The sequence below is a fragment of the Antechinus flavipes genome, chromosome 5 (genome assembly GCF_016432865.1).
Source record: "Antechinus flavipes isolate AdamAnt ecotype Samford, QLD, Australia chromosome 5, AdamAnt_v2, whole genome shotgun sequence".
In the NCBI taxonomy this organism is placed as follows: Eukaryota; Metazoa; Chordata; class Mammalia; order Dasyuromorphia; family Dasyuridae; genus Antechinus; species Antechinus flavipes.
The window spans coordinates 262,275,123-262,417,073 of NC_067402.1; the positions used below are offsets into that span (position 1 = coordinate 262,275,123).

Sequence of the window (141,951 nt, forward strand, 5' to 3'; positions counted from 1 at the left end):
GCTGTGCAAGAAAAATCATATTAAAAGGGGGAAAAACACGAGAAGGAAAAAAAAAGCAAATGGGCAATAACAACAAAAATTGTTTTGATCCACATTCCACATTCAATTGATCCACATTCAGTCTCCACAATTCTCTCTCTGGATGTGGATGGCACTTTCCATCACAAGTCTATTGGAATTATCTTGAATCATCTCATTGTTGGAGCCAAGTCCATCACAGTTGATCATCCAAAAATTTTATTTTTAATTTATGGAATAAGACAAACATTTCCATAATATAGTACAATAAAAAGGACGATTACATATGAAACTGCAAACTTACTAGGCACAACTTGCTATTCCTTTCAAATATATAACAATATTATCATGTAAATTTCTTTTTTTCTTTCCTCCTTTATCTCCTGTCCTAGAGATGGCTACCATGGGACATATATATTATATGTATAACATATCATTATTCTATACATATTTCTGTGTATCAGTTTTTTCTCTTGATACAGATAGCATCCTTCTTCATGTGTTCTTTATAGATGATTTGGGTATTTATAATATTCAAAAAAACTAATTCACTCAAAGTTGTTCTTAAAACAATATTGCTATTACTGTATATGATGTTCTCTTGGTTCTGCTCATTTTGCTCTTCATTATTTCATGCAAGTCTTTTAAAAATATACCAACATTTATTACCTCTCTTTTCCATTGTCTCTCACCCATCAGACCAGTAAGAAAGAAAAAGAAATATACATAATCCAAAAAATCAAATTACCATTATGGCCATGTCCAAATATACACATCTCTCTTTGCATCACCGTGGCAGGAAGTGGGTAGCAAGTTTCCTCTTTAGTCCTCTGGACTCATAATTTATCATTGCATCGATCAGTGTTCTAAAGTCTTTCAAAGTTGTTTTTCTTTATAATGTTGTTCTATAAATTGTTCTAATTCTGCTCATTTCCTCTGATAAGTTGATAAAGGTCTTCCTAATTTCCTCTGAAATAGTCCATTTCATCATTTCTTGTGGTACAATAACATTCCATGATATTCATATGCTATAATTTGTTTAGTTATTCCTCAAGGAGAGAAAAGTCTTTTAGTTTACAGTTTGGGAGCTACTATGAAAAGTTATTATAAACATTTTTGTACATTTGAGTCCTTTGCCTCTTTGATCTCTTCAAGGTAGAGATCTGTCAGTCATAGCAATGAAATTGCATATCTGATTCTCCTCTCTCCTCTCTTCCGAAAAGTATAGGAAAGCAGAATGAAAATGAGTTTAGGTTCTAATTTTTATTTCACAAAAAAGTACTATGTCAATGTCAATTGAAAAATCAAAAAATAAACATGCCTTTTCTATCATTGAATTGAGATAAAACTACTTTTGAATAAAATCTGGTCCTACAAATCACTGCATCAATTAATTATTGACATTCAAAAGGAGGCAGAAACTTAATTTTTTTCTTTTTCTTTAATTTTTTATTAAAGCTTTTTATTTTCAAAACATATACTTAGTATATTTCTACCACGTTTAACATATATTGGACTATTTGCCATCTAGGGGAGGAGATAAGAGAAGGAGGGGAAAACTGGAACACAAGGTTTTGCAAGGGTTAATGTCAAAGAATTATCCATGCATATGTTTTGAAAACTAAAAAAAAAACTTTAATTAAAAAAATCAAAAGAAAAACATATGCATAGATGATTTTCAGCATTCACCCTTGCAAAACCTTGTGATCCAAACTGTTTTCCCTCCCTTCTCCCATCCTCTCCCCAGACGGCAAGCAATCCAATATATGTTAAACATGTGCAGTTCTTCTATACACACTTCCACAATTATGCTACATGAGAAAAATCTGCCCCAAAAGAGAAAAAAGTGAGAGAGAAAACAAAATGCAAATAAACAACAACAAAAAGAGTGAAAATTCTATGTTGTGATCCACATTTAGTTCCCAGTCCTCTCTCTCTGGGTGTAGATGGCTCTCTCCATCACAAATCTATTGGAACTGACCTGAATCATCTCATTGTTGAAGAGAGCCACGTCCATCAGAATCGATCACTGTATAATCTTGTTGCAGTGTACAATCCTAATACTACCCCTACCCCAATATGTACATGCTATCTTCCCAGATGTGCCCAGGTGAGTCCATCAAATGGTCCTAATTTCCAAATACTTCCGTTCAGCTTTTATACAATCGTTCAATACCGCGTTATTTCTCAATTGAAGACAAGTTTTCTGTTCATCCTTTTCTCCCTCCCCAACTGGATTATAAGGTTCTCTAGGGGATGCATTTTTTATCTTTTGTATTCTCCTAATAACAATCACCACTAATATTTTACAAAGTTTATTATTGTAGCCAGTTAGCATAAACACCATTCTCACAGTCCCAATACTCCAGTGGATCTTAGAACCATAGTTCTGGAGCCAGAAGAGACCTTGAAGGTCATCCCCCTAATGCAACCTTCTTCCTTATTCAAGGTCACACAGCTGGTAAGTGTCAGAAGCAGAATTCCTCCCCATACCTCCTGACTCCTGAGGCAATACTGAACAGGAAGGACTGTTGGATTTGGAATCAGGAAACCATGGATGTTTACTAGCTGTGTGACTGGGCAAATCACTGAATTTCTCTGAGGGTCAGTTTTCTTGCCTGTAAAATAAGGAAACGTGCCTCAGAGGATTGTTGTGGGAATCGAATGTGTACCCTCCCATCTATAATTTATACCTCCAAATCACTTTGCATACCTTGAAGAGTTTTCAATTTTTATTATTTCATTAATATATAATTATAATTATTATTACTATATGAAGGGATTAAGCATTGATCAAGAACCTGCTGTGCGGCTGGCATTTTACAAATAGTTGATCCTTAAAACAACCCTGGGAGGCAGACACTATTTTATCTATCTCCATTTTACAGATGAGGAGACTTGTCTGAAGCCAGATTTGATCTCAGTTCCAAATTCAGCACTATCCATTGAGCCGCTAATTCTGTCATTAATATAGGTTCCCCTTCAATGAAAGGGGAAATATTTATTTAGTGCCTATCAGTGTGTGAGGGCAGCTACATGATTTTATAGTGCAGGGTGCTGGCTTGGAGTCAGGAAAATTCATCTTCTTGAGTTCAAATCAGGCTTTGGACTAGCGGGCAAGCCATTTAATCCTGTTTGCCTCAGTTTCCTCATCTGTAAAATGAGCTGGAGAAGGAAATGGCAGACCACTGCAGTATCTCTATCAAGAAAACCCTAAATGGAGTCACAAAGAGGCAAACAAGACTAAAAAGGACTGAATAATAGGAATAAAAATAATAAAAAATTAAAGAAACTGTACTAAACAAAAAGCCATAAATAGAAAATTGGGATAGTCTCTGTTTTTAAGAAATTTGCAATCATGTTACCCAATCCGGGTGACTCTTTCTATGGTTCCACGATCAACTGTAGTCTGCCTTTATCTTGCTACATAGAAATGTATTGGTGCTCTCTCTTACTTATTGCCCTCCTCCCCATCTTCAATCTTCCATTTCTTTTTTACCAACCCTTTCCAAAATTCTTCATTTATAATTGTTGTAGTTCATTCAAGCTCACCATGATCATGTCTGGTAGATACAATAAATTGTCTGACCTGCCATACTGGTTACTATGCCCAGTGTTTAATTACCAACATGACCTTCAGTAAGTCACTCAATTCATGCCAGCCCATTTATCCTGTAAAATAGGGTAGCCGAAATTGGCAGCAGATTTCTGCTAGCTATAAGTCAACTACACTTTATTCAGGAATTTCAAAAGGTCCAATTCAAAAATAGACCAAATCTTGTCTGACTACTTTATAAAATGTAAAATGGAAAGGGTTGGACTCTAAAGTCATCTAATCCTTTAATCTATTCTGAGATTTGTGATTTAAAAGTGAAATTTTAAAATTTGAATTTTATATTTAAGATCATTATCAATTTCTTGAAAGTCTAAGTCACACTTAGACTCTTAGAAAATCTGGATTCAAATCTTGCCTCAGACACTTAATAGCTACGTCACTTTAGGAGTCAACTTTTCTGAGTTTCAGTTTCTTCATTGTTAAAATGTGGAGGATGATCTAGATGACCTCTAAGTTCCCTTCTGACTTCAAATTTATGAACCTGTGAAGTTCCATGAGCCCATCTTATTTTCTCCCTTTTATATGTGAGTTTATTAAGAAGCTGAGGCAACATTTGAATATGTCTCATTTGGACCTTACAACAACCCAAAGAGGAAGGTAATTTTATTCACCATGTTACAGATGAAAACATAGCACGACTACTAGAATTTCCTTTGGGTAATTCTACGATATAATTAAAGTGAGTCATAAATATTTATTATTAATAATAATCATCTCTAACATATATATATGTTCTAGGAACTGTGCTTACAATCATCTCATCTAATCTTCATAATAGTCCTATCATGAATAATAACATTATTCATGTTTTATGGATAGAGCGAGGGAGAGAGTGGTTAAATACAAAAATTCTGAGAGCTAGATGCTATTATTCTTATTATTTTTCCCATTTTACATATGGAGAAACTGAGGCAGAGAGAGGTTAAATGACTTGTGCAAGGAGCATAGGTAGGAAGTATTTGAAGTTAGATTTGAACTCAGCTCTTCCTGACTCCAGGCCCAGTGCTCCATCCATTGCATCACCTAGCTATCCCTTTCAAATAAGATTTTTTAAAAGTCTCCTGGTTACTTATCTAGGAAGCACACTAAACTTAGAGACAGAAGGCCTAACTTTGAATTTTAGTTCTGCCACTAATTTCATGAGTTACCTTCTTGTAAAACATCTTGGGGGATGCTCCTTTGCCCCCGAGAGTCTCGGCATCCTCATCTGTTTTTTAAAATCTTATTTTTGTTTTGAATTTAACAAATACCGATTACAATGGGCATTTCCAGCCATATAGAACAGGAGGCAGAGACTTGTTACCGGAAGCTGCAGGTCTCTAATATATATATATATAGCTTGTTTTTCTTTTTCAATATATAATACATTCAACTTAGAGCTTTCAAAACTATCCTGGTTGGCAAATTCTGGAAAAAATCTGGAAAGATTTATATGAATTGGTGCAAAGTGAAGTGAGCAGAACCAGGAGAATGTACACAAGTAACAACAAGACTGTACTGTGAAAAACTGCAAACAACTTAGCTATCCATAACAATATAGTGGTTCAAGACAATTCCAAAGGACTCATGATGAAAAATGCTACCCATCTTCAGGGAAAAAATCGATATAACAGATGAAATCTTTTTTTTTTTTACTTTCTGTATTTGTGAGTGTTTTTCCCATTTGGATCTGTATTTATTTTTTCATAATATAACCAATAAGGTAATAGATTTTATTATGGTTGAACATGTGTTTTGCTTGTCAACACATCTTTTTGACTTTCCGTCCATTCCCCATCTGAAAAAGGGACCTCCATAAATTCTCTCTTTTTTTATGTTTACATAACTAGTAAATTTTTTTTGAGTTTGTATTTTTTTTTTATTATTGACAGAAATTCTCTTTCTTTATTGGGCCCTCATCCATTAAATGGAAATCATAAGATGTACATTTCCTATCCTATGAGGTTATAAGGAGGAAAGTACTACGTGAATTTGGGAGCAGGGACTGGAACTTGTGATTTTATTGATACAAGGTTCACCCATAAGGGGGTCCCCTCCATCAATAGGTTGACACCTTTGACTCAGTCTTAATTACCTACACCACCAAGATTTCATGCTTGCTTAGAGAGTATCAGAGGCAGTATTTGAATCCAGAGCTGATCTTAGTTTTCTATAAATTTGAATTATTTGACTTTGCACTTGACAAATATTAAGTAATTAGTTGTATCACCATGTCTGTGTCTGATTTGATTTTGGCATCAGTGGAATTTGGTGGTAGATCTGAGATGGGATTTTTATAAATCTGAACTATTTGGCCTTGTATGTGACAAATATTGAGTAATTAGTTGCATTACTGTGACTGTGTCTGATTTAATTTTGGAGGCAGTGGAATTCGGTGGCAGATTCTGAAGAACCTGTTGACAAGACTTCTCTGCCAGCGGGTCCGACAGGGGCCCCCACCTCCCCACAAGTTGAAGGTTAGATGACTCAGATTAGATAGAGACATTTGTATTGTTTCTGTCTAAGCATTTGGTCCTTGGATAAACAGTCCTCCCCACTACAAGGCTGTTTCACTGCTGGCTAAGTTCCTGTGGCTGTGATGAGGCAAAGAGCAATCAGGGGGCCAACAACCAAAAAATGTCATCCAAATAATGAAAGGCAAACCCAATCAGTTTGGCTGGGCCCTGTTGGAGCAAACCTATTTTTTCAACATTATGTTTGCTTCCCCCCCCCCCCCCCGCTAAATTAAAGCTTTTTATTTTTAATAGATATACATGGATAATTTTCAACATTCACCCTTACTTTTTTTTTTTTTTTTTTTTTTTGGTGACTGCTTACATTTGTTTCCAGGATTTTAAATTGGGGAGGTGGGAAGGAAGAGGAAATAAAATTCTTACTAGTTAAAAATGAAAAAAAGTAATCAAAATGATATATGATGTATTCCTTGAATCCAAGTCTTTTTTCACAATGAAGAGCAAATTTCTACCTTTTCTTGGAATGAGAAATCAGTCAGTCAGTAAAAATTTATCAAGCACCTACTATGTACTGGGAGAAGGGAAAATTGGGACTTTGGATCTTTGACCTGGACCTTTGAGAGATGCCAAAAAATACAAGGCATCTTTTGTTGGCAGCAGTCCAGTTACATACCAGCAACAAATTTAAATGGGAAAATATAAATGATTACACAATTGTGAGCGGAAATGACCTAAAAAAAAAAAAACACTAATCTTGGCCAGCCTGGATAAAATTCAGATCACTTGGATAGTGAATGGAAGGCTGGGGCTCAAACTTAAGTTCTGTGACTCAGTTTTATTTTTCCCAAGGCACCACCCTGTTTTGTGCAAAGCAAAATTTGTAAATAGAATTATTTTGAATACTTCCAGGAGGAGCATATGGAGAGGGAGAAGAAGAGAGAAAGGGATTCTTTTGTAAAAACAAATTGGGAGGAATGATAGGCCCAGAGTTTTCAATGAAGTCAGAAACTTTTGAATTAGAAATTCCATCTTTTGCTAGACTATCTATAGCCATATTCAATTCAATTCACCTGAAAGTCAAGATGTCACCCCTGATGTCAGTGGTCCTCTTCAAAAAATGAAGGACTAATAACTAAATGAATTGATAGAATCAGGAAAACCTGATTTCAAAACCCACCTGTGACAATAGCTGAGGTTATCAGAGTTTAATCATTCAATTTTGTGCATCAGGAAAATCTTTAAAATCTATTTACTAAAGAAGAGGGGATTGAGATCTGCATTAGGGGAGAGGTGTTCTTGTATTAGAAGTTTTTCCTGAGGAAGAAGTCATAGGGCTTTGGACCTAGAGATGGAAGCGATCTTATAGATAATGTAGCCCAATTACTTTACAGATGAGGAAAATGAAGCTAAATGCTGTAGATTATGCAGATTTGAATGAAGAACCACTTTTTCTAAATACAGAACTCTTTGCAGTGGCTTTCTCTATCCCAAGTCCTACTACTCCAGCACTTTCTTGATTGACTTTCTATAATACTTGCTCAGAGGCAGCTATAGTAGTCAGTCTTCAGTCAGCAAGACCCGAATTCAGACTTGGTCTCATAATCGTGCTGTATGGGCAAGTCACTTAACCATTTACATCCTCAAGTTGCCTGATCTGTTTAATGGGAATAATGATATCTTCTACATCCCAGGGTTGTTGTAAGGATCAAATGAGATCATAGAAGTACTTTTCATTTTTAAATTTAAATAATTAATTCATTTATAAATGTGCATTTTTTTTAACATTATTTCCTAATGAATCATGTTGGAAGAGAAAAGTCAGAACAGAAGGGAAAAAACGTGAGAGGAAAAAAAAAGAAAAAAATGGACATAATATGTATTGATTTACATTCCTTCTCCATAGTTCTCCCTCTGAATTTGGATGGCATTTTCCATCCAAAGTTTTATGGGATTGCCTTGGATCACTGAGTCACTGGGAAGAACCACGTCTATCATAGTTGATCATCACACAATCTTGCTGTTACTAAGTATTTCTGTACTTTGTTGTACAATATATTTCTGGTTCTGCTTGTTTCACTGAGCATCCAGTTCATGTGAATCTTTTCAGACTTTTCTAGTATCATCTTATTTATCATTTCTTATTGAACAATAATATTCCATTAGTAAAGTACTTTTAAAATCTTATAAATGCCACCTGCTATTATTTTTTGACCTAATTTAAAGACAACCTGTGCTTCTGGAAAATTGTGACTTTTTTGAATGACCTGAAGGGAATTTTAGCGATCCAGGGGTTCTTAACCTGGGGTCTCTGAACTTTTTTATTTTCAGATTTTTTTTGATAGCTATTTCAATATAATTGTTACCTTTGTCATCTCTGCATTTTATTTTTTATATTCAAAAATGTGATTTTGGGATGGGATCCATGGGCTTCATCAGACTTCCAAGAAGTCCTTGACAAACAGAAAGTTTAGGAACCCTTCATTTTTAGTCCATTCATTCAAGGAAAGGGGATTAACAGAGGTGAAGCTGTTTGCCTAAAGTCAAATGGGTAGTAAACAGGAAAGCTAGGACTTAACTCAGATATGCTGGCTCTTCTTTCTTCCCATCCTCCTCCTTCCCCACCTCCTCCCTTTCTCCACCTCCTCCTCTCCCTTTCCCCTCTCTTTCCCCCTCCTTCCTTACTGCATCTCTCATGAGCCAACCAAGCCCCTGAAAGATGATTTGGTCAGGAAAACCTTAATAATTTACCTTTTACAGGAAGCCTTTCTCAATCCCTCTTAATTCTGGTGCCTTCCCTCTGTTGATTATCTCCAATTTTTCCTGTTTAGATCTTGTTTGTATGCACTTGTTTGCAATCCCCCTTAATTCTGGTGCCTTCCCTCTGTTGATTATCTCCAATTTTTGTTTGCATGTAGTCTCCTGCATGAGTTTCCTGGAGTGGGCTGTCTTTTGTCTTTCCTTGTGTCCCCAAGGCTTAGCACATAGTAGGCTTAATAAAAGCTTTGGGGGACTGAACGATTAAGTAGCCAGGATGAGATTTCAGGTCTCTGGACTTCCAGTCAGGCTTTCTTCTATCCCAAGAAGCCTCAACATATTTTCCAACAAATGTATTTAGAACAGAATTAAAATGCCTCAGATGCAAATATCTTCAGCCTCACATACACAAAGTGCTTTCTTTTTGTGTTGAGTTGAATGAATAGGTAACAGCAAGCAAAAATTTCCCAGTTTATGATATTAAGGCTCAGAAAGTATGCTAGTCCATACCATATGCTGGTTTCTCCTCCTAATGCGTTCAGAATTACATTTTCACTTGGTTGCTTTTCTCCCAAGATCCATTTTACACATCAGGGAGCAAATGGATTTGATTGGGATTTGTTGTTCACTGAACCAAATTCCTAGCATCCAGTTTTCTTTCCACCTGATAAAGGCATTCCAAATTGATGTCAACTAAACTGACTGTGTCCCAGCAAGAAAGAGACTCTGCTTCTCTGAGTCACATGCAATTGAGAGAGACAGAGCTAAAGAGAGAGACATAGAAAGACACAGACACAGAGAAAGAGATAGACAGATACCTGTAAGAAAGTCTCTAAAATCAGATTAAATAAAAATTCATTTTAACGTCTAAGATGTTTTTATATTTTTTCTTTCTAATATTCATTACAGAAATTTTATTTAATAGAATGTAAGCTTTTTGAGGACAGGGAGCATTTTGTATATTTTCTTTGTATTCCTAGTCTTTGCACATAGTAGATGCTTTATGAAGCATTTGTTAAGTTGAATATATTGGATTCAACCAGAATGACTCTATCTAGTTCAATTTAGCTCTTTTGTATATCCATGGCCCAGTAACCCCTTTAATTGTAATAGGCTTGTTTTTAGACTCTATAAGGATATCCTAATCAGAAATCTCTGTAATGAAGAGGTATTTTTAGCATCCTTGAAGCCTTGATGTCACTGAGGTTTGGGGGTGAGAGTTGGAAGGTGGCGAGGTGTGAAATATTCGTCAGAGAGAGGGTACTCACTTCCCAAATTGGTCATATTTGCCAATCTCTCCTATTCTTAGACATTCACTCATTCACCTAGTCAATTGACATTTTTTAAGGTAGCTATTATGTGAAACAGTCCCCTAATATCTCATGCAGGTATGGAGGCAACTCTAGGTGCTCAAGACTTATGCCAGTGAAAGAGTCACTCATCAAACCCTATCAAACTGGAAATTCTTTGAGAATAATCCCATGCATGATCTGAATTTATTATTGACAATCTAGAGATTTGCAGGAAACTTGGAGGTAGGAGAGGCAATCATGCTCTCCTGAACGTTTTACTCACCATTTAACAGTAAATGTTCTCTAGATAGGCAAATTTGTGGTAAGCCATCTGCCACATTCTGAAGAAATGGAAAACAACACACTCTAGCAAAATTTATTGAAGATTTTCCCCCCCAGCAAGCCAAGACTTTTGCAGTGTCTGGCACATAGTAGGTGTTTAGTAAATATTATTGGATTGAATCTTCAAAGGTAAGGAGAAAAGAGTCAAGATTGGATTCTTATTAAAGGAAGAGAAGAATCAAGAATCCAATCTTAATTCTTCTTTCCTACCTTTCATAATCAGTTGTCAAATTTCATAGATTCTATCTCAACTGCATCTTTTGTATCTATCCCCTTCTTGTCACACACAAAGCTACCTCACTAGTCCAAATTTTTATCATTTCTCCCCTGGACTATTATAATAATCTCTCAACTGGTTTTCTTGAATGAATGGAGATAAAAATCAATTATTAAGGGATTATTATATGGCAGTCATTGCTTAAGTATTGGGATTTAGATATTTTAAAAAGCAACTTAGTACTTTCCCTGCCCTTTAGGAGCTTATATTCTACTAGATAAATAACACACAAAAGAGTGATATTCAAGGAAGGGCAGTATGGTCTGCAAAGTTTTCCAGGTCAGTGAATCTTTAGGGGAGATATATTGACATAAATCATCTAAGAATAATGAAGGTGGGATGGGGAAGGGGAAGTCAGAGAGAAGCCTGCTGTTGAGATTCTGTTTGTAGTCTCTTTTTTTTTTCAAATCTGTTCTTCATTAGGTACCAAAATAATCTTTCTAAGAAATAAGAACAATCATGATGGAAATTTAAGAATTTAAGAACATGTTGAAGGACCAAACAAATATTCATATCGGTTGACTTGTTTTGCCCTTCCAGTGTTAGAAATTCAGGGTTTTCTTCTCCTATTTTAACTCTAGTATAAAATACCAACTCTTCAGTTCAGCGTTTAAAGACCTTCCATGTTCTGGTTCTAGTCTACCTTTCAGCTCTTATTTTATATAATCCTCACCTTGAACTCTATTCTCTGGCCAAATTGGACTAGTCATTTCTAGATTTTAAGGGTTATCTATCCCTCTGTGCTCATTATGTATTCCTTCCTCATTTTACAATACCCTTCAGAACCCTTATTTTTTTTTCAAAACTTATCTCAGGTACCACTTCTCTGACTAGCCTTCTCTTTTGGTAGCCTCCCATTTGAATATTCTTTATCTGGCACAGTTCAATTCCCAGAAAAATATTGCCACCATCACTTTGCTGTGTTTCTCAGTTTTTTTTTTTCCCTTGACCTCTTCACTCAAGGTAATCTGCCTTCTGACCTCATCTATCAACCTAACTTGCTTTCTCCCATCTGGGAGATCTCTAAACGACCAAATCTGGAAGTTTCTTCTCATTCCTCTTCTCTAATCTTTCCCTGGATTTTTGTGTCACTTCTCTTCAGATTTTCCATCTACCAGTCTGACTGACTTCCTTTTCCTTTGCTGGCTCTCTTCTTGTGTCATAGTATACTCCAGGGCTCTATCCCTTGAATCTTTTCTCTCTATACTCACAGTGATCTTGTCAGCTTCCATGAGTTCTGTGTCATCTCTGTGAAGGTGACTTCTAGTTCTATATATCTAGCCTTATCTGAGCTCCTGTCCCTCATCATCAAGAGCCTACTGGACATTTCCAACTCAATATATACATGACAGAACTCATTATCTTTCCAGCCCTTTTCCTAACTTCTCATCCTTTCAAGGAACAGTACAAATTACTTGCTTTTGCAAACTCTCTAGTCCAGCCAATCTGCTTTCCACACACAAGTATCTATCGCCTGTCTCTGGCCATTTGTACTAGCTGTTCCCCATGCTTGGAAAGCCCCTTTTCTTATCTCTACCTCTTAGAATTTCAATTTTCCTTTAAAGTTCCGCTTAAGGAAACTTTCCTTCTACATGAACATAGCTTTCTTGATCTCCTTAAATGCTAATGCTTTCCTTTCAAAATTATCTTGTGTGTGTGTGTGTATATAAATATATATATGTATGTATGTATATGTATATATATATATATATATATAATATGTGTGTGTATTTATATACACACGTATATATATGCTTTCTTTTAAAAATTTATATTATTTATATTTATATACATTCCATTCAAAATTATCTTATATTTATATACTTATGTATGTTGTCTCCCCTTATTAAATAGTAAGCCCAAGGACGATATTGTTTAATTTTTGTTTTTTTATTCCTAGAACTTAGTCCAGTGCCTGAGGGCATAAATACTATTTCAGACCCTCGGGGTTTTGTTATTGGTTCTTCTACCTGTGTGACCTTTACCTCTCTAAGGTTGAGTGGATCAGAGCAATGAGCTGTAGAATCTCTTTAGTTCTTAACACACAGTTATGATAATTAATGCCAGGTGGATGGGGAAGATCATTTTAAGCAGGGTATAGAAAGGTCTTCCAGGAATGCTTGAAGTGACATCTTATGGGCAATCACTTTCTGTTACCTGGTACCCAAACCACCTGCCTGGGGGTCAGCTCGAGGGAACCATTGATAGGAAAAAAAATAGAGGTTTATGGGCTATATTTCTTATTTTAAATAGAATCTGTCAGAGTTGTTTAGAAAACTTGTTGAGGTAATTCTCTCCCTACAACATGATGGCTTTTAGAGCTGGCCTGATTTCTTTCAACCCAGGCTGTGTTGTTTACTTGTAAAATATGGCCCCTTTGTTAAAATGTGTATTGAGCACATCTTTCTTGCTGATTTTTCCATTCACCAGGGGAAAATTCCAAAGGTTATTTTCCTGAAATCTTAATCTCACCACTTGCCCTATAATTTTGAGCTAAAATCCTTCTTTAGACTGATTCACCGCAAAGCCCTAAGGACTGAACAAGGCGCCATTATTATGTATGTAGCTATTTCCAAATAGCTGGCATTGGCTAATTCGACTATTTATAAGTAACTTTGCAAATGTGACTGACCTTCTGATGTGGGAGTTACTGATTATGGGGCTTTAACTGATAAAAAAAAATTTTCATTAGATCAGGTTAACCCTAAAGTTTCAGTTTGCTTTAATAGTGAAGAGAAATGAAGAATTGTTCTTCTTTTATTGTGAAATTGCTAACAAAACTAAAAGACTAGAAATATATTTCAATTCGAGAATTTTTTAAAAATAGAATACTTAAGATGTATGGTTTCATCGGTTGTGATTGGCTCAATTAGCCGTTCCACAAAGATGACTCCCAAATCTATATATCTTAGAATTTAATCTTGCTCCTGAACTCTAATCTTACTGCCTGGATGTTCAGTAGGAACCTTAAAATTAACTTGTTAAAAGCAAAAGTCATTTTTCTCCTATATCTTAACTTTCCACATCTCTACACTTCCCTGTTACTGTGGAGGACATAATTGTTATTCCAGTCACTCAGGTTCATAACCTTGGAGTCATCCTGGATCCTTCCTTTTCTCACCCTCCATTTTCCAATGAGTTTCCAATATTTGTCAATTTTCCCTTTACAAATCTGTTATGTCTGTTTCCTCTTCATTTTCATGATCACCACCTTACTTCAGGTTTTTAACTTCTCTTGCTTGGATTAGTTCAGTAGCCTCCTAATTGTCTCTTTGTTGATAGTTTTCCCCCTCTCAATCCATCTTTCATGTTTTCCAAAATTAATTTCCTAAAGCAAAGGTCTGATCTTGCTAATTCTCCTACACAAAAGTCTTTGATGGTTTTCTAATGTTTCTAGAATAAAACATGGTTTCTTCAGTCAGCTTGATCTTCAAAGTCTTTGACAATCTGGCTCTAGACTAATTCATACACATCATCTCATTTGTGACTCAGAAGAGCTTCATAGATGAATCTGTAGATGAGGAAATGGCTACTCAGAAGTGGTTTGCCCACAGTCACGTAGCTATTAAGTGTCAGGAATAGGATTCAACAAACCCAAGTGTCCTCTCATTCCAGATCAAGTGTTTTTTTGTTTTTTGTTTTTTTGACTACTTATCATATCTGTAGCTTGCTTTGTATATCTATATTTCTTGAGGGCTTTTTGCCTTCTTTTTGTATTTCCAGCACTTAGCATAGGGTCTGGCACACACTACATATGTAATAAATATTTGTTGTTTATCAATTGATGTATTGATAAGGGACATTCACCACAGGGTGTTTCCTATACCAGGGATATCACAGTTCTAGCCTACCTCCCACATTTCCCTCAAAATCAAAAACTAAAGAAATGCTATGAAATAGTCAACAGAATGTGAGACCTGAAAAGTCAGGGAAGTTCTGGGTTCAAAACCCACCACTGACTTTTACTAGCTAAATGACTATGAGAAAGTTATAATTTCACAAGTTTATTTGAAAATTCAAATGTATGATCATGTATGTGAAGCACTTTGTAAACTTCAATAGGCAATGTGATAACAGATTAGAATTAGTGAATGAGACTGGGTTCTCTTCTCTACTATCTTCATTATACTTCCTTCCTTCCTTCCTTCCTTCCTTCCTTCCTTCCTTCCTTCCTTCCTTCCTTCCTTCCTTCCTTCCTTCCTTCCTTCCTTCCTTCCTTCCTTCCTCCCTCCCTCCCTCCCTCCCTTCCTTCCTTCCTCCCTTCCTTCCTCTCTTCCTTCCTTCCTTCCTTCCTTCCTTCTTTTCTTCCTTCCTTCCTTCCTTTTCTTGATCAGTGAGGGTCACACACATTTAATAAGCATCTGAATTAAATTTAAATTCAGGTCTTCTTGTCTTCATGGACCGTGCACTGCCCAACTGCTCCAATCAACATAATATTTTCTATGATATATGAGTATATCAGATCTGGGAAGTATTTAAAGGATCATGTTCTCAAAGAAACTGAGGCCCATTTATCATATAGCTCACACAAAATGATATAGAGATAAAAAATTTTTTCTTCTCCTATGTGATAGACTTACAGATCAAATCTTACCAATAGGAAATAATCCTCCAGAAAGGCTGTGGAAAAAAAAGAGGAAAGGCAACATCCAGGGTGTTTTGGTTCTAAGGCTCAGATTGTGCCAGAATATAATGGCACAAAATGCTTCAGTTACTTGTGAATAAACAGTTATAGGATTTTATCATCTCCAGTTGTGTACATTTACTGGTTTTAATTACTTCCCATTGCAGATTCCAAAATGCCTTTAGGAATAAACAGAGCAATTTCCTTGAATAAACACACTTTATATTGCAAACAACAAAATCAGATACCGCCACCCCAAGTCACCCCCCAGGTCTTTCCCTTCTTTTATAGGTATATTTATTTTTATCACCTGACATCTGCTTTTAAATTACACCCTGGGCCTTTTGTCCCCAAGCACTTAGTTTATGGTGACAAAAGAAATGCAGCTTGAATGAATGAAACTGTAAATGATTGCAGGGTTGGAAACAGATATACTCTCTCACAAGGAGGGATTTCTATCTCAAGCATTTTATCCTTTTCCCACCTGAGGATTAGATCTTTAATGTTTCCTATTCAGAAATCTGTGTGCTTGAGAACAGAGAGAGACAGTAGGAGGGGAGGAAGGAAAAGAAGAAAAGGAAAGGGAGAGAGAGGGAAGGGGGAACAAAAGGGAAAGAGGAAGGGAGAGGAGGTGACAGGGGGGAGGGAGCAAGGAGAGAGAGAGAGAGAGAGAGAGAGAGAGAGAGAGAGAGAGAGAGAGAGAGAGAGAGAGAGAAAGAGAGAGAGAAGAGAGAGAGAGAGAGAGAGAGAGAGAGAGAGAGAGAGAGAGAGAGAGAGAGATGGACAGAGGAAGGGAGGGGAAAGGAGGGAGGGAGAGAAGAAAGAGGGGGGAAGGAAGGAGAGAGGTAAAAAGGGAGGAAAGGAGAGAGAGGGATGGAAGAAGGGAGAGAAGGAGGGAGGGGAGGAGGGAAGGAGGGAGAAGATATATATATATATATATATATGTTAGGAAAAGAGAAGGAAGGATAAAAAAAATTGGAGAGAGGGGAACCTAGAATGAAAGAGAGAAAGAGAGAGAGAGAGAGAGAGAGAGAGAGAGAGAGAGAGAGAGAGAGAGAGAGAGAGAGAGAGAGAGAGAGAGAGAGAAGGAGAGAGAGAGAGAGAGAGAGAGAGAGAGAGAGAGAGAGAGAGAGAGAGAGAGAGAGAGAGAGAGAGAGAGAGAGAGAGAGAGAGAGAGAGAGAGAGAGAGAGAGAGAGAGAGAGAATGAGAATAGAAAGGGAGCAAAAGAAGAATAGGCTTGTGTGTGTTACAAGTAACAGGAGGCAGTGGGTGGGTAGGGGCTGGGGGTGGGGGCATTCTTCCACTTAAATGATTCTACTTCTTACCTGCCTGAGCTGGAGCAAACAGAGGTTTTAACAGGTCTGAACTTTCACATCATTTTCTCTCCGACCCAATTGCAGTCAGAACGCTAATAAACAATAGCCCCCCTGCTAGAACAGACAGCTTCTAAATCATTAATCTTCTCGCAGACCTTGATATTCAATACAGGTGTAGGAATAAACACTCTAAGCCCTTGGGTTCCATCATCAGGGCTTGGAAAAGCTTCAGTGAAATTCTATAGCGTAGGGCCCCAGCAGTTCCTGCTACTTTCTCTTTGTTCTGACTTTTTTTTTTTTTATCTCTCTGAAAAGCGGAGGGATTTCCTCCGGGGATTAAGGGAAGGAAACAACCTGAGGTGGAGGTAGAATTTCATTAGAATTGAGAAACACAAAAGGACCCCAAAACTGCCTGAGTAGCCTGAAGCCCTTCCCACCCACCCCCCACCTGCCTTGCTAGTAGGGTCACTTCATTGGGCCACCTCAGATCACAAATCCCTGTAGTCTCTAGCCTAACCAATTTGGTCTTTCCCCCGCCCCCCCCCCCCCCCCCCCGATTTATCTAGGCCATGTTGGGAAAAAATGGAGATCTATAAAGTTCACTGATAGAGAGTTGAAGGTCGTCCAGCTGTAGAAGTCATCCATCACCATCAGTTTCCATTTTACAATGTTGGAAAACTGAGACTCAAGCAGATTGCACAGGTATCTGGGGTGGGACTCCCTAGCGAGAATCCTTTCCAAGTACTTCGAAGGGCAGGAGAAGAAAAGGAGACTTGACTTTGTTTAAGGAAAAAGAATTAAATACCTGTCTCACTTCTCATCTATTTTGTTAGCTCCTTATAATAGCTTAGCCCATTGACATATAGTAAGAACTTAATAAATGCTGGTTGATTGCTGATTATTAAGTTTAACAAGTGCAGCAGAATCTAACTTGGGGTCTCTTGAACTTGGACAGGAAAAAAATACATCCTTGTTTTCACTATCTCTAACTGAAATTTAGCATTTTATAAATAAAGGTACAAACATTACTACTATTACTACTAGTACTACTACTACTTCTACTACTAGTACTACTACTACTTCTATTACTATTACTACTACTTCTACTACTACTTCTATTACTACTACTACTATTTCTATTACTAATACTACTACTACTTCTATTACTATTACTACTACTTCTATTACTACTATTACTTCTACTACTAGTACTACTACTACTATTACTTCTACTACTAGTACTACTACTACTTCTATTACTATTACTACTACTTCTATTACTACTACTTCTACTACTACTACTGCTACTTCTATTACTACTACTACTATTTCTATTACTAATACTACTACTACTTCTATTACTATTACTACTACTACTTCTATTACTATTACTACTACTTCTATTACTACTATTACTTCTACTACTAGTACTACTATTACTTCTATTACTATTACTACTACTTCTACTACTACTTGTATTACTAATACTACTACTACTTCTATTACTACTATTACTTCTACTACTAGTACTACTACTACTATTACTATTACTACTACTACTACTTCCATTACTATTACTACTACTACGACTATTACTTCTACTACTATTTCTATTACTAATACTACTACTACTTCTATTACTATTACTACTACTACTTCTATTACTACTACTACTTCTACTACTAGTACTACTACTACTATTACTATTACTACTACTACTACTTCCATTACTATTACTACTACTACGACTATTACTTCTATTACTGCTACTACTACTACTACTTCTACTACTACTACTACTACTACTTCTATTACTATCACTACTACGATGACTATTACTTCTATTACTACTACTACTTCTACTACTACTATTTGGGGAGGCTATTGAGATTAGGTGACTTGTCCAGAGTCACATAGCTAGTATTAAGTGCCTTAGGTCCCATTTGAATTCAAGATCTTCTGACTCCAGAGCTCTATCTTTTGCTCTGATTATGAGGAGGGGTCCATAATGCTTCACCAGGCAGTCAATAGTGTCTATGACACACATGAAAAGTTAAGAATCCCAGGTGTAAAGAATAAATAGAAAAGGGAGAATTTTTTGATCACAAAATAGTTTTTGATTTTGCAAGGTGTCCAAGATGCTACTGTGTAAATTTCCATCGGCAGGACTTCATCTCCTCCCATATGGAAAGCTGCTGTAAGGATTAAGGCTGTGATGATAAATTGAAAGGATGTGTCAAACTAATTGCAATAATGTCTACCTGCCATATCTACTAGCAACACATGGTTAGATTAAAAAGGTTTATATTGAAGAGAAAGTAAAAACACATCATTTAACACATCTAGCCTGGCTTTCACTTTTTTTCAAACTCTCACAAAAATGGGCTGGTCATAGTAAATTTCGATTTAATTTGGAGATTTTTACTTCCTGGCTGGTGTCTGAGAAGTCCCTAGTGATCCAGTTGGTCAGATTCTAACCAGATCCTGTTCTACCTTCTCCTGAAATAAATAGACTCCATTTTCTTTTTCTTTTTTTTTGAGACCGGATTCACAGAAATTGAGGTAGTTGGCAATTTGGTGATGCTGAAGAATGAGAAACACTTTGGATTTTTTTTCTCCTCCAATTAACCTCTGCCTCTTGGAAAGTCATAAAAAAGTAATTTTATTTTTTTCTGTTTGCAAAATCATACTACCCAGTTTAGGCACATACAGCTTTCAGAAGATAATTTAACAACTATACCATGTTCTTAAGCCAATGTCCATTCTAAAATTCTCTAGTGCATGAAATTGAGAACCTTTTGATTTGCTGAAAACAAGGGGACACAGATCATCCAGAGAAAATTTGATGCAGAGAATATATTGGTTGATTTGGGATAGCTCTACGTTTGAATGCATCCATAGACCTTCTTGCTTATTAAATCTGTTCATGAGTTACTTGTAATTACATGACAGTAACCTCTACTTGGGAAAGGTTGATCAATATCTGGGAAGCCTTAGGGTTTTACCCAATGATGGATGACTAATCCTCAGAAGTAACCATTGATCTTCCCTGATGTTACAACTCCTTTTTTGAGGTGCACACTTAAGAGAATTGGGAAATTAAATTTTATACTATACTGCAAAAAGGAAACGTTAAGTTTCCTTGTGATGAATCAAGATTACCTTAGATTTCAGAGACACTAACAATCACCATCACCACCAAAACACGCACTGCCTGCTTTCTAAAATGGCCCATAATCAAGGAGAATTTGGGTTCTAGGCCAATAGGATAAGGGATTGGATGAGATGATTTCTTTTTTCTTTTCTCTTTCTTTTTCCTTCATTCCTTCCTTTCTCTCTTTTTTCTTTTCTTCCTTTCTTTTCATTCTTTTTCTTTCTATTTCTTTCTTTCTTTCTGGCCACATCTGAACTCAATTCCTTCTAATTCCAGGGCTGATGTTCTATCCACTGTGCCATCTTTACCCAGGGATGAGATGATTTCTAAGGTCTTTTCTAGATCTAAGTAGTAATAATGATGATGATGTAGTGATAACAATAACAACAATTAGCATTTATATAGCTCTTTAAGATTTGCAAAGCACTTTACAAACATTATCTCATTTGACCACAACAGTCTTAGGAGGTAAGTGCTATTATAACCCCCATTTTACAGATAAGGAAACTGAGACTTTAATTAAATGACTTGTCCAGAGTTACAAAACTGTCAAGTGTCTGAGGCTGCATTTGAAGTCAGATCTTCCTGACTGGAGTGGAGTTCCAGGATTCTGTGCTTTGAACCACCTTGTTGAATCCTTTCAGTCGTGTCCTGCCTTTTCTTTCTTATCCTTGCCTTTTCCAGTTATTTTACAAATGAAGAACTGAGGCAAACAGTTTAAGTGATTTGTCCAGGGTCACACAGTTTAGTAAGTGTCTGAGGGCAGATGTGACTCCTGACTCTAAGGCCAGTGCTCTATTCATTGTATCACTTGGCTTCTGTGTCTCCCTCCCTCCCTCTCTCTCTCTCTCTCTCCTTCTCCTCTTTCTTCTTCTCCTTCTCCTTCTCCTTCTCTTCCTTCTCCTCCTCCTCCTTTTTCTTCTCCTTTACTCTCTCCCTCTTCCTCTCTTTCCCCATCCTCCTGCCTTCCTTCTCTCTCCCCACCTCTAATCTCTATCTCTTTCTCTCTGACTTTCAATTCCTCTCTCTTTTTGTCTGTCTTTGTCTCTCTGACTCTTTCTGTCTCTATCTCTCTCTTTCCCTCTGTTTCTCTGTCTGTTTCTGTCTCTGCCTCCCTCTCTTTCTGTCTCCTTCTCTCTCTCCCCCTCACTTTCTTCCTCTGTTTCTTTATCCTCTCTGTATCTTTGTCTGTCTGCATCTCTCTTTGAGTTCTCTATGAGAACACAAGAACAGAGTCTTGAAATGCTTGATCTGAGGTCACACAGTTTATAAGTATCAGAACTGAAATTTGAACCCAGCTTGGGTCCTGAGCCAATGGTTACTTTCTTGGACTAGATTCACCAAGAGAATCTCAGAGGGATATCAGAAAAGCAGAAAATGGTAGGATCTTCAGCTATTATCTAATCCATTGATTCTTAACCTGGGGCCCTGTAAACATTTTTAAAAATAAATTTCAATTAATGTCTTTTGTTTTCTTACACCATCATAACTTCCCCTAGTATCCCTGCTCTTCCTCCCTCCCTGAGAGCTGTAACATATAACAAATAATATTTTTTAAAAGGCAAAATAAGAAAAAGAAGAGGAAATATAAGCATAAATAATCAATACCCTGAAAAAATCTAAAAATGTGTGTATTTTATCATGCTTATGGATCTCTCACTTCCTGCAAAGGGGCAGGGAAGAAGTGTCTCAATATATTTATTTAGAGCTGTACTTGTCCTTCATTATTTTGCAATATTAATTTTTGACTTTTTTCTGTTATAGTCATTGTATAGTTTATTTTCTTGGCTCTACTTACTGACCTCTCTGCATCAGTTAATGTACATCTTTCTATGCTTCTTTGCATTCCTCACATCTCGATATTTCATATAGAATGGTAAATATTTCAATACTTTCATGTATTACCAGTTGGATATCTGAGGCCAGATTTGAACTCAGGAAGATGAGTCTTTTTGATTCCTAGCTCAGTGCTCTATCCACTGTGCCATCTAGCTGCCCAAAGGGCTCCATGAGGTCTGAGAGGAAAGAAAGATCTTTATTGATGAAGAGGCTAGGGAAAACTTCATGGAGGAAGTGGTATCTGAGTGAGGTTTGAAGAGATGGGCAGGTTCTCTAGGGGTAATGAGGCAAAGGAGGATGGATAGTCTATGATACAAAGGGCAGACAGTACTACAAAGGCATATACATGGGCAAATGCCACGTGTATTTAAAAATCCAAAAATAATTAATGCAGACTGACTAAAGTATAGGAGTATATAGATGAGAGTAATACATCCAAGTATTTATTGGCTTAGTTTGAAGGACTGTGTCAAGCTTTATATATTTCTTTACCTTCTCCAATAGATCTTACTGCAAAAACTTCCATGATCTTCATGGTCATTTATTCATTCAGAAAAAAAAAATGACTTCTACATACTGTCTTCAATGTGCAGGTTAAAATGGTTAAATCTGGTGAAAAACGTTGGCAAAAATCTCTGAGGATTAAAGAACTAAAAAGGTCAAAACAATACAGTGATCTCATACCTATAAATCATGAATACGTTCTTTGATAGAGAGAAAAGTTGGATAGAGCTAGAAAAAAAATTCATCTGGAAGAACAAAAAGGTCAAGAGTATAGAGGGAATTAATAAAGCAAAAATACAAAGGAAGGTACCACATCTGAAACTGTATTACAAAGCAATAACCATCAAAACTATCTGGTACTGGTTAAGAAACGGAGAGGTACATCAGTGGAATAGATTATATACACAAGACACAGTAGTCAATGACCTAGTGTTTGATAAACCCAAAGATTCCAGTTTTTCAGACAAGAGCTCATTATTTGACAAAAACTCTTGGGAAAACTGGAAAACAATAGGACAAAATAAATAATTTTAATTATATTAAAAACTTTTGTACAAACAAAACCAATGCAACTAAAAGGAAAGCACAAAGCTGATAAACAATCTACAAATGTGATCCCGAACAAGTTATTTAACTTCTGTTTGCCTCTATTTCTTTATCTGTAAAAGAAGGGATAATAACATTACCTATTCCCCATTGTTGTTGTGAAAATCAAATAAAATAATATTTGAATAATGCTCATCACAATGCTTAATATATATTTATTTATTTCTTATTTTTCCTGGAAATTATTCACAAATTAGATGATCAACTTGGTAGAGAAAAGATCAAAATATAAAGCTAGAAGAAAGCACAAAAATGAAGAAAAAGTGGTCTGTAATTTAAAAAAATAATTATTAAATAATACCGAAAATGGGAAATGTTTGGAGAAAAGGTCATTAATGCCAATTATAATAACTTCATATAGAAATTTAATTGGTGCAGATCACTTGCCAAAACAAGAGCCTAAAAATAGTCTATCATCAGCAAGTCCTTGATTTATTTGTCAAGCAGAAAGATGTTACAGAAAAGGGCAAAAACTAGTTTACTCAAGTCAGTGTCACTTGCCAAGAGGGACTATAAAGTTCCTTAAGACATTCAGCAAGAAGGAAGGAAGGATCAATCAGTTTAAAAAAATAAATAAAAGTTTGGTGAGAGACTCAACTAGGCAAAATCATTCTTAAGATCCTAAGAATGAAACTGGAAAGAGTAAAAGGAGATGGAAGATGCCAAATTTTTACCTTCCAGGGCAATAGAGCCACCATGTTCGGATTTTATTACATCACAGTTGCAGGTGTGCCTCTTGAGAGGAAGAGGAGAAGAAAGTGGAAGAAGAAAATAATAAACAAAGATAAAGCTGGGTCAGGGCAGAGGTAAACATAGAGGAGATCTAGGTTGGAGGTATCACAATATTGAGGTTGCTCAGGGATTGATTCTCAAAGTGTCTGAAGGAGGGCAAGATAACAAAGAAATGGAGAAAAAAACCTTAGTCCTTATTATTTTATTTTTTGAAAGTGTTTCCTTTTTTATCTTTCTTTTTTTATTGTTCTTTTTTATTTTGTATTTAATTCAGTTAAAATTTTAAAAAGTGATTAGAGAATATTAATGAATCCAAATGCTTAATTTTCCTGTATATGTGTGTGTGCGTGTGTGTGTATGTATAAAATATTGGAGTGCTTTGTTATTTCTTTCTTCAGTTCATTTTACAGATGAGGAAACTGAGGCACTGTTAAATGACTTGCCCAAAATTACATAGCTAGGGAATATCTGAGGTTGGATTTGAACTCGTCTTCCTAACTCCACACCTAGCAGTCTATCCACTGTGCTAATTTGCTGTGCACGCACACACACACACACACAAATTTTTATGTGTACAATCTATATACACATTGTCAATATTTTTCATAAAGTGACATTTCATAATAGCTATGCAATTTCTTATGATATTCCACAGTAAGCTAAGGCAAAACATTACTAACACAATTGACCAAAAGATGGACAATGCAATATCCTGCAATGGGTATCATTTATTGCTATTAAAAAAACAACATTTGATTGGGTAGAGCAAAATGTTACCCTGAAGGCTGTCCTTATATTGGTCTTTTCTAAATATATAATAATAGAGAATAGCCTTGTTTGTTGATACTGTGATTATTGAAAATAGGCAAGGCATAAAATAGGGAGTCCCAGCATAGTTTAAGTCAAAGAAGTTTCTGTATAGAGGGTGAGATCTTCTAGATATTGTGTTTAATGATCATATTACACAGGTTGCATCAACATTCTGGAACATTGCAGATCTTCTTAAATTAAAACTATGATCAATCAAAAGAGTCTGGCTTAACTACATACACAGGAAAAGCCGTAAGCAAAAGAAGAAAGTGTTGTTCATATTATGATATATAGTTGAATGTGTAACCCATAGTTTGTCCATCAATATTTATGTATATACATGTATTCTATTTATCATCTATCTACTCATCCATCTCTTTTTCTATCATCTCTATTCTTCCATCTTTTTCTTAATCACTCATCTATGTATCTATCTGTCTGTCTATGTCTGTCTTTAGCCATCTTTTTCTTAAAAATCTGTCTATGACTGTCTTTTTCTCACTCATGTATCTATCTATTTGTCTGTCTCTCCTGTCTTTGGAAATTACTGCAATGGGCTGAGCCCACAGTAGAGCAGGAGAAAGAAAACAAGTTAAATTGCTTTCAGGAAATTGTGGGCTTTAATTTTTTTTTTTTTTTTTGCTGATTCTAAGTTTCTCTCTAAAACGAAGACCCATATTTTTATTACCAGTAATCTATAGTTGAGACTAGAAACAAAACAATTTCCAAAAAACTGAACATGAGACTCACCCAAAGGGCAAAGTTTTGTTTGAGCAACACATTATAAACAGGTAAATATAGTCAATAAGCACTTATTAAACACCTACAATATTCTAGGCCTAAACAGGTAAATATAGTCAATAAGCACTTATTAAACACTTACAATGTTCTAGGCATCATGCTAAATGCTGTCCATATGAAAAAAAAAAAAGTGAAAAACATGACACAAAACAATGAAGAAAAAAGGAAGATGGGATCATTTTGTGGGAAGAATAAGGCTTAACTGAAAGATAGCCCAAGACTTCCATTGATATCCTTATAATATCAAGAGAGAAAGAGAAAAGCCTCCAGAACATTGGATGACCCTGTGTAATGTTTTTATGGTAGTACAAGAGTCTCATAGGATGCCCAGGAATGAATGGCTTGTGATCTGATTATTGGAAGAAATGTCCACACCGAGAAGCTCCCAGATTCATTTTTGTATTTGGGAGACAGACCATTTTAGCAGTTGCCATGTTTTTAAAAAAAAAAATCAATACTCATACCCAACCTCCTCCATTTTGATGGGTTGGTTTCTAAAGAGCAGATGGTCTAATGCTAAGTCAAAATTGAAAGTCCTTTTTTTTTTTGGTAGAATTTGTACTTCTTGAGGTTAGTTTTCAAAAAGCGGAGGTCACTTGCATATTATCTGAAGTCAGGAGGTCTTTTATGGAGAAAGGAAGTAATTGCTTTCAATGAGTTTATGTCTCCTGCCTGGTTGAATTACCCCAAAGAGGCCTCCAAGAACTTACTTAATTGCTTGCTACAGGTCATCTTTCAGGAATAATGGAAAAGGGGAAAGCAGTTGTTAGACCAGAGATGGGGAATGATCCAGATTTTTTTAAAAAAGAGGAAAAAATGTGCCACTAGTGTGACATTTATGTTTTAAAGTTAGCCTTTTTATAATTTGGCGGGACTTGGAAAGGTGTACAGTGATCATTAAGAGTTAGTTGTTGAGAAAAAAAAATTTACATGATAATTTTGTAAATTTCAAAGGAATAGTAAATTGTGCATAGTAGATTAGCAGTTTCATATACAATCATCTTATTATTATTTATTATGGAAATGCTTGTTTTTATTCTATAAATTAAAGCTAAATTAAAATAAAGATCTAGTTGTGAAAGATGTTCATCAAGTTTATAAATGACACAAATCTGGGAGAAATAATTAATATAGTGGATGACAGAATCAAGATAAAGAATCTCTTCACAAACTATAATAATGGGTTCAATCTAGGAAGTGGGCAGCATTTAGAAAGGGGTAAATGTATAAGTTTTAAACTTGGGTTAAAAATACTAGCACCAGGGGAGGGGCGGGAGGATGATGTTGGGGAGATGTGACTAGATAAAAATTTCCATGAAAAATACCCAAGGCTTTTAGTTGATTCCAAGCCCAGAATGATTCAACATTATGATGTGGTTGTCAGGAAGAAAAAAAAAAGTGAGCTAATGCAATCTTAGGTTGCATTAAAGTTTAGAACAAGGAATACAATAGCTCCACTGTACTCTGTGCTGGCCAGACCACACCTGGAGTATTGTGTTCTGTTCTGGGTGCCAGCTTTTAAAAAGAACTTTGGGGAGGCGCAGCCTATGGGGAGGAAGGCAATCTGGATGGTGAAGGGATTCAAAACTATGACATCTGAAGGTCAGTTTAAAGAACTAGATAGCGTGGATTAAAGTATATTCATTCCAATGTCAGCCCCTTGAAAGAGTCCTGTAATTTTTTTTTATTACTTTCTAGAGAAAAAATACTTAAAGAGTGGGGTAATATCCATAAGAGATCCTTAATCCTCAGCCGAAAGAAACATCATAAACTGTCTAGTCTAATCCCCTAATTTTATTTATTCAGAAGTATTTGGAGTGATTTGTCCAAGGTCAGCTGGGAAGTGTCAAGAGGGAGAATTTGAATGCCAGACCTTAAGAGACCAGAGCTGGGGGGCTTTCCACTGTACCATGCTGGCTATCTCTGGGAAAGAGGGATTAGACATTCCTCACCTTGAACAATTGGGAAACCATTATGATTGCAGCAAACAGGAAAGTTAAATAGTGTCAAGGGAGCTAACATCACTGGCTTGGGTCCCCTAGCCCTCATCCTTGGACAAACTGAGTTCATTTCTATTTTCATGGATCTGTTTCCCATTTAAAAGGTCGGTGATGTATGCTGACCCCATTCCTGTGAGAGACCTAAATATGGCAGTGCTGGCAGCTCAAGATTAGGTGAAAGAATGCTTATTTCCCCCTTTTCTTTATCTTTTGAAAACAACTGGGGAATTCTCTACCTGAGGGAGAAATCAACAGTGACTCATCTACATGGGCATCATTGGCTCTATCCTTAGGTATCTGAAAATGATACATACTAGTCTACACTCACAAAAACATCAAAGAAAAGAGGAACAACACTCATAGCAGCTCTTTTTGTGGTAGCAAAGTATGGGAAACTGAGAGGATGCCCATCACCTGGGGAATGGCAGAACAAATTGTGGTAGAAGAATGTGATGGGATTTTATTGTGCTGTAAGAAATGATGAAGAGAATGGTTTCAGAGCAATCTGGGAAGACTTGTATGAACTGATACAAAGAGAAGTAAGCAGAACCAAAAGAACAATTTATACAATAAAGGCAATAAAGATGAACAACTATGAAATACTTAAAAACGCTGATCAATATAATGACCAACCATAATTCAAAGTTAATTCATGGTTAAATAGACTACTTCTAGATAGAACTGAGGGGTAAAAATTGCAGAATGAAACCTATGTTCTTTTTTCTCCCTTCTCCTCTCTCTCTCTCTCTCTCTCTCTCTCTCTCACACACACACACACACACACACACACACACACACACACACACACACGACACACACTTTCTTTTTTTTTCTTTCTTACATGGCCAATGTGGGAATTTGTTTTGCATGATTATACATATTTGAAATGGGTTTTGTTTTTCTTGCTTTCTTAATGGGTGAGGAGGGAAAGGGAGAGAATTCAAAATTGAAAAAATAAAATTGAATTTAAAAAAAGAAAAAGGAAATGTATTCAGGTTTTTTTTTAGGTGAGAAAGAAGGATCTAACATCTAGAGAGGACCTCAACAAACATCTAGTTCAACACCTTCCTGTTACAGATTAGGAAACTCCATAAAGGGAAGTGACCTTTCAAGAATATAGAGGTAATAAGTGAGTTCAAATATGAACCGAAGACCTTTAGCTCCAATGTCAGTGAGTGCCCTTTCTATCACACCATGTGACCTTAGGACTTTCTTGAAATTCATCAAGACTTAGGAGAATTTCATCAAGATTTTCATCTTACAAGAAAAATTTTAAATGTCAATATAGAAATTTCTTCAAAACATTTTTACTTCATATCATTATTTTGACAGCATTTAGAAAAATCAGAATGGATGATTCTATAAATTCATATTAAAAACGGTGGCTACAGAAATCAGGAGGTCTAGTTTTTCCAGATCTTAGTCTTAAAAAAATATACAAAACATGAACAAAATTGTTATAGAAATAGTCTTTATTATTTGAAGAACAGAATGGAGAAGTAAACAGAGATTTGGTTTTCTCAGGAAAGTTATTTTAAAAACACCATTAAGCATTTGGAAATGTCTAAAAACCATGTCTGATATACCCCATGACCCCATGAAAAGATGACCAAAAATGTAATTTCTGACCTCATAGATAAAGTAAAATTAAGGTGTAAGAATATTAAATGTATACATTTATACACACAACGAAGGGTTTCATTTAAAAAAAGAATCTAGCCCCCTTTCACTAGTTACCTGCAGACACTGTAAATAAGAATTGATTTTTTTCTTTAATGCTCCCTTTGATCTTGATACCAGTAATAGAACTTATAGATTACATATGGTTAACGACAGTCATAGGATAACTGTGACCAAATACACAAACTAACGTATGACTGTAAAAATCTCATGTGCTTCAATAATTTGCTTAGTTTTCTTTACTTTGATCTTCAACCTTGTTTTTTTTTTTTAAAAAAAGATAAAACAAAACAAAACTCAACCTGAAATCAAGATTCTTTAGTAAGGCTCAGTTCATTTTTATTGTGTTTTTCAACCACTATTTGTGGCAAAATTGTTAGATGATGAGACAGGTTAAGTTTTTTTTTTTTTTAAAAGGGCTTTACTATTCAGTAACCAGAAATCACCCTTCTCAACCAGTAATTCTACAATGTGTTTTATCCTTCTTGCTTCTTTTTGGCTCTTGAGCAGCCTGAAATCACATTAACATAATCTTTAAGAACCCTTGCTTCCAGGCATTGGTGCAGTATATTCATCATTCAAAGGAAAGAAATTAAGTGCTTCCATGTTTCCATAGCTATTCACTGTCCTTAATGACAGCTATTCCCCCTTGGAGGGAGGGAGCTGACTGCCAGTAAGACAGTGGAAAACAAATGAAAAAAAAAACAAAACCCTAAAACCCCATTGCCCATCATTTTGTTAGTCAAAAGTCACATATACATCTAGTATGTTAACTTGATGGGGAAATTCTTGGTGTCTTATTCTTTTTAGACTATTTTTTTTTCAAGGCATTATTAAGAAAGGAAGCTTTATTTTTTAGTAAAAGTCTCAATGGAATGGAGAGTGGTCAGGTAAGTAACCTACTCCTTGGATTTGTTAAAGTATTTGTGGAGGCCAATATAAATCCTTTAGTGAGCTCTGCTCTCTAAAGAACCCCATTCAATGCTTAACGGAGTTACATCCGATGTGATGTGACTAATTTACATTCAGAGAGTGGGCTCTTAACTTGAAAGGATCTAGCCACTAAATGAGAACTGTCATTTTGATTACTACAGGGGGAAATTCAAATCCACTTACACACACCACAGAGAAGCTACAACTCTATAACTAAGTAGAAACAAAAAATTCCAAATGTCATTATTTTCAATTGGTCTTGACTGCCATCCCTGTAAATGTTTACTTTAGTCCTTGTATGTGTGTTTTTGGGTTTTTTTATTTGATTTTGCTCTGGTGCTCAGACTTAAATGCTGTAATGGTCTGCTTGTTGTTGAAGTACAAGAAGTGTCACCTATTACCTTTCTAAGATTCTATAAACAGGCATTCTTTGGCATTCAGTCTATTCAAACTTTCTCTTCAACTTCTCTGTTCTCTGTTAAAAATCTTCTGTTGATTTTCTAGGCAGTCTTTCAATTTATCTTCTGTCAATGTTAATCGTTGTTCCAGAATAGATACAGTCTACAAAAAAGAAGACAATGAAATGGACAAGTCATGATTACAGTGATAAGACTCATTACATTTGCCACGAGGGCACAGAACACCAGAATTTGGGAGATGGGTTCTTAACCTTTATGGGATCATCGATCCTGTTGGACGATCATTCTAGATGCTTATAGATGACCTCTCAGAATAATATTTATTTATTTTTTGCTGAGGCAATTGGGATTAAGTGTCCAGCAGAATAATATTTTTAAAAGCATAAAATAAAATATAAAGCACTAATTACAAAGGGAATATATTCTACTGAAATAGTTACCAAAACATTTTTAAAACAAGTTCCTAAGACAGTAATATAAGAACTCCAGGTGCTAATCATGTAAAGTTAAAATTGTCATATGTCCTGCTGGTCTGAACAATTCATTATAGTGGATGTCTGGGAGAGGAGGAAAAATATGAAGCTTTTAAGGAATAAGGGATCCTCTTCCAAGTGTTCCTTCATCTTTTTAGTGCCATAGACCTTTGGAAACTTATGGGCCCCTTCTAAGAATCATGTTTTTAAATAAATGAAGGAAATGCTAAATTTTGGCTAGGTAAATGAAAATAATGATGAAATTTTCCCCTCACTATACAAGTTCACAGACCCCATAAAATTTATGCATAGAATCCCTCTGGGATCCAAGGACTACAAGTTCCTGAACTAGGAAGAGTGGAAAGGATGAGGAAATTAGATTCTCCTGACTTTCAATTTTTATTTTAAACCCATTCTACTGACAATCTGACAGATGTTTGAGGAGATTGCCTTTGAGGAGTCTAAAACCTTGATTAGTCCCCATGCTTGTCCATCTCCAATCCAATGGCAAGACACAGCTTAAATCATCTCATGCTTCCCATCTTAAAGTGCATGTGGATAGGCAGCTTAAAAATAACATAAAGCAAATGTGTAGGCAGGAATCTCCTTTCAAAATGGTGGATTTGAGGAACTAGAAGGTTCCAACAAGCAGGCAACTTAAGATTCAGGATTTAATTCACACCAATATGAATTTTCCATTTTATAATCCACATTTCTAAATCACTGGCATTTAAAAGTTCCTTCTGAGACTCTCAAGAGTTTTAAGATCAAGGCAGCTTGCTATACACAACTTCCCATTAAAAAATGTAAATAATTGAATTTTAATTGATTCCCAATTCAAAAATAGTTAAAAACCGCCCAGGTCTGAGTTAGCCAGGAAGCCATGAGTCATCTGAAACAAAGTGAATCAGAATGTATTTATTCAGGAGGAGGATGGTCCAGTGAAGCATGGACTTGCTGAAAAAATAAGCTGGGTGAGGATTCAGCTCTTGCAACCCTCCCTACTCTGACTCTTTCTCATCAACCAAGTCCTCCATTCCCACAACTTGAGACTTAGTTTCAAAAAATTAGGAAGAGGTCAAGTTGACTTAGAGGTTGTGGTCCAGACGGTGACAAAGTGGGAAAGAGGAGGAATCATCCCTCACCCCAAGGAGCGGCACTGGGGAAGACGAGAAGGGAAAAGCCACTTGATAACAAGAGGAAGTTGGGGGACAGGAGGGAAGTGAGCATCAAACCTCAAGCCGACTGAGAGGCTTTTGCCAGGAAATGGCCTCTGGGAGGGGGAAATGCCCCGTGGCTTATGGAAGTCTGGCCACAGATGATGAGCATGGGAATCGGATGTTGTGACACAGAGCAAACCTATGCTGGCGGACAACCAGCAATTCTCCAGCCTCCTGGGCTCCGCCAGGCCCACAGAACCCACACAGGTTTCCACAAAGAAAACCCTCAGGAGATGGAAAGGCTGGGATTCCAGAGAGCAGGACACTTCCCCTGCCAAGACCAGGAGATCCCCAACTCTTCACTTGAGAGTCTCAGAGATCTGGTAGTAGGACCTGTCCCGGGTCTGATGCCCAGATGGGCCAAGGCAGGACTGCAACCCAGACTTCCTGATCCTGAGCACAATTTTCAAAAGCATGATTCTATGGGTGCATTTGCTGAAGGCTTTACCCTTCCTGCATCCAAGAATCCTACAAAAAGGTGAGGGACAATGTGATGTAGGGGATTTTGGAATCAGGAAGAGCTAGATTCAAGTTCCCCCTCTGACACAGACATGACGGTGTGACCCTGGGCAAGGCATTTGACATCTTCCTGTTCCAGTCGACTCTCTGAGACTCAAAATTGTCAAGCAGTGTTCTAATGTACATCAGAGGGATTTTATTCCTCAAAATCTATAGGTTACATCCAAAAAATTAAAACCAAAAAAGTCAAGGGGATAAGGAGAAGAGAAATGTGGAAGGGGAGTGAATGTTTAAGATAATGTGAGGTATATGCTGAAGTAGCTACAGAAATGAGCATGACATTAGCATAATATATTTTAAACAGAGACCATAATTAATCATAGACAGTTATTTTTCTAAGTTCCCAAGACCTAAAAGCTTGCTGTCACAACCATGCATACAAAAACAATGAGCTAATAGGAAAATACTGCAAACAAAAGTCCCTGAATCAAAAATCGATGCTCTTAGGAACAAGACCAAATATATGGCACAATATTCTATTTCTTTGCTTAAGGGTCTGTGCTGCTCCCTTCTGGTCACAGGACACCAACGAAATCCTTATCTGCATTGTACTTATTAGCTTAGCAGTGCAGTGATTCTCCTATTTAACAAGCATTTATCTAGTGCCTACTGTGTGCAAGGGATTTAAGGTAAGGGGCCCTGAGGATGCTGGGGGAGGAAGAAGAGCTTTGTGAGGTTTTAGGGCCTACTTAAGAAAAGAGCGTCCTCCTGCTGCTCCTTGTCTGGAACAGACTGAAAACAGGCCTCGAATGAGCAGAAGAAAGAATGAGCCCTGGACACGAGGGTGAGAGGGCAGAAGGATGAGCATAGGGTTCATGTACCTATGTAGGTCTGGCTGGAGTAGGTGGTGAGAGGGGCAGAGATGGAGAGTGAGACGCTTGGAATATGCCCCAAGGACCATGCACCCCAACACGTGCAGGTGCTTTGTAAGAGAAAAGAGACCTGAGCAGGTCTGAAAGCAGAATGAAGAAGGAGTCAGCAAGGAGGAGAGACTGGAGATTCATGGAAGAAAAGGAGAGGGAGGGCTATGAGCCCAGAAGGAAGAGTCAGCCCTGGGCTAAGATGAGAAACATCCTCCTTAAAGAAAGGGAAGAGGAGAATGGGCGAGCCCCAGCTCCCTGGCAGATCTCTGAACAGGGGAACTTTTTATCGCAGGTTTGACTAGAGCAGGAGAACTTTGCTTTGGTTCACCAAACCAAAGGTGAGTCTGGATCCCAGCTCTTTTTTAGGCCTGGTCTCGCTGATGACCACCCCACGAGTGTTCTGTCAGTCTGTGCCTGCTCACCTGGGTTAAGACGTTCAGCTGTTCCATGATGTGTTCCAAGGCATCAGTCACAGCCAACGGGACGTTCTTCTGGACCTCAGCAGTAGTGAAAGGGCTGTCTCCCTTGTCTTCCGGTTTCTTCTCCAAGCTTACTGTGGAGCTTGCCGTTGAAGAAGGGGCTAATGCAGGATTCAAGAAGTGGGGGCTGCTATCATCAGGAGGAGTTTCATTAGCAGCCAGGATTCCCTTTGGCATAACAGGAAAGAAAGAAAGATTCATAATGTCCAAAATCTTCAGGAACTTCTTACATGTAAACTTAATTAATAAAATATTTTAAGTTCCTATCTACTGTAGATATAAAATACCAATCAAATTACCTTCATCACCAGGGAATTGTGGGAATGACAATTACAAGAAAAGGGACAACAATTCAGGGCTTACTGAGGAAATCCAATCAGCCATGACATTTTTAACATAAACTTCACCGTGACTGCATTTGTCTGAGGAAATTCAGTGTTTTGCTATTAAAAAGAGTAAGTTAAATCTAGTTTAGTTCTGATTTTAAAAAGGAAGGTAACTCTCATACAGTTTTAAAAAATCTTCATGAAAAATGGATTTCTGATTTATGACTTCTCTGCCTGAATACTCCTAAAAAGAGGTGTCTGGTACTCTGCCTATAGGACTTGAACCCAGGACTTCTAGACTCAAAGGCCAGTCAGCTCACCTAAGTAGTGTATTTTTGCCTAACAGACTATATTGATTCCAACAATCCAGAGAAGTGGATGTACCTGAGAAACTCAATCAACTGAGAGGCTGTACCTTAAAAACTCAATTAACTCCATCTCTAACATACAATATCTCTTGAAGCATGTCTGATAACAGTCAAAGCGAATTTAAAATACATTCACAGAAATGGCTTTTCTTAACAGTAATAAATACCTCGATTAGAAGCAAAGTTTTAAATCTTCCCACAAACCTAACTCTATCACCTTAATCCAATATGGCCCAAGATAAGTTAAAAAATTTCTTGAAAAAAATGGGAAGCAAAACAATGGTCCCAATAGGCTATGGATAAACAGTATAATTAAAGCCTTTTGGACACTCTGCTTCTATCACTTAAACCACATAAAAACTCCAAACATTTAAGATTGAAAATTTCATTCTCTAAGCTTGGAAAACTGAGAATTTTCTTAAATAAAAGGATTTGGTCACAATGGATATTTAGTTATAGAGGTGATGGCAAGGAATTCAATAATAAGCAGGGAAATAAAGATAAATGCATCTCTAATAAATGGTAATATGAGAAGGTATGAAGGGATAAGAGATATACGTGCAAGATGACAAACTGTATCCCATGAGTACAGGATATGTTGGTCTTCCCTGTGCATTTGGAGCTTCTGGGAGATAAGTAAGATTGTGAGGGCATGAGTGAGTCAAAGAAATCCCACACCAACCCGTATAGGATAAAAAATCCCTACACATTCTTGAGTTTTCTGATCATGATTATTCAGTATTATCACTTTTTTTTTTTTTTGCTGAGGCAATTGGGGTTAAGTGACTTGTCACACAGCTAGAAAGATTTGAACTCAGGTCCTCTTGACTTTAGGACTGGTGCTCTATCCACTGCGCCACCCAGCTGCCCTTGTATTATCACTTTTAAAAGTGTGAGGGGGATGGATTTTATGGCTTGTGTAATCATACTGTGTTTCCCCGAAAATAACCCCTCCCCTTACTGTGTAAGATTCCTCTAAAATAAGCCCTATTGAGATTGCTACTGTAATGAAGGTGACCCCCTGCACTACACGCTACATTACGGTACCCTCTGTATACATCATCCTCCCCTCCCACCCAGGGTGAAACGCACGCTGCGCTCCAAGCTGCATCCAATCAGAGCTGCAGCAGTGAGCGTGTCATCCTGTTCTTCCCCAGTGATTTGCTTGCTGACGCCATTGAGAGCAGTGCCGCGGAGGAGAGCTGAGGCAGGACAACATAAAAACCCGGTATGTAAGCGGGAGTGAGGGGGCATGATGGAGGATAAAAGAAGAACTCAGGGGGCATGATGGAGGATAAAAGGGGCATGATGGAGGATAAAAGCGGCATGATGGAGGATAAAAGAAGAACTCAGGGGGCATGATGGAGGATAAAAGAAGAACTCAGGGGGCATGATGGAGGATAAAAGAAGAACTCAGCCAGCAGTCACTGCACTAAAGAAATGAAGAACTTCCTTGCAGAGAGAAGAATAGATCAAGTAATGATTCCTGCAGGAATGACTGCCTATCTCCACACCCTTGATATTGCAATAAACAAGCCATTCAAGGACCATTTGTGCATGGAAGTCAATGACTACACTGAAAATAGAATGGAAAGAAATCAGCATGGAAACTTTGTGAAGCCCTGTCTGCAAGAAGTCATGACTTGGGTGAAGAAGTCATGGGATAAAATTACTGACAGCTGTGTCGCCAAGGCATTATGAGCAGGTTACCTGGACAAGACATGTTCATTTAAAGAGAGCTATAATGCTGGACATGACAGATTGGGTCCCCTTCTTCTGAAGGAAATAGAGGTGCAAGACATCCAGGATGGAATTCAGGGTATGGACACTTATGATGATGTTGTTGAAGAAGATGACATGATCATTATTGAATAATGGTACTTTTTTTGTTCACATTTACCTGTTTATTAAAATTGCTGTCAATGTTCATTAAAATAAGCCCTCCCCTGAAAATAAGCCCTCTGGGGTTTTTCTGTCCAAAAAAAAAAATTTAATAAGACAGTGTCTTATTATCGGGGAAACACGGGTATATAATCACTCCCAAAGCAATGGAGAGGTGCATGGTAGGTGGAGCATATTATAAACAAGGAACCTTGAGGAGAGGTGATATAAACAATGCCATTCTCGTCTATCCAGCGAGTTGCTGAGTCTTGTTGAGCCTACTTCCACAACCTCCCCCATCTGCCCTGGAAATTCTGGCCTGCCTCAAGCCCCTCACCTCTCCTATCTGTCTTTCACAGAGCTGCCAAACTGTCACTCTCCTGGATTGTTCTTTATTATTACCTCTAGTATAAAAAGGAAACTTTTATATTGAGGGCCTTTCTCTATCTGCTTCCAATCCCTCTTTCCAGATGAATTTTTGACTCCCTTATCCTACTTGTTGTTTTCCAGCCAACTGATTTCTTGAAGTTGCTTGTCATTCTCTTCCACCACTTTAACTTGACTTAGGACACTCTCCCTCCTTCCTCCACACTATGAGAATCCCTAGCTCTCTTCAATCCTCCGCTCAATTGCCAACATGGCCTTTCCCCAATTCCTCCAGTCATTACTCCTCTCCCAATTTTGTGGTGTGTGTTTTATATTTACTTACTGCAAGCTGGTTGTTTGTCCCCAATAATGCTTAAGTTCCTCTGGGGCAGGGAGCATTTTATTTTTGAGGCCTCAGGGTCTAGCACAGTGGCTGACACAGAATAAGCACTCAGAAGCTTGCTGCTGTTAAAGAATGTTATCAAAGAAATGTACCAATGGAAAAAAAAATAGTTGGACTGGTCACCTGTCACGACTGAAGGATAAGGAATGGACAGCGTAGGTATCTGACATTATTTGCACACTGACAAGATAAAGCAAAGGGGGACCCCCCGTGTGTTGGGTGGATTTCTTAGGGCAAATGGAAGGACTTGGCTCAGAGTTACTGAGATTAGGCATCATGGATGGGTTGTGACTGGAGCATTACAGATCTGAATATGGGCAAAGCAGGTTATCTGACTGTGGGCCATCTTCCATAAGACTCAGAACATATATGTGCACACACATGTGTACGTACATATACATATAACCTCACTTCAAAACAAAGGAGCAGAGTCGATGAAGAAGAAGCAGGGTTACTCAAACTCAAGTTGTCAAAGGAAGGAAAATAACGCAGTAGGTAAATAAGGAGCTTTCTTCTATCTTTTCTAATGGAACCAGATTTTGAAACTTGTAAGAATATAGTTATAGCCCCTATGTCAACATTGATCCAACAAACATACAAGCAATTCCTATGTGCAGATCAACTGTGGGGTTATACAAAATCAGGGATCGCAGAGGATTTGCCATCATACAACATGAGGCCTAGTGAAAAGTTATGATATATGTATAAGTTACTATAACACACAAAAACACAAAAAATGCAACTGGAGAAGAGATTAGAATAAGAATTATCAACTGGAAGATTATTCACTTATATACATGAATTTAAAAGGAGGAAAAACATACTGGACAGCCTAACAAAAGGCAAACACATTAAAAAAATTTTTTTCCAGAAGTATAAGAGCTAAAATTTGGAAAGGTGTTTTCCCAATTTGAATGTTGTTCCTGCAGAATACAAAAGAATGGAAGAAGACTGAGGAAGTTCCTTTGTACAAAAAAGAAAAAAAAAATCTATACAAAAAAAAATTAGAAAAATTATGATAGACTAGCAAGTGAGGTTGTATATTCTCTCTTTCTTTCTTTTTTTTTAAATAGCCCTTTACAGGGCAACCAGATGGTACAGTAGATAAGAGTACCAGCCCTGAAGTCAGGAGGAACTGAGTTCAAATCTGACCTTAGACACTTAATATTTCCTAACTGTGAGACCCTGGGTAAGTCACTTAATCCCAATTGCCTCAGAGGGGAAAAAGCCTTTTATTTTTAAAACATATGCAAAAATAGTTTTCAACATTTATCCCTGTAAAATCCCATGTTCCAAGCCTCTCTCTCTCTCTCTCTCTCTCTCTCTCTCTCTCTCTCTCTCTCTCTCCTAGACAGCAAACAATGTAACATGGGTTAAACATGTGCAATTCTTCTAAACATATTTCCACATTTATCTGCACATTTTTCCCCCTTCAGAGGTTCTTAATCTTTTTTGTATCTTTGTAATTTTGGCAATTTGGTAAAATTTGGTCTCAGAATAATGCATAAAATAAAATACATAGGATAGAAACCAGTTATATGGAAAATTATTTATCTATCTGTATGCATATCTATATAAACATATCTGTGTGCATACATATGTATGTGTGTATATATATTTATATGTACATAAATATATATTTTTATGCCCTTGCATATAAAAATATTCTAACATTTGATAATTTAATTTAATAATTATTTGCTAAACTTTTTTATATAAGACAATACAGGTATCAATTAAAAAGTTGAACTGGAATGATATTCTAGTCCTTGCCCTCTAAGAGTTTACATTTTGGCAGAAGAGATAAAACAAGCAAACAAAATTAGGATTATAAGGAAGAAAATATAAAGATAAGGTATAAACACAGTCTAGTGGGATTCAGAGGAAAGAGAGATTGCTTTGAGTCCAAGTGATTTTCTCTTTCCATCTCTTGCTTCCTAGCTGCTGGAGTCGGATTTGAAGTTCAGCAGGGGAGCTCTTGGTATGCAAGGAAGAGAGCAAGAAAGTCAGTCGGCCTTAAGCTTTCCCTTTGCCAACAGTGCCCAGCGCCAGGAAAGCAGCAGCCATCTCCCTTTGGTCAATCAATCAATGAGCACTTATTAGCCTAGCAAGTACCAGACACATCAGGGATACAAATGCAAGGAATGAATATTCCCTCTTCTCAAGCAATTTACATCTGAACAGGGGAGAGTACAAGGTCACATCTAAGTATACAAATGTCAAATATAAAGACAGTAAGTTAACAAAATTACCAGGTGGTGACACACAGGCTAGTTAGGGGGAGCATCAGCAGTGGATGGGATCAGGGGAAGCTCAGCCTTTAGAAGGGGAAGCTTGAGCTGCATTGTGAAGGAAGACAGGGGACTAGAGGTAGAAGGGAGGAGGATTTACATGGTGGGCATGGAGACAAGAGCTGGCGGACTGCATATGAGGTATGATCAGTGAACAAGCATCTACTCTGTTGGAGGTGCTGCTCTAGGTATTACAGAGACATCAATGAAATAATCTGAATTTGGCTAGACTGCCAAGTATAGCAGGGCAAGTGATAGATGAGGTTGGAAAGTTAGGCTGGAGTTGGGTCATGAAGAGCTTTAAAAGCAAAACTGAAAAGTTTAGATTTGACTCAGGAAGTGATAGGGTGCCCCTGGAATAAGAGAATGACCCAGTTAGAGCTATTCTTAAGAAAAATTAGTTTGGCACAGACCAAATAGACAGTAGCCAATTCCACTGGGTAGCTAGGGGTGCCATTGCGCACCAAGCACCAGGCCTGGAGTCAGAAAGATTCATCTCCCTGAGTCCAAATGTGGCCTCAGACTGCTACTAGCTAAGTGATCCTGAGCAAGTCACTTCATTCTGTTTGCCTACATTTCCTCATTTATAAAATGAGCTGGAGAAGGAAATGGCAAACCATTGTCAGTGTCTTTGCCAAAAAAACCCAAATGGGGTCAACAAGTGTTGGATATGACCGAAATAGCTGAACAGCAAACAATTATAACTAGACTACTCTCCTGAGTAAAAAAAACAAAACAAAACAACAAAATAAAACAAAACAAATCCAGTGTAAAATCGTCATAGAATAATTTCTTTTGCATGTAAACACTTGGAACAGGAATAGGCAACTGAATGCTTCTGAGCTGATAAGCATTTGCTATCAGACTAGTATCCAGGCTGACCTTTTAGTTCATCTGGGAATCCCAGGACGGTGGGAATGGCTTGTTTTCAGCAGTGACTCATAGTTCTGCTGAACTGCTGGATCTTTTCCTAAATTTCTAATTCTTTCCTGAGGTCAGAAATCAGTGGTTAGTTGAAGCTAACCTGGATAAGCTAGGGAAAGGGGAAAGCACTACAGAACAGCTCCCACGGCCTTCCTGGGAATGGATCACCTAGCTGGCTCACAATTTCCATTTCAGACTTTAACAAGATGACGATATGCTTATATATGCTTACCGAATGGAGTCTTTATTGTACAGAAACAAGAGAAAATTAATAAATTATGTTTGGTTCATTTACATAAATTTGAGAAAGACATTTTATTTTTATTCTTTGTTTTTATATTTTGCCCAGGAAGCAATGGTCTCTTTTTAAAATAGCCCTCAGGGTCTGGGAATAAGGTTAGCTATTTGTCTTTGCTTCCTTACCCTCAAAACCCTTGTGAAATCATATTATTTTTGTAGGGGTGGGGAAGAGGCCAGAATACTTGGACTCTCCAGAAATCCTGCTTCCTAGCATATCTGGGTGATTAATTCATTCCTCTCCAAAAATGCTCCTGGGATCACAGATCCATTGAAGGCCTTTATCTTTGTCATAATCTCTTGAGTCTCATTAATTCTGAATACATAGCTGGACAGGGAATACCAGACCCAATAAATGACCCAAGTCTACATACATATTTTCTCCTACTTTCTATTTTTTACATAGTTTAGTAGAAGGCAAATAGCTAATTCCTTAAGGGGAAGATCTGAGTTTTTCATGTACCACCCCCTTTTCCTCTGTTACCCTTCTCCCCAAGTGGGTTATTGATAAGGACTGGGCAACTAGGTGGTACAGTAGATAAGAGTGCTGGGCCTGGAGTCAGGAAGATTTTTCTTTTGGAGTTCAAATCTGGTATAAGACTGTGTGACATTGAGTGAGTCACTCTACTCTGCCTCAGTTTACTCATCTATATAACGAGCTAGAGAAAGAAATGGCAAGCCATTCCGATAAGAAAACCCCCAAATGGGGTCATAAAAATTAGACATGACTGAAAATAACTAACACCAGCAACAAAATGATAAAGAATAAAATAATTTTATCAGGATAAGAGAATTCCCTCACTTAAGTCTTATTAAGTCAATACTCGTATCAGAGGCTATGAAGGAACAATGGGAAAGACCATTTACTTCCTTCTACTTCTAGTGTAGTTCACAACCAATAGAGAGTAAAGTAAAGATAGAGAGAAAAGACTCCTATTTAAGATTATCCCTGATGATGAAAAAAAAGGAAGTAGGAAATAATTACACCATAATGCAATTGTATTAGATCAAAATGTATAATTGAGAGTTAAATATTGTTATTTTGACAATTATACTCTGAGATTTATATCATAAATATGTAATCTCATCACATTTGTGATTAAAGAAAACAAAATGAAAATGTTAAAGCTCTCAAAAAATAATTCATAGATTTGGGAAGTGAATCATTATTTTCTGGATTTTGCAAACTGACAACTTTCTCTGGTGTTTGAGAACTGGATTCATATTTCTCAAAAAAAAAAAAAAAGAGATGATGGGTTGGATGGACTGCACGTAATGAAAGTCAGGGAAAACAGAACTGCCTGAATGCTAGAGAAAATCTAAGATGAATTTGTCTGGAAAAGGAAAGGAAGGGTGAGCATTGTTCATAGAGATAACCACACACATACCATATCATAGAAATACAATATGAGAGAAACTACAGAAATAGATTTAGAGCTAGAAGGGATCTGAGAGGTCATTTAGACCAATCCCCTCATTCTACAGATGAAAACACTGAAGACCAAAGAGGTTAAGTATCTTATTCAAGACCATATTTGTAGCAGAGCCAGAATTCTAACTTAGGGCTTCAAAATCTAAGCACATTACTCTTTCTACTAAAATGTGGCTCTTGGAGAACATAGTCTGTCTCACTTTTCTATTTTTATTTTTAGGACTTAGATAACTGCCTAAATTATAAACCATCCAGCAAAAAGCATTTAAGACCTGACTATGGGATGAAAATTGTGCTAAGTCCTAGGGTTACAAAGCAAAAGCCCAAACAGTTCTTGATTTCAAGGAGATTATATTCTAAAGGAGACTGATTTTTTTTTAGGTTAAATATATGCAATTTTTCTAAACATATTCCCATATTTATCATGCTGAGCAAAAACAAAACAAAACCCCAAACCCAAAAAACCAAAACAAATCAAAAGGGAAAAAAAAAACATAAGGGGAAAAAAAAGCAACAGCAACAACAACAAAATACATAACTTCATATGTCTCACAGAAGTGAAAAAGCCAATGAAAATATATAAAATGAACTAGCAATATTAATATAAAAAGGCTTATATCATATGTATCATTTGAGATTTGATGGTATGAAACTGATAGCTAAAATGTGGCTTTAGAAAGGCATACTTTACTTTAAAAATCAATCAGTGAAATACTAACAAGAGAACTGTAAATCAAAAAACCTTGAGTTTTCTCTATTCTGAAAACTGGCAAAGATGATAAAGAATAGGAACAGTTAATGCTGGAAGGATTGTGGGGATATAAGCACACTGTTGCACTGTTGATGGAGCTGTGAATCATTACAACCATTTTGAAAGGCTTCTTGGAATGATGTAAATAAAGAGATTAAAATATCCACAGGCTTTGAACCACACAGATTTCATTAATTACTGGACTTTTCCTCCGAGAAAACCATGATAAGAAGAAAATCCTCATACACAATAAAAATCTTCAATAGTAGCACTTCTTGTGATAGAATTTAAAACAAAGTAGACACCCATCGACAGGGATCATGGTATGTGAATATCATGTGATAGTATTGCACTCTAAAAAATGATGTATGTGATGAATACAGAGAAGCATGAAAAGCTCTCCAAGAACTGATACAGAGTGAAGTAGGCAGAGCAAATGAATACAAAGAGTACAATATGTATGAAAAGAGTAAGTACACAGGGGAAAAAATAAATTCCACAAAATGGTAAAGAAAAAACAAATAGAAGAATTTTGAGATACTCCCAAAAGCCCACAGCTACTGAATAATGTATGCATTTTTAGAACTTTTTGAATGTATTGATTGCTGACTTTTTCTCTTGTATTTCTTTAAAAATATTATTGTATGTGGTTCTTTTAGAGATGGATGGTTCTCTTTAAGATGGAAGGGAAGGGATATTGGGGGAAACCATCATGTTAAAAGCAAGACATCATTAAAAACTTATTTTAAAAATTAAGCAAAGAGCTTTATTAAGCTATATGCCAGGAAGTGTGATAAGCCTTGAAGATCTCAAGACAAAAGTGAAAATTACTGCTTTCAAGGAGATTACATATTACCATAGGGCCGATAACATGGGCACAAATGATAAAAAAAAAATACATATACAAAGCAAATGCAATGTAGTTTTGGGAAAGACTGTATCACCTGAGGACCTGGAAAGGCTTCATGATAGTCCTTGATCTGAATCTTGAAAAAAGAGAGGTATTCTAAGAGGTAGAAATGAGGAAGGTGAGGACATAGGAAGTGAGACACTATATACTAGTAATGGTGATTGGACATTATGGCTGGACTTTGGGGTAAAAGAAGAGGAATAACATGTAAGGAGACTGGAGAGTTAGGAAGCGTCAAGGTATGGAGAAATTTGGATGTTAGAATTTATAATTGGCACTAGAGGCACTAGGGAACCCCTAGAATTTACTGAGTAGGGAGATGACATAGTCAAACATATATTTGAGGAAAGTAACTTTAATGGCTGTGTGGTGGATGGATTTAAGTAGGAAGTTACTTGGGACTTGGGACCAAATAGGAAATTACTGCAATGGTCCAGATAAGAGGTGACAAGGTCCTGAATAAAAAATTCAATGATTCACACTGCATCCAGGGCAACCTCCAATCATCCTCATCTATACCTAGCCACTGGACCCAAATGGTTCCAGAGGAGAAAGTAAGGGAGGTGACTTTGTACAGTTCTCCCTCACTTAAACCCAATTTACTTGAAAATTATGGCTTCAGCTCCTTGATGTCAAGATTATCTTCCAGAATGAAAGATGAACAATAACAATAAGGTTGTGTTAGTAGTGAAGATACAATGCATTCAAGAGATAATGTAAAAATAGAAATAAATAGATCTGGTGATGGATTGGATACATAAGGGCAGTGAGAGAAAAGAATCAGGGATGATACTGAGGTTGCAAGCCTAGGTCACTGGAAGGATGGTGGCTTTGGAGTCTGGGGAGATAATAAGTGAGGATGTTTAGGATATTTAGTTTGAAATGTCTAGGAGATAATTAGTGATTTGGGACTGGAGCTCAGAAGAGACTAGGGCTGCATGTATAGATCTGGGTAGTGTGCCCACAGGGAGTAACTGCATCCACTGGAAGAAGTTACTGAGACAGAATCTATGGAGAAAAGAGAAGAGGGAACGGACAAACATTTGCAGTTGTTGAGCATGATATGGCTAATGAATCAATGAGAGAGGCTGAGAAGGAATGACAGATAGGTGAGGAGGCAAACCAGGAGAGAGAAGGCAGAGAAACCCAAAGGAGAGAGTATGCAGGAGGAAAGAAGGATGTTAAAAGCGGCAATTAACAAAATCACTGAAACTTCAGTGACATCAGCTGTAGTTGAATGATAAAGTTGGAAGCTGAATAAGGGAGGAAGAAGAAGGAGGTACTGATTGTAGCAAGTTGTTTTGTTTTGTTTTAAGATATAGGATATGTGTGATATAGGTGATATTTAGCAATAATGGTGGGATCTTTGCTGTTCAGTCATTTTCCAGTTGTGCCCAACTTTTTGTGACCCTACTGTAAAGTGGTTTGCCATTTCCTTCTCCAGCTCATTTTTCAGATAAGGACCTGAGGCAAATAGGAGAAATGATTTGTTCAGAGTCACACAGCTACTAAGTATCTAAGGCAAGATTTGAACTCGGAAAGATGACTTTTCCTGACTCGAGATCCAGGACTCTACCCAGTGCCTCCTAGCTGGAATCTGGTAAGGATTTTTTTTAAAGAATAGCGGAGACTTAGGCTTGTGTTTGTAGGGAATGGGAAGATAGGCAACAGATAGGGAGAGACTGAAGGTTAGTAATTGAGGGGGTATCACAGAAGGGACAATTTGCCAGAGAAGACAAGAGGAGATGGAATCAAGAGAAATTAAGTAAAGTTGGAAAGAAAAAAGAGGCGTGATATAAAAATTATCAGAAGAGACGAATTCCAAAATAATGTGTTGGCCATACTAAGGCTTATTGGTTTTAAAGACACGTTGGGTCAAGAAAAGGCTCGAAGAAAGGTATAGGTGTACTGTCTGAACTGGTGGGCTGCTGATAATGAAGAATGGTGAGAAAGGTGAACTGTGGATTTTCTATTGTCATTATTGGTAGCGGTATTAGTAATAAAACATCCTTCATATCATGTTTAATGGAGTTCAGAGAAAAATGATCCTGGGAAAAGTGAAACTCCTGCTATTGTCCTTTTCTACTAACTATTTTATGGCTTATTGTACAGGTAGATAAAATAACTGTTTTGTCTAAGAAAAAGAGAATTAGGATTCAAGCTCAATATTTTCACTAGTCCTGCTACCTCATTTTTCTACTACCTATAATGGAGTTCAGATCAAAGTAGTCTAAGGACTCCACTCTTATATTTTTCTATTTAATGTTCTGTGTACTTGGAAGGAAGGAAATAAGCACTGATTAGGCGTTTACTATGTGTCAGGCACTTTGATAAATGCTTTACAAGGATAATCTCACTTGGTCCTCACACAACTTCTTGAGAGGCAGGTGCTATTATCATGCCCATTTAGAGTTGAGGAAACTAGGCAATGATTACGGGCAGTAAGTCAATGGTATTTATTTAGCACCTACTATGTGACAGCCACTGTGCTGAGCACTGGGTCGGATCACACAGCTATTAAGTAGCAAGGCCAAATTTGACCTCCAGTTTTCCTGACTTTAAGCCCAGCATTTTGGCCATTTCGGTCTTGTTATCCAATATTCACTTTGCTTCTTTCTTCCTTTATAAGCAAAGTTATCTTAGGCTTGGGAGAATAGAAGAGATTGATTTTTTTTTGGGGGGGGGGTACAGATAAGCAAAGAGCCAGACAGAAGGCATGGAGTTGCCATTAGTAAAAACAAAAAACAAAAAACAAAAAAAAAGCTAGCCCCCAGAGGGCTATGGGTGGAGGTGGATGTCCAGGCTTTTATTCACTGTCAATGATCTTTGAACGATTAGAGAGAATTTGTCAAGATGTCACATGACTGGATGAGAGCAAATATCCCACTTTTCAAAAGAAAGGGAAGAAGATCTACAAACTTCAGACTGGTGAGCTTAATTTCTAGTCCTGGAAAAATACTAGAACAATATGTAAAGAGATGGGTCATGCCAGATTAAACTCATTTCCTTTTCTCATAGGGCATGGGAAGGGAATATGCATTTTTTAAGTGCCTACTATATGTCAGCCAATGGGAAAATGTTGTAACTTTACAAATGTTATCTTATTTGATGCTTACAAGAACTAGAGGAGGCAGGTACATAGGGAGACTCAATTGATAGGTCAGAGGAATGCTACTATGGCAGCTGGGTGGTACAAGAAGTAGCATTCAGGACCTGGACCTAGACCTCTGGAAGACCTGAGTTTGAATTCCACTGAAAATGCTTCCTAGATGTGTGATCCTAGATAAGACATCTCTAAAAGCATTTGTTTTCTCATTAACAAAATGGATATACTATAATAGCACCCAACTCAAAGAGTTATTGTGAGGATTGAGGGAGATAAAAGAAATGTTGTAAACATTAAAACACTACATACATGCTACCTATTATTATACTTAACTTTCTGCAAAATTATTTTTATTTTTTCTCAATTTATATAAACATTTTTAACATAAAAAAACTGAGTTCCAAGTTCCCTCCCTGCTCTTCCTTGAAAAGGCACCCATATAGAGTATACATGTTCTGTAATATAAAACATTCCCATATTAGCCATTTGCAAAAAAAAAACAAAAAACAAAAAATAAAAACAAAACCCCAAACCCAAAACCAAAAAACCCAATAACAAACTGAAGAATAAAAAAAAATCTACTGTGATTTACTTTCAGACTCCCATCAGTTCTTTCTCTGGGAGTGGATGGTACTTTGTATTCATTATAAGCCCCTTGGACTGTCTTGAATCACTGTATCAGCAAAATCACTGTATCAGCAAAATGTTTGGAAAAGTCTCTCAGCTGCTAATCCTTCGTGACACATTCTCTTCCTCACATAGACTAAATCCATTCCAAGTGGTCTTCTTACTGCCCCTTACCCATAGGACTTTGTGCTTGGCTGTTCCCCATGCGTGGAATGCAATCCATAGTTATCTTTGTCTCTTGGAACCCTCCCGTTTCCTTCAAGATTCAGCTAAGAACTTCCAAATAAAAATTGTCCTGATCTTTTCAATTGCCAATGCCTTTTCTCCTCAATTTTTTGTTTTGAGGTAGTTTCAGTGATCCCATTTGAGTTTTTTTGGTAAAGACACTGGAGTAGTTTGGTATTTTCTTTTTCAGCTCATTTTACAGCTGAGGAAACTGAGGCAAACAGAATTAAGTGATTTGTCCAGGATCATACAGCTAATAAGAGTCTGAGACATGTTTGAACTCAGGAAATCTTCTGACTCCAGGCTTCTGACTTACAGGTTTAGTAACCACTGTAACCACCTAGCTCTCCCTCCCCCAAATTATATTGTGCCTATTCTGTATGTCTATATATTTATGTGTATATGTGTGTGTGTGTATCACACATTTGTAACATAATTTTGGGACATAATAAGAGCTTAACAATTACTTATTGGCATATGGATCCTATTTAAGCAGAAATAGGGATAGATAATAGTAAAACTGGGCAAATTCAAGGTTAGGTAAATGAGCAGTCCCAAAGAATAAGCACTAATGTTTCCATGTTAGACATTCAGAAGGCTTCTACTGGAGCATCTTTAGGGATCTGACCTTGGTCTTAGGCTATTTGACATTTTCATCAGTTACTTTGATAGAGGCCTGCAAGCTTATAAGATTTGAAGATGACACAAAACAGAGAAAGACGATATCCAAAAATCATGACTTAAAACTATGGGCCAAATCAATTTCAGTGAAGTTTAATAGTTATGAGTTTAAAAAAAAAATCAGCCTCAAAGAGTACAGAATGTAGAAGACATAGCTAGAAAAAAATTTCCTGGGAAAAACTATTTGGGGATTTTTTGAATTGTAAAGTCAAGATGACTTGATAGAAAAAAAAGGGGAAAAAAAGGAAAAAGCCTATCATAAAGCTATCATAGGTTTCATGGCAAGGCATGGAGTTCAGAACATGAGAGGCTTTACTACTATATTCTGCTCTAATCACATCACATGGATTCAGTTTGAGATGCCATATTTATGAGAACCCAGACAAGCTGGATCGGGTCCACAGCATGGTGAGAAAAATGGAAAACGGGCCAAAGGAGGATCAGTAGAAGGAACTAAGGATATTTAACTTGGAGAAGTGACAATTCCAAAGGGATAGCCCAGCTGCCTTCAAGTACCAGATTGCTGTACTATAGTTAAGGGCTGAGATTTGCTCTGCTTGGGCTAAGGAAACAGAGCTGGTAGAAATGGGTGGAAGGATCAAGGAGGCAGATTTAAGCTTGAAGTGAAGAAAACCTTTCTAACAATGAGAGCTGTCTAAAGGTAGAATGGCAGCCGCAGGATCTTTGACATTAGCTTACAAAGGCCCTTCTAGGAGCTGTTGTGGAAGGTTTTCTGCATCTGGTACTAGTTGAACTAGTTGCTCTCTGATGTCTCTTCCAAATATTTTATTCTGTGATTCTATGATTCTTACATAACTGCCTTCCGGTATCACTTTGCCTCCCAGCCAGCTGACCTATCTTCAAATGCTTCTACTTTAGTTATGGTACATTCCCCCACCCCCCCCCCCTTTTTTTTTCACTCAACAAATTCAACATAATAGTAGGATACCTTTACAAAAAAATCTTTAGATAATTTAATTAAAAGCCTATGCCAAATGATTAATATTTGACTTTGCTCATTTGGAAAAGATTCTGACTTCCTCACTCTATTGATAACTGAGCTATTATGAAGCAGATCCAAGAGAGAATGCTTAGCATACTTCAAATGGATGAAGACAATCACAGTCATTAATTAACTTCCTATGGATTCTTGTCCAAGGGGACACCACATAAGTTCATCAAAAAGAGTCAGTCCACTCACTATGCTGGGGCCCACCTCATTTTTTTTCTCAACATTATGAAAATACCACTGGAATATTTGGGCTGTCCAGTGATCATTCCCTGTTGTTGCCACATCAAGAACTAATGTTCTTGTTTAATTATATGTATTTTGTATTATATCCTTTATTCCAGATTTTTATATCTCTTTATTTGTCTGTTCATATACATCATCTATCCATCAATCAGTCATTATTGTTTAGTTGCTTCAGTTATGTCTGACTCTTCGTGACTCATTTGGGATTTGCTTGGTGGAGATATTGCCATTTCCTGCTCCAGCTCATTTTACAAATAAGGATTTTACTGAGGCAAACAGGGTGACTTATCCAAAGTCACACAGCTAATTAGTATTAGGCTGGTTAGATCTTCCTGCCTCCAGGCCTGGTGCTCTATCCACTGTGACACCTTGCTGCCCTCATGTACTATATGTACACAATTATTTTTCTACAACTTTGAGCCTGGAGGCTAGAAAACTACTCCTTTGAATACGAAGAGTGAACTGCAAACCTGAGAACATTCAGAAATAAGTAATACATACAGCTTCTCAAAGAAAAAATGTGACATATTCATCAATACCAGTCTGTTACCTCATCCCTGCTAAAGAATTGTTGTTGTTCATTTGTTTCAATCATGTCCAATTCTTTGTAACCCCATATTGGGTGATCTTAGACAAGATACTGGAAGGGTTTGCCATTTTTTTCTCCAGCTCATTTTACAGATCAGGAAACTGAGGCAAAGGGTTACATGACTTACTGAGGGTCACACAGCTAGAAAGTATCTGAGACTGGATCTGAACTGAATTCTTCCTGACTCCAGGCCTGGTGTTCTATCCATTGTGTTACCTCCTTCCCTTGCTAACAAACTGAGTTAGAATGAATTGATCTGGTTTTGTGATTTCCTTCAGCAATATGTGGTAGAATATTTTTTAGGTGTATCTTGGTCTCCTCAGGATGGTTGGGGAATGGAGTTGAGTCAACAAAGTAGGTGTGCCCATCTAGGCAATGTACAGGCAGGTGCCCACAATCAGAACTACTTGGGCAGTTCTCCTCTAACCTGTTTGTCACATGGCAGCATCTTCACCAAGCTTCCTAAGTCTAATTCAAAATGTCAGCTCTCCAGATATGCTGGCCAAGAGCAGATCTTTGCAGGACTCAGTCCTTTTCATTGTGAGTTCTGCCCTTGGTTGTAGAGAAAGAGGGAACCACAGTTACTCCAAAACTATTCCCAGCTATTCTCGTGGTACTGTTCTGTCACCTTGACTAGAAAAAAAATGAAGCCAAAGCAAGTAATGTGTATATTCACACTTTTTACAGATGATTTTGTTGCATCCAACAGTACCACCTGAGAGCTCCAAGGAAAAATCCAGCCGCTTCTGGTATTTACTGATTTTTGTTTAGAGACGAGCCCAGATAAAACAAATGTATGAAGAATATTTTGCCCACCAGGCATAATGTGTAGAGAGGGCCTGGGGTTTGAGGAAGCAGCTTTGGCAAGTTAAAACCACAGATGGACCAGAAAGCACGAGGCTGCCTGGATCAGCTTCCACTGTTACAACCTTGTAGAGCTGAATGATAGAGTGCCAGTGAAGACCAGGGCAGAAATGTCTGGGCAGCATTTATACAGTGCAATCAAAAATAAGGTAGATATCAGCATGTTGGGCCACAGCAAAGAGCAGACGTCTGCTAGTGATCCTCTAGTATTTACTAGATAGAAAGAATGATGTCCACAATCTTACTGAGAGATCAAATAGGTTAGCATCGGAAGGGACGCCGAGTGGGGCACACAGCAAGGACAACGGACGATGATGGACAATTCAGATCACATGGGACCACAAATGGCCAATCAAGTCCAAAACTCATTGGGATGAGTGATCTATTTGGGCAAAGATAGAAACATGATGGAAATGTATCATAATGATTTTGGAACATGATCTGTATTCTCATCATGATACACTTAACCTAGTGCCTGGAGTACAGGAAGTGCTTAATAAATGCTTGTTGACTAAAAAAGGAACAAAAATACATTTGATCACGAAGGTCATATAACACATTCCATCTGACTGTCACAACAACTCTTTTAAGGAGTTAAGATAAACGTGATTGTGTCCATTTTATAAATGGGGAAACTGATACTGCTTATCATGTGCCTACAGTCATGTGGCTGGTGTGTGTGGCAGAGCCAGGACTAGGATCTGGGTCCCATGAATTCCAATTCACAATTGGCCCTCAAGGTTCAAACGTATCACTCTTCCCTCTGCCTCAAAGCACTGCTTGGTACCCAAGACCTCCTGTGATCCCTTTAGTTATCAGAATGCTCTTCTTCTTAAACATGGTTTGGATCAACTTATTTAGGTTTTTTTTTGGTGTGTGTGTATGTATTTGTTTTGTTTTAGCAGAGGCAAGTGGGGTTAAATGACTTGCCCAGAGTCACACAGTGTTAAGTGTCTGAGGCCAGATCTGAACTCTGGTCCTCCTGACTTCAGGGCTGGTGCTCTATCCACTGCACCAACTAGCTGCCTTGGATCATCTTATTTGGACATGTATTAAAAAACCTCTGTCTCTGCAGTCCACCCTCAGGAGAACACCTGAGAGCAGGATTAATTTCATACAATTTTTGAGTCGGTTACGAACCTAGCACAGGGCCTATATATAGTAGTTGGATTGAACCTTTTTGTTTATCAAGTAAAGCCTGATGGTATTTGAATCAAGGCTGAAATCCAATGTGAAGGTTAATTTTGTGACTGTAACATTATTATTTTTTTAATGAATGCTTGCATAGTTTGAAATAGCCTTCTTTAGTGAAGTTGTGAACAGTGGAAATGCTTTAGAAGTTTCATGTTATCCCATTTAAGAGCTTCCTGCTTGCTGCTATTTTCAGACAAATTAAAGGCCAGCCTTTATCAAATTCCTTCACCTCTTTTACTGGGGAGCTCACTTTGTTATTTTTAGTTCATGTGTCTACGAAAATATTTTTGTAATTTATTTAAGTGTTTGAGCACAACCCTTTCTAAGTCCTTCTATTCGAGTAATGTTTGGTGAGAAATTTCTCACCTTTAAAAATTCAGAGCCCTAATTGCTTGGATTTCTGCTATTTCTTCTACCATCAAAATAAAGAAAATACTTGCTGTTCTACAGATTTCTAATTATTGGGGGCTTAGATTTCTATGATTCTGCTGGCAAAGTCCTAGGTATTTCATGGGCATTTCTTCCCAAATTGCTGATATAATGGTTATGTTCATGAATTCTCTGCTCAAAGGTGTTGAGAAATAATAGCGTATATGGCAACCCTTTATCCCAACATTCTTTCAAGATCATTATAGACTTTAACTTCTAACATGTTTTAGATATAGCCAATAATAATTATCATTTGTGTAACATCTTAAGGCTTATAAAAAGCTTTTTTGTAATAAGCCTGCCAGAAAGGCATTTAAGGTATTGTTGTACCCACTTTATAGGTAAGGGGCACTGAGGCTGAGAGAGAGATTCTTGCCAGTGGTCACAAAGGAGTTAGGTTTTAAGCCCAAGTTTTCTGACATCAATTCTATAATTTCTTCCTTTCTCTCTTTGCGGGCTATCACCCTGATGCAATGGACACTATGCCCGGGAGGACTTTAAACCTTTATTTACAACTGACCATACAATTTCAGATCTAGATTTAGAAGATAACCCCCAAAGACCATCTATTTTATAGATGAGGAAACAGTTCCAGAGAAGCTAAAATCTCACTGGAAATAAGGGTTAAGAATAGAAATTGATTCAGATTCTCTGACTCAAGAGCCATTGTTTTTTCATTCCTAGAATGTCTGCCCCGAGAGTTCTACTGTCCTGATTGGTGAATGTCTCAGTTGCCCATTATTGGTAGCTTGGCCTGGCTCTAGACATGCTTCACTAACCACTGTTCTACCGAGCCCCTTGCCACATCATCTCGGGACCAATTTATACCAACTCCATTGTTGATCCTAGAAAGGGTATTATACCAATTTATTTCCCCTCCTCTCTTCCAGAGCTCTACTTGTGACTAGGTTTCTAGACCACAGTACCTTCCTCCCTGACCACCACTCCCTTATATGTGTTATATAGGAGAAGTCTTCCATTTTGTGGCTGTATCCTAGCACTTAGCCCAATCCTTGGCACATAGTAAACAATTAATAGGTGCTTTCTCATACACTCATCTCTGTAACTTTCTCAACCATCAGCGTGATACTCATACTGTCTCTCCCTGGCTTGGCTGCGGAGACCACTTCCTTTGTTATTCTCTGGCTCTTGAATAAGGAGTCTGCTTGACCCTCAGCCACCATTCTAGGTTATTTCCCTCCCCTGCCACCTGGAGTCACGGGCAGGATGGTCATTTCCCCATTTAGACTGTTCTAATTCTAATGCCAGCTCTATGGGGATATCACATCCCTTCAGATTCCTACATTGTTCATAAGAGGAAATGAAAACAAGAAAAACTGTTGAGGGATATCCACTATAAGGGAAGAGAATGGCACATAGTAGGTGCTTAATAAATGTTTACTGATTGACTTTGGGTATATACCTGAAATCTTTCATTTAGGAATCTTTTCCTAGATTTCTACCCACACAAAAAGTCTAAATTTTATCTTGTACTTTCAGGATATAAATACTAGGAAGATAAAGAATTATGTATATTAAGACTCAGAGGCAGGAACTGGCACATTTATATCAGTTCTAAATGGGAGGAAAACATCAACATGTGATAAAGAGAGTAGCGGAAATAGTCAGGCCCCAAACTCCTAATCTACAAAGAGATAATTCCAACATTTTCAACACGGCTGTCTTCAATGGCCTATAAAATGCCACTGCAAGATGCTAAAGCTTTAAGAAAAAAAAATTGGTAGCCAGACACAGGGTGGGGAGGTTGAAATGGCAGGAGGAAAGGGAAATATCCCCAGATCCCTGATTGCTAGATGTTTTAATCTTAGAGCCATCATTAATCCAGCCAACATGTACATAAAAGTATTCATGACACTTAACAGCAGAAATAAACACAATTTCGAACCTGACTAAAATGCTAGTGATAAAATATCTTACAGAGATGAGTCTTGCTTAGTTTCAAAATTAATTCACAGAAAATGATGTTTAATTTGCTTTTCTCTTTATGTTCTCTATTCTAGTACGTTAAGATAGTACAAGATATATCACATGATGATAGCTGGCATGTAAAACACTTTATGAATATTATCTCATTTGGTTCCTCAAACTACCCTGAGATGTAGAGGTGTGTGTATAAGCCCTATTTTACAGATGAGAAAAGCGAGACAGAATTGTTAAGGGATTTGCTCAGGAGTCACAAAGCTAGTGTCTGAGGCCAGATTTGAACTCAGGCCTCCCTGGTTCCAGGCCCAGTATTCTATCCACGGGGCTATGGTGTTCAGATGTTTTCAGTTGTGTTCGATCTTTGTGAACCAATCTGGGGTTTTCTTGGCAAAGATACTGGAATGGCCTGCCATTTCCTTCTCCAGCTCATTTTACAAGTGAGGAAACGGAGGCAAACAGGATTAAGTGACTTGCTCAGAGTCACACAGCTAGGAAATGTCTGAGACTGATTTTGAGCTCGGGAAAATAAGTCTTCTTGATTCCAGGTCCAGTGCTTTGTGCACTATGACACCATTTAGTTACCTTTGTAAAGTGCTTTGTAAATCTTCAAGGGCTATATTATTGTTAGTTATCATTATTGTTGTTGGCCGTTTATTCTTTTCCAAGCAGATTTATTTGCTGGGAATTCCCCCCCTCTCCCAGTCATTTCATTGATAATCAGATTCCCCCAATACTCTGTTCTCCAGTCAGATATAAGTTTCTTGAAGGCAGAATTGTCTCATCTTTGTCACTATCTCTAGCATAGAGCATAAAGCCTAGAATACAATAGGCATTTAATAAGTGCTTGTGGGTTTTCTTTCTTTTTGGTGGTGAGAGACTGTTATTATTATAAAGCTATTTTTTTTTTAGGAAAAAAATCCTTTTTTTTACATTCTCATAACAATATACAAAGTATCTAAAAATCTAAAATTAGCGCTTTTTTTCTCAATGAAACACATTTTCATTGTGAATGGAAAAAGAATGAAGAGACTACTGAATGTTTTAAAGTGGACATCCTATTCCTTTGCTAAGCTCTTCACACGTTTAATCAGCTCCCTAATGTACACTTTGGTTTTTCTTTATGGACACAGTGGTTCCCATATTAAGATATGGCTATTAAGAGTTCCAAAACTCCCACTCAGACTAGGTTCTCTCTAAACATGCAAACTTTTAATCTATAATGTTTGCTGAGTGTGATGCTTTGTCTGATTGCTTGTTGAGGGATATGCTCCTTTTAGGGAGACCCACTCAGCACCTTTTCAAACATCAGAACTGATTAGAAAGTTGGACACTGAAGTGTTCTACTGGACCTGAAGCCTACAGCTTCTAGCCTTTCCAGTCTGGACTAATATAGTTGGGTAGTAGTATTACAACTTAGTTCTATTAATAGCATAAGAACTAGTATTTGCAGGTCATCTCTATGTCCAAAAGAAGGAAATGAACTGATCTTGAAGAGTTTAAGTATAGATTCAGTAGATTCCCACGGACGGTTACTATTCCTACAACATGGGAAATGACAATTAGAGGGGTTTCACCAGAGGAAATAGCCTAGGCTTGGGGAAAAGGTCTCCAAGTTGTAAAATGGCTACAAAATCACTAGCAATAAGGATGTCCCATGAAGCTGGGCATGACCATTTTCCCCCATATACTTTTAACCTTATTCCACTGCCTTCTTTGGGAATGGATCCTCAATCTCACTAGGAATGTCAATGGGAAAATAGGACTAACAGTGCAATCAAATTGAGGGAGTATCTTATGTTGAATTTGCATCGTTCCAAAGGAGATAGCACAGCAGATATGGTGCCAGATCTGGAGTTAGGAACTCATCTTCAAATCTGGCCCTGACACTTGCAATCTGTATAACCCTGTCCAAGCCACTTAACCCTATTTGCCTTAGTTTCCTCATCTGTACAATGAGCTGGAGAAAGAGATGGCAAACCACTCCTGCATTTTTGCCAAAAAAAAAACCCCAAATGGGATCATGAAGAGTTGGAAAATGAAAAAAAAATACCGAACAACAACAAAAGCAGATTGCCCCTAATGACATCTTATAAAGTCCTTTCTTATTCAGGGTGTATTAAAGTGTGTATTCTGGAAGAAAAAACAAGCCTCCCTTTAGATCCTTCTCCCATCCCAATAAACTAAGGAGGGTACTGCTATTAATCAATCATAAATACTTGTTGATATGGTTACTTTATATTCTGCAACAGATTTAAAGGGATGGTTTTAAATGATAGATCAAATAATGATTCATGCCAGGAAGCAAAATCCACACAATTGAGCTTGACAGAAACATGAAGAGCCCTCCATATGACAAACCTTCTGGAGAGGAAGCAATCAGAGAGTGGAATATCTTAGACTCAATTAGCTTTGACATGCCTTTGCTGCATTAGGCAGAAGGGTTTTTGCTGACAAATGGCTACCAGTCACGGAATGAGGACTTACTCCTTGGGAACAGGTGTGAAACCCAGAAGATGGCTCCGCAGACAGTTATTTACACACTCTGGCTACAGGGCTCACTTCCGAGTTCCTGTTCTGTAATGCTAAATCCTTGGTACACATTTTACCCTTTTAATATCAGAGACTGGGCCAAACCTTTTGGATTATTCTACTTCATTGATGGGGAGGTAAAAAAAAAAAAAAAAAAGAAAGCCTTAAACAAACTCCCAAACCAATAGCCAAAGCTAAATATGGTTGACCAGGTTACTGCAACTTTGCTTGCAGTTCAATACACTGAAATAAGCATATATTCATTACTCTGTGCTCTTAAAGGACTCAAGAAGTTTAAGGCACATGGCCAAATAAGGATGATTTGAATGAGGATGTGATGAGAGCAAAAGAAAGATCTAGACAAAGTGCTGTTAGGGAACTGAAGGTGGGGGGCAGATCACTTTAAGCTGTGAAGATTAGGGAAAACTTCATGGAGGAGAGAAAAACACATCTAGATCTCAACAGAAAAAAAAAAAAAAAGGCTTAACCAGGTGAACCTGGGAAGGAAGTAGAGTCTACATGAATTCACATGGGTGGAAAGGGAAGGCCAAGATTTGGGAAACACTGGTAATTCAGTTTGATTGAAAAGTAAAGAACAGGAAAGAATACAGAAAAAAGAGACAGGAAAGGCCAGTCACATCTGGATTTTATTTGCCACCCAATGGGGAACCATGCCATGTTAATCAAACAAACAAAAAAAAAGAAAAAATTAAGCACTTACTATATACTAGGAGCTATGGTAATTTCTGGGTTACAAAAACAAAAGTAAAAAAAAAATAACCTTAACTTCAAGGAATTTATTAGGAAATACTCTGGAAATCTATGCATTTGGAATGTATGCAAAATATATACAAGATCGTTTTAGGGAGGAGGGCTCAGAGAATCCAATGGGAACACCAAGAAAGATTCTTATATAAGGTGGCACTTAACAAAAGTGAGTCTTGAAAAAAACAAGGATTCAGAGAGGTAAAGGAGGAGTGAGTGCCTTCCTGGCCTGGGGGACACAAGATGGCTCATGGTGAAGAAGAAGCACAGAGAAGCAACAGAATTCATAGACGGAAGTAAAGTGTAAGAAGGACAACTCAGGGTGTAGAATGAGACTCAGATATTTTGGAGGTGGCTTAAATTGGGAATTTATTTTGCTTGAATAGGTATATCTGTTACAAGGGTTTGGTTTTTCTTTTTTCCCCAGTGGTCACTGGAGAGGGTGAGAGATTTGAGGTAGAAGGAGAAGAAAGGAACATAGAAAGGTAGAAAGAATCTAGCTTGTCAGTCAGAGCTTATATATGATCCCAGATGTAAGAGGAAACCATCATGGTTTATTGAGTAGGGGGCTAAGATAAGGAAGATTAGTTCATTATTTAGGTGAGGGAAAGAGGCTTATTATAACAGTGTAAGCAGGAGATAATGAGGGTAGTGTAAGCAGAGAGGAAGTATGTGTGAGATATTATCAAGGAAGAAAAGGTCTTGGAACTGATTGAATATGAGGAGTGAGGAAGCAGAAAGCCCCAAAGGTGACTCAGGTTTCTAGCCTGAGTGACTGGGAGGATGGTGGTGCCATACAGAAGAAATAGTGAGGTTTTTAAGAACAGGTTTTGTTGGGGGAAGTTGACTAATTCCATTTTAGTCATGTAAAATTTGTGGTAATGACAGGCTATTCAGGTGAAGATGTTCAAGAGGCAGCTGGAAATATGGAACTGGAGTCCAAGAGAAGAAAGTGGGTGACCACAAAAGTCATGGAAACAGATATACATGCCAAGAGTAGAAAGAAGAGAGAACTAAGAGTAGAATCTTGATATTTGGGAGATAGGAGGAGGAAAAAGCACCATCAGGAGAAATTAAGAATTTTTGGTAAAGACTAAGGGAACTGGGAGAGGGAAATGTTGTAGAAACCCAGGGAGGTGAGAGTTATCAAGAAAGAGGGGTGAGGTAGAATCAGCAATGTCAAAGCTGAAGAAAGGTCAGGGAGGATAAGGCACGAGAAAAAAGCCAGTGGATTTGATCATTGAAATACGAAAATTGAAAAGTTTTTGTTGGGGAGGGGAGAAGGACAATTCAACAAATTTGTTGGAGTTTGACAACAATCGGGAACCCAACCAGACACATCATTTGTATATAGGCAGACTACCTCTATCCAAAGCAAAAATTCAGGCTAGAGGTAGGAAAAATAAAAGTTCAAATCAGACAACTGTTCCTTCAATAGGAATTTAAGTTTGGAGATTTTAGAAGATTTGTTTTTGAGGAAGAAAACTTACATTTATGCAACAGCCAATATGGTTGCAGCATATGGAAGAACAACCAGACCATTTTGAAAGTAATAGCACCATAAATTCAAGGACGTTAGGCGCCAAGGAAGGACGAGATTTCAGCCTTAACAGCTAGTTTCACCAACACCATGTCACTTTTTTTTTTTTTTAAATAACCTCTAAAATGTGCCCTCTGCATTTCATATGACCTAAGTGCCTGAAACTCAACGGGCTGCCTCCAAAATCAGAGTATTTAAAAATGCAGACTTGCTCACCACCGCTACCAAGTATAAATATTAACTGTCAGAAAATGAGATTTAAAAGCCCAACTGGCCTCATTGAAAAATTCAAAACCAGGTAGTTATATATTTACAGAAGCTAAGTTCAAGGCTTGCCACGAAACCCTAAGAGACCCCTGAATGGCATTTAGATCAGTAGTAAACCATCTTCTGGGTCAGCAGGAAGCTCGTGATGGGCTGACAGTCCAAGTGACAGAAGCCGTTTTCTGTGAGAGCTACAGTAGTAATTTCCTGTGTGAAAGCTCACGGCTGCTCCTGCATTCCACAGGGTACATTTCTTCTCATCTCAGAGGATGTTGCTCTTCCACAGGAAGAGGAAGGAACCAGTTGTTACTGGATGTGTGGGCTGATAGCTGTTGGGCATTTTCTGCATGCCTCAGTATCAGCTGTGAGAACTGGGGATATGGCTTGGCTCCCCAGCCCTGGGACGACATTACTCCTACAGGCACGAGGTCACACAGTTTGAGAGTACAGTATCTCAGGAAGTTGGGAGGCAGCAGTGATACCTGGAACGTTTACGCCCCCAATTCCCAGAAATGTGCTAATTTTCTAAAGGAAACACTAAAAAGGAATTACTTAATCTGGCCCACAAAGAACAGGTTTTTAAACATTTCCTTTGTGAACACTGATTTCTTTGGAAAACCATACATCTGAAAAAGTATAGCTCCTAAATCACTTCTATTGGCAACTTCAAACAAATAAGATACTTTCAGTGCCTTAAGTACGAATGAGTAAAATTGTTCTATAAATGCCAGTTAATGAATTAACAAATAGTTTCTGGTAAAAATTGTCTTTTCCCCCCACTCAACCAAATGAATGCAAACAAAATATTTCAGGATACATAAAACAGAAGGTGTCTGGACCATTGTTATAATCTTGGTTTTTAAAACTGAAAATTGTAGTAACTTTAATTTGTACATTTGAGTCCTAAGGACTTAGCCCAATGTTTACTAAATAAGTACTTAATAAATATTTAATTTTCAAATTTTTATTTACAATAAATATTACACTATTGCTTTAAAATATACCATCTCTTTTGGGAAATTTTTCATCATAATGAATTATGCACAGGTAAAGTAAATATCAAAGATATTAAGGAAAAACTTCCTAATAATCAAAAATATTTCAGAGTGTCATGGGCAGCATGGGGATCACAGTGAACTCTCTCTTATCACTAAAGTTCTTCAGGTAGAGGCTTGGGAAAATCATGAAGCTGGGTTTTTTTTTTTTTTTTTTTTTTTTGGAGCATTTAGATAATTGTACTTCAGTATAAATTGGTTTCTTTTGAAATCCTATGTATTTCATACATGTAAAAATGTTATTCTGAGAAAGCAGTGATGACCAAAAGGATCCACCATATAACAAAAATTAAGAACCCTAGTTTGGGGTGAATGCCTGCTCAAGTGTGGGTTGGGCTACTCTTTCACCTTGAAGATTTGGTCGTTCTAAGGTGTCATTAGGTTCACAGTTGGCTCCCCTCCTAAATTTTCTTCATTTCCAGATTTTTATCTTAAAATCCAAACAGCAAATCTCTCCCCTAAATTGCAAAGTACAATTTCCCTAGCAGACCAAAATGTCTGTTGTAAATCCCTATTTCTTGAAAAAGTAGCTAACTTGTAACCAGTTTTATAGTGTGTGTGTGTGTGTGTGTGTGTGTGTATGTGTGTGTGTAGTGCTTCAGAAGTTCAATTTTCATTTATTTTTGTTTTTATTTTTGAATCTTAAAACAGCTCAGGTTGCTCCGCATACAAAAATTCAACTTGGCATAGAGGAGGAAGATGTTTCTAGAGTTTTGGGAAACATTAAAATGCATTTTAGAAATTTTTGATGTCTCTTACTTTTATATAATCTTCATTTCTGAATAGATCCCTCTCTTCCCCAGAAAGTTCTTGTAAAAAAGCTTTTATAACATGTGTGCGTGTATGTGTGCGTGCACACACATACATATGACACACACATTTAACAGCTTTTAGTTTTAGTTTTCTCATCTGTAAAATGAGCCAGAGAAGGAAATGGCACACTACTCCAGTTTCTTTGCCAAAAAAATTCCAAATGGGGTCATGAAAAGTTGGACCAATTGAGTAACCAAAATAGCTCATTTTACAGATGAGGAAATTGAGGCAAACAGCAGTTAAGTGACATGTTTAACATCACATAGCTAGTACATCTCTGAGATAGGATTCAAACTCAGGACTTCCTAACTGTAAGTCCTGGTTCTGTCTACTACAAAACAGATGCCCATTGATTAGGGAAGTGATTTTGTGAATAAAATGCAACATGTTATAGAAACAAGGAATATAAGAATTCAGAGAGCCATGGTTAGACTTATATGAACTAATGCAGAATGAAGTAAATAGAACCAGGAAAATATATGCAATGGCCACAATAATGCAGAAAGACTTTGAAAAGAAAACCAAAATCCCTAGAAACTGTAATGACAAATTTTTGTTCTATCTAGAAAACAGATGATGAAATGCACTTTCCTCCTTTTGGTTGAGAGATAGGGCATTACAGATACAGAATGACTGTCATACAAGGTCACTTTGGCAATAGGCCTTACTTAAAACTTTTCTTTTATTACACTGTAGAACTCATTTTGGGGTAAGGGTGAGTTCTTATCTCACTATGACGTAAAAGCAAAAAAGCATCAATAAAGCTTGAATTGTAAGCCATTTTTTAAAAAAGCCTATTGATTTAAAAAAATTTTTAAATTAAAGTTTTAACACTTCAAATTAAACCACTTCAGAAATGAGAAACAAACAAAAAAAAAAACACTATTTAAAACTGATATGAATAATCCTAATTTGATTCTGATAGTCCATTTTGTTTCACTTGATTTAAATTAACTAATATTTAACAATGAAACTAGTAGATTTTATTCCATCATAAGAATCATGAGGTAGTGGAAAGATATTGGGCAAAAAGCAGTCACGGGCTCCAATCCCAGTTCTGTCAGTAACAAATTATGTGACCACTGGTCATTCACTTAATCTAGCAACAGAAAAAGTTATTAAATATTTTGCCAAGATTTAATTCTTTATGTAAAAATAAACAAGTACATTCATTTCATTAGTTTTCAAATGTGTTTTCCTCTTTAATAAGTGGTAAAATTATATGCATACCAAAGAATTGTTTTAAAGTAAAATTTTTAAAAATAATTTATTATCAGGAAATGTTTTATTTGTATACCTATTTTATATACCTATACATCTAGGCTTGTATAGAATTTCCCAGGATTGGGAGTGAAAAAAGTTTAAGAAGCCTTGGCCTAAATGATCTAAGTTGCTTTTCCAGTCTCACTCTGTGATCTTATGACCAGGATCACAGTGGCTTTGGCTATAAAATGAAGGAGCAGGGGCCATATCATGTCTAAGACCCCTTCCAGCTCTATTGCTCCTACATTCAGTGTTTCTCTGTTTAGTTGCTCTCAAAGACTCAAAGACTTGACAGGGAGGTGGTGAAGAGAAAACTGTACACTCTGTTTAGCAGATATTGAAAAGTAACAATAAATAATGTAAAAATAATATACATAAGATAGCAAAGTAACCATAAAAATGGCAAAGTGGGCTTTGAAGTAATGTCAAGATATAGCCTTGTTTTCCTACTTCACAGATCAAAGACTCAGAGCTGGAAGGGGCCACTGAGATTCTAGGGTTCTACCCCAAAGAGGTAATCACACAGATGAAAAAAGGTAGAGCAGGAATCTGAACTCAGATCCTGAGACTCTGACTTTGGTACCTTCCCACTGTGTTCATTAGTGATATAAATGATAAACCAATAGGTGACTTTTAATATCTCATTCCATTAATGGCAATTTAAACAAAAATTGTATCACCACAGAACCCGACTTCTGAATCTTTTTTGTATTTAAAATTTTAAATTTAAACCTCACAATCCTATGAAAATTGCTGGGGGTGTGAACAATAGTTCTCATTGACTTTAATGCATGAGAAAAGGAAGCTGAGAGCATCTGGGGACAATAAATACCATTTTATTTTTATTTTCAAGGTTATAAATTTTAATTTTGGGACATTTAAGTTTGTATACACTATGTTCTTTCAAGTAAGTCTTTCCAAATCTCTGCTTACATAAGCAGTCGAGAACTGGAATAGCTCAGGACTAGTTATGCAATGTTGTCTAGTAACCAGGATATCCTGTTGCCACAACAGCCACAATAGCCACTGAAATATTCTCTTTGTATTTGTAAGTTTGCTTTGTCTACATATCTATTTTGTCAATAAATTAATATTTTTCGGCTAGTGCACAGCCTCAGAAAACCTCCTCAGAAGAAGGAATCTTCCCTTTCCAATAATGGGGAAAAGACAAACCTTGAAACCATTAGCATATTCCTGATAGCTGAAAATCTAAACCATAGTCAATGGTGAAGAGAATGGTTTTAAATGACTTTTCCAAGTACAGGGAAAAAGCAATGAATTTTTCAATCCTGGAGTATATCTATAACATCTTTTGTATTCTCAAAGAGGAGAACAAATTCTCTATCTTCTTTCAGAGTCCCTACTGAGCCAAATGCTGCTTAAAGCCATGATTTAAATATGTTGGCCAGAAAAAAATTAATCCAGCTACAGAAAATGAATCAAACAGCACTACATCCAACCCTCCTGTTAGAAAATGATAGCAAGGGCTCCCAAAAAATTGCTTCCAAGCACATGTTCTCTAGTTTCCTTGTAGGTCTGGACAGACTAGGTATGAACTTAGCTTAGGAAAGAGCTCAGGCACTGGTGCTATCTAATTTGTTAATATTTTTATTTCTATGGTGGCTTGTCTTCAGCATTTATCAATGAAGAAATATTATGGGCTAGGACTTCTTCCTGAAACTTTCCCCACATTCTCCTTCCTTTGGTTCTTTTACCCAGGCCCTTATTCTTTCTAGACCAGTTCAAATCCTTTCCTCCACGAATTCATCCAAGGCCAAATGCAATTGTCTTAATCTATATCTTGCCACCGGACTTAGATGGCTCTGCAGGAAAGAATGAGGCTGGTGACTTTGCACTGCCTTCCCTCACTTCAATCTAATTCACTTGCATGTCATGGTATCACCTCCCTGATGTGATGGTCCCCTTCAAGAACAAAGGACAAAAAACAATTTAATCTACTATGGGATAGACATTTTTTTCCCCTTTCTCTCAACCCACAGCACTTATGGGTTGTGCCATTCATTTGGCAATTACTGGCTAAAAGGTCACTGTTTTGCCTTTTCTCATATATTATTAAATTTCACAATTTATTTCAAACAAAACTCCTTGAAGTCACTTAGGGCATGTTAGTAGGCCTTCAAGTATCTGATCAATGATTCTGATTTGGGATCCAAGATTTAAAATTAAAACTTAAAACACCTAGCTTGCTTATTAACACAATCATTTGTCCTGAAATAACCATTTTTATTTGTTATAAAATATATGCAGAGAGGCAGTGTTGCATAGTACGCAACAAAACTTCTTAAACTGTGGGTCATGACTCCATTTGGGGTCATGTAACTGAAAGTGGGGGTCATAAAATGATGATTTACTATCAGTATATGTTTGATCTGTATATCTATTTTATATACATCCAAGAGTTTTGGGGGGGAAAAATTGTAAGCAGAAAAAGCTTTAAAAGCTCAGGTATATAAAAAGTTTTCTGAAAAGAGTACTCAAAAGTTTCAACATGTACAATTCTCTTCCGCTGCTATAAAAATCATGAGTTTAATTTTGCTTAGTAATAAGACAAATACTGGGAAACTTGTTAATAAATAAAGATTTAGCAATATATCTGGCCTTCAAAGGAAAATTAATAAGTTGCATCCTGACTCCTGAGGATTTTAAAATCATGTTAATATCCAACATAAAAAAGAAAATAATTTTGTATTAAGCTATAACAGTGGCATTAATCAAGCCAAAACTTACCTCAATGGTTTTGTTTTAATAAAAGATGCCACATATTACACAAACTATGTTAGTGGTATGTCAAATGTCTTGGCTTAGCTTTGATTATATGACTTTGCAACAATAGGACTAAATAAATGAACACTAGAACATTTTAAGTACATGAAGCTGAAACTTTAAATGAGTGCTACTCATCAATACTTCATTCCCTGAGTATATCATCAGTACAGAGATTCAGGAATTTGGGAAAGAATTCATTTTCAATCTAGGATGACTGGTTTATCCCATATTCTTAATATTAAAAGAGTGATTTTATAAAATGTGAGGTTTACAAAATGATAATCAATTGAGTAATTAGCTTCTTTTTTGTGTCTACATTCTTTATTACCAATTTCCCTAATTAAGGTTAAGGGCCTGGTCCAGTTCAATATTTCTATCAATGATTTGCATCAGGGCATAGATGGCATGCTTATATAATTTGCAGATGTCAAAAAATGAGGTAGGATGAATCATGAAGAGATGAGATAATGGAACTGGGATCAAAACAATCCTAACAGGTGGGAATAATGGGCTGAATTTAAAAGATGAAATTTAAAAGTAATTTTTTAAACATTCTAACCTTTACTTAAATTTTTTAAAACTGGACAAGAGCAGGATGGGAAAGATATGGCTAGTCTTGGCAATGAGCAGCCTCGGGTGTTTCTGGTGAAATTCCAAAATGAAGTCTGTTCCAATGAGAAGTGTAGATCTGAAGTGGAAGGGACCTCAGCAGGTACTTGGTCCCACCTATTCCCAAGAAGACTCCCTCCTGTTAAGGAATTTTTTCCTCAAACAATCCTATATTTACCTCTTTGCAGTATCTACCCATTGTCCTGGTTCTGCCTTCTGGAGTCAAAAAGAACAAGTCAGACACCTTTCCCATGGGACTATCTGAACTTCAGGGTAAGAGCTGATATTTCTCCTTCTCAATTCCATCTGACTCCAATCACATTCATGCTCTAGACTGTCAAGGGCTTTGCAGATACTGTCTCATAGTTTTCCAACTACCCATCCTGGCTTCAGAAACATCTGTGTCTGTATCTGAATCACTGATTAAAAAAAAAAAAAAAAAAAAAAAAAAGGGAAAAAAAAAACCATGTTACGCAGCACAGGGTCTAGCTCAGATCACTAAGACACTCCTCTAGAGACCTTGACAATGTCAAATTGACAAGGACCTGGTAAGGACTTTCTGGAATCCAATCATTCAACTAGCCTCGAATCCACCTAACTGTGTTACCCTTTAGTCTACATTTCTCCATCTTTTCCACAAAAATGGTATGAGATTTCATTAAATATTTTGCTGAAATCTAGTTGGATCCATTCATTTAACAACTTTGTCAAAGAAAAAAAGAAAGGAAAAAAGAAAAAAAAAATAAGGAAAGAAGTTCAATCCGGCATGCTCTGTTAGATCTTTGGAATCACAGCTTCCTTTTCTAGATGTTACTAAGCATCTCTTTAAGTATCTATTCTAGAATTTTCTCAGGAATCCAAAGCCAGCCCATTGGCTCAACATTTGCAGATGGTTCTCTTACTATTCTGCGAATCAGGATGGGTGTGTGTCCTTCTCCAAGCTTTAAAATCTCTCTCAGTTCTATGTTTTTTCAAACATCCCTCAGAAATGACACTCATCAGTTCTTCTACTCCTCAACTAAGAAGTTCATCTTGCTCAGGTGACCTGAGTTCACCAAGAAAAGTTAGGTACTCTCTTAGTATCTTCTGACTAACCTCCATGTGCCATGCTTGTCTTGTTTCCCAAGCAACAATCAATCAGTCAATAAACACTTATTAAGAATCCACTATGTGCCAGACACTGTGTAAGTGCTGGGAATATAAAAAGATGCAAAAGACAGACCCTGCCCTCACAGACTTATAATCTAATAAAGCAACCTGGGACATGGTAGGCAAAAAGCTAATGTGTTAAGTTTCTTTTGTCTGGACCTGAAATTTTATCATTATTATTTACATTAATAATAGAAGCACAGAGTCCAGAATGATGGAGGTTATTGGCTCAGTATATATTGGCCAGGACAGATTACTGAGGGGCCCAGAAATCTTAATGCAGTGTAACAAGCTTTGATAACTTCAGAAGCATGAACCCCATATTTTGAAAGGTTAATCATATAATTTTAAAAATATCGATTATTAAAATTCATCGTGATCATATGTTGATTTTTGGACTTTGTTGCAGACTATGTTATGAATGAATTGCACTTGCAATTTTAAGATCATCTAAAGAACAAGATTTTAATGCATATAGAACAGTTCTGATATAAGCCCTGCAAGAACAAGTCAAGGTGGCAGAGCAAAAGGATGTTCTCTTTTGATTTAGAAATTATCACATATTTAATGAATAATGACAAAGTACCCTGTCTTGCTAAGGTTAGAATGAAAAATTAATTATCTAAAATTTTAAAAATTAAATAAGTATATAAGAAATTGAAAGAATCATCCTTTTGAAATTGTTTTAGTTATCCAGGGATGGATTATCACCCAAGTGGGTGGGGCGCCTCTGGGCAGAAGCCAGATGATGGGCATCTTGGAGTAACCGCTGCAGAGAGAACTGTGGCCAACCAGCTGGTATCTGAGCAGCTGGATTGGCCCTGCCACACAGGACTCAGCAGCTGGGTTCTAGGACAACTTTGCAGGGTTCTTTTCTTTTTAATCTTGGCAACCCTGGTTCAGAGGATCATAGATTTGGAGTTGGAAGGAACCCAAGGCTTTTTCCAGCCCAATGCATTCAACTGACACATGAGGAAACTGATATCCAAAAAGATTACTCAACTTGCCTGTATTCTTCCTACACAGCTAGTAAGAGACAGGAGCAGCATTTGAACCTGTTTGCCTCAGTTTCCTCATCTGTAAAATGAACTGGAGGAAAAACCCGGCAAATTAGTCCAGTATTTGCCAAGAAAAACTTCAAACAAAATCATAAAGAGTCAGACATGATTGAAAAACAAATCAAATTCCTTCTAAGCTTTTTCTTTACACTAAACATTTCCAGGTTCTTATAGTCAAATTCTCACCAAAGAGAAAATCCTCAATACTATGAGCCAAGTGCTCTGTGAGATGTCAGGAATTCAAAGATGAAAATGAGAATGTCCCTGCCCTCAAGGAGCCGACGTTCTACTGGAGATAGACAATATATTCCTATATTAGCAATGGGAGGAAGGGAAGGCAGCAGGCAGCTGGAAGGATGGGGGATGGCTGTAGAATTTAATTGTAAAGAAAAAAAGGGGCTAAAAGAGAGAGAGAGATAAGGTACATTCCAGACATGGGGGAGAGCTGGGGTCAGGACAGAGGAGATGGATGGAGTGTTGTGTGTGAGAACAGCAAGAAGTGTGATGTGGCTTGGCAAGAGCCTGGAGTGTAGGAAGAAAGGAAATACACAAGGAGGCTTGACAGGCAGGATGAGGCTAGCCAGGCTAGGAAGGGCTTTCTATTCTGTCCCGGAGGCAAAAAGGGAGTTACAAAAAGGAAGAGGGCAGTGACATGGTCAGAGCTAAGGTTTAGGTAAATCACTTTAGTGGCTGACTTTATTCTTCTTCTCCCAGATCTAGAGAGATACCAAGTATTGTTATTTCTACTTTCTTTTCAAATAACATATGGGTATACTTAAGGAGAGAGAAAAATTGCAGTCAATTGTAGTTTAATGTAAGACCAGCCCGGAAATAACATCAAATCAGGTGATCAAAGAGGAAATTCAGGAAAACTGTTTCTTAACCACTGTAACAAAGAAGAGACAGACATGATCTTATCCTACAAAAAAGTCTAACCAATTGAGATCTGACAGTAAATCCTTTTTAAAATCCTACTCCGATGAGCTATATTTCTCAGGAAACCCTTTCCCCTACAAAAAGTCATATAAACATTGCCCTTTTTGACCTCCAACATTTTCCTGTATAATTAGGTTACAGTCACATGTAAACTTAACACTAAAAAATGCCAAAGCATAAATAACTTCCCTTTACAATAGGTGGTAGTGGTGGTGCTGGGGGGAGGGGGAAGAGAGGAGAGAATGGCTTGTTGGAGGAAGGGAGAAAGGGAAAGCTGCCCTTTAAAAAAAAAAAATAGAGATAAATTTAAAAGTACTGATTAACAGAGAGTAATGGATGGCCTACTAGTTTCAAGTAATTTTATTTAATTTTTCAAACCAATACTTAAAGAATTCATGCACATGCTGAATGTTTAAAGTAAAGCAGCTTAGAAAACAAATACTGAAACTTTACAGGGACCTAAATTATTTTTAAATGAGGTTTCATACCTCTAGGGAGAGAGTAAATCGTAAAATAAACGAAATCAGCATTCTTTACTCGTTTCCTAAGGGCAAATAGCTATTTATAAGATTGCAGTACATAATTTACCCATATAAGTCTTAATTAAGAATGTATGATCTAGGCTCAATCCAAAACCAATTTATAGTTTTTCTGGACCTGATGTTGACCAAATAATTTGACCCAGTGGTGGGTGGGCCTTGTTTAGAACTTCCCAATTATTCTGCTCCCTGCATACACTAGGGATATTCAGCGTTTTTCACTGGGCAGCATATTTGTAACTTTGCCCTGGGAAGCATAATTTAGGCCATCTGGATCTGTTCTATAAGGAGAAAGAAAAGGGCTAGATGGGAATCCCTATTTTGTTGCTTACTTCATATATAATATTAAGCAAGTCACTTAAATTCTCTGAAAATAGGGACCATGATCCTCAAGCTACCTGCCTCACAGTGTTGGTCTGAGGATACGAGGAGATGATGTTTATAAAATATTTTGATGTCATAAAAGGCTCTGTTAATAGAGGGCATGTTTTTTAATGACATCTTCTAGAGAGAAATCTGCTATTATCCAACCCAGCTTAAGTTAAGTAATTATTTCAATACAGCAAGCATTTTTAAAGGGCCTACTAAGGCCTCCACTGCAAGCTCCCCTGGCTCTGGTAGGGGATTCCTTGTGGAGACTACAAGACCACCGTATGACTCTGATTCCTCCCCCTCCTCCCCTCAGTGCAGTCTTCTCTGGTTAGAATCTACACTTCTTGAAGCAGGACTGTCTGATTTTCTTTTATATGCATCCTCAGTGCTTAGCACACAGGGCTTGCACAAAGCCAAGTGATTAATCAATTCTCTCCAATGCTTTCTCTGTCTCTGTCTCCCTCATACATACAAAAGGCAGGCGTAGAAGGAGCTTACACACTTCTGTGAGATTCAGCTACCTGACAACTACCAGCAAACCTCTATCTCTGTCCTCTACGGATAATAAAGGACATTTGCCCCTTAGGCCGTTTGGTCCATCTGGGGTTTTTTATGCTGCTATTACACTTGATTATTGAAAAGGCCCATCTCAAAGCAGCACGTCTCAGCTTTTAGTTCAAGAACCTTTGGTTGTCTTTGTGCATTCTCTAGCCAAGGGAATATTACATTTGTTTGTTTGTTTGTTTTTTATGTCTAAAGACCACTTAAATGGAGGGAAAGGGACTGATCTCCTACCTGCATCCATCTGCCACTAAAAAATGCTGTATGAGGACAGAGGAGAGAAGCCTTCTTAGAATTAATAGTAGGGAGAAAATTGCTCTGAGATGTTAATAACATGTCTCCTCTTTTCTAAATATCACAAATTACTAGTTCAATCATTCAATAAACACTAATTATGCACCTATTATGTACCAAGCACTGTGCTAAGTGCTGGGGATACAAAGAAAGGCAAAAGATAGTCCAGGTTCCCAAAGAGCTCACAATGTAATTCTTGCTAGAAATGAACATTCTTATGAGCACTGGCTCTAGCATGTTCTGTGTGTCTCTGGACAAGTTCCTATTTCCTCGTCTTTCAAATGTCCAAACTACCTCCATCAAAGTGTTGTTGAAGGGGAAGTACTTAAGATAAATCATAATGCTCTTTATCAAACCCCAGAAGGCTCAGACCACATGGCCACCTTGTTATCCTGAGATTCTACACTCAGGGAATCATTTCTCCAGCTTAGGTGGTGCACAAAATAAAGGCGATGGAACGGAATATCCAGCGGGCAGCTGACTGCTGTCAGGGACTTCTAATGGAGCCCTTTGAGTACCATGAGAACTTAGCTCCCTTGTGTCACCTCTTTATAAGCCCAATTTGAGCTTATGGACCTGTTTCATCCTAAATTCCTTTCAGCTGACAACAATCTTTCTTAATGAGTAGATAGATGGTGGCTGCAGGAAAGCAGAGAAGGGAATAAACACTTATTAAATACCTATATGTGCCAGGGAACTGTGCTAGGCCCGTTACAAACACCATCTCATTTGATCCTGTGAGGTAGGTGCTAGTATTGTCTCCATTTTACAGTAGAGGAAACTGAGACAGAAGTTTAAGTGACTTGCCTAGGATCTGTGGCCAGATTTGTGCTTGGCTTTTTGTGACTCCAGGCTTGGCATCCTTTCCACTGAGTCACCTAGCTGTCACCGTTCACATGGCAATGTCTATACTTGTGTCGCTGACATGAACTAATCACTTGGAACAATTAATATTTTTTAAAAAGGCATTAACTTATAGATATCTGATCAAAGCTCATACCCAGCAATCAGGGTCTGCTTTGCATTAGCAAAGACTTAGGAGCCTCAGTGGTCTAAGCAGGGTAGTTTTGCCCTGTGAAGGGATCTAAAATGGATCTAAAAGCCATAAGATTTACAAAACAAATAAATAAATCACCATTGAGGAGGAGGTAGAACATGGGGGTCTGGGTATTGGTATTCTGAGTTAAATAGCAAAGGAGGGGAATGAAACTGGATTTGAGGCCTATCAGCATTCTCTGGAAGGAAGGATGGCCCAAGAGTGAGGCTGGAGGCTTGGAGAGAAGGCGACTCACAAAGGAAGCCATCTGTTAGGTGGCAGCTGTTGGTCAGCCATCTCAGTGGTTCCTTAATAGATAATGATGAGACCCAGGACTAGGGCTTCAAGGTTAACAGAGTTGGGCCTTGGCAACATTTAGCTAATATGCCTCCCTCTTGTGGTCATTAAAAATAAGCTTTCCTAAGAAAAAATCTCCTAAAACGTGAGCAGTCATGGCCTACCTGTTACTCTCCTTCATAAAATAGAAATTCATTTATTTCTTTTAAATCGGGGTTTTCACGTACATTCCAGAAAAACTTACCGCTGTATTTGGAGATTCAGATGAAAGAATATCTACAACAAGGGGGTCAGAGGTCTGTAAATTCACCACTTCAAGCTTGGGATTAATCTGTATGTAAAAAAAGGCCTAATATTAGTGTTTTCTGGAAGAGATATTACATCTTAAAATGCATGACATTCAGACTTCCATCTCATAAAAAAATAAAATGTGTCAGAAGTTTTCAGATTTGGTTTTGAGTAGGCATTTATTTCTCCAAAAGAGAAAAAGGGAAAAAAAGAAAAAAAAATTTAAAACTACAGTAGGACTTTAAATTGTACACTGTTGATTTTCTGAGGGGTGAGGAGGGCACATGCATTAGATATGGGGGCCACATTCCACATCCTTCGTGATTTTGGGCAAATCCTTTCCCTGGGCATGTTTCCTTATCCAAAGTCCCTCTGGCTAACACCTGGGATCCTCTGATAACTTTCAGGGCAGAGGATTGTGGGGAGGGGAGCCAGAGGGAGCTGAGCCTATTCAGTATCTCCCATTTTTTCCTGTTTGTTGACATCTCCTTTCCAGTTCTCTCATCTTTATCATTAAGATCCTATTTTTTTGTGCTGGATGACATTCAAAGTGGATAGGTCAAAGGAGAGGGGTTAAAGGCAGTTCAGTACCCCTAACATCTGGCTATATACCATAAAAATGATTTGGAGGCAAAGACTAAATTTCCAGATGGATGGCATTTTTATATTGATGCTGCATGTGCAGCAGTGCCTGATCATCTTTAGGAGGATAATTCACGCCACCATATCATTAACCTCTAATAAAACTCTATGAAAAGATGAAAGGCAAGGTAGAAAAAGCATTCAGAGGTCACAAGGTCATAGAGCTACATAGGGCTGGATTGGACCTCAGAGGTCATCCATTTCAATCCTTCTCTCATCACAGTGGTAGACTAGCCATGGAGTGAACCAGGGATAAAAATGATAGGTGGTCTTTGTTCTCCACTGGAGTTCACAAAAAGTTAAGAGATACAGAGGCCCTCCAGCACACTGGGTGGCCCCAGAGGAAAAATTTATGGGAGGGAGAATATGGACCAGTCATATAGGATAAGATTCTATGGATGGGCTACAGTCCTCACATATCGATGAGTTCACAGATCCATTAAAATATGTGCCATGTGCATCATTACAATCTTAGTAAATGCATGCTGAATTTAAAATAAGTTCATTTTAAAGATATTTTAGTTGCTAGGTAACTGTAACCATGATTCTATAAACAGTAAGAACATTTCTATAACTGCAGCCCCAAATGTAGTGGAGTTGGTGCATCTCTCCTCTCCCTGATACTCTTGTCCCACTGACAAATTGATTGTTAATCCTCATAACCTGGTCCTGACCAGTCTAGATCTGGCGAATGATTAGATCTACAGATCTATGGGCAGGAAAAGAGTGGGACAATTACAACCTCAGTACAATTCTGCCATCGAGGAAATACATACTTCACGATTTCACTGAGGGGAATGCAAACCCAGGCTCATTCCTGCCCAGGAGCCTTGAATAAGCCCCAAGTTCACTCTAGGAAGAGAAAGGAGCTGAAATGAAAGGAGGCCAGTCTTCCCCCAAGTTCAGATACTGGAGCAGATACTTGATTTTCTTTTATCTGCTGCCATCTAGTGTTCTCCAGGAATTGTTCATCCATGGAGATAAGATTATATAAGGACAACTAGTCACCCGCACTTACAAATATCTAACATTGGAGAGATTGATTGGAAAAACATCCATACTCTAAATACAATGAATTAACTGACATTTCCTAGAGTTGTATATGTAAAAGCTATTAGTGTACATGCCAACTCAATGTTCAATCTTTGCATTAGAAAAAAAAATCCCAATAATCTCATCTTCCTTTTCAAAAGACAGCAAATAGAAATTCCTATAACTAAGTACAAAGGTAATAACACTAAGAAACTTGGTTAGTACTACTTAGGATGTTCTGAGCAGGACCCTAAGCCAAAAAGGAAAAATTATCTTCATGATCAATGTCCAAAGAAATGGAAATGACTATTCAAATTCCTTACTTTAGAAAATAAACTGATCCCTCCTGGGGAATCAATTAAACACCTATAAAGCAGTTAGTTAGTTGTGGTGTTTCCCTCTTTGCTTTTTTTAATTTCCTGGGAGAACAACCTAGACTTAATACATCTAGTATGGCAACTGCCAATCCCCAAAGCACTGGAAAAAAAAAAAAACAAAACATTTTATGAACAGATTTTTCTTATAGAATTAATGATGTTGAATCTTTCTCTTAAAATGACTTCCTCCAGAACCAAGCTTCTTAAACTGTGGACTGTGATTCCCATATGGGATCTTGTAGCAGAAAGGGTCATGAAATTATGATTATCAGTAAATGTTTGATTTGTATATCTTTTATACACTTGCATATCCAGAGTCACATAAAAATCTCTTGGGTGAAAAGGGGTCACCAGTGGAAAAAGTTTAAGAATCCCTGCTCTAGAACACACCAAATTTAAGAATAGGCTTCACCTCTGGTTCTGAAGTCAAGAAAACCCAAATCCACACCCTACCCTGTGTCCAGCACCAGGGAGGACAGAGTGGAAGTCAGTTCTTGACTGAATGTACAGGATCTTTAAAATTTCTTTTCCTCTAGGACTTCTTATCACCTAATGAAAGTTGTTTTCATTACAGGAAGCTTAGGCCAAGTGTGTTCAGTAATACAGGCTCTGAACCACGCCAAATTTTTACTTCAGGATTATCTGAGTTAGGCTCAGAGCAAGGAAATGTTATCCACAGCTAGTACCTGACCCTGAGCTTTTACACTCAATACATCGCTCATGCTGTCTCCTTTCTCTATTTACAAAGCTGTCCTGCTGCTGCTAGCTCTGCCCATTTAGAAAAGAGGCACTTTATTCTCCAATCAGGTGGTGATGGGGTTTGGCTGGGACTTGCCATCCCGGAACCAAAGGAACATCAGTATTTAGTCCCATTGCATTCCCCTCGGTTTAGTGAGGGGGGGGGGGGGAGGGGGAGAGAAGGAAGGGGAGAGAAAGGGGCTTTTAAAGAGGCCAAATGATTTCCAACTGAAAGAGTAAGATCATTACATAAATTCCAAATGAGTTTCAAAGAAAAGACACAATAAAATGTCAACCATCCTGCAGGAAAATAAGCTGCTAAATGTGTTAAGAGATTCCCAGATTACTGCCAGAAAGCTCATCAGATAAGCCAATAATATACAATTGCCTTTCCCCTATATCCTTGTTCTTATATTTATTCAATTCCATCATTAAGATCTGATTCGGAAAAATACACTAAATCTCAAATTTCTCAAAAATAAAAAACATGACTTGAAACTGTCCAAGTCTCCAGAATTTAATTTTTACTAAAACATGTTGCAAGAGTTTGCCATAGGATTGTTTGACCTGAAGTCTGGGCAGAAAGCACGAATGTGAAGTCATACTATGCTGCCTGTCTCCCTGTCTCCCTCCATTCCCTTGCAAAAATTAAAATAATAAACTACCAAAAGTTAAATTCAAACTAAACTTAAATGAACATGCTACCAAAAGTTAAATTCAAAGTACCCTAAATGAACATGCTATCTACTTTGACTCCCACTAGGTCTTTTCAGAGCTTTTCCTTTTACTAGACTAGTGAAGGCCTGAGTTCAAATCTGACTTCAGATACTTAGCTGTGTGCCCCTGGGCAAGTCACTAACATCAATCTCAGTTTCTACATACATAAAATGGGGATAATAATGTATCTCCCAGGGATGTTGTGAGGATCACATAGGATAATACATGTAAAGTGCTCTGCAAACATTAAAGAGCTATACAAAGATGAATGTTATTATTAATACCAGCAGCAGCATCACAACCATCAGCCTGTTTTCAGGGTCTGTTAGGACCTCGTATCAATCCACTTGAAAATCACATCAGTCTGTATTCAGAGGAGCCCTTTGAGACTTTTCTCATTTATTTAGATGCTCATCATGCAGAAATGGGGTGCTCTTTCCCCCAAAAATTAACACCTTCATTTTATTTTAAGAAGAGCTTAAGAAAGAAAACCGACAGATGGAGACTCAGATGCCTTTTGCTTCAGCAGCTTTTTACACGCCAGTTATTGCCAAGTGCTGGTCCTTTAAGCTTTGCTGTCAAGTCGACTGACGCAGGCTCCAGCAGATTTTTACAGGGAGGTAAACTGAGATATCGAGCAGCCGGTTTTCTCAGGACACCATTAGGAGTCCCTAGCCATAACACTCAGTTCAAAGTTGTTTGGGAAGCCTTTTAAGTGTGTGAGGGATAAAGAAGATGGAGGGCTTGGACCCCTCTATCTCTAGGAACTTTTGAGTTTTCAGTTTCTCAGTCAGGCTGGATCACCCTGACCCATGACCTAACATGCTTGGGTCCTTTGCTAGGGACCCTTCTTGGTTTTTACCTGAATTAGCAGGACCACCATTTACTATTAATCTTAGTAAAATCAGGTACTAAAATGTGGCTAGTTGGAAGGAAGGAGGGATTACAAGGGTAGGCAATAATTGATATTATCCAAAAAAGGAGATGGATGAGAGAAAAATGTAAAAGTCAGAAATTTTAATGGAATGATAAACTCTGAGAAAGCAACAAGATTACAGATTGTTTTCTCTAAGGACTACATATATATATATACATATATGTGTATTTTTCTCTAAGAATTAGAATATCGGTCTATTTACCTATCTATAACTAGTTTTCCAAATTGTTATCCCCATTTTATAGACAAGAAAACTGAGGCCGAGAGAGAGGTTCTGTGACATGCTCAGGATCATGCAGCTAATAAATGTCTGAGGCTGGAATTGATCCTAGGACTTTCCGACCCCTTTTCCAAAGAATTATCTACTGCTCCATTTAGTCAATAAGTTAGTAAACATTTATTAACTATCTGCTCTGTGTCAGGTACTAAACTTAACTCTGAGGTTTTAGAAACACACAGGCAAAACCAAAAAAACTTTGTCCTCAAAGAATCTTCTAATGCAGTCCAGAATCACAATCATTTTTAATAGCTGCCACATATCACTGTTCTCTCACTCCACTAATATTCTTGGCTATAAAACCTACTACTAAATTCCATCTTATTATTTATATAAACTAATACCTGTCAGACTTGGGATGTTTCCCAAACTCTTCATCTATTGCTCCCATCTGTCTAAGTGGTCTCTAGCAAAGCTTCTTAAACTGTGAGTCGTGAGCCCATATGGAGTTTCATAACTGAATGTGGGGGTCATGAAAAATTTAGCAATAGTAAAAGGTTTCTGTATACTCTACATCCAGTAGTATCAAATGTTTCACCAAGATTTATTTCTTCATGAATAGATAAACAAGTACATCCATCTCATTAATATGAAAATTTGCTTTTATCTTTAAAAAAATGATAAAATTACATGTATACCAAAAATTGTTTTAAAATAAATTTCCTATTGCACATATTTAACCTATGTCAGATTACTTTCTGTTCTGGGGAGGAGAGAATTAAGGAAAGGAGAAAGAAAAATTTGGAACACAAAGTCTTACAAAAACAAAAGTTGGAAATTATCTTTACATACATTTGGAAAAGAAAATAAATTTATGATTTATTATTAATAAATGTTTGATTTGTATAATTCTTTTGTATACCTATATATCTTGGGGTTACATAAAAATTTCTCAGGCAAAAAGAGGTTTTGAGTGGAAAAAAGTTTTAAGAAGTCCTGGTCTATAGTATATTCTCTGTTAGTCTTAACTCAAATATGCACCTCTCTGCTTTGATACTCTGATCCCTAGATTTCCTCATATTGAATCAGAATCTCTAGTTTATGGATAATTTGCATATAAATATTTGGGACCAAGGGTTTTATTATACCCAATTCCTTTCTTGGATTTTTTTCCTCCTATAAATTTCCAAATGTTTCAACTAGTTTTCTTTCTAGATACTTTCTGTTGTATTTAACTTGGTGGATAAATGTTGGAAATTTTTCTTTTGACTTTTTTTTTTAATTTAAAGCCCCCTCCCTTTTTTAAATTAGATTTGCAAAATTACAAAGGAATTCTTCTCAGCCTTTATAAAAGTGCAATCCATATCTGGCTATGGGCCTATCATTCCTATGTTTTAGATCAGGAGATCTTACCATGGTAAATATGAACCTGTTTTAAAAAAATTAATATACATACACATACATAAATGTACATATATATGCATATGCATATTTTTTTTATAACAATTTCAACACAATTGGCTTCATGTGTACTTGTAAGTATTTTATTTTATGCATTTAAAAACATAATGCTGAACAAGGCTTCATCAGACTACCAAGGGGTCCATGACAAGAAGCATGAGAATCTATTTTAGACCATGATCCAAAACCCAAACCCCATTCTCAGCTAATATCTTTCTTCATCAGCCATTACTTGCTAAAGCTGCCTCTTTCTTCTAAATCTCTTTCATTCAGTTTACAGCAGTGATGCCAAGATCCTCTGTGTCCCAAAAGTCTTCAGGATTTTTGTCCAAGGATTTGGAATCTTTAGTGTTGAGAGATTCATCAGTATGTGCTAGATCCATCCCCTGGGAAAGCAGTGTGATCTCTCTTAATTTTATTAGGTTGGCAGAAAACTGCCTTCCTTATCCTCAGAGTAAATCTCCATACCTAGTACCCTGTTGCTAACCTGGTGGCACCTATGTACCCAGCTCATCAGAACATAAGCGGCAGCTGCTGTTGCTTCAGAGCACCTGGCTTCCTGGGATGCAGGAACAGTATTATATTTGCTCATCAACCCCACATGCTCAGGGACACCTTCCTCCCTTTTTTCTATGTATGACATACCACTTTCCAATCTCCTGACATAGGTCAGAATTTCCTTCTGTTTATTTATTCTTTTCTGTTGAAACTGAAGCTCTTCTATTTTGTTCCCCCAAGATATCTAATTCTGGATAACATTGATAATACAGAAAATGGAAATGCACTCCTTAAGCCCCTCTGCTTTTTCTCCTAAGGGGAAGACAATCTGCATCTTAAGCATGTTTGTGTTCCTCTGTTTCTGTCTGTATTCCAAGGGCCCAGCGTGATGATTTATATAATATGGTAGATGCTTACTATATACTGAATCTTCCTGCTCTCTATACCCACTGAAAAGGAGGTACTCAGTCCTTAACCTTTCTGGCTAATATCTCTTCTAGAGAATTGCTAAAGCAATCTGCTTGTAAGAACCATAAGGATTTTGTCATGGAACCCAAGTGAAAAAAGAGTTATAAAAGACTGCAACCATCAACTGTACCAAATACACAGAGGTCAATGGAGATGAATTTTCAGAAAAGGAAAATTAATCTGGCGATGAAGAAGTTAAGGAGACCCTTTTCAAAAGTGGGCAAGGAGGGGGACAGAGAGAGGATGCAGTGGAGGGAGCATGAAACTTAAGAATCAGGAGGGCCTGAGTTCGCATCTGGCCTCAGACTTCACACTTACTAGCTATGTGATCCTGGGCAAATCACAACCTCGATTGTACTGTCCCCTCTTCCCCCAAAAAAGTGATCAAGGTAGAAAACAAATTATATAAAGCAGCAAAAAACGTCTAGATGACTCATCGTATGCAGTGGAAAGGAATAATATGAGATGACAGCCAACAAGGATAGCGTACTTCTTTGTAGCTCCTCAAGCCCATACAATAGCTGCACCGAGAGCCACTCTAAGGAAAACTACACATGTGGATTCAGAAGCAAAGAAAAGAAAGAAGTCTTAAAAAGCCAAAGGTACCAAGGGAAAGGGAGAGAGTGAATATACGAGAGAGGCAGGAGACGTGCTGAATAACTTCGATGAAAGTGAGAGGCTGGGATTGAGGACGTCCATGATGGCTCTCATTACAATGGAGCAGGGATGTTTGCTTCTTCCTCTGAGACAGAGAGGAGAGGGCAGATGAAAACATGAGGATGGATGGGAAAAGAGAGAAGTTGGCAGACCTCAGGGCTGATGGCCTTAATCTTCTAGGAAGTGGCTAATACTCACCTCAATTGAATCAGGTTTTCTTTCATGGTGATGAGAAGTTCTTGGGTAAATATCAAGAAGATGAGGTGGAGCATCAAAATGTAATCGTTTGATGTTTTTTTTCAGAAGATCTTTATAATTCATTTCATCAAAATTTGTCTTCCACAATAAAATCTACATAAAAACAAATAATAAAGATAGTTAATATTTTCAGTATAGAAATTTAAAATGTATCTGATCTTAAAAGGAATCTCAACATCTAATTAGTCTTATAAGATTCTGGTACACTATGGTGACTTCCTAATAGACAACTGGACTCCAATTTGAACACTATGAAATACTATACACAAGGTATATTGTGACTGAAATTATAAAGTCATTTCTGTATTAAGTAGAGTACAGCTTATACATCTGAACTTATGGCATTCCTCAAAGCACAGAGGGTGAATGTCACAGAATCACAGAACAGTGCAGCTGGGAAGTACCAATGAGGCCATCGACTTCACCCCCCTCACCACCTAGAGAACAAAACCTAAGCAGGGAGGTGAGAGGTCCCAGCCACTCAGCTAGGAAGTATGAGAATTGGGGGAGCTCACAAACCTGAGCATCAGCACCTCCAGATGTGAACTGTTGGCCACCTTTTGAAAAAGAAACGGCAAAGACGGGTCCCTATGGAACAAGAGAACACAGGAAGGAGAAAATAAGATATGATCAGTGATACTCTAGAATAAACAAGATTACAGAGAGTAACTGCAGTCTATTTTTCATCTCACTTCATAGAAATCAGACTCTAAAAGACTCCTGATTGAGCATCAACTGCTAACAGTGGACAAGATTAAAATAATACTGAACCAATTATAAATTATAACAAGAAAATAATATGAGAAAATATCATAATTTCTTTTATCTTTAAGTATGTCTTTTTAGATTTCCACTCTGGGAAATATTCATATCAGCAGCAGACATTTCAAGGAATGGGCTGGGAAGCCAACATATGAACACAGGTCATTTCCTACTTCAAAGTCTTCTCTTGGGTTTTTCTATCTGCTTCTCCCATTAATAAAGTGAAAAAATTAAAAGTACGTAAAACTTTATGGTCATCATTTGAAGCTCATTTCACACCAAAATACAAGTGGCATTTACCCTTTCTAGGATAGCTTGACCTAAAAGAGTATGTTTGCTTTCTGTTTTTCCAATTTGTTTCCTTTTAAGTTCACTTCTAAATCAAATATGGACAATTTCTCACTCAAAAAAAAAAAAAAAAAAACAATCTCTATGCAGCAATAACCACCTAAAAAAAAAAAACAAAAACTTATGACAATAGCTGTATTCAGAAAAGCTACAGATCCAGATGTGGAAGGAACTGAATCCTGGGAACTTCTTCAATAATACAATGTTCTTTACTTCACTTTGATATAGTTACTTAGGCCCTGCAAATTAAAGATATAGTTCTATTAGCAAACATTCTTTTTTTTGGGGGAGGGGAGAGTATGGAAACCTGTGGTACAATTCTGTGGCTGTAAAGACTGAAACGGGTGAATCACTTTGAACTCAGGAATGCTGAACTGATTAGGGATGATAACAATCGAGTGGGTTTGTACACCAAGTCCAGAACCAACATGGAGAACATCTGGGAGTAAAAGGCTACCAAGATGTCTAAGGAAGGATGAGCTCAATCAGGTCAGAAAACCACAGCAGATCAAACCACCTGGACTTGAGTCCACAAATGGCTGCTGCATTTACAACCTGTTGGGAAGCTTTCTCAGAGAGATGGAGAGACCAGTGCGAATAACTCTAGGAAGATAAAAAGGTTATAGCCTCGATCACAGAGTGGAAAGGACCTCAAAAACTATCTGGTCCAATTTAGTGACTATAAAGATAGACATAGACACATATGTATCTGAGAAAGTCTGAAAAAGTCTGAAAAAAGTTTTCCTGGCAAAAGTGATTACTTCCCTATAGAATTAAGGAATTTACCGATTTTAAAGCAACTTTTGAGTCAAAATAAAAAGCAATGATGGCTCACCTCCAAAAAAAATCTGTAAATAAAATATGAATAATAATACTATCTAGCCTTTAGAGTTCCAATAGACTTAAGATGGAAAATGCTGATCACATCCAAAGACAGAACTATGGAGACTGAATGTGGATTAAAGCGTAGTATTTTGACTTATTTGTTTGGGTTTTTTTTGTTATGGTTTTTTTCCCTTTTGAGTCTGATTTTTCTTGTACAACATGACAAATATGGAAATATGTTTAAAAGGACTGAACACATTGAACCCACACCAGATTGCTTACTGTCTTAGGGAGGGGGAATAGGGGAAGAGGGAGAAAAATTTAGAACATAAAGTTTTACAAAAATGAATGATGAAAACCATCTTTACATGTATTTAGAAAAATTAAAATACTACTGGAAAAATACCATCTAGCCTTTAAAGACTTTGGAAGATCCTATATTTGTCAAATAAAGTATTCCTCAATTCATAACTAAACTCTTTTTTCTTGTGAAGATTTTTCAAATAGTATTTTATTTTTCCAAATACATGCATAGTTTTCAACATTTATCTTTGCAAAATCTTATGTCCAAATTTCTCCTCCCTCCTTCCCCTCTCACCCCCACCCAAAACAGCAAGCAATCTAATATAAACATGTGCGATTCTTCTAAGCATATTTCAATAAAATATCAAAACTAAATTCTTGAATTTTGAAAATCTCATGTACTATCTGTTTTTACAGCCAAGTTTCTAAAATTAAATTGAGTAACCTGTTCCATAAGAAATCAGAATTTTTTTCTTTTATATAAGTAATAATCTCTTTAAGTGGAATGGTATTAGTAAAATTTAACAATAACAATAGTTCATGTTTATATAATATTTTAAGGTTTTCATAGCACTTCAAAATAACTTTGTGAAGTGTGTGGTATAATATTATTAGGCCCATTTTAAAGATAAGGAAACTGAGTCTTTTTGAGATGCCCATGGTTATCTGCTAGAAAGCATCAAAGCCAGCTTTGTCAGCATCCCTGAGGGACCCGCACAGAGCGTCCCTTGGACTGTTCACACAGCTTAACCTCATTCATTCCACCTCATATGAGAAGATTCCTCAAAAGGTAGGTTGGGTAGAAGTTTTTCCTTTCATTTCCCATCCTGCCCTTGGCAGCTACCACTAAAACCATTCAGTGAGCCTCACGGGGATACTCAGTGACACTGGAAGGGATGAAGCATATAGACTTGAATTCCTGCTGTCTCTCTGTATCTTCAACTTACTAATAAAGCCACATATTCAAAAAATTTCAACAACTATGTGAAGAACAATTATTTGGCAAAAAAAAATTATGTTGAATGTGCCCTCCTATTCTATGTACTTCTTTCACAAACCTATTAAATTTCTTTTTATTTAGCTGTGGAAACATACGGAGTCTCTTCACTCTGAAAGAAAAAGCCTTGATTCTTATTTCTTGGGTACCACTTCTGATTCAATAGAACAGGAATCTTTAGAAGGCCAAAGATGGTCAAATGAGGAATGAATGACTAAAGATAAATGTACTTTAAGACCCAATAACATGCTAAATTAATCTTTTGTCTGTCCTTATTTAATCTTATTTAAGGACACTCATTCTAAAATGATTTTGTTTGAGAATTACCAAAGACATCAAAGTAAATCTGTCTATCTTTGGACTGCTCTCTAAGCAGAAATGTTTAGAATTAGGTTAATCTAAGTTAATAACAACATTGTTTCTGGAAGGCTTTTGCCTAAAACACAGAACACATAATTTTCTTTCACACGTCTAGCTAGGTCTGTTGGCTACTAATTATGTTATTGCCTTTCAATCACTTCTTTTTTATGGCTTCTACTTATCAGCTGAAAGCATATTATAGATTATATATGAGCTAGAATTTTTTTAAAAAGCCTTAATCAGGCAGGTAGATGGCACAGTAGGTAAAGCACTGGCCTGGGGTCAGGGGAATATGAGTTCAAATCTCACATCAGACAGTTAACTTACTTGCTGTGTGATCCTGGGCAAGGCAATGACCTCGCAAAACAAACAAACCAAAAATAACTTATAGTCTATTTCTGCTTTTTAAACATGGCACATCAGAAAGCGTGCTGGGCTCAAAGTTAGGAGATCTGAGTTTGAATCTCAGACATTTAATGACCACAAGCATGTCACTTGACTTCGTGAAACCTGAGTTCCTTTATTTATGAAATGGGAATAATACCACCTGTACTCCCGGACTCACCAGCTGCTGTGAGCAAAGTAGAAAACAAGTCAGGAAAAGTACATGTCATCTGATAACAGAACAAGCTCTTTCTCCCTTTGTACATTTAGCACAATTCTCCTTTGAGATCTAATCTGTAAATGTGTATTTTAGAAAAAGACAATCTCAAGAACATAAAGAAAGCTCCAGAGAAAATTACATAAGTTATGCACTTAGGAAATTATTCAAGGCTTTTCCTTGAAAAATAGGACATGTCTAAACTATTTATATAGTCTGAATACAAGGAAGGGTTAATTGAGTAGTTAATGAATATGAAATACCAAGAATATCCAGTGACAAATCACAGTTTAAAGAGTTGTTCAACTGGAAATGATATTAAACTAATCACATAAAAACAACTTCTTTGATAATAGCAGCAAAAAACACGCTGCAATGAAATGGACGATAAGATATAATATCGTCAGGATTTAAAGAAATGTATCTATTTAAAAATGTAAAATGTCACTGCCAGTACCGTGTGTCCTTGAAGCGTATATATGAGTCTTCCTTCTACTAGATCCAAGATCTTAAGGGTGCCATCAGATGAGGCAGTGATGAGATAATTACCCGAAGGATGGAATGACAAACAGTTGACTCCACCACTGTGAACTGATTTACATGAGGAAAAAAAGGGACATTCAGACATCATTATATTTTGACATATTTTAGATCGGTTCTAGGATTTCAAAGCAGTATCTTTACCTCAAGTGTAAGTGGGTAAAAATTTCATTTTAAAAGAAGTTATTTTGTTGTAGGTTGACTCAACAAAATTAATTCTATTAAAAATTAAAATAAGTAGGTTAAAATATCTTGACAACTGGCTTGGGTGAATGTTTTGACATCAAGAAAATGTGGTTCTGGCCAGTTTGACAAGAATATTTGGAAAATAGGAGTGTGTCATAGAATATTAATGTATTTCACTTTGTAATTACCAAGTTATTGGACACATAGCCAATCTCTGTCAAGTAATTATTACTAGCTTGAAATATATATACACACACACACAAATATAGAAACATATATCTTAGCTCAAAAATCTAAAAACTAATTTAATTAGTAAGAGGAGAAAAGGCATCAAATACAATTAAGTAGTTGATGAGAACTGTCCTGAAGAAATGGAAAAATACACTTGATATAACATTAAAAAAAAATGGATTTCTGCCTTAAATTCAGGCTGGGGTCATTGTAGGAAATTATTTTCTATAAGGTTCTATATGTGATTTAAGAACCAGACCCTGCAGCATTCCCAAAGAATGGGACTCATTCATCCAGCTAGTAACTATTTATTAAATGCTTATTATGAAGGGGAAAAGAAAGCCTTGTATTAGACAATTATGTACATCCCCAGGGTATAGCACAGTGTTTGGTACAGAATAAGTCTAAAGCCTTTCATTAATTCAGATATGGACCCTGGGTTTCTAAAGCTCACCTGTGGTAAATTTAAAACCTAGGATTTGGTTTTCAGTGAAGGGAATTACCTTTCCTCTATTTTCTAGGACTCCCAGGTTTCCCACCATTGGCAGTTACCTCATCTTATCAGTAACAGATGGAGCCAGAGCAACAGAAATCTGTTCCTCACTCCTTAGAAACTTTTTTTTAAAAAGTCTATTCATAATAGGAATAAAGATACATTATCTATGCTGGCCAGCTAAAAAGTGAAAGAAAATAGTCAGTTCAATGTTCACTTAGTTACCTGAAAAAGAAAATCAACAGAAATGGCTCTCTGTTTACATCCCTGTTAGACTGTAAAGAAAGTTATTGTCTAAAGCTTTCTCAGGGACTTTCTCAGACTAGTACAAAGGCTGGCTGGTACCAGTGTGGAGACTCACTAAAAGGACCAGACTGTGTACAAAGAGGTTCAAAGGCTTATGGAAGATTCTAAAAAAGACTTGAATGGCTATGCTTTAGTATGCATTAGTCACCTTGGTAATTCTGAAGTAACTTGTTTACTCTTATATCCCAGAGTTTCACTGTATGATCAGAACCTGCTGAAGCTATGCACGTACCACTGGGGTTAAAAGACACAAAGTTCGCAAACCTATCAGGAAAAATGAATCAGATGTCAGGCACTGTCATTTTCATGAAGTAAAAGATTGCAATAATAGAAGAGCAAAGTCTTCTTTAATTAAAGCACAAGCATCCGCATGTCCCAGAATGGCTTGACTTACCCTTCAGAGTCTGTAAAGCTATTAATGCACAGTTTATTTGTTGTATCCCAGATTTTAACAGTCTTATCCTCACTACATGATACTATTAGTCTTCCATCAGCTGAAAATCTGGAAAGCACAAGAAGGAAGGTGCTAGTAAGCAGGTGGTACTTATGAAAAAAAAAAGAAATCATGCATCCCTAGAAAAATACTAAAGAAAATCCTTGGGAGAACATCCATGTGTTTAAATACAACACTTTCATCAGCAAAAGGAAGAAGATACAGAGCAATAAATTGGAAACGAAATGGAACAAAAACCAAAGAAACCCAAAGGCAACTAATGAAAAACTGTAACTAATAACGAAAAAAAGAAAGTCTAAGAATAAAACATAAAATTTTAAAGCAACCTTTGAACTGATCAACAAAACTTAGGAGATAGTTTTTTGAACAAATAAAAATAAGTAAACCTTTAGCTAATTTGATTTTAAAAAGAAAAATCAAAATGTCAATATGAACGATGAAAAAACTTCATAAAAAATGAAGACGAAATGAAGGAAACTAGCAACTAGTTTTTCCAAACATATGCTGACAAAACTAGAGATAATTGGGGGGGGGGAAGTATTAGATGAATGTATGAGAGAGTTCTATTAAATATTCAAATAAAAATTCCAATATTACATAAATTATTTTCAAGAATAGGAAAAGCAAGGATCTTATCAAATTCCTTTTGTAGTCCTAATATCTGAAACAGGAAGAGATAAAGTAGAGGGGAAAAAATTACAAAACAATATGCAAAAATAATGGGAAAAGATTTTAGTAAAGAGGCTACAACAGCATAGCCAAAAGGCTATATACTACAACAAGGTCAGATTTGTAGCAAGAATACAGAGTTGGTTTAATATTAGGAAAACAATAAATGATATTAATAACAAAAACAATGAAAATCACAGTGATTTTATCAACAGATACAGAAAAAGACAAAATACACCATCTGTCTAGGTTAAAAATAACAAGGATAAGAATCAATGAACTATTCCTTAATATAAGGAATTATTTTTATCTAAAACTAAAAGCTACAAGGTCTTTCCCATTAGAATAGGGGTAAAACCTTTCTAGCTATGTAAATCCCTATGTAAATCATTTAACTATAATTTCCTCACATACCCCCCAAAAAATTAGTAAAAAAAAATAGAGGTAAAATAACAATGTCCATTGATACCATTTTTACTTCCTATGGTTATCAAAACTACTTATACTAAGAAAAATAAACAAACTGAGGGAATGAGTGTAGTCCAAGAAAGAATGAAATAGTGATTTTTGCAGATGATAGAATGATCTACTCAAAGAATGCTGGAGGTTCCCACTAAAAATTAATTGAAATAGCATGTCAACAAAGTGGAAGGATACAGAATACACCCATATAGAACATACCCATCCATATCATTTTTATATCTTAACAACAAAACCTAACAGGAAGAGCTTGAAAAAGAAATTCCAATCAAAATCACCATAGGACTCAAAAACAGGAGTCCACATACCAAAATATATATTATAAGAATATACTTACAAGAGAGAATTGTATAACTACAGATACAAAACAGACTTTACAGAAATAATGATAAACCTAAATAATTGGGGAGATATTGCTTGTGATTGAGCCATATACATATAACAAAAGAGAGAATATTCAATAAATAAAATTCCTAGTCAGGGCCATGTCAATCAAATCACTAAAGGATTAGTTTACAGAACTAGGAAAAAAGCTATCAAGATTCAACCAAAATAACATATTCTTGACTATATGAATCTCAAGAATCTTAAGGGAAATAATGGGAGAGAAAAAACTGGGATAATAGACAAGAAGGCCTAGCAAGATCAAATTTTACATTACACTAAAAGCAATAACCATTAAAATTTTTTAGAACTGGTAAAAAAACAGAAAAAAAATGATTAATGGTACCAAATGGATACACAAAATGCAAAACCATACTTCGTAGTATAGTGTTCAATAAATCCAAGGATCCCAAAACTATGAAGGTAATAACTCACTCCTTGACAAAAAGTGCTAGGCAACTTGGCCAGTGGTTGGACACAACTTCAATTTACCCAAACATTTCAAATCATATACTAAGGTCAGCTCCAAAGAGACATGTGATCTAGATGTAAAAGGCCATATAATAAACTAATAAAAGGAACAGTGAAAATGATACCTTTCATAACCATGGTGAGAGGAACAGTTCTTGACCAAAGGATAAAGAGAATTACAGGAAATATAATAGACAATTTTGATTACATAAAACTGAAACAGGCTTTGCATAGTGCAAGTGAATAATTTAACAGGGAAGAATTCCTTATAGAAAACTTCTCATAAAAATCTGATATGTAAGATATCTAAGGAACTGATTCAAATATATAAGGAAAAAGACCTTTCCTCAATAGGCAATCAAAAGAAACGGATAGGTAATTCTGGTTTTAAAAAAAGCTCCAAATCACTAGTAAAAAAATGCAATTTTTTTTTAATTTTTATTTATTTATTTATTTATTTTTAGAAAAATGCAAATTAAAAACACTTCATTCATACCGTGTACCCCATCCGATTTGCAAAGATAAGAAGCAGGAAAATAGCCATTTTTCAAAAAGCTATGAGAAGAAAGGCACACAATAATCTATTATTGGGAATATGTTAATTGGTCAAATCATTTCAGAAAATAATTAAAGACTATATTCCCAAAGTTATAAAACTATCCTCCAACCTATGATATTATTTTGAGCCTTATACCTCAAAGAGATCAAAGACAGAAATGAATCATTTGTATAAAAATATTTATGGCAGCATTTTTAGTAGCAACAAAGAACTGGAAATAAAAGGAGTACCTATCAACTCAGAGAACAACCAATCAAATTATGGTATATAAATATAATGTAGTATTCTATGCCATTAGAAACAATGAAATGGATAGATTCTGAGAAGCCTGAGAAGATTTGTGTGAACTGCTGCAGAGTAAACAAAGCAGAATCAAGAAAACAATTTACACATTCTATGACATTATAAAGGAAAACAACCTTAAAAGACTTAAATAATAGCAATGATTCATGGCATGAACAAAAATAAGTCTAAAAGATTGATGGTGAATCACATTTTCTACCTCTTAAAAGTGAAGGACTAAAGATGCAAACAGGGTGAAAATATGGATTGGTTTTCCTCAATTACACTTATTTGTTAGAAGGGAGGGCATTTGTCTTATTTTGAGGGAAGAAAAATAATAAAGGAAAAGAAAGAGTATTAATAAAACATTTATCAAACAGAAAAATGAAAGCAAAAGGATGTTAAAGAAATATAAAAGAAGGAAGTCAAGAAAGAGACAGAGACAAACAGGACAATATTGGAGTTATGATAATTTTATTATATATTATTATATAATTTTATTATCTATTTTTAAAAAACAAGCTATCCATAACTGAGATTTATTTCATATCACATGACAATCTTAATACATAATTATGAACTATTTTTATGCCAAGACTTTCCAATTTAAATAATTATATGAAATGATTTTGACAGAATCATCTCTAAAGCAAATTATAATTGGGAGGCTAGTAACCACGATCAATAGTTCTGAAAAAAATAATCCACTTCTTTTTGCCTTTAACTTTCTGCCCCTATATCTTTGCTCAAATATTTACCATATGACTAATTACTTCGTCTGTTCTATGTCCTTCATTTCTTGTATGTGAAACTCTGCAACTACTTTGGTTGATATAACTTGAGTTTTTCCCTGAACTGTTCTCCCTGAACTGTGTATGTCTCTGTTGGTTTCTCTCTGTCTCTGTCTCTATCTCTCATTCTTTGCAATAAGGAATGCTTTGGGAGTTAATAAGAGAATATGTTAAAAAATTAAGGTGATAAAAACAAAAGAGAAATTTTTAAAACTTAAAATGATTTCCTTTCTAACCACAGTTATAAAAAAGTACCTCTTCCATTCTCATCATGAATGCAAACCTAATTTTTAAAAATGATGTGACCTATTAAATTTAGCTCATACTTCCATTTGGGACTTAACTGTGGTATTTGGTGAAAGATGTAATCTAAACTTGATTTCTTCCAAATTATTTTTGAGTTTTCCAATCAGTTCATATTGATTGGAGAGTATTTCTTTGTTAAGTTATTGTCTTGGATTAACTACATACTGTTTTTCCAGTGTTTAGATTTAATTACTTAAAACAATGCAATATAACATTAAAGTTTTCTTTGGTGGGGGGGGGGGAGAGGAGGAGGAGGAGGGGGGAGAAGATAAGAAAGCTCAATAGGAGTCCAGTAAGACCTTTTGAAACTGTTCTGGCTGAAAAATTAACTACTAGAATTTCCCTTGGTAGCTCTGTGGTATCATTCAATCAATCATAAAAATTATTATAATTATTCTTGTTATTACTATAGCTAACATTTATATAGCACTTATTATGTGTCAGACATTGGACTAAATGCTTTACAATTATCTCAATTGATCCCTACAATAATCCTGAAAGACAGATGCTATTATTGTCCTCATTTTACAGATGTGAAAGCTGAGGCAGAGATTATATGACTTGCCCAAGATCACACAGCTACTATGTGTCTGAGGTTGAACTGGAACTTGAGTCTTCTTGACTCCGGGCCTGGCACTCTATCCACTGCTGAGTCTAGAGCCGAATAAGATCTTCAGTTTCACGAAGACAATTATCAGAACCATTCTACTCTTCTCAATCAAAACATCTCTATTCCTTAAACCATTTGTCAAGAGACATATGGGGCACAGCTTCCAGGCCTTTTGTCTTCTGGCTACCCTCCTCTAGATGTGCTCAAATTTGCCAATCACTTCCCTCAAACATCATGCCAGGATTGAACTCATATTTGGTAGTTCTGGGGTTAGGTATGTAGTCACAGGGAACTTCGTCAGTTTGGGAACTATCACCTTCTTCATATAGACAGAAAAGGAAAATTTTTTAAACCGCCAAGTCACATTGTTGGCAGAAATAGGGCCCTCAGAGAATAATTTGAACCTCAGCAAAAATCCTTCTACCATATACACTTTTGGTTTAAGACCTCCTCCCATGGCAGCCAATTCTACTTGGGGGACAGTTTTCCTTAGACTGAACCTCAACGTGCCTCTCTCAACTTTCACCTACCAGGAGTTTTCTTCTCTGGGACCGAGCACAGTAATTACAAGCCATCCTCACCTTCTACAGAACAACTCTTCAAATACTTAAAGGAAATTCGTGCTCCCTTTATCTTGCTTCTTCTAACCATCCCAAGTTCCTTCAAATGATGCTTCTGGGTAATGGTCTCAAAGAAGCATAGAGCAATGGGAAGAAAGCTAGATTTGGAGTCAGAGAACAGGTGTTTGGGCTGTCTCGACTCTGCCACCTGCTTCTGTATGATGTCACATAAGACATTTATCTGTCTGGATCTCTATGTTCTCATCTGAAAAAGCAAGGGTTTAGACCACATGACTAATAGAATGCATCCCAGATCTTAATCTGTGATCCCGGCATCGTTAAGATTTCTTCCAGTTTTAAATTCATCATTCTACAACCATCTTCAGGGTACTCCCTTATTCATCAAGGTTCTTCCTAAAAATGTTGCACCCAGAGGGGGTCAAAGCAGGGTGACTCTGTTGGCTCTGGGGTCCTGGGAACACACTTCTCAGAATGTTGCCTAAGATTCCAATAGGCTGCTACATTACACTGCTGATTTACATGGTGCTCAAAGTCCACTAGAATTCCCAGCCTCTTTTCACACTAATTATTCCCCAACTATGCTTTGTTTTGTACTGATTAAGTGGATTTTTACACCTAAATGTCAGAGGCACAGTAGAGGCTAGAAGTGGAATTGGAATTGATCCTCTATCATTTACTCTCCAGGGGACCTCGGACAAGTGATTTAATTTCTCTGTCCCTCAGTTTCCTCATTCGTACAATGAAGAATGGACTTGATGACTTCTAGGGTCCTTTCTCCCTCTCAATCTAGGGTCCTATAGAGCATTATATCTACTGTTCTTCCTTTTAATAGATTAGCCCACAATCCTCACCTAAAAGGTCACTTCTGAATAAGAAGCCATATTTCTCATATTGTGTGATGTAGCAAGTCTCACTGGTACTGATGATGGTACCAACTCACCTCGTTGCATTTGGATCCCTAAGGTCTGGCTCTGCAGTGTGGCAGGCTGGACAGAGTGAGAGAGAGCTGGACTTCAGTCAGGAAGACTTTAGGTACTTGCTAGCCCTGTGATCTTGGGTAACTGCTCAGTTTCTTCATGTGAAAAATAAAAGAATTAGACTGGACGATCTCTGAGGCAGCAAGGCTGGAGCCGGAGTCAGTAAGACCTCACTTCAAGCCCAGCCTCACACACTGTGTGGCTCTGGGCACATCTGAATTTCTCTATTAAGAAACATCTTCATCTAAAAAATGAGGAAAATAATAATACTCCCCTTTAAGGGTAGGTGTAAGGATCAGATCTGTAAAGTGCTTCGCAAACCTAAAGCAGGCCGGACGTGCTGGCGTGATCTGTGACCTTGGGCCCGCACTCAGGGCAGGCTTTGGTGACCCGCTCCACTGTGGGACTGTCTCTGGTCAATGCCCCGCTCCTCTAGAGCTCGTCTGTCTAGTGTGGTGCCTCTGGGTAAAGTCTCATTAGCAGACGGTGCTCAGCAGGCCCCACCTCAGACCAGGAGCCTCCTGCCTTCTCCCTGCCGGGTCAGAGGCCCACACGCACGTTCGCACGGCCACCAGGTGGCGCCATGGCGCACAGAGTCCTGCACTCAGGAGGCCTTAGACACCCGCTGGGGGACCTGGGGGACCCTGATTGTTTCCAATTTTAAAAGAGGCCCACATCTTTCCTCAGACCCCATTTTTGTCGAGGATGGCTCCGTTCCCAAGGCTGCCTCTCTTCGGATGCCCGCGCCTGCCGTGGGGAGCACGGGGGGGGGGGCGCAGCAGCCGCAGGACAGCGGGCTTGGCCCTGAAGCTCTTTACTTTCTAGGCCAGGACTTCAGACCCTCGCCAGGCGCCTTGGATCTCCGAAGATTCTCTCTCGGTCCCAGCCACAGGCTCTAGGACAGTAAGCCTCATCAGGGAGCCATCACACAGGGACTCCTCATTCCTCTGATCTGAATAATCTCTCTCTTGCTGGGAGCAACCTGGTACAGGAGCCAGAGGGTTGGATCTGCAGTCAGAAAGCCCCGAGTTCAACTCCTACCCTGGACACGTACCTGGATGCAAGACCCTGGGCAGACCACTGCTTCTGCCTCAGCTTCCTCTCTAGATGTGGATGAGAAGAGCATCCACCTCCCAGGATGGTTGTAAGGACCAAATGAGACAATATTTGTGAGACGCTCTGCAAACCTATAAGGACCCATGCTAGCTTTTATTATTATAATTAAGAAGGGCAGCAAGGTGGCAGAGTAGATAGAGGACTGGAACTGTTCAAAGGCAGCCTCAGACACTTCCTAGGACTGGACAAATCACTTAATCCTGTTTGCCTCAGTTTCCCAATCTGTAAAATGAGCTGGAGAAGGAAATGGCAAATTACTCCAGTATCTCAGCCAAGAAAAGCAACTACAAAACAACTGAATTGATGGCACCTGTGGCTAAAGACCATCATTTTATGGAACACAAGCAGCTACTTTCTACATCAGGTTGGCTTTTTTGGCTGCCATATCTCCTGATTGAATCTTTCTATCACTGAACTTCAGGATCCCTCCCTCAGAGAGATGTGCTCTTAAGGGACGTTGTGGGTGACCTGTGCCAAGACCAAAGTGGAAGGGGACGACCTAGGGACAGCGAGGTTCTCCAAGAAGAGGATGCTTTGGAAAAGATTGGGGGGAGGGGATTGAGTGCACTGAAACTCAAGAAGATTCAGTCAGGAGATGTGGCAGTCAAAAAAGACAACCTGATGCTATTCTCTTCTCTCTCTAAAAACACTCTTTTAGACAACAACAGCTCTTCAAATGCCAGATTTCAAGTATTAACTCTATGCAGATGATTCCCAATTTGTGTGCCCAGCCTTAATCTCTCTCTTGAATTTTAGCCACACATCAATTGGCTGTTGGACATCTCAAAGAAACCTCAAATCAAATACATCTAAAATAGGATTCATTCTCTTTCCTCCTGAGATTGCTCTTTCTCAAAAGTTAGGTCAAGGACAAGGCCATCTTTCCAGTCGCCCAGGTTCATATCAAGAGCCTTCCTCCCTGTCCCTTCCCTGATCCGATCAGTTGCCGAGGCTTGAAAATTTGATTTTCACAGCTTCTCTCCTATCCAGCTTTTTCTCTCCACTCAAGGATTATCACTCTAAGCCAAATCTTCATCACATCTTGGGGTGACTATCACAGTATTCTAATTAATTTTGCCATTCAACTGGAAGCACTAGTTCAGTTCACACATATCACTTCAGCAATGGGTGGTCTTTTATTCCAGAGCTTAGAAAAGTTAGGCAGAAGGTGAAAAAGCAGAAGGACCTAACAGAGTAGGCCCTCATGGCTAGACTCCATCTGTACTTCAGACTTAGCTCAGGTGCCTCTTTCATGAAGCCTTTGCAGATCTTCCTACCTGTCAGTGTTTCCCCCCTTTAATTTTTTCACAGAACACTTATTTGTAAAATGTGCTATATCCCCCTACTAATATATAAGCTCCCAAAAGACAGGGGCCATTTTATCACTTTCTTTGCATCTCCAATCCCTAGCACATAGTTGGCATATAATATTTATTGAATTAAATGTCTTGACTCAAAACAATACGGAGAATGAATAAAATGAAGTACATACAAATTTTGCATGCTAAAAATAAAATGTTGCCACAAGCCTACATAATAACAATGTTCCAATGCAAATTAAAACAACTTACCTTTTATTTTTAAAAAATCTTCTGCAATTAAAAAACCAGAAAATAATCTGCACTGAATCTGAAGGCATTGTTAAGAAAGAAGTCCACATGTACAGAAGACTTATTCATTAACTTTTGCAGAGATGGCCTATCTTCAAAGTATTTCCGTAAATTCCGTTCCATGAACAGAAAGGAGACCTAAGCCAAGCTGGGCTGACAGAATAGTTAGTAACCTTATTTTACATTTAAGGGATATCAACATTACATACAGTATGGAATAAATTTGGTTTGTAACAAGATGTTCACTCAGCTCTGGGACTAGGGTCAAAGAAAGGATACTAATTATTAAAATCAATTGTATAATTGTCAAAATGTGGGCCTCAAAGGGCTATTCTTCAACCCCTACCCGCCTAAAATGACCTTCTCCCATATCCTGAGACCAAAGGAAAGGAAGTGACGGGAGCAAGTCTTTTCTTTGGGTTTCTCTAATCATGCCTGATTTGATACTAGCTATAACTGTGTAGTGGAAAGGATAGTTAATTTAGAACAACTTCTGTTTAAAGTGATGCAATTTCCATTTTAGGAGGTGGGACATAAGGTTCCTGGGATTTTTTTTTATGACAATAAAATTCAAACAACAAAAGTAAAAGTCTTCTAATCTTTTAATGTCCCTTTTAATAAGTTGGGGACTCTGTAGCATGTACGTGACTATCTCTGTCTCAACTCTCCACTTTTAGTTTTTAAAAACAAGTCTCAAGAGCCTCTTTGCTTAGTAATTTCCTTTCATTGCCTTTACTTTGCCAATTTTAAAATATTTACATCATTCCAGCAATTCTTGATTCCTTTATTTAGATGTATTTATTCACTTTTATTTAATGAATACTTTATTTCAGTAAATTCATTTCTTCTCCTGACTTTTCAGACTTTCCTACTCAGAGCCTTCTCACCCTGAAGATGTCCAGACTTCTGCTGCCGTTCCTCTGACTGACATGTGAATTTCTATTTAAGATCTCTTTTTAAAGAAGCACCTGGGTCAAACATGATCATTTCTCTCCTAACTTGATTACTTGTTCTCTGAACTTCTTTATGTTCTCTGGGTTACTTCCCTCTCTCTGCCCAAATTTCCAGCATCTTTTGAAATGTCATCTTCCTTCATAAAAATGTACTTGAGGATAGACAATTTCTTTTTTGCTAATATTTGTATTCTCAGTACTTAGGATAGTGCCTGGCAATCAATTAATGCTTTATCTATTCTTCTATCTCTTATCTATTCATCCATTCATTTATCTCTAAATTCATCTATTTCTATCACCTCTATCTATCCAACTGTCTATCACCTCAACATCTATTTTTGTCATCTTTCATCCATCCATCCATCCATCCGCTTATCTCTGTCATCTCTTTATTTATCCCTATAACTTTTATTTCTTTATCTCTCAGTTATGCTTCTCTTTCTACTTATCACATCTATTGGATCTCTATCAGTTTGATCTTTTTCTTTCTTTCTTTCTTTTTACCTACCTACCTACCTACCTACCTACCTGTCCCTATTTCCATTCACTCATTCATCCATTCCTCCATTAAGAAAAGAGGAAGAAGGTAACATACTCAGTATTATGGTATCTCCCCTCAACCAGAAGATGCCTGCAGAGGCCTCTGAGAGGTCCTCCGAGGATCATCCCCAATATTCATTTAGCTTTTCATTCCTTTCCTCACTCCAAGATCAATGTCTATAATACAAACATGAATCTGAACAAAGAAATCACATTGTACTAATGTCGCCATTATTCACATGATGGACCCCACACTCTAAGTTCTTTACCTTCAAGACTTTAAGGTTATGCAAATCAAGTAACTTCCTGTAACTTAATAGTTTTATAAATTTGAAATTTTCCATAGAGTTTTTTGGGGGCATTTCTTGCAGGTTGATACCTGCTTGGTCACTTTTAGTCTTAGAAAGTTACTTGTCCAGGGCACTGAGAGGGGAGGTGACTTGCCCAGGGTCATGAAGCCAGGATACGCTTAGAGGTATTTCTTGAAGACAGAACTTCCTGACTATGAGGATGCCACACTGCCTCTTGTTGACAGAATTTACTTACTTTTAAAAGGATTAGGTGATCTGATAAAAAAAGGTTTTTCTTCCTGCTAATGTTTGTTATTCATGCATTAAAAACATGTAAAGAGATTCTGAAATATAGGTCCTGCTGGAAGATTTGACCTATATGAGGAAGTATTATATGTAAGTTTACTCCAACTCCTTTTAAACTTACTTGGCGCAGCACACCCAATGGGTATGCCGGTACAAGGAATACAGGAAGCGCTGCCGATACATATTCCAAACTTTGATGGATTTGTCCTCAGAAGCTGTAGCGAGAAACTGGCCATCACAGGAGAAATCTACACTTCGGACAGGGGCAGTATGTGCCTTGAATTCGGAAGATTTCCCTTTCCTGAAAACACAGAGGTTACATATTTCCCAGAGGCTGTTAGAATATATTAACTTAGGCATCATTCAGAGGTAACAAACTGATTTAAATGTGTTTTTAGAGACTTAAAATCACAGAATTAAAAAGATCTTTTCACATCTGTACTCTCCCATGACACTGTATTTTAAAATTTGCTGTGTTAATAGAAACAGATACAGAGTGGTCCCCCCCCCCCCATGCATTAAGCTATTTTTGTTTTAAACCAGAAATGGAGAAAAATCATATTTTTAATGGCTTTCTGCCAGATGTTGTGTATTCACCCTGAGATTCTGAGACTGGTGAAGGGGCACTTAAAGCTATAACTAATGGGAACAATAGAAAGATTTTGATGTTCTTAAACAGGGGGTTATAGAAAATGTTATGAAAATACAGACAGGATTTGGAGCATGTGTGCACACTTATGTGTATGCACTCAAAAAGAATAGGTGTCCTGTCCATAGCATCTTCATACTCTACTGTCTTTTCCTAGAAAATCTGTTTATTCTAGTTATCACCTCTGCAAATACTAATCAGCATTAATCAAGGCCTAGAAAACACATTCTTTCTTACCTACTATCCCCTATCCCTAATCCTATAGATGAAATAAAAGAAAAATGCTCTTATTACCATTTCCTTCTTATGGATACCAAGAGCTGGTATCTCTGCACTCTGAAAGCTGAGTTGAAGACCTGCCTCTGATACATACTGGCTGTGAGACTCTGGATCAGTCATTTAACTTCAGAGAGACCTACGCCATGGTCTAAGACTATAAACTGCAGAGGAGTCACAGGCAAGTTTGCTTGGCTACCGGGAGTTCCCTCACTCAGGAGATATTCCTGGACCAGTGAAATCATGGCAGGTCTGGTCCCTATTCCTTCCTTTTTTAATAGCATAGAATTGCTGCTGTGGTTTTCTTTGTTTCAAGACAGGTGAAGGAAGGGAAGAAAGAAATGGGAGAAGTTATAAGGGCCAGAAATTGTGGCTATAAGGAAGCCTAGAACACTGGGAAGGAGTTTTGAGAAGTCCTAACCTTTCCCAAAGCAGTCTTATCTCACTTATAACTGAGATTTAGAAAATGTTCTGTTCAGATAGTAGTGTTAGCATTAGTGATACCTTACAGGAAACTGGTCATGAAACAGAATTTATTTAATGTCCTGCCAAAAGTTTCAGGCATTAATAGATTAGAATGATTCAACTCAGGTCCTGCATAAGCCTCAATTTTTTAAATTTAGTAATTATAAAATCATATAACAGCAAGCTGATGATTCAATTCAAATCTGGCCTTGGGCATTTAGCAAATCACTTAACTTCCCGTCTGCCTCAGTTTCCTGAGAGTTACCTATGTCAACAAGATCACATGTAAATCACATGAATACTATTGTTAGTACTATTTTCATGCTTATAAATTACTGTGGACACTCAAATAATAACAGTCATTTTAGCCACATGATATATTTAGTACATAGGTTCATACTCAAAAAGGTCTTTGATCATTTTAATTTGGAAATACTTTTGGGTGGTCCTTTGTCATTCTTGATGATTCTTGTCCATGGTACTACCAAGTTTCCCCAATGTGCCAGAGGCCTTCACTTCCTGCCTTTCAGTATAAAGGTGCCAGTGGCGTACCCTGGCTAGCCATCCATCACCGTTCCTTCCCGTACAGGTTCAGCTAATCTTCTGTTCTCTTCTAGGTCCTGGCCATTATCTTTTTCTGTAGTTCTTCCTCAAAGTTTCTCACTGATTTTATGCTGCAGCCTGGAAACACCCACCCATGACCTATATGTGATCTTCCTTTTGATTTCTTCAGAGATTGTTGTAATAATGTGTTTCATTGCTCTACAACATGAGAAGCATGGAATCTACAATTTCTTGAAGTCAGTCTAACTGGTTTTCCTCCTTCTATTCAATTCTGGGTCTGAGCACTTAGTCCCAAATATGTATGTGTCTGTCTGTGCATGTGTCTACAGGCTGCTCAACCAAGTGCATGATGTAACTTGGACAACAAACATTTATCATCTACTTGGTCTTTTCTGTGTCAACGGTCAGGCCAAACTCTCTGGAGATCTCTTTGAGAAGACTATGCAATGTTCTGGGGTTTGATACAACAAGCAAAATACAAGCTCCAGATGTTCTTGAAGTATAATGAATTTAAATCATGCTAATGTTGTAATAATGATATTAGATCACAATTATAAAGCCAATTCCAATTTAGAAAGCACTTTCCTTGTTACAATATTATGCGATGAGAAAAATAATGTTCAGAGAAGTTAGATGACCTTCCCATGGTCATGTAGCTAAATAAGTGTTGGCAGAGTTTAACTATGAATTTTAGAACCTGGGATGAGCACTACATATGTTCCCAGGAGCAAGTGGCCTGAAAAGCTTGGGGAAGGGAGGTTAAGAGAGAGGTCAACACTAAACTTGAAAAGGCACAGATACTTCAGGATCCCATGAGACCATGGTTGTGGAAGCTGCTCATCCATAACCCGCCTTGCTCAAGGAATAGTGCTATTTAGCTTCCTATTTAAATGAATTCTTAAGAACAACAATGTGCTAAGTTGAGGTGTCTCTTCACATCTAGAATTCAAGAAACTTGATTACTGGGATTTGGAGAAAAATAAGAGGGGGGAACAGTTAATTTATAGCAAACAATAAGATACTCTAGAGAAGGACTTACAAGAGAAAAAAAGGATCATCTAGCTCAAATTCTCATTTTCAAAAAAGCCTTAAATCCAAGAGACTTGTTCAACTCTTACGGAAAATGAGGCTATTTTTATTTTTTAATTTTTTTTGGGAGGGTGTTCAATGTTTTAACATAATCAACTTGCTTAAAAACTATTTACATTTAAACTTATCATAGGATCAAAAGTTTGGAGCTGGAAGAGACTTGAGAGGCCATTCTGTCCAAGTTCCCTCATTTGAAATGAGAAATCTGAGGGCCAGGGAAGCTGATGCCACACAGGTACAATGGGGGAAAACTGGGATTGGAGCCAAAATCTTTTGACTTTGAATCCAATTAGTTTTCTACTGTACTATGCAGTTTTGGCTCCCAAACAACTGTAATGCTATTTCAGTCACTCCTTCAAAGGCCCACCAGAAATTCAGTCCATTCATTCTCATTTCCTGGTTCTTCCACCATTATAGTTTCCCTTGGTATTATTACATGGAGTTCTCTCTAGCTTTCATTGTATACATCATAGTTGTCCATTTAAAATGAATTAAAATATTATTTTACGTTAATTCCCTGATATAATGTACTTCTATGTATTTAATCTTAGCCGTTAGACATTTAAGTCCTCTGTTATGATATATAAAACTGCTATGAAATATCCTAGATTTTTTGATTGTTTTTAATAAAATGTATCAAGATATAGTTATAACAATGGAGGTATTGGGTTAAAAGGCCAGATTATTTTTGTAACTTTTATTGTGTATTGTCAGATTACTTGGAAAAATAAAACAACTACCTAAAAATCTGTAAACAGATAAAAGTTGTATAAGGCCCAAATCATATAGATTCACAGACTACTAGAGCCAGAAGGAACATTAGAGAGAATCTTGTCCAGCTCTCTCCTTTTCTCAGTGTCAGAGCAGGACCTAGAACCCAGGACTCCTGATGCATGCCCTGGTGCTCTTTCAGACAAGTTGTTGAAATGCAGCATCCCTTAGGGGTGTGGAGCATCAGCCCTTCCAAAGCACTGGTCTCTGGTTTCATGACTTAGTATAAGCAGCTAAATAGGGACAGGGGCACTTCCATCCTTCTAGGGACTCCCTGGCCCCAAAGTTACTCCATACACATACCTCAACTTTGCTGAAAAGTTTAAACAGCTTGAGAGGGGAAAAGACACAAGGATGAAGGGAGAAGAGATAGCCCTCCAGCAGGGGCTCAGGGATTAAGTGTCTTCTCTTGCCTTAATAGGAGTAGGTCCCATCCCACATCAGAGGCCTTCTAATTTAACCCCTTCATTTTATAGATGAGACTTGTCCAAGATCACAGAGGCAGAAAGCATCAGCAGTAAGATTTTGCCACAGGGCTATTCTGACTCCAATGGCAGGGAACACCCAAGTTTGAATGTTTCTGTTTCCCCCGGGCAGCCCCTGAGATCCTTGGTATTCTTTCATAATGTCTGGGCAACATTTGAGAGAAAACTTAAGTCTCCAGGGTCAGAAAGGCAGAAGTGTCCTCAAGAAGGCACATTGGGGCCAAAGTTTCCATTTCCTGTCCCAGTCAGCCACTGCTCCCTGAGATGCCGTCCTCTCTTCCAAGGTGGCATTTAAGCTAAAGGTGTCGGCCCTAAGAGAACTGGATTTCTGGGTTAGGGCCGGGGTACTCTCCCCAATTTGAGACCTAGCTAAAACTTGGGCCCTACAAACTTGGGAACTACCTGAGGGAAGGATCAAGTTGCTCCCTAGCTTCCTCTCACTGCCTTGTCTGCCAAGCCCATCTGTACCACACCCTCTGCCTCTTTCCTCTGACAACACAATAGTTCTGCTTTTTATAACTCCTTTAAATTTCCTGTTGTAGGGTAAATTTGGCCAATGTCAGACAAAGTCCTGGTCACTCTGCCCTACTTATTCTCTGAGTGCTGGAAACAGCTCCAATATCTAATTCACAGGAGCTAAGACTGGGAAAAGAACTCAGCAACTTTTTAGTCAGGTCGTCTTATTTTAAAGATAAAGAATCTGATACCCTAAGAGATTTAGATAATTTAGCTAAGGTCACATCAGTTACAAGTGGCAAATCAGGATTCCAAAGTAGGCCGAGGAATCCAAGTTAATCATAACTTTAGAGTAAGACTCCACAGTCCCCCAAGAGGCCCATGGGGAGATGTCAGGGGATCATGAACTTGGACAGAGGATAAAAGGACATCTTTATTTCAACATAATAGGTTTCCTTTGCCATTCTATGTATTTCATTTTTTGCATTTAAAAATATGATTGAGAAGGAATCTAACAATTTCACAAGAGAACACCAAAGGTGCCACAAACAAAAAACTGAAGAACCTTCTTCTAGAGTAATACTCTGATAGAAATGGCAAACTATTTCAATTCTCTGTTAAATTTCAATAAATATAAAATGTTAGGTGTGTGTTCTGCACTGGTGCAGGATGTCTCAATACTGGAAGAACCTTATGACAACATCATAGGTCCTTTGCATCCTGACAAACATACATGTTATACCCACATAATGATAAAAATTTCAGAGACTGATGATAAAGCATGTGGGAATGGTCAAAAAATAGCTTGAAAAGTGAGATCCCATATCTCTGGTACCACAATATAATATTTTTTGGTCTTTCTCTCTATCCTTTTTTCAAGGAGTTGTATATGGCTCTCAGGTCTTCTCCATCTCCTCCCCTTCCTTCCTGCTTGAAAACAGCATAGATCATACTGACATCCCCTCATAAAGAAGTTGTGTCCAAGGCCAATCTCCTCTAAATTAACATCTTTGGTAATCTTAATCATCCCCATGGCTTCAATTACTACCCTTGATATATCTGCTTGCCAAATTTACATCTCCAGTCCCAATTTCTCTCCGCGCCTCCCGGGATATGTTGAATTATCTCCATCTGGGCACACTACCTTCACCTCAAACCCAAACATCCAAAGCTGAGATCATCTTGTCCTCAAAGCTCCTTTCTCCTCCTCTCTTCCTAATTTTGACAGAAGTAATGGTTTTTTTAGTTAAAAGGATCCCAAACCTTAGAATCATCTTTACCTCTTCCCTCTTTCATTCTCCTTTTCTTGATTATCTCTACACTCTCCATTATAATGGTTTTGAACACTTTCCTCAAGGCTCTAACTCCATGAGCTCCTCCTTCCCTCTTCAAAGATGCTGCTGCATTACACTTAGAACATTCAAGGGTCTCCAGCTGTCATGCAGCTGAACCTTCCTATAGAGTTCTCCAAATACCATGTGAGAAAGAACTGACTTCTTTTTCTCTTTTTCTCTGTGAGTCCCCAGCTTGGAGCACACTTATTATGTTTTCATTCATATTATTAAAACTGTCTAACTTGAGTATAGGTCCCCTCTTCCACTAATCCCCTCAGTGCTCTCATCCATCCTTTCTTTCCCTCCAACTTTTTTCCAATAATTGTCTTTATTTTAAACTTAAATACAAAATGAGAAAAGAAAAAATTGTCATGTACACAGCAACAATAAGAAAGGATACTTCAAAATCAATATCATTTCCCCCAAAATTTTCTTTCTCTATGAATGGTACCTCTACCATCTCTCTTAGCACTATTTTGGATCTTTCCTGTACCTCACCACAAATATGTAGTTCATTGCTAAAAGCTACCCTTCCTAGCTCCACAATATTTTTATACCTAGCCTTTCCATTATACTCCCACAGTAACTACCATTTAACTTCTTTAATTCTTCCCACCTAGAATATACCTTTATACAATAACCTTTAGTTAGTGCTCCCGTCTGCAAACTACGACCTTTTCACATTGCTTCCCCCATAATCTGGCTAATCACTACAAGCATGTTACTTTGCTATTTAAAAAAAAAAAAAAAAACCCTCACTAGCTCCCATTTCTTCCATAAAAACATTTCAACTCCTCCCCTGACAATCAGCTTAGTTATTCAGCCACATCTCAGGTGAATTCCCCTGCTGTAGTGCATGTCCCAACAAAGAGGATTCCTCTCTATGCTGTGTTCTCATCATACCTTCTCCTAGCTCTCAGGCTTTTGCTTACATACTTCCTCCTCTGCTTGGAATTGAGTCAACTTTTATCAATATTTGTTGAAGTTTTTTTTACTTCCTTCAAGACCCAGTTTGGATGCTTTCTATCAAATCTTCCTGACTGTCCTGCTGAAAGTGATCTTTCCACTCCTCACCCAAGATTGGATGGTATCTACAGGTATACAACACTGCATATACAGTGTTACATTTTTCCAACGTACTGATAAGTTTTACTAATTATTTCCTCTTCCTTTTTTTTCCCTTTCTTTTTAAAATTCTTTACAGCAAAGCATGGCTGTCTCAATTCTCCATGTCTGGAACCTCTTGATATCTCAGAGTCCTTCCCTGAAATGTGACATGGAGAATTAAACACAATAATGTAGGTGAAATTTTGAAAGGATTAGAGGACTGTGGCTCTCAGACTTTATGCTCATGATTCAGAATGTACTTAATACAGGTCTTTAGCCTATATGCAATAATTAATTAATATTAAAAATAGATTTTACTCAAAAATGTGTCCAAACTCTAATCATCAGAGAAATGCAAATTAATTTGACTTGGAAATACTACCTACCTTATGCTCATCCAACTAGCAAACTAGCTAAAAAAAAACAAAAATGATAACTGAACTATGAGAGCTGATGAGATTATAAAGGGAAAGAATACTGAGGAAGAGAAGGACAAGGACACAACTTTGGGAGATACCCCAATTAGTGGGTATGAGCTGAATGAAGATCCAGCAAAAGAGAATGAGATTGGTGTGGTCAAATAAGTGACATCAATAGCTTAAGGAGAAAAGAATGATCAATAAGGTCAAAGTTGACAGAGTTCAGAAATGATAAGGATAAAGAAAAGGTCATTCCAATGCAAAAATGTGTTTTGTTTGACTATAAATATTTGTGACAAGGGTTTTGTGCTTTCTCCCCCTTTTTCTCGGTGGGTGAGAGCTGGAAGGGAAGGAAAATAAGACTTGTTAAGTGAAAGAATAAAATTAAATGAAAATGAAAAAGTCATTGTATTAAGTAATTAAAAAACTTAGGACATGGGAATGTTTATGGCCGTCAAAGAAATAGTCAGTGGGTTTGGAGAGATTGAAGATAAGTAAAAGAATGGTAATTAGACAGAGAGCATCCTATTGGAGAAGAATGGATGGAAGATGGGATCATTAGTGCACGTAGAGGGGTTTACCTTGCCAAGGAGAAGGGCCACCTCATTACATGAAGCAGGGATGAAGGAGTCCATGAAGGGGGAAGACATTTGAGTGAACTGAAGTGAATAATAGGAGAAAAAAGGGAGCTATTGACAAACACCTCCAATTTTCTGGTGATAGATACAAAAGGGCAAGATTTTCAGCTAAGCAAGTTGGGGCAAGGGGACTTGTAGAAGGCTTGAACTCTTTTATATGTTGAAACTAAGTCTAGTATAGATGATTAGGGGACTCAATAATTTGAAGGCTCTAGGAAATGTATAAGTATCAATTCTATTACAAAGATTTTAATTTTTTGTGTGTGATCATATGGATTAATGTGGCAGGCAGCTAGATGGATAGACCACCAGATCTAGCATCAGGAAGACCTGAGTTCAAAACCAGCCAAAGAGAACCTCTTCTGTGAAATGGGGATGATAATAGCACCTACCTCTCAGAATAGTTGTAAAGATCAAAAGAGATATTTATAAAGCACTTAGCAGTATTAATATATTATAATTAGTTATTATTATTATATAATATGTAACTGATACCTAGACAAAGCTCTCCACAGCCAAATACCCCTTTTCCTTTCACATTTCAAATTCATAAAACATCAGTTTTAGTCAATTATACTCACCTATCAGGAATCCATAATCTAACAGTCCTGTCACGTGAGGCAGATGCAACTAAGTTTCCAAGTGGTGAAAACTGTACACTGGTCACAGCATCCTTGTGACCCACATAGCGGAAAGCTTTGGGCTGTGGCTTGAAATCCCATAGCATGAGAAAGGTATCCCAAGAGGCACTGGCTATCAAGAATAGAAAAAAATAATCACTGTTTTGTTAAAGCAAAAATATCCAGGTTATACCCATAGTTAAATGTACTTAGGAAAAAAATAATAAAGTATCTGAATTTCATTACAATGTGTAATATCAAATAACAAGGTAAAAGCAAAGGCTAGAGGTGGATAAAGCCACACTGAAGAATTAACAAAAATAATAAGAATAATAAAAGGAGACCTTCAACATCGAACTGTCACCTTTATGATATTTCCTTAGAAGCAATATAATGTAATGATTTTGGTATTAGAAGCCTGAGCTCAAGACCTGTCTATGACACTACTAAGTTTATGACTAGTAAATAAGCTACTTGACTTTTGAAGCCTTAGTTTTTTCATTTGTAATTTTTCTTTTTCTTTTTTAAGTCCAGATCACTTTTTTTTTAAATCAAAATATATAGGAAGCCTCTATCAATGAAACTCTTCACCTACGCTGGTTAGGTCCTTATAGTCTTATTTATTTCAGGTTCATCAGTTTGTCCACAGTCATATAATGTCTCTGAGGAAGCACTGATTCTAAGGAGAAGGGAGAAGAATGCAAGACACTTTGAAACCCTTAAAACATTATATAAATGAGAACTGTTACTATTTGTAACCCCATTGGCACAAGTCCTAGACACTCTACCCAGTGAGAACCAATAAATGTTTCATGATTAGAGAAGGATAAGTAACCCAGGGAGCATCCAACAGACAGCAGCACTGAGGCTTCTGAGCCAGGGGCTTTGAGTACAATCAATAGTACAAACAAATGTTCACGGTAGACAAAAACATAGCTTCTATTTCTGAATTTGAAAAATATTATCATTTTTACTTGCATGTGACTTTAAGAATTCTCACAATGGAGTCAGTGTTATTTGAAAGAACTTTTAAAAATCCCATGTAGTTGTATTATTTTCAAATTATATAAACAAACAGCATGACTGTAAAGGAGACAGATGTCCAGATTCGGAGTCAAAGAACTAGAACCCAGATGAAATAACTTAACCTTTCTGGGACACTTGTAAGATGAGGGAGTTAGTTGGAGGGGGACCTCTTCCAGGTCCAAGCCTATGATCCTGCTGCTAAAAGGAACATCAGAGGGGAGATAAACTATAGTCAGTCTCAAAGAATCCTTAACAAATACATTAAAACTATTTATATTTAGTACATTTGTTTTATGACAACTAACATTAAAGGGATTTTCCAAGTTTATAAATATTTGTTGGCTTAAGTTGATTAAATATTCCTCCTTTAATTTCCTTGGCAATCTCTTTCCCCCCTATCCCCCTTTTTAAAAATACACTGTACAAATAGAAGAATGGCTAAAATAGCTTACGAAACTGTTTTCTGAGGCAGGAAGAATCTGTGATTTCCACTAGAAAAGGGGGACATTGTTCCTAATAAAACCACAGGCTTTTTGAACATTGAAGGAAGTTTAAGAAGCGCTCCTGCCTAGCTCTATTCAACAGTCATGAAGTTTCTATCTCTAGATCTGAATTAAATGGAGACCTTCTGTGCCTCTAGATGACTTTTTGATAATACTACTAAATGATATCTGCTCTCATAAGCACATATTCCCCCCCCTCTATTTGCATAGCTCTGCACACCTCAGGAAAAGGTCTTTAAAAGTTGTTGGAGCCAAATCAATCAATCATTTGATAGCTAAGTATCAAATAATGAAATCTTATCCCAAAATTTAGAATTTTTGGGTTTGTCAAACACTAGATTGCTATAGTTGACTATTCTGTCTTGATAGCTAAGTATCTAAATATGGCTAATATTATTAGCTAAGTGGATCTTTTGGATTGTATTTTCATCTTTCTATCTCCTTCATCTGGGTACAGGAGGGCCTCAGACATGCCTGTTGAACTGACTTTGTTAAACAGAAAAATTCAGATGGCCATTATATTCATTCTTTTGATTCTGGTATCTTGTTTAACCATGTCAATTTCTTGAAGACCAGAAGACAAAATCCTTCATCTAACTGGATGTTCTTTGAGGTCTCTTGCAGTCCTGAGATTCTATGATTCTCTCCTATCTTCCATGTACTTCCCCTCATATGCCCAGCCGGGTGCTTTTTGGTTAGTTTTCCTATCAACACTGGCTATTGAATGCAATGACTTAGCTTTCACTCAGTAATAGGTGCCGATGAAAGGTGGAGAGACTTTAATCTGCACTATAAGGTGCAGCAGTCAGGACTGGCCCACCCAGAGGAAGCTGATGATGGCAAGCTTATCAAGCCAAGTAAGTCCCTTATCAATTATTTGAACTTCAGCAAGTTTCTCCATCTCTCTGGGCTGTCCAGCTCCAGGCCTAGGAATATCATCAGGCACAAGGGAGACATAAAATGACAATACAGCAAAGAAAAAGGAGGTCCAGTTGATTGATGCATGAGATGCTATTATCAACTTGAGTGAGGAGTGAGACTGGGATTTTTTTGAGTTCCTATTTCATCTCAGTCTTCTAAAGTAATAGCAAGTTACACACAATTTAGTTCTTTGTTTCTCCAGTGTCCTTCCCCACCAAAGCCCCACAAGAGAAAAGGTTATTTAATTAGTGATGTCAGTGCAGTTCTGGGCCAGCTTATAATTTGCTTTTACGTTTTTCTACTTGAACCCCACCCTAGATAAATACTGACACATAATTTAAAATGTCAGCAGCTTTGTGTCATTCATAATCAGATGGATCCTTTTGGAGATGAAAGGTCAAATGAAGGGAGTAGTATGAATATATGTATTGTGAAGGAATTCTTTAATGGTGGAAGAGCTTCTCAACTGAGCAGTTTGGGGTTTGCCTTTCAAAATCCCTCTTGTCAAGAAAGATTTCCCTTTTGTGAATTTGCCCTGAGTCACCTGTGTAGAAGGGAAAAGGGCCTTACCTAACTCCTTGGGGCAAATATCCACCACAAAGTACTCATTTACTCAGTAGATTTATTTGGTGATTTCATATAATTAACAGGTATTTAGAAGATGTTTCCATTTGAACTGAATTTTTAAATTGGTTCCTGCTGGATTTCTAGTCAACCAAAACCTTTAGTCTTTCATCGCACAAAATACCCTGAAGACAGGCTTCCTTAAATTCTACTTCTGAAGTTGATTTTCTTTTAACCTAAATGCAGGATTTTTTTACTTTACTGAAAGACTTAACATATATACATTTTAAAGCATTTTAAAGCAGAATCATCTAATGTTAATATCTAAGACATTTATTTCATGTCACTATAAATGTTATAAAATCTGTCTTCAAGTCATCGATCAAAAAGAGTTAAGGACAGCCCCGTACCACATTTCCACAGGTGTCCCTTTAAATCAACATTAATCAATATTCTTTGGATGTAATTATTCAATCACACATGAAGCTATCTAACTCCTCATATCTAGCCTACATTTCTCCAATTTGTCCCTTAAGATATTGAAAAATATTCAACCAAATGCCTGCTGACTAGTCACTCTATCTACCAAAAACCAAATAAAAGTATTTGGGTATATCACTCATTCTTGGAGACTTCCATGCTGGCCAAGCAATCCCTGCTTCCTAACTTGAAATGCTCACAAGCCATGTATTAAACAATTTACTTTAGGATTCTACTAACCACTGTTATCAAGATCATTAATTTGTAGATCTTTTCACCTTTTCCCTAGTATCTTCACTGTATACACTTCCTTTTCTCCTCTGACACTACTACCACCACACTCCTAGGTTATTGCAACATTCTGTTAGTTGTTGTCCCCAATTCAAGTCTCTCCCCAATCCAGTCCATCCTCCATTTAACTGTCAAACTAATTTTTCTAAAGCACTAGTCCAACCATGTCACTTCTCTAGTTAGTAAACTATGTGTCAGGCATAATGCTAAGTGTTAGCATACAAAGGTCCAACTCAGCTCCCAAGAAGCATCCAAATAACCGTGTACACAGCAAAATACATACATGAGCAATCAAAGATAATCAGAGAGGGCATGAAGATTAAGGAGGACTGGAAAGGAACCAGAAAGCAGAGATAAGGAGGGAGATAGTTCTAGGCATGGGGTGGGGGGTGGAGGGAGATAACTAGGTAAAATTCGGAGTCAAAAGATGGAGCGTTGTGTTTGAAGACCAGCAAGGGGGCCAGTGTCAAGAGGTTGTAAAGGATTGGGGAGTGGAAGGGAAGGGTTCATGGGAGCTGATTGGATGATGGCCTTAAAAACCCCAAAGAGAATTTTTTATTTGATCATGGGGAAAACAGAGAGCCATTTGAATTTACTGAATAGAGGCAATGATATGGTCAGACTTGTAGTTTAGAAAGGTTACTTTGATAGCTGAGTGAAGGATGGCTTGTGATGGGGAAGATTTGAAGCAGGGAGAGCAAGCACGAGTCTACTCAGTCAATACAGAAGTAAGGTGATAAGGGCCTACACCAAGGTATAGCAGTGATTGGTAAAGAAGAAAAAGAGGCATAAGGAGGAAATATTATGAAATTAATACCAACAAACATTGGCAAGAGATTAGATATGGGGGGGGGGGAAAGCAAGTGAGAATTCAAGGAAAACACCTGGATTGAGAGCTAGGAGACGGAAGGGATGGTGGTACCTTCAGCTGGAATAAGGAAATAAGGAAAAGAGAGGGTCTAGGGAGAAAAATAAAAAGGTCAGTTTTGGACATGGCGATTTTGAGATTTGTATGTGATATCCATTTCATGATATGGTGTAGGTACTTGGTGATGTGAGAGTAGAAGTAAGGAAGGGCTAGATAAGGAGATTGAGAATCATCAGCACAGAGATAACAGATGGCCAAGATAACCAAATGAAATAGTATAGATGGATGGAGCCCTGTGGGACACCCATGGTTAGCGATATGACCTAGATGGAGATCCAGCAAAGAAGACAATTATCTGACAGGTAAAAGGAGAACCAGGATAGACTAATGTCTCAAAACATCTAGAAATAAGACAGTATCAAGAAGAGGGGTAATCACCATGCTTAAACCTACAGAGAGATCAAGAAAGATGAGAATGTGATTTCGTAATTAAGAGATGACTGAAAACTTTGGAGAAGGCAGTTTAAATGGAATGTTGATGTCAGAAGCCAGATTGTAAGGGGTTAAGAGAAGAATATGAGGAAAGAAAGTGGAAGTACCTGTCTGTAGATAAAGGGAGGACATATTTAAGATACTAGCTAGCAGGGATGGAAGGATTCAGGAAGGTTCGCTAGCATTTCCATTTTGAAAACCATTCCCTCTGATCCAACTGTAGCAGTGCCAATTGAAATCACTATAGTATTTCAGAAAGTCACATTTCTTTTATATCCACTCTAAAGGAAAGCCTCAATAGAACAGGAAAAAATTACTTATATTCAAAATCTTATGAGGTTGTTTTGAGAATTAAATATAACTTTCTAACCTGAATGGTATTTTCCCACCACTACCTACATAGTTCTCAATGAGAGATTCTCAAAAAAATAGTTTTTGGTAAAATTTTAATAGGGCATAGTACTAAGAAAAATGAATTTAGTCTTCCAATTTGATTTAAAGGATAAGAAAAAGATTAACACAGTCAACTGTAAATACATATTAAGTAATTTGGTATGACCAATCAACTAATATTCCCTAGGATATTTCTAAAGCATTTGAAGGTTTGCTAGCAAACTACATATCTCATTTAGACCCTATAACAAGCAGGGGAGGAAGATGCTTGCAGGTATAATCACTCCCCATTTTACTGATAGGGAAGCTTAGTGATTTGCCTATGGTCACAGAGCTAGTCAGCAAAATCCAAACCTCTCCAACATTCATTCCACTACACTATATTGCTTCTTTCTGCAAATGCCATGAAGGAGAAGTCATAAAGAGGGGAACAACTAACTCAATGGTACTCGTGACACAACAACTGAAGTTTAGTTCTATCAATGTAAGTCACATGAAATGAAAGAATGAATCCAATAGACATTTATTAAGCACTTACTATGTGTCAGGCACTGTGCTAAACATTGGGGATATAAAAAGAGGCAAAGATCAGTATCCCTCAATAGATTGTAAGCTCTTTGAGGGCAAAGGCTGTCTTTTTCTTCTTTTTGTATCCCCAGTGCCATGGCAAGCACTTACTACATAGTTATTGAAGGAATAAGAGAATTACAAGCAAAATTGTCAACTATCAATAATGGCTCTCAGCAACAACTGATCCTCTAAGAAATCAAAACACCTGTATCTGTTACCACCTCCCACCAAAAAAACAAAACAACTATACCATTTATTTCATGTTCCTCCAATACCACTTTTTTCTCCCTGAGGCAATTGGGGTTAAGTGATTTGCCCAGGGTCACAGCTAGGAAGTGTTAAATGTCTGAGGCCAGATTTGAACTGGGTCCTCCTGACTTCAGGATTAGTGCTCTATCCACTAAACCACCTAGTTGTCCCCCAATACCACTTTTAACATTTGAAAAAAATGTCTCCATATTTTAACTGATCAGAGAGCCATTTATTCACCTTTTACAATAGAGTAAAACACTTCAACATTCTTTCATGAATTATTCAAAACTGCAATTCAAGATACCAGATTTGGATTGACAACTGAATACCCAAACATAAAGATCATACAATTTTCTCATCTTCATCACAGAAGAGTCTTACTTTGCAAACATAAAGTGAACTGGATCTTTCTGGGTAAACTTTTTTTTAAAGTATAAATCTCAAGTTTAAAATTTGTGTCTAACACTGATTCTTTATAAATTCGGAACTTATTTTCACCCCGCTTATAGTATCATATTAAGAAACAAGACAAATAAAAATAGAACAAGTTTCTTTAATAGTGAAAATATAATTTTCAATGCTGCATTGTTTCTCAAATAATTTAATTCAGGAAACACTTCTTATTCTTTATCCAAAAGGTTACTTTAGAAATTAGAAAGTTTGTTGAACAGTTATTAAAAACCACATAAACATAGTGATTGACTAATTATATATATTCATTTCCCCAACCAAAACATAAGTTTAACTGAGCTCAGCTCATTTAATATTTATAAACAAAAACAATCCTTTTCAAGCTTCATAGATGACAGAGAGATGCCGCTCAGCGACACATATCTATGTCAGGAAAGATGAAAAATAATTTGAAGATTGAAGTGCTAAGAAATAGTTCATTTTCCTAACTGACACCATAAGGATTTAAGAGTGCTATAGATATTCTGGTCAAATTGTATTTACTTTCAAATTCACACAGTAAATATTGTTGGACTTAGGTTCAGGGACATTTCCACTGTGTTTACTTTAAATGATTAAACATTAACCAAAAAAAAAAGGGGGGGGGAAGGAGAACAATCCCCTTGATTCTCCCCTATTTATGAAATGAAAGAATTGTATCAAGAGAATGATTACGTGTACACATGTATAAAGGAATTTATCAGGATTGCTTATCAAGCCGGAACAAGAGGTACCAAGTAAATGTGGTGACTCAAAAAAAACAGATCTCTCCATTCCATTCAGACACCTATTTCTAGAAATGTCTAAGCATTAAATTGCATAATTCCAAAACCAATTTATGCAAATGCTTTAGAACTATGGTTAAACACTCAAACAAAAATCAATGGTACACTCTTCCATTCAATTTTTTTTTAAAAACAGAAGTCTAAAACTCAAACTGATGGATGAAATAAAAGTCTTATATTTACCAGGGCAGTTTTAGTGTAATCACACTGCATATAATCTTCAAATGTCAGTAATTTATGCATTAGTACAAGCCACATCTCATACTGCTGATTCTTGATTTCTTGAATTGTAAGTTTGGGATTTAAAGCCTCTGAGGTTTTCTCACTATGTAATGAATTCATCCAAAGAGGAGGGAAAGAGGGGTCAAGTTGGGCTTAGAAAGTGAATTCAGTCCATAAGGCATCTACTATATGAAAAGTGGTTTTGGGCCCCCCACCAATTTCAGTGTATTAGACACAGAAACATCTTTTCTGGAATGATCTTGGTCAACATCTGAATAACTTTTTAACAAAATACAATCTTCAGCGAGGCTGCTTCAAGCAACCACAAATTTTAAACACAAGTGTGCCTGTGTCCATTCTACTTCTCAAACCTCCAAATTTGATTTTTATCAACAGCGTTACAAGTTCTCATTTGGACATCAGGCCGACCCTCCGATGTCCGGTAAGCACTCAGACACATGCCAGATTGAGGATGATAAATTGTTCCATCTTCTTTAAAATGCCAAATAATCTCTTCAGGAACAGAGGACCCCTGTTTAGGACAGTACTGCATTCCAACATAATTCTTCTGTCTGGGGACCACCATACATAATTCAGTCTGGACACTGAAGCGGAACTCTTTCTTTAAGGTATATTCGAAAAACTGATTGCCTCCTTGCCCGTGACATCCGAACAGAGACAGATGAGCTCCTGTGGGATCCCGTTCTGGAGATTTGTAATCGAGACATTCTGAAGAGATTCCAGCACTGCGAATAGCCCCATGCCAGCCAGGTCGATCCTCTGGCACTCTTAATGCAGGAAATACATTTTTCAAATACCAGTCAAAACTCTTGCAATTCAACCGTTTTCTCAATAATTTTCTTTCAGACACATCACCGTAAGTTTCCTTCCTGGCTAAAGGGTTGCGATTATAGAAGTGCTCTTTATATTCATCCATCCACACCTCTGCAGCCCGAACTGTGTTCTGTCGGAAATTGGGCCTGGCGTAGGGGGCTCTTTTTGGGAAGACGTGCCCTACGTGGGAACAGGGATGGATCTCTAGGGCCCCTCCACACTGCCACACTCTGAATGATAACTCCAAATTCTCACCACCCCATACTTCCATCCCTGTGTCATAAGTGCCCAGGTATTCAAAATACTTTTTACTGACAGCAAATAGCCCTCCTGCCATAACGGGGGATCTGATGGGGTCAATTCTGGATTTCCACCTTCTCCTTTCGTGCTCAGGAACTGCTTGCCACTGGAATGTTAAGTGCCAATCAAATCCCCCAATTACAGGCTCCCCTTCCTGCATGTAAAAGTCAAAAGTATTCCAATCAATTGTGTCTATAACAGGACAAATGATCACGGTCTCATCCTGACTAATTCTCTCCAACAGCGGCTCCAACCAGCCCGAGTTACACTCACAATGACAGTCTAGGAACGTGAGCACCTCCCCAGTGGCAAAAGTTGCTCCAATAAGCCGGGCTCTGACCAGCCCCTCCCGCTTCTTGGTTCTAATTAGGCGAACTCTTTGCAGATTGCTGATGTAGGTTTCCAGCTGAGCTTTCAAATAAACTTTATCACTCAAGTCATCCACCAGGATAATCTCCTTCAGGAGGACCGCGGGGGAAGTTTCTAGGACACTGTGGATAGTCCGCAGCAAAGTGGACCAGGCTTCGTTGTAGAAAGCGATGATGACCGAGGTGGTGGGCAGCCGGCGGTAGTCATAGGTCTTGAGCCGGCACTCATACATCCGATCGTCCCGGATGTGTCGGTGCAAGGAGATTTTGTCACTCAGGTAAATGTTAATGGCATACCTTTCGAGGAGCTCTTCGGCCTGCTTCTCCTCCTCCCCCTGGAGCTGGAGGTGGCTGGCCTCTCCCCACTCCCCCAGGGCCCCGGGGTCCGGCGCGGGCTTCGAGTACAGGGGCTGGGCCAAGTCTTCTGCCTTCTCCCCGCGGCCAGGAACGCCCCTCTCCCACCTGCCGGAGGTGAAGAAGTCTCCCGAAGGCGCGCGGAGCGAGGACCCGGACAGTGCCACGACCGTGTAGGCTACCACGAGGGCGCCCAGCAGCACGCAGCCCCTGCTGAGCCAACTCCACCTGGCTGCGAAGCGCACCTTCATGGTCAGCAGCGCGCGCCCGGGCTGCCCCGAGTCCAGTCCGCTGCTCGCTCCCCCCCCGCAGCCGCCGAAAAGTTTGCGCTGCGGCTGGGAGGGGCTGGGGGCCGCCCCACGCGCGGCGGGAGCCCCGAGCCCAAACTCCCGGGGGCTCACTACTTCCTCCGGCGCGCCTGGCAACTTCGGGTCACACTTACTCATACACGCACACTTGCACACACGCAGGCGCGCACAGGACACAGAAACCCGCCTTCTTCCCGAGCCTGACCCCTCCCCGAGCCCTCCTCCGGCCCTCCCCGGGCGGGGCCCCTGGCCTGGGCTCCAGTCCCGATTCCAGCTGTGCGGGGAGGGGAGGGAGCACACCCCTCCATCTTCGCCAGGCAAAGGCCGGCCCCATTCCGAAGATCCTCTCCCCCCCCGCAGCCCCCGCAACCCGGGAGGGGAGTACCCCTCCTTACCCCCCACCCCATGCTCAGGCTCCCGTTATACGCCCCACCCCCAGGCTCCCATTGTCCATCCCACCCTCGGCCTGAAATCTTCCAGTTGGGTTAAGTTCAAGTTCGAAGATCTCAAACTGGCGGTTCTTAAAGGATCACTGCTTTAGAGTCGGTCGGGCTTCTAAGTCCAGTTCAAACCCATCATTTTGCGGATTAAGTAATTGCGGCTCAGAGGCAAAAAGAAGTTAAGGTCCGAGCAAGTGTGCCACAAAACCTAGTTGGAACTGTTAGCAGCTTTCCCATCAGATCCAACCTCCCTGTTTTCAAATAGGGATGAGGAAACTGAGGCACAGAGAGAGAATCTTGCTCCAAGTCATTCAACTTGTGAATGTGTGGGACCACATTTTAAGCCCCTCTTTTCTTGACTGCCAATTCTCAGCTCTTTCCTTTACACTAAACTTCCTCTCTATTTGTATAAAGGTTTAAAAAAAAAAAACACCAAAAACCGGGGGGGGGGGGGGTACATCAAAACTTACCAAGTCGTTTGGCATTGGGGCTGAAATCCACGCTGGTCACTGCAGCTTTGTGGCCTTTGAAATAACGCTCCAAAATCGGATCCTCCTGGAAGGAGGGGACCAGATGTTCAAAGGGGACTCAGTTTCATTCAGGAAATGAAATTCACTTTCATTCATCTACTCAGACATTTAATAAACTGCCAGGAAATGAAGAGCCCCAAAGTCCTAAGGCTTACAAAGCCACAAGAGCCTTACTAAGGTCAACAAATGGGCAGCTTCCACACTCCAGGTTTTCTTATTTAAAGCTCCCCTTGGGAAAACTGGAGGCAAGAAGGGGATCCAGTTAAGTTCCCTTTTACCTTGGCGGGGAAGAGGGAGGAGCGAGGACAGAGGGGGTGAAATGGATATGGGACTCTGGGCTTTGAAATTCGGACGTTCTGTGTTCAAATCCAGCCTGACTATATGGCCTTTTAGATCTTTTTCAGCTCTTAGCTTTCGTGAAACTAATTAACAATCACCTTATCGATTTAAGAGCTGAAAGAAACCCTAAAGCCCCCCTAAACCACAGCTGTAATTTTGTTGTTTAGTTGTTTTTTCGGTCGTGCATTACTTTTTGTGACTCCTTTTGGGTTTTCTTGACAAAGATATTAGAGCAGTTGGCCATTACCTTCTCCAGCTTATTTTTTTTTACAGATGAGGAAACTGAGGCAAATGGCGTTAAGTGATTCCCCAGGGTCACTGAGTTATTAAGTGTTTGAGGTTGATTTTGAACCCAGGAATTATTGACTCTACCTTTAACTGTACAAATGAGGAATGAGTTCTAGTGAGGTGCCCTACCTAGCCAAAGGTCACACATCTAAGATTTGAATATAAATTTTCTCAATCACAAAAAAAAAAAAAAAACCAACCCCACCGACAACTTATTTTTCTTTTATAACAGGATCTGAAGGGCTGAGGATTCTCAATGCTGAGAACCCCTTGGAGCATCAATCTCTTGCATGTGTAAATGCCAACTCACAAAGTATCATAATATTCATCAAGCATTTCCTTCAAAATAAGCTTCAGATATATAAATGAGGGAATTCAACCAAACAATTTCCAATATTTTTTGTGGCAGGGACCTCCTTTGGCAAAATCTGATGATGTTTCTGCATATCTCCTAAAAACTATGTTTTTAAATAATTCAATGAAAGGTAAAAATGAAGATGTAATTTTTTTTTCCTATCCATGTTCAAAGGTCCCTTGAAATCTATTCACAGATTCCTTGAGAGTCCGTGGACCACAGATGGGTAAGAATCCTTGGACCAAATGATAGTTAAGCTCCCTTAAAGCCATTTGAGTCTAGGCTCGGTCTGAGCTGGTACTAACTAGGAGAATGCTTCAGGGCTGAGACAAGCTCCTCTAAGGAACAGGGCTTGGACTCAGAGGGGAATAGCTGCTGTCCATGGTTACAGCTGGAGTACATGCACAATTACTAGGAAGGTTTTTTTGGTCATTCAACAAGCATTTATTAAACACTTACTTTCTGTGTCAATGGTTGTGTTACAGACTGGGATACAAAGAGTCTCTGCTCACAAGAAGCTTACATTCTAACAAAAATGACAACATTCAATACATCTTTCACATGAAGCCAGTTAAGTGGAGCATTGCATTCCTATCTGGGCTTTGCCACTAACTCAGTAAGACACACTGGGCAAGAGTACTTACATCTCTAGCCTCACTTTCCTCATCTGTAAAATGAGAGAATTGGAGGAGAACTCTATAGTTTCTTTCTAGCTCTAAATCATCCGATTCTATGTGGTTCCTTGTAGGCTCAGGCTGTGACAAGTATCCTCTAGCAGATGATTCTGAGACTGAAACAATGGGCAGGCTCTGGACCCGATGTCCATCCAAAATAAGTCTTAAGGAGCTTTGGGATCTCAGCTTCTTGGACAGCTGAAACCCCACTTCTAAAGCAGGGATGGGGAACCTTTTTTTTTTTTTTTCTGTCAAGGGCCATTTGGATATTTATAATGTCATTCATGGGCCATACAAAAACATCAACTTGTAGAACTCAGAACTTAGCTTTGGCTCATCATCGCTCATGGTTGCTTTCACAAATGATTTCTAGAGCCTCATAGAGTCCACAGCTGGATGTTCCTTACACCCCTATTCTAAAGGAAGCTTTCCTCCACCCCTCTTAATTCTATTTTCTCTCCGCTAGTTGCTTCCTATTTCATCCAGGACCATCTCCAGTCGTCCTGATCCGTATCTGGCCACCGACCCCAGATGGCTCTGGAGGGGACAATGAGGCGAGCGACATTGCAGACCATTCTCACTTAAATTCACTTGCATGTCATGGCATCACCTCCCTGACCTCATGATCCTCTTGGAGAACAAAAGTCAAACAACAATTGATAAGCTGACTATCCACTGGCAAAGGGCAGGCTAATTAACGCAGTGCCTGGCACACAGGAAGCACTTAATGCATGCTTAGTTCCTTTCCCCCTTTGCAATGTTTTTCCACGCTTGCTCCCTTATTATCTCTCCCATTAAATTTTAAGTTCCTTGAGAGCAGGATCTGCCTTTTTTTGTATCCCCACTGTTTAGCACAGTGCTGGGTACTTAGTAGGTGTTTAATAAATGCTGACTTCCAGGGTCTCAGTGTCCTTGTCTGCAAAACTCAGAAGACTGGACTTCTCTTCCGGCTTTCAGCCATCACCCAGAAGATTCTGGCTCACAGCGCAGAGACCATAGGAAAGTCTCCTGGCCTTCCCGTGCCTCAGTTTCCTCCCTGTAAAACTCAGGGCTGGACAGACTTGACGACCCCTCCGACTCCTTCCAGTCATGAACCTGTGACTCTGGGGCCCTGGCTTCGCCGCAGCTTGCGGTATGTCCCAGGGGACGCCGCCAGGCTGACTGTGCCTCAGTTTCCTCCCTAGTTCAGGGAGCGGGGCTGGCCAAGGGGCCTCTGACTCCAGGCCTCGGTTTCCCCGCCTGTCTGGGGCGGGGCTGTTGCTTCGGAGCCCCGAATCCGCTCCGCCCCCCGACTATCCTTTCACCCCACCCTGCCCGGGCTCCGCCCCTTCCCCCCGCCCCGTCGGTCCGTCCTTACCGGGGCGAAGGCCATGGGGACGCGGCAGCGCCAGCGCCGGGCGGGGGGAGGGGAGGGCAAGGGAGGACAGGGAGGGGGGGCGGGCACGGCGGGCGGAACCGTGCGGGGCCCGGAACCGTTTGGCCGCGACCGCGGCGTGGGCCCGTCACAACAACGACGGCGGCCCAGTCAAACCCCCCGCGCTCCAGCCCTGGCGAGGCGAGCCCAGATCGCATCCTGGCTCCATTGGCCGCCTTCGCTTCCGGCCTATGACGTCAGAGCCTCACTCAGGGCCGCGATTGGCTGGGGATCTTTCCTCTGGCTGTCTTCTGAGGCGCTAGGACCCCGCGGTGGCCCGCGCCAAGAAGCGCGGGGAAGGCGGGAGGGGAAGCGGGAGTTGTTGTGATCCACGCGATCGGCGATTGATTCTTCTTTAAAGGGAACGTGTCCATGGGGGGGGGGGGGGGGGGGGGGGGGGAGCTCGAAAGAGGCCCTAGCACCTTCCGTTACAGACTGGGAAACTGAGGCCCCGAGAGGGAAAGTCTCCAGCTTGAAGAGCCCAGGTAAATATCAGATTCAGTGTTCAACCGCGGGTTCTCCAAGTCCAGAGCTGTTCTCATTACACCACACTGCTCCTGCTTCCCCTTTTCCTCCTCTCCTTTACCCCTCCATCTCTTCCATCCCTCTTCCTTTTTCCATCCCTCCTCCCCATTTATCCTTCCTCCATCCCTCCTCCATCTCTTCTATCCCTCTTCCTCCTTTCTTCTTCTTCTCCCTCTGACCTCCTATCTCTCCTCTTCCATTCCTCTTCCTTCTTCCATCCCTCCTCCATCTCTTCCATCCCTCTTCCTTCTTCCATCCCTCCTCCATCTCTTCTATCCCTCTTTCTCCTTTCATCTTCTTCTCCCTCTGACCTCCTATCTCTCCTCTTCCATTCCTCTTCCTTCTTCCATCCCTCCTCCATCTCTTCCATCCCTCTTCCTTCTTCCATCCCTCCTCCCCATTTATCCTTCCTCCATCCCTCCTCCATCTCTTCCATCCCTCTTCCTCCTTTCATCTTCTTCCCCCTCTGACCTCCTATCTCTCCTCTTCCATTCCTCTTCCTTCTTCCATCCCTCCTCCTTCCATCCCTCCTCCATCTCTTCTATCCTTCTTCTTCCTTTCATCTTCCTCCCCATCTGACCTCCTATCTCTCCTTCTCTTCCATCCCTCTTCCTTCTTCATCCCTCCTCCATCTCTTACATCCCTCTTCCTTTTTCCATCCCTCCTTCTCATATATCTTTCCTCCATCCCTCCTCCATCTCTTCTATCCTTCTTCCTCCTTTCATCTTCTTCCCCATCTGACCTATCTCTCCTCTTCCATTCCTCTTCCTTCTTTCATCCCTCCTCCTTCCATCCCTCCTCCATCTCTTCTATCCCTCTTCTTCCTTTCATCTTCCTCCCCATCTGACCTCCTATCTCTCCTTCTCTTCCATCCCTCTTCTCCTTTCATCTTCCTCCCCATCTGACCTCCTATCTCTCCTTCTCTTCCATCCCTCTTCCTTCTTTCATCCCTCCTCCTTCCATCCCTCCTCCATCTCTTACATCCCTCTTCCTTTTTCCATCCCTCCTCCCCATTTATCCTTCCTCCATCCCTCCTCCATCTCTTCTATCCCTCTTCCTCCTTTCATCTTCTTCCCCATCTGACCTATCTCTCCTCTTCCATCCCTCTTCCTTCTTTCATCCCTCCTCCTTCCATCCCTCCTCCATCTCTTACATCCTCTTCCTTTTTCCATCCCTCCTTCTCATATATCTTTCCTCCATCCCTCCTCCATCTCTTCTATCCTTCTTCCTCCTTTCATCTTCCTCCCCATCTGACCTCCTATCTTTCCTTCTCTTCCATCCCTCTTCCTTCTTTCATCCCTCTTCCCTTCATCCCTCCTCCATCTCTTCTACTCCTTTTCCTTCCTTCATCCCTCCTTCTTCTATTCCATCCCTTTTCCTTCTCCCTTCCCCATCCCTACTCCTTCCATCCCTCCTCCATCTTTTCCATCCTTCTTCCTTCTCCCATCCCTCCTCTCCATCCCTTTTTCCTCCACCCTCCTCCATCTCTCTTCCTCCTTCCATCTCGCCTCCATCTCTTCTATCCCTCTTCCTCCTTTCATCTTCCTCCCCATCTGACCTCCTATCTCTCCTTCTCTTCCATTCCTCTTCCTTCTTTCATCCCGCCTCCCTTCATCTCTCCTCCATCTCTTCTATTCCTTTTTCTTCCTTCATCCCTCCTTCTTCTATTCCATCCTTTTCCTTCTCCCTTCCCCATCCCTTCTTCCTCCATCCCTCCTCCATCTCTCTTCCTCCTTTCATCTTCCTCCCCATCTGACCTCCTATCTCTCCTTCTCTTCCATCCCTCTTCCTTCTTTCATCCTTTCTCCCTTCATCCCTCCTCCATCTCTTCTATTCCTTTTCCTTCATTCATCCCTCTTCTTCTATTCCATCCCTTTTCCTTCTCCTTTCCACATCCCTTCTCCTTCCATCCCTCCTTCATCTCTTCCAACCTTCTTCCTCCTCTCATCCCTCCTCTCCATCCCTCCCTCCTCCAACTCTCTTCCTCCTTCCATCCCTCCTTCTTCTATTCCATCCCTCTTCCTTCTGCCATCCCCATCCCCATCCCTTCTCCATCTCTCCTCCATCTCTTCCATTCCTCTTCCTCCTTCCATCCTTTCTCCTCATCTCTTCTCTCTCTCATCACCCCTGCCCAAACTCCTGTCCTTGTTTTGTTGTCTCTTAAGAGTCTCCTCCCTTTCCATTCAGTCTCTGGAGACAAAAACTCGAACTAAAAATCCAGCCATCTCCTGTCCTTTCTGAACTTTGAAGACACTAATAGTAACAATCAATAAATAACATACAGTTCTTAAAGCCAGGAAGACCTAGATTCAAGTCCAGCTTCTGACATAGCCTGGCTGTGTGAGACTGGACAAATCACCTCTCATTATTTTCCAAAATCATAAATTATAGAAAAAGTGTCAACCTGAATTGATTGAGGGAGCCCCCTCACTTTGGTGATCCAAATTGAAATGCTATCTGCTAATAATAATAATTACCATTTTTATAATTTTTACCCTGTTTTGATCCTGTGAGGTAGGGAGAAGTTCTAATTATCTCCATTTTACAGATGAAGAAGCAGAGACAGACATAAGTGACTTGCCAAGATATGGGTGGGCCATGGGATGATTATACTAACTCACATTTATAAACTTCTTTAGAGTTTACATTGGACAATATTGAAGAAAATTTTTATTGTTTCGATTTTTAAAGCCAGTAGCTTAAGAGGGGAGGAGGGTCCAAGACCACATCTATCCCATTCTCTGGTTGGGGGAGAAAAGACAGATTTCTTCTAATACCTCTCTCCATATTTAAAGGACCCAGCCTCCTGAGCCACAGCTGATCCTCTGTAAATTTTGTGTGTGGAAGAAAATAAACTTTTTTTTAAAATTAATGTCTGGATCTGATTTTTTAATAACCCTCTTCCTTCCATTCTTTTCCTATTTTTAATTGACCATCTTCTCTAGTGTCCTAGAATATTATTCTTTATCAAATCTTTTTGCAGTTTTAAGAACGGAAGGGAAATCTCTATAAATTGCTTCTGGCTTTTTCCCTGCTACTTTAATAGATCCCAATTGACTATAGAAATATTCTGTTTGTTGTTGTTTGTTCTTTGTTTTCTAAGAGAACCAGAGACATCATAGGACTGTGTCTTGACATTCAAATGAATTAAGAGACATCATAGGACTATGTCTTGACTTTCAAATGAATTGGATTTAAGTGAGGCAGAGGCACTAATTAGTCAGCCCCACTCTCTCTCCCAGAATCATGGAAGTACCTTGGCTGGACAAAAGTCTGGACTTCTTGAGAAATGTTTACTACTCAGATAAACTTATACAATAATACCTCTATTAATGTCAACTCTACAGATCCCCAGCTGGCTCCATTAGGCTTTAGGAATAAGAATCAGAGCTATGATTTCACTGGTAAAGCTAGGAAATGCTCTCTTCCAATTTAAGTGGATATCTCAGTACTTTATCAAATGAGAGAATTACCTAAAGCAGGGTTTTTAACATTTTTTCCATTCACAGCCCTTTTTTCCTGGAAAAATTTTTATGTGAACTTGATTATATAAGCATATAAAATTGGTATACAAATAAAACATTTACTGATAATAAATCATAAAGAATTTTTTTAAAAAAACAGTTCTTTGGTATACATATAATTTTACTTATTTATTAAAGATGAAAGCAAATTTGTGTATTAACCATTTGGATGTCCTTGTTTATTTTTACATAAAGAAATAAATCTTTTCTGAATATTTGATACTGTAGGATGAGCATTCAGAAAAATTTTACCGTTGCCAAATTTTTCAAGACTCCCATTCAGTTACAGGGTACAAGTTTCGGCATGGATCACTGACAATTTAAGTCGTTTGCCCAGAATCACACAACTAGCTATGGCTGAAACGGGAGATGATTTGGGTGTTCTTGACTTTGAGACTAGTTCTCTGTCCAGTCCTCATAGGTTTGACTTAAGGTAGAGCAAAGTGACACACTTGTTCCTTTAGTGCCTTTAATTTTAGTCTCCCAGTTTTGAGGGGATAGAGACCAATCTGGGGGGGGCAGCCTACCCCCATTATTTTCCTCTCATTTTCTCCTCACTCTCCAAAAACCAAAATAGGAAGTGGGGATATATGGGAGAAGACTGTTCAGATTTCCATTTATTGTCTTCCCCAGTGCTGCTGTAGGCCATTTAGTTTTTCTGGTTCATAATTATAATATTTGAATTTCTGAAGAATCACATCCTTAATAAAGAGTTTGCATCCATTTTTGTGAAGATGAGTTGAAAGTCAACAAGATACTATTGAGATACCATTGTACTTTTTAGTCACTGTGAATTGGTTATTGTCAGTATAATTCTAGAGGCAGCTTAATGGACTAGACTGAGCTTAATGGACTGTCTTAGAGTCAGGAAACTGATTCTGACTAATACTGGGTAAATAATTTTATTTCTTCTCTCTCTCTCCTTCCCTCTCTTCTCCCTCCCTCCCTCCCTCTCTGGAACAGTCAGACTTAAGAGACTTGCTTGCTCAGGGTCACACACATGACTGAGTTTGGATTTGAATTCAATTCCTCTTGACTCTAGAATCAGTGCTCTATCCACTGCACTACCTACCTTCCCGTAAATCTTTTTTCTTTTTCCTCAGTGCCCTCCATGCAACCTTTGGTCCACATTGGGGAAGAAAGTTTCACACCCTTGAGCTGAGATCCTAGATCTAGAAAAAATTGAAAAAATATAAAACAATCCATCTCTTCCTAATGCTGAAAAATCACATTTTTTATTCAAGAAGTTTAATTTATGAATCTACTTTGGCAAGTTCTTAGATCGCCTTCAAAATTGGACAGTTCATTTTATGGTAATAAAGCGCCATCTACTGTTAAGAACTCTATATGACACAAGAGGAAATTGATTTCACGTAGTTTAACTTGAATTTTCCTATTATCACAGCATAGAATGGAAAGGGACCTGAGAGGCATCTCGTCCAAGTTCCTGTACTCTTACCACATGCGCCCCACCTTCACTGATCTCTTGTCTGAGAAGTAATAGTCACAATGACTGACATATATATAATACATATACAGTGGTTCTCAAAGTATGGTCTAGAGAATCCTGGGGATCTCTGAAACCCTTTTAGAGGGTCTACAAATTCAAAAATTGTTTTCATTTCCAATATGGTAAATGTCTATAAATATAATCCAGGTAAACAAAAACGCTTTGGAGAGATCCTCAATCATTTTTAATAGGATAAAGATACTGAAAACAAAAGTTTGAGAATCACTGATATATATATATGTATATATAATATACATATATATATGTAAAATGATTGACATATAGTAGTATAATGCCTGACATAATGACTGCAAACTCTGAAGCTTGTAGAGCCATTTATATAGCAACAATCCATGGGTGATCAACAAGCATTTATTAGACACCTAAGTGCTGAGAATACAAAGAAAGAAAAATACAATTTCTGCTTTCAAGGGGCAGACATGTCAAAGTGGGGAAACAAGCGAACAATTTTATACATATAACACAAGAGTATAAATGGAAGAAAATCTTGGTGAGAAAATATTTATAAGACACAAAGAAAAGGGAGCAGCTGGGGCGGTATAGTGCACAGAGTGGCAGGTCTGGAGTCAGGAAGACTCAAGTCCCTGAGTTCAAATCCAGTTTCAGACACTTACTAGCTGTGAGATTTTGGGCGAGTCACTTAACCCTGTTTGCCTCAGTTTCCTCATCTGTAAAATGAATGGGAGAAGGAAATGGCCAACCCCACAGCATCTTTACCAAGAAAACACCAAATGGGGTGATGAAGAGTTGGATATGACTAAATAACAATAGCAAGGAAAGGAGAGGGCATTGGCGTGGGGCAGGGGGAGGAGGGTTGGTATGGAAGGCAGAATTTGTTCTGAGTCTTAAAGAAAACCAGGGAAATGAGGAAGAAGAGGAAAGGGGGTGAGAACCACCCAGGATTTGGAAGAACCAAGGAAAATGCCTAGAAGTGGAAGATGAGGAGGTCCTGGAAGAGAAATAGAAAGAAAGAAAAGAGGGAGACCTGAGAAGAAAAAGAGCTGGAAATACAGAGTAGAGATGATCGTGCTGGTAAATGTTTAACATCTGTTTCTCCAGGAAAAATATGTAAACAAGATAGACTTTTAAGATTAATCTGCATTATTAAAATTTTCCTCCATTACTTTCTTACGCCTTGAAAAAAATAAGCAACAGCAAAAAGAATAAAGCTGTAATTTGGAATATTAGTTTCCAATGTGTCAGAGTAAAGATTTAACAATAGGCTCTCAAAAACTGGTAGGAGTTGGTTTCAGTATACCATTGAGAGGAGAGATATGTGGGAGAGGGAAGGGGAAAGAAAAGGAGGAGAGGAGAAGGAAAGAGGGAAAGGGAGGGACAATGGGGAGGATGATAGATTGTGTGAAATATTGTGGTTTGGCTCTTACATTTGTAAAAATAAAAAAAAAAAAAAACTCAAGCAAAGAAAAACAATTAAATCTGGACTGAAAAGAAAAAGAGGAAGCTGAGGTTGCCAAATGGTCTATGCAGGTGTGTGTGAGAACATGGAGCCAGATGTACTCCCCAGAAGTGGTCTTGGGTGTGCAGAGTCTACAGCTTTAGGGAAAGGCGTAGGAAGAAAGCCACATAGCTGTCATCTTGGGGAACTCCCTATCTGATGGAAATGGCTGCGTTGTAGGAATCCAAGGTGGGGCTGGGGAAAATCCCACTCTTTCTGGGTGAGAAGTTCTAGGGAGGCCAGATTCCCAGGGATCAAGGCAGCCGTAGGAAGAGATAGATGTAGGAACCCTAACACATAAATACAGAAAGGAATGAATCTCCTCAGTCCAAAATGGCAGCCACCGTCGAAAGCCTTTAGCCCTGGACCCAGGACTCTTGAAATGGCCTAACACTATGCAGAGCACCAAATCAAGAAATCAAACCCATCTTCATATAGAATTCTAGAACTTCAGTCAGAAAGTTTCAAGTTCAAATCATCTCGTAAATTGATGTTTTGATTTCATCTGGGCCAGGTCTGGAGTCAGGAAGACTCAAGTCCCTGAGTTCAAATCCAGTTTCAGACACTTCCTAGCTGTGTGATTTTGGGCGAGTCACTTAACCCTGTTTGCCTCAGTTTGCAAATCATCTGTAAAATGGAAATAATAACATCTACTGGTTGTTGTGATCAATGATCAAATGAGAAAATATTTGTAAGACATTATGCAAACCTGAAAGCACTACATATCTTTGTTAAACTATCAACACTGTACCTTTTCCTGAAATAATCTCCCTTTATACCTCTGCCTTCTTATTTCCTTGGTTTCCTTCAAGGCTCAGGTCAAATCCCTCCTTCTGCAAGAAGATTTTTCAGACCCTCCCCTTAGCTCCTTTTCATTGTCTTCCCTCTGAAATAACCTTCTGTTGATGCTATATATATCTCTGACAAATATTTTTTATGTTGTCTTCCCCTTTGGAACGTGAATTTCTTGAGGGCAGGAACTGTTTTTATGTATTCTTTATAAACCTAGTGCCTGGCACATAATAAGAGCTTAATGTTTGTTGACTGGCCCTCCAAAAATTATTTCATTTTGTATTTGTATTTGTATTCCAAATCCAGTTTGGAAAATAGTAAGTACTCGATAAATGCTTGTTGAGTGACTTATTAGACAGGAAAACCTCAGTAATGTGGGTGGGATTCTAAATGACAAAAAAAACCCACTAAGTAATAAAGAACATATAATTTCAATAGCATGAGGACAAATAGACCAATTTACAATATTTGCACAGGCCAATGTAACAGAATGAGGGCATTTAAATGCCTGGTAATTGAGTTTGGAATCATGGGAATTTCCCACTTGTATCTTCCCAGTCCATTGGAAGGATGTCAAGATTGAGCAAGAGAACCATCCCTAATGTTTAAGGCAGTTCCTTATGCATAATGTGCCTCTAATAAATCTTTCTGGAATTGTTGAATTCGATTAGCAGTGATACAACTGAAACCAACCCTGACGTTTTGAAGAAATATTTCATTTTTTTTCTTTTTTATTGATGTTTTCTGTTTTTGATATCACTATGGTATCCCATGTGTCCTTCCTGCTTCCCTTCCCTGAGAGCTATCCCATGTGATACATAGCAATGGAGGGGTTTTTTTTTAGAGAGGAAAAAAAAGAGCATTGATTGATACACTAAGAAAATCCAGAACCATGCTCAGTATATGATACCTGTGGGCCTCCCGACTCCATGAAGTGGGGCTTGGGGATGTCTCTGCCTTCGAATCTCACTGGATTGCTAATCTTGTTACGTGTACTTTGAATTGTTTGGTGTCATTCTTTCCATTTCCATTGTTACAGTTACTAGGCAAGGCGTTTTCTTGGCTCTGCTGACTTTGCTCCACATCAGGATGTGAGAAGGCCAGCAGCCTAATAATGCACAGGGCAGCTTCACTCCCTTGGTCTGGGAAGTTTAGCTCCGAAGGAAGCAGGGATTTATCGCCGCCTCCTCACTTGTAGTGGGTCACCCTGGCCCAGTTGGGTGAGCTACAGCGGTCAGAATTAGCAGCAATAAGAGTATGTCTTACCCTGACACATAGAGAGGGAACGAAAGCCATGCATGTCTCAGGGATTAGGGCCAAACTAAGACCCGGAGCCGCTTTGGTAGAAGTCCCAAATCACACTGGAATCGGAAGCTGCTGGTGGGCACAGAGGGCCCTCAGACCACACTCACAGGGTGGACAAATAGAAAACTCTGGTGTCAGGCTCTTCCAGCCACTGGTCAAAGCTATAATGAGACAGTAAATAGGCAGAGTGAAGGGGACCCCTGAGTTGGGTGGGGAAGGATCACAGGGCTGCGCTGAGAGTCAGTGGGTAGTGATTGAAACATGATTGGGCCCTCCTTGCAGATGGAGAATCTAGGATGGCTGGGGAGGCTGGCCGGGACCAGGTTCTGGGAAGATTGCTCCCTTTGTTCTGTGTTTGCAATACATTCAGTCTCCTTGTATCATCATCATCCTCTCACGTGAAGAGACTCATTCTACAGGTCTGCCTTAGGCATCCAGCAGCCACTGGCAGGTGGCTCCCGTATCCCAACATCAGGACAAAGAGATCTCTCCATGCTTCATCGCATGTAAAATTTCTTTCTTTCTTTCTTTCTTTTTTTTCTGAGGCAATTGCCCAGGTCACACAGCTAAGTGTCTGAGACCAGATTTGAACTCAGGTCCTCCTGACTTCAGGGCTCTAACCACTGCGCCACCTGGCTGCCCCCCACATGTAAAATTTCTCATAACCCAGGAATATTCCATTCCATTTGTCCCACAATCTGTTTATCTGTTCCCCAACTGATGGGCATCTCCTTTGTTTCTGATTCTTAGCTATCACAAAAAGTGCTGCTAGAAATATTTTGGAGTATGTGGGGACTTTTTCTTCTAGCTCTCCATTTTAGGAATCTGTTGAAAAAGTCAGTGTGCTGAGAGGTTTATTTTGGGAACATTTCGCATGAGGATACATTTACTATTGATGCTTAGGGTTTTTGTCCATCCCAGACATGCACTAGGGGAACTGAAGGTTTGGTGATAAAATGCAAAGTAGGACATTTCTACCCCAATACCGGTTTCCAGTCCTGTTTGTTTCTTTGTGACCCCATTTGGGGTTTTCTTGGACATAGACACTGCAGTGCTGTGCTATTTCTCTTTCTACCCTATTTGACAAATGAGGAATCGGAGGCAAACAGGGTTAAGTGACTTGCCCGGGTCACACAGCTAGTAAGTTCTGAGGCTAGATTTGAACTCAGGAAACTGAGTCTTCCCGACTCTAGAACCAGGGCCCTATGCACATGTCGCCATCTGCAGCCTTTTCTCATTCCTCCTCTTCACGTAGATTCAGGCTGGATTACCGGCTATTGGCTGCCCTGAACAAGGCATCCCGCAGCTCTGTTCCTGCCTTCCTGAAAAACACTTCCCTCTCATCTCTGCCTTTCATAGTCCTTGTCTTCCTTCAAGGCTCAGCTCGGGGGCACTCCCCCCCCCAACATCCTCGCCCCCTGCTTTTTAGTGATGCCCCCTAGTCATATGTCCCTAGTATGGCTCTGTCCCCTGGCCATATCTAAGGCTTTGTTGGACTGAATTGCAGGCAAAATCTGTATAAAACACAGGAGCCAAGTAAGGCTTCATAGAGCCCCTGTCAGAATGCTTTGATCAGTCTACAAGGAGGGGCTGGGCAGGGGGACTCGGCCTGTGTTTTCAGTGGGGGAGGCGTTCCTGGCTGTAGAAACTCCTTCAATGCAAGTCAGTGCCTCCTTTGCAACTCAGTTTTGGGGACTCTAGGCAGGTTACTCTCTGCTTTAATTTGCCTCTTCATAAAATGGAAACAATAATAGTAGCCCCCATAATCATTGTGAAGATCAAATGAAATATTTGTAAAGTCCTTGCAAACCTTGAGACTGTGTGCCTTAAAGCAGGATGTAAATGATAGTTATTCTCATCATCATAGCGTTACCCAGAGCAACGAGAAATTGAGCGGCTTGCTCCAAGTGGGCAGTGGGTGTCATAGGTAAGACTTGAACCCAGAACGTCTTGGGTCCTAAGCTAGAGCTGGCCTCCTGTCAGGATGTTGTGGCTGTTGTGTTATTCAGTCATGTCCAATTCTATGACCCCATTTGGGGTTTTCTTGGCAAAATTCTGAAATGGTTTGCCTTCCTCCTGTGAAAGCTTATTTTACAGATGAGGAAACTGAGGCAAACGGTTTTGTGACTTGGCCAAGATCATACAGCCAGGATCTGATACCAGATTTGAACTCAGACCTTCCTGATTCCAGCGTGGGCCCTTTATGTATCACCCAGCTCCCTATCAGTCAAGATGACTGGCTCAAGTCATGAACTCTGACACCTAACATCTGTGTGATCCAGGGCATGTCATTAAGAGTTCCAATACTAAAAATAATAACTTATTGCTTTCATTAGGAAGTTTCAGTGCTGGAAATTCTACAGATTAATCCCCTCTCAAAAAAAAAAAAAAAACAAGTATTAAAAAGGATGAATGCTGAGATTTAAGTAAGTAAAGAAAAGTCGAAGAAGACCAGGAGGAGGCTGAGAAAATGCATGGACGTGGATGTGAGAATGGCACATTCATAGAATAGTCTTGCGTGTAGCACAATGTTTTATTGAGAATAATGGGCCACATGTTTTTATAGGCTTGTTAGAATAGGAGCTTAATCATGGAGAAATTAGGAAGCCAGGCAAAAGCATCTAGATTTGCTTTGGGGAGGGAATGGAAAGCCACTGTAAATTCTTGAAGGAAAGAGACCGTTCACAACAGCATTTTTTAGAACATTTATTCTAAGGATTGGAGCCAGAGAGAAAAGCTACTTGGGTGATGAAGTAAGCAAAATTGTCGGTGACAAGGATTAAGACCAGGGTGGGTACAGTGAGCTTGGAAAGAAAATGGCTCCCAGAAAGACTTGGAAAGAAGAAGACCCGATGACTGACTGAATCTGTGGACTAAAAGGAATTCAGAGATGGCAATGCTGTTGACAAAGAAAGGAAAATGGAGAAAGGGATCTGGTTTGGACAGGGAAGATGATGTGTTTGGGTTTCAAAATGGTTTGTAAGGTGATAGTGGGGACAACCAAATGGAAATGTCCAGGAGGCAGATGGAGATAAGATTGTAGAGCAAGAACTGGGATCATTGATAGCCGTAACTGGAGCCTGGAATCTTTTTCCACCATTTTACTTCCTGATTCTGTTTCTTTATAAATTATAAATATGCCTATGTAAAATTAACTTCCATTTGAATCCACTCTTTACCGTGGATTGCAACAGGAAAGTACCAGCCTGATAAGGAAACTAAATTCCCTGAAACTGGGATACTGTGGTGTGAGAGTAATAAGATGTGGTCTCCTTTCAGATATCATAAGATCATGGGATCAATATCATTGGCAGAAATGTGCATGTTCCCCTCTCAGACCTTCATCCAAGATGACCTTAATGAATGTGAAGGATCATCTCATGGTAGATTTAGAGTGATGATGGAAACGGCACATGTGTTAGTAATATATTTATCATCATTTTTTTCTGGTAACAAGATCTAAGATTTTCCTCAGAAATTTGACATCCCTCCTTCACAGATCTTGGGAATTAGCTTCTCAGTGCCCTCAAAATCCTATATTTCTTTGGTTCAGTTTCTCTGCTCATCTTTTGTTTTCTTTGGTATTAACTGTGCCTCTTGGTGCAGTATGTTGGGATTTGTGACATTGTAATTCACTGTCGTTGATGGCAAAAATTTTTTATAGAAATGTTAAGAATGGAGTTTCAGTTTATTGTCATAAGATAATAGATCTTCAATAGAAATCATCAAGGCTAATTCTCACTTTTTACAGCTGGGCAGCTAGGTAGCACAATGGCTAGAGCCCCAGCCTGGGAATCAGGAGGACTTGAGTTCAAATCCACTCTCTCACTCTTACTAACTGTGTGACCTTGAGCACATAATTTAATCCTGATTGCCTCCAAAAACAAATTTAAAACAAACAGATGAGACTCACAGAGACCAAATGACTTGTGTAGGATCACACAGCTGGCAAGAGTCTGAGGCAAAATTGAAAGCTGGGTTTTCCTAACATCAGGTTCTGTGGTCTTTTCACTATACCTTGCTGCCATCTTATAGCTGGAGTTATTACCTAGGATTTGTGAAGTTTACAAATGAATGAATGAATATGTTGAATAAATGAATTATGAATAGGTTTCCTTTATAATGCTATTTAGTTTATTTTACACATCTCAAAGCATTGTTCTGAGGAGCCCCCAAGTTTTACATTTATAGGCAGTGAAGGTGACCCACTGATTAGATCACTGGAATTGTAGTCTGGAAGAGTTCTAATCTCACCTCAGGAACTTCCTAGATTTGTGACCTTGGGTACACTTAGACCTGTGTCTGCTTCAGCTTCCTCATCTGTAAAATGAGTATATTAAGAGCATCTTCACCATGAAGGGTGTGAGAATAAAATGGGATAATAATTGTAAAGCACTTTGCAAACATTAAAGCCTCATTTGAGAGCTAGGAATTATCAGTTCTTTTTATGGGACAGCCAAAAGGACTTTATAAGAGAAAAAGTCTTAGATAGAGATGAAGAACTTGAGAAGATTCTCCAAACTGAATAATTGATGTGTGAAAATGGGTGAAGGACAAGATGGCAAAAAAAAGTTGAAAGATAAGTTAATTTTTATATTGAGGTATCTCAAAAGTCATAGTGTGACCAAGTAGGATTTATACCAGGAATGCAGGGCTGGTTCAATATTAGGAAAACTATTAACATAATTGACTATATCAACAACCAACCAAACAAAAACCATATGATCATCTCAATAGATGCAGAAAAAGCATTTGATAAAATCCAACAGCCATTCCTAATAAAAACACTTGAGAGCATAGGAATAAAAGGACTTTTCCTTAAAATAGTTAGGAGCACATATTTTAAATCTTCAGTAAGCATCATATGCAATGGGGAAAAACTGGAACCTTTCCCGGTAAGATCTGGAGTGAAGCAAGGTTGCCCACTATCACCATTATTATTCAATATTGTATTAGAAACACTGGCCTCTGCAATAAGAGTCGAGAAAGAGATTAAAGGAATTAGAGTAGGCAATGAGGAAACCAAACTATCACTCTTTGCAGATGATATGATGGTATACCTAGAAAACCCCAGAGATTCTACTAAAAAGCTATTAGAAATAATTCATAATTTTAGCAAAGTAGCAGGATACAAAATAAATCCCCATAAATCCTCAGCATTCTTATACACCACCAACAAAATCCAAGAGCAAGAGATACAAAGAGAAATTCCATTCAAAATAACTGTTGATAGCATAAAATATTTGGGAATCTACCTACCAAAGGAAAGTCAGGAATTATATGAGCAAAATTACAAAAAAGTTTTCACACAAATAAAGTCAGACTTAAATAATTGGAAAAATATTAAGTGCTCTTGGATAGGCCGAGCAAATATAATAAAGATGACAATACTCCCTAATCTATTTATTTAGTGCTATACCAATCAGACTTCCAAGAAAATATTTTAATGATTTAGAAAAAATAACAACAAAATTCATATGGAACAATAAAAAGTCGAGAATCTCAAGGGAATTAATGAAAAAAAAATCAAATGAAGGTGGTCTAGCTGTACCTGATCTAAAATTATATTATAAAGCAGCAGTCACCAAAACCATCTGGTATTGGCTTAGAAATAGATTAGTTGATCAGTGGAAAAGGTTAGGTTCACAAGACAGAATAGTCAACTATAGCAATCTAGTGTTTGACAAACCCAAAGATTCTAAATTTTGGGATAAGATTTCATTATTTGATAAAAACTGCTGGGATAACTGGAAATTAGTATGGCAGAAATTAGGCAAGGACCCGCACTTAACACCACATACCAAGATAAGGTCAAAATGGGTCCATGACCTAGGCATAAAGAACGAGATTATAAATAAATTAGAGGAACATAGGATAGTTTATCTCTCAGACTTGTGGAGGAGAAAGAAATTTGTGACCAAAGATGAACTAGAGACCATTACCAATCACAAAATAGAAAATTTTGATTATATCAAATTAAAAAGCCTTTGTACAAACAGAATGAATGCAAACAAGATTAGTAGGGAAGTAACAAACTGGGAAAACATCTTTACAATTAAAGGTTCTGATAAAGGCCTCATTTCCAAAATATATAGAGAACTGACTCAAATTTATAAAAAATCAAGCCATTCTCCAATTGATAAATGGTCAAAGGATATGAACAGACAATTTTCAGATGAAGAAATTGAAACTATTACCACTCACATGAAAGAGTGTTCCAAATCACTATTGATCAGAGAAATGCAAATTAAGACAACTCTGAGATATCACTACACACCTGTCAGATTGGCTAAGATGACAGGAAAAAATAATGATGAATGTTGGAGGGGATGCGGGAAAACGGGGACACTGATGCATTGTTGGTGGAGTTGTGAACGAATCCAGCCATTCTGGAGAATGATCTGGAATTATGCCCAAAAAGTTATCAAACTGTGCATACCCTTTGATCCAGCAGTGTTTCTATTGGGCTTATACCCCAAAGAGATACTAAAAAAGGGAAGGGGACCTGTATGCGCCAAAATGTTTGTAGCAGCCCTGTTTGTAGTGGCTAGAAACTGGAAAATGAATGGATGCCCATCAATTGGAGAATGGCTGGGTAAATTGTGGTATATGAATGTTATGGAATATTATTGCTCTGTAAGGAATGACCAGCAGGATGAATACAGAGAGGCTTGGAGAGACCTACATGGACTGATGCTGAGTGAGATGAACAGAACCAGGAGATCATTATACACTTCGACAACGATATTGTGTGAGGATGTATTCTGATGGAAGTGGATTTCTCTGACAAAGAGACTTAACTGAGTTTCATTGGAGAAATGATGGACAGAAACAGCTACACCCAAAGAAGGAATACTGGGAAATGAATGGGAACTATTTGCATTTTTGATTTTCTTCCCGAGTTATTTTTACCTTCTGAATCCAATTCTCCTGTGCAACAAGAGAACTGTTCGGTTCTGCAAATATGTATTGTATCTAGATATACTGCAACATATTTAACATATCTAGGACTGCTTGCCATCCTTGGGGGGGGGGAGGAGGGAGGGAGGGGAAAAAACGAAACATAAGTGATTGCAAGGGATAATGTCGTGTAAAAATTATCCTGGCATGGATTCTGTCAATACAAAGTTATTATTAAATAAAATAAAATTAAAAAAAAAAGTCATAGTGTGATTTAAAGCTTTATTAACTTAAGAATTTGGGAACAGTTTTAAAAAGAAGAACTTTAAGGTCACAAGACACTTTACATTGATCCTCACTATTACCTTATGAAGAAGGGGCTAGCATTACCTCCATTTCCTGGATGAGAAAACTATAGCTCAGCAAGGCAAATTGACATGGCCATGGTCACAGAAAGAGTAAGAATCTCGGGCAGGATTCAAACTCAGACCCTGACTTTAGAAACTTTTTGCCCATGTACTGTGAATAGTTTCTTCAGTAAAGTTTGGGAGCCTGCAGACATGTTGATCATTGAATATTCTTTTTTTTTTGAACTTTTTTATTCTCAAGATATGTGCATGGATAATTTTTCAACATTGACCCTTGCAAACTTGTATTCCAAATTTCCCTCTCCTTCCCCCCATCCCCTCCCCTAAATGGCATGTAATTCAATATATATTAAACATGTTAAAAATATATGTTAAATGCAATATATGTAAACATATTTATACAATTATCTTGCTGCATAAGAAAAATCAGATCAAAAAGGAAAAAAAATGTGAAAGAAAACAAAATGCAAGTGAACAACAACAAAAAGAATGAAAATGTTATGTTGTGATCCATACTCAGTTCCCACAGTCCTCTCTCTGGGTATAGATGGCTCTCTTTATCACAAGATCATTGGAACTGGCCTGAATCACCTTACTGTTGCAAAAAGCCACATCTATCAGAATTGATCATCATATAGTCTTGCTGTTGCTGTGTATAATGAGCTCTTGGTTCTGCTCACTTCATTTAGCATCAATTCATGTAAGTCTCTCCAGGCCTCTCTGAAATCATCCTGCTGGTCATTTCTTATAGAACAATAATATTCCATAACTCAATATTCTTTCAATCCTCAAGTGGATCTTGGATCTCATTAATTCAAGAGTTTCTCTAATGATGCAGGTCACTATCCATCTGGGCCTGTGCAACATGTGTAACTCTGAGTCACGGTTGACCGTGTCCTCCCCTGCAGTTGATCAGCCAACTGGTTATAACCTGCTGGTTATGTGCTTATCTATGGCTAATTAGGCTGATCCTTGAAAAATAGACATTTGGGCCATATTGGTATTTTTTCTAAAGCAGAAGAACCATCTAGCATCTTCAAGAGACCAAGACTCCAAAGGCATTGGAGTGGGAGGACTTTGTGGAGGAAAACTAACTCAAAAAAAGAACTTACTGTATCTTGAGAGTAAACAAATTATTCCTAATGCAAGAATTACTTCCAAATCAGCCATCTGTTTAGAGTGGCACTGGTGATTTATTAAAACAAAGATCAAAATCAATACACACTTAGATATAAGAAGAAGATACAGTATGCAATTAAGATATTTAGCAGGAACACAATAAATGTTTGTTGTATTTGAAGGAAAGTCCTGAGTAAGTGGAAGGACCTTTCATTCATGATTTATGGAAAGACATGGACCAAGAGAAGAGGCTTGGATCGGTTGAGACTTTTACAAGTAGAGAAAGTACAGGATTCAAGGCTGGTGCATTTGCATTAACCTTCTCATTGGTAGAAAAACAATTATTGCTCCATGCTTGTATGAGGGCCAGACTTGGTGAGAACTTGGGAGAAGAAAGCTTTTTCTTCTTCTGATTTCTGACTTAATTTAAGTGTCTTTTCAGTGCCTTTGAAGAGAGAGAAAGCTTAGGAAGAAAGAGATGGGGCCTCCATGTGTTCATTTCCATTCTTCCACATTTTGAGGAATATTCCATTGGGTAAGATTGGGAACTAAAAGGTCAGATCATATTTTATCAAATTCTGTGATCTCTGTGTAGTAGTATTTCCATATTCACCAAATATACAAAAAACAAGAAAAATGAAGTTAAAAACAGGATATTTGATCTGCATGCAGACTCCATCGGTTCTCTCTTTGAAGGTAGATAGCATTTTTTAACTGAAATTTTTTGGAATTGTCTTGGATTGTATTACTGAGAATAGCTAAGTCATTTACAATTGATCATTCTACAATATTGCTATTACTGTGTACAGTGTTCTGCTTCTTCTCACTTCACTTTGCATCAGCTCATGGAAGTCTTTCCAGGTTTTTCTGAGAGCATCCTGTTTGTCATTTCTTATAGTACAATAGTATTCCATAACAATCATATACCATCACTTGTTCATCCTTTCCCCCAACTGATGGGCTTTCCTTCAATTTCCAATCCTTTGCCACCACAAAAAAAGCTGCTCTATTTTGAACAATAGGTACTCCCCCCTCTAAAAAAATCACAAAAACAAAAACAAAAAAACCTTTTACTCTGGTGAAGTATTAGATTCTCAAAGAAGAGAAATTGGTTCTAACCAATATTTCCAGACACATTATGCATTTCCCTCCTTCTCTTGCACCCCAACTCCAGTCAAACAGGCTTCTCCATCTCCCATTCCCACTGTTCCCTAATTCTGAAAAACACCCCCTCTTCCTAAAGAATCCCTCTTTTCCTTCAGCATATAGCTGAAGCACCATCTTCTTCATAGTGCCCCCACATGCTAGTGCCATCTCTCCCAGATTACCTAACATTTCCTTCTATTTATTTTGTATATACTTGTATATGAACGTGCTGTCTTCTTCCTCAATAAGAATGTAAGCACGTAGAATTGTCTATATCTTTACTCTTTACTTTTGTCTTATTACCCCCAGCCCCTAGAACCTGGTAGATCCTTAATAAATGCTTGTGGATTGAGTGCTTGATTAAACCACACTAACTCTCTCATATGATTTACAAGCTGTCCTCAAGGATGGAACTGTGCTAAAAAGCCAATATGGCGGACTTCTCTCCTTTGCCCCATAACTGTCAATGACCCTTTCTGCACCCATAGGCTTTCAGCACTCCATTTTTCTGCCCCCTGAAACTTGCCTTATGGGCTTGTTCTGATAGATCATCAAAGAGTTCCTGAGCAAAAGTTTAAAATTGGCTTGAGAACTACTCCCCCGTAGTCACGAAGATTTTGCTCCTAGACTCAAGTACGGGAAAATCTTTCTTCATAATTGGATACTCAAGGAGTGAAATGTTAGCAACACCTGAGGATTCCCTTGTGTTCTCAAGGAGCATTTTCAAAGTGTTGAGACTTTCCCAGTTGATAATATGCTTCGGATTCTGGGGGCGCTGTGTAATTTTCAAGTTGACACTTTAAAATATTTGGCAAGACTCCACATTTCCCTAGACAATATGTTGAGAGCACATTTATATCCATTTTACAATTTACAAAATACTCTCATCACAACAAACCTGTAAGGTAGATTATAGCTGAATGATAATAGTTAATGTTTAGAGAGTGCTTTAAAGGCTTGCAAAGCTCTCTTCTCATTTACACCTTACAGCTACTCCAGGGAGGAAGGAGAGAGGGTATGGCTGTGAGACATGATGCAATTGACTTTAAGCCAGAGATCAGGATTTGAATCCAGTCTTTGTTTAGATGGGGGACTGACTGTATAATCATAGATTTGAAGAAGATTCCAATCCCACCTTGTTTGACAGATGAGGAAACTAAGGTCCAGAGGGACTAAGCAATCGAACCAGTCACACAGGTATTAATTAATCATCATCAATGAAAGATTAAACTAAATAATGTATATAAAGTAATTTGTTAACCTTAAAGTACTAATATTATATAATATTTTAAAATAATGTTAAATAATATTATAATCAAATAAATAATAAAATACCTAGTAATAAGTAACAAATAAAAAATTACTATTATGCAATTCACTTCCAATATTAGAACTATGCAGGAAGCATACTCTCTTTTCTCCTCTGTGTGGTTAGAAGCTGTAAGTCTCTTGTTTTTATATAACATTTCAGCTCTATAAAACTTTTTTTTTTCTTTTTCATGATTTTTTTCTTTCTTTCTTTCTTTTCTTCCTTCCTTCCTTCCTTCCTTCCTTCCTTCCTTCCTTCCTTCCTTCCTTCCTTCCTTCCTTCCTTCCTTCCTTCTTTCCTTCCTTCCTTTCTTTCTTTCTTTCTTTCTTTCTTTCTTCTTTCTTTCTTTCTTCTTTCTTTCTTTCTTTCTTTTTTCTTTCTTTCTTTCTTTCTTTCTTTCTTTCTTTCTTTCTTTCTTTCTTTCTTTCTTTCTTTCTTTCTTCAAAAGAGACATAAGTAAATGTGAACTCTTAATTGGGTTCAGTCTCTAAATGATGATTCTAAATTCAGGTTGAAAAGACCATCATGGAAAAATGTATTAAGTGTCTGAGGCTGGATTTAAACGTAGGTCCTCCTGACTTCAGAGCTGGTGCTCTGTGCCATCCAGCTGCCCCTGATATTTTATTTTTTCAAAAACATGTAGAGATAGTTTTCAATATTCACTTTTGTAGAACTTTGTATTTCCCATTTTTCTTTTTCTTTCCCTTATCTCCTTCCCCCCCCCAGATAAACAAGCAATCTGATATAGGTTAAATAAGTGCAGTTCTTTTAAACATATTTTCATATTTATCATTTTGTGCAGGAAAAATCAGATCAAAAGGGAAAATGCCATGAGAAAGAGGGAAAAAACAACAATCAAATAAACAACAATAACAAAAAGATGAAAATACTATGCTTCCATCCACATTCAGTCTCCATAATTTTGTCACTGGATACAGATGGCACTTTCATGCCAAGTCTATTGGAATTGCCTTGAATAACTTCATTGTTGAGAAGAGCCAAGTCC

General features: G+C 38.2%; 1 protein-coding gene across 1 annotated transcript; it reads right to left on the reverse strand.

Annotated features, from left to right (window-relative positions):
• Positions 1-28,593: 28,593 nt before the first annotated feature.
• POC1B (POC1 centriolar protein B) lies at positions 28,594-121,085 on the reverse strand. The gene is made up of 12 exons (XM_051963640.1): positions 120,914-121,085; positions 117,841-117,925; positions 106,911-107,082; positions 98,198-98,377; positions 87,092-87,199; positions 86,846-86,961; positions 85,399-85,532; positions 81,265-81,333; positions 80,686-80,838; positions 72,700-72,786; positions 33,669-33,893; positions 28,594-30,313 (listed from the first exon to the last, which is right to left on the reverse strand). The coding sequence occupies exons 1-12, from the start codon at positions 120,926-120,928 to the stop codon at positions 30,212-30,214; spliced, it is 1,446 nt and encodes a 481-aa protein (XP_051819600.1). The 5' UTR covers positions 120,929-121,085; the 3' UTR covers positions 28,594-30,211.
• Positions 121,086-141,951: the final 20,866 nt, after the last annotated feature.

Coding starts and splice junctions, on each gene's coding strand:
- POC1B (XM_051963640.1), bottom strand. Junction 85,533..86,845: donor GTTACTTCAGAATTACCAAG/GTGACTAATGCA, acceptor CATGTAAATCAG/TTCACAGTGGTGGAGTCAAC. Junction 33,894..72,699: donor CTGAATCTCCAAATACAGCG/GTAAGTTTTTCT, acceptor GTTATGCCAAAG/GGAATCCTGGCTGCTAATGA.